The sequence below is a fragment of the Schistocerca piceifrons genome, chromosome 5, assembly GCF_021461385.2.
Source record: "Schistocerca piceifrons isolate TAMUIC-IGC-003096 chromosome 5, iqSchPice1.1, whole genome shotgun sequence".
Taxonomy (NCBI): Eukaryota; Metazoa; Arthropoda; class Insecta; order Orthoptera; family Acrididae; genus Schistocerca; species Schistocerca piceifrons.
Genome location: NC_060142.1, coordinates 131611519 through 131755697, shown reverse-complemented (window position 1 = coordinate 131755697; position 144179 = coordinate 131611519). Strand labels below are relative to the sequence as shown.

General features: G+C 42.3%; 1 protein-coding gene across 1 annotated transcript; it reads left to right on the top strand.

Annotated features, from left to right (window-relative positions):
* The first annotated feature begins 85992 nt into the window (after positions 1-85992).
* On the top strand, positions 85993-136464 carry LOC124798539 (cytochrome P450 6k1-like). Its single transcript, XM_047261989.1, has 7 exons — positions 85993-86217; positions 93839-94077; positions 99273-99535; positions 108243-108433; positions 122496-122717; positions 127242-127493; positions 135857-136464. Exons 1-7 carry the CDS (start codon positions 85998-86000, stop codon positions 136027-136029), a joined length of 1560 nt encoding a protein of 519 aa, XP_047117945.1. The 5' UTR covers positions 85993-85997; the 3' UTR covers positions 136030-136464.
* The last annotated feature ends 7715 nt before the right edge of the window (positions 136465-144179 follow it).

Genomic DNA, 144179 nt, shown 5'->3' with positions numbered 1-144179 from the left:
TCCATTTAAACACAGCTACCATACCCTCAAAACTTTGTAGAAATGAATTTCTATTATTTGTAATACAGTTGTTGTTACATTCATGGATATGTTCATTTGCAGCACTGTTATTCATACTGACAGCATTAATGAAGAAGGTGTTTAAATCATCCGGTGTGATACAAGCATCAGATGAATTATTTTTGTTAATATCTTTATTTCTACCAAGATGAGTCTTGATAACAATCCAGGCTCCTTTGCATTTATTTTGGGACTTATTAATATAATCATTTGCCTTGCACTTGCTTAACCTAATTTCTGCCTTGTATTTGTTCCTCAAACTTATGTAGTTTGACTTTTCAGCTTCACTATTTTTTGATTTGTCATAGGAAATCATTAACAGAGTTCTGAGCCTTTGTAGGTCAGGTGTGAACCACTTATGCACTGATGTGAGACCATGTTTCCTCATAGTTCCCTTTTTTTTCTCATTACTTTAGGGCAGCAAGTTTTAAATGTATTTGACAATGCACTAATGAATAATGTAAATGCTTTTTCAATATGATCACTTTCCAGCAGAATGTAATTCCAGTTTGTCATCTTTGTGTTCTGTAGTTATCAATGTTTGCTTCATTCAGAAGTCTAATGTACTTCATTTTATTGGAGACAGATGCTGGCTCTTTTGTTATCAGTTTTAACCAAATACCTTTATAGTCCGATAAAAAATGAGTATTGAATAGCCCTAGTTCATACCGATTTGTCTCAACATTTGTGATTACATTATCAACGCAGGCAAGACTGTCTTGTTGGGTTTTCATTAATCCAGTGCAGGTCATGTGATCTTAGCATATTCAGAAGATTAAGTTGTTTAGGTGTATTCTGCCTTATATCAATATTTATGTCACCAAAAATTAAAATCCTATATTTAGGCCACTTATCGAGGTGTAGTATCAGTTTCAGTAAGGCCTGTGCAAATACTTCAACATCATTATCAGGTGTGCGGTTTACAGACACAATTATGAGTTTTAACATGGGCAGTAACATTGGTGCTATTTCCAGTACATTTTCTATATAGTAATCGTTAACACTAAGGGCGCTGTAATCAGTCTATACCACTACTAACATATATAGAGGCTCCCCCATAGTTGTGTGTTGGGCTACATATAACTGCAGTTGGTTGTCACTTAACCAGTGTTCATTGATACGAGGGCCGTTCAGAAAGTAACCTCCGGTTGATTTAAAAAAATACACCAAGTTAAATAAAAATATTTTAATATATACATCTTACAACTGCATCTTTGCACTATTTTTCTACATAGTCTCCATAGCGATTGAGGCACTTATCGTATCTCTTCACAAGCTTTGAAATTCCTTCTGCATAAAAATCAGCTGCTTGTGCCTGGAGCCAGCCTGTGACCGCATCTTTGAGCTCTTCGTCGTCATCAAACCGCTGTCACCCGAGCCATTTCTTCAAATGCATGAAGAGGTGATAATCACTTGGCGCCAGGTCTGGGCTGTAAGGTGGATGGTTGATAACGTCCCACTTGAAGGACTCAAGAAGGGCCGTTGTTCTGCGAGCAGAATGAGGACGGGCGTTATCGTGCAAAAAAACGATACCGGAAGTCAGCATACCACGGCGTTTGTTCTGTATAGCCCGTCGTAACTTTTTTATTGTTTCACAGTACAAGTCTTGATTAATGGTCGTACCACGTTCCATGAATTCAACCAACAACACCCCTTTGGCATCCCAAAACACCGTTGCCATCAGTTTTCTGGCAGAAAAATCTTGCTAGGCTTTTCTTGGTTTGGTAGGCGAATTTGAATGTGCCCACATCTTTGATTGTTCTTTTGTCTCAGGGTTCACGTACTTAATCCAGGTTTCGCCACCGGTCACGATTCTGTTTAACAATGGTTCTCCTTCGTCCTCCTAACGTGACAGAAAGTCTAATGCAGAGGCCATTTTTTGAGTTTTGTGGTGGTCGGTAGGAATTTTGGGCACCCATCGTGCACAGAACTTACAGTAACCCAATCTTGCTGTCACTATCTCGTACAAGAGAGTCTTAGAAATCTGTGGAAAACCAGTAGACAACTCTGACATTGAGAAACGTCGATTTTCACGAACTTTTGCATCAACTGTCTGAACGAGTTCGTCAGTCACCAATGATGGTCTACCACTCCTCTCTTCATCATGAACGTTTTCTCGTCCACTTTTAAATAAACGTACCCATTCACGGACAACTCCTTCACTCATAACTCTTGGTCCGTACACGGCACAAAGCTCACGATGAATAGCTGCTGCAGAATATCCTTTGGCTGTAAAAAAACCTTATGACAGCACGCACTTCACATTTGGCGGGGTTTTCTATTGCAGCACACATTTCAAACTGCCACAAAAACTAAACTAGCGCAGGTACGACGTTCACTCGACCACGTCTTGATGCCGACTGACCTGTTGAGTGCGTGAACGCACAGATGGCGTCGCTACTCCCCCCACAACCCGCACTGTGACCAATCGGAGGTTACTTTCTGAACCGCCTTCGTACATAATATAATATTCTTGTTCACTCCTAACAAAAAACTCAGGTCATCAGTTTTGTTTCTTAATGACCTGATATTTATATATACAAATAATAGTCAGTCATCCTCACAAAGGGGTAGGTCTGGATTCCGCTGTAGCAGTATATCAGTTTGTTCACTTTGCTTGTACAGTCTTCTGTCACTTCTTGGTTGTGTACTTACATCTCTGGCTAGCTTCTTGATTGTGTTGGATCTACATGTTGACGAGATGATTTCCCTGGTGCCATCCATAAAAAATCACTGCTCTTCTGTGGAACTTTTCTCACTCTAGAAGATGCACATACAGTAGCTTGTTTGTTTTCACTCATGTCTTGCATACTTGCTTTTCTCACTTTTACAGCTTGATCGCTTACACTCACTGGCTGAACACTTACATTTAAATCATCTGCTCTTTGAATGTTCTTATTCAGTGACTGAAAACTTCCTTTTAACTGACCCACTTGACCTGGAGATGACAACATGACATTATGTGCTGACAGTTCTTGGAGACTTTCTTCTTTGCTGGGAAGTGGACGGGATAATGGTTTCACTTCTGTTTATATGTGTAGTTGGTGAACTGACAGTTTCTGGTGACTTCCTTCTCCGCTGAGAAGTGGGCTGGATAACAGTGTCACTTCTGTTTATCATATGAATACCCTGTGCCAAAACCGGTGTAATCATATGACTGCAGTTTACTAAGGAGGTACCTTTTCAATGTTGCCCTCCATGTGCACCTAGCAGAAGTAGTGATAGTTTTGCATACTTTCTGTTTTCCTTTTGCGTTGAGATGCATCCCATGTTTTGTGTAGTCTTATCTATGTAGATGTTGGTTCAAGTCGATTACAGTGACGTTTGTACATGGAGATGCCAGGTCCATTATAATACAGGTAAGATTGTACACCATACAGTTGTTTTCTGGCTTATCATATCTGTACATTTAGCAGTGTGTGCCACTGGGGTTAAGAATCGAAAAATAAACCTGTGTGGAAGGATAAATCTGTTACAGTGTGTACATTATGTGAATAGCATGATTAGGTAATATTTATTAATACGTTTACTTAAATTTGTGTTGGCAATTTCATTTTCTGGCATACAGAGCACAGTAACAGGTAAATCACAACTTAGCTTTTTCACAAACGTCTGTTTACAACTTTCAGAAGAGTTTTAAAATCTAAGATAAACTACTTCCAGTTTCAAAGACTGTTTGCAACTTTAAAGAGAGTTATAAAATCTGAGCTACAGTAGTTACAATTTCAAAGACAGTAATACACTCCTGGAAATTGAAATAAGAACACCGTGAATTCATTGTCCCAGGAAGGGGAAACTATTGACACATTCCTGGGGTCAGATACATCACATGATCACACTGACAGAACCACAGGCACATAGACACAGGCAACAGAGCATGCACAATGTTGGCACTAGTACAGTGTATATCCACCTTTCGCAGCAATGCAGGCTGCTATTCTCCCATGGAGACGATCGTAGAGATGCTGGATGTAGTCCTGTGGAACGGCTTGCCATGCCATTTCCACCTGGCGCCTCAGTTGGACCAGCGTTCGTGCTGGACGTGCAGACCACGTGAGACGACGCTTCATCCAGTCCCAAATATGCTCAATGGGGGACAGGTCCAGAGATCTTGCTGGCCAGGGTAGTTGACTTACACCTTCTAGAGCACGTTGGGTGGCACGGGATACATGCGGACGTGCATTGTCCTGTTGGAACAGCAAGTTCCCTTGCCGGTCTAGGAATGGTTGAACGATGGGTTCGATGACGGTTTGGATGTAGCGTGCACTATTCAGTGTCCCCTCGACGATCACCAGTGGTGTACGGCCAGTGTAGGAGATCGCTCCCCACACCATGATGCCGGGTGTTGGCCCTGTGTGCCTCGGTCGTATGCAGTCCTGATTGTGGCGCTCACCTGCACGGCGCCAAACACGCATACGACCTTCATTGGCACCAAGGCAGAAGCGACTCTCATCGCTGAAGACGACACGTCTCCATTCGTCCCTCCATTCACGCCTGTCGCGACACCACTGGAGGCGGGCTGCACGATGTTGGGGCGTGAGCGGAAGACGGCCTAACAGTGTGCGGGACCGTAGCCCAGCTTCATGGAGACGGTTGCGAATGGTCCTCGCCGATACCCCAGGAGGAACAGTGTCCCTAATTTGCTGGGAAGTGGCGGTGCGGTCCCCTACGGCACTGCGTAGGATCCTACGGTCTTGGCGTGCATCCGTGCGTCGCTGCGGTCCGGTCCCAGGTCGACGGGCACGTGCACCTTCCGCCGACCACTGGCGACAACATCGATGTACTGTGGAGACCTCACGCCCCACGTGTTGAGCAATTCGGCGGTAAGTCCACCCGGCCTCCCGCGTGCCCACTATACGCCCTCGCTCAAAGTCCGTCAACTGCACATACGGTTCACGTCCACGCTGTCGCGGCATGCTACCAGTGTTAAAGACTGCGATGGAGCACCGTATGCCACGGCAAACTGGCTGACACTGACGGCGGCGGTGCACAAATGCTGCGCAGCTAGCGCCATTCGACGGCCAACACCGCGGTTCCTGGTGTGTCCGCTGTGCCGTGCGTGTGATCATTGCTTGTACAGCCCTCTCGCAGTGTCCGGAGCAAGTATGGTGGGTCTGACACACCGGTGTCAATGTGTTCTTTTTTCCATTTCCAGGAGTGTATATATGTGTAGTGAAGATGAAAACTTTTATGTAGCTGTATTGGCAATATGGAGAATGTTACATGGATACTTAATGAAAACTATTGTCAGTGAAATAAACATTTAATGTTGGAGAAGTTTTTGAAGAAGTTAATATTATTACTTTCAAGCTTATCACTTAATAATACACCTCCATGTGCTGTACCATGAATGAAGATTTCCAGTTCTTCATGTAAGTCCATTGGTGTCCCTTATCTTTTTTATATAATATATGATCATTTGCAATATCATGGAATGGGTGGCCTGTGTCTTTTATGTGGGTGGCTATTGCTGATCCATTGTAATTGTTAGTGTGGTAAGTATTTATGTGTTCATTATGTCTTGTTTGGAAGTCTCTCTCTGTTTGGCCTATATAAAGGGATCTGCAGGCATTATATATATATATATATATATATATATATATATATATATATATATATATATATATATATATATATATATATATATTTCTTTTTCATTTCATGTATGTAAGGTGGTTTATCATTGTTTTTCTGTTTTTGCGTAAGGTTATCAATTAATACTTCATCATGCTGATTTGCTGAAGCTATTTCTTTTATTATGCTCAGCTTATCAAGATGTGCACATTTATCCATTGTATATAGTTGACTCTGTTTACTAGTGTTCTGTATGCAGCAAGTTTGTGTGTTGTGGGGTGACCGGATGAGCTCTGTGTGGTGGTATCTGTTGCTGTTGCCTTCCTGTAAACTTTGAAGCTGTACGAGTTGTTTACTGATTTTTAGTACAAGGAAATTGATGCTACCATTGCTCTCATGTTCCACTGTGAATTTTATATTCCTATCTTTTTATTGAGAGTGTCGAGTATGTTGTTCATGTCATTTGTGTCACCATCTACTAGGAGTAATGTATCATCAACATAACTATTATAGTAAATGATTTTATCCATAGAGCTTGATTTTTTAGCAAGAGTTTTGTGCTCAAGGTGTTTAATATATATATATTGGCAATTGTACCATCTATGCTTGAGCCCATTTCAAGGCCTCAGTTACATGTAGATTTTATTATTAAATGTAAAATAGTTGTATTCTAGTATTAGTTAAAGGAGGTCCATGAATTCAATATTTTTGGGCAATGATATTTTTGATGTTTTATGACGTTTGACCTGATGATTTTAATGTTTCTGGGATGGGAATGTTAGTATATAGGTTTGTAATGACAAATGTTATGGAAAAATATGCAATTTATAGAATACTTTGAAATACTATAAGTGAAAGGGGTTATAGATAGTCCATATTTTTGTGTGAATAATGGTACAAAAATTGTCTCATATGTTTGGATACCAATCTTGGTTTGTTTTAAAAGAATCAGGATCAATTAGTTTTGAAACATTTAGTGAAAGTGATTGTGTCCTTCCTGTGATTTGTATAACTGTCATCTTTAGACTCTTAGAAGATCTTAGAGTAGAAAATGAATAGTGTAACAAGAGGAAATCAGCAATATGCACTGCAAATTAACCATTTTAGCATTAGATGATGCTATATGTACACTTAATTTTGTTATCTATTGAAACCAAGGAAGAGACACAATGCCACACCAGTGCATACATACATATGCACATCGTACAAATAGTGAATATGATTTGTGCCTGCAAGAATAAACACACAACATCCTTGACTGATGGACTAACACATTCCAGTTTCGTCTTGTGCAGTGCTTCAGTTTATCAGGATACATCTTTCACCTGCAAAAAACATCAGAATTAAGATGCAAATGTTCTTTCACAGCTGCAAACTATGGCATTAACAGCATTCACAATATTGAACAAACAGCTTATTATCAGTATTCTCGAAGCATTAAATCTCAAATTGCAGGCACTGTTTTTGCAAGTGTGTTGGACTCACTACTGAGGTCCTTTTGGAATATCCAATCTTCTAGCACTTCATGGTGGTGTGGTGTGGTGTGGTGTGGTGGCTTGCTGAGATACTAGTTTGATCCATTCATAAGCTCTGTGGCATGCGTTTGTCCTTCTTGGATGCAGCCAGTGTAGAATAAATAGAGCACACAAATACAATACAGAGCAAATACAAAACACAGAAATAATACAGGAGCTACATATTTTCAATTTGGTAAGCAAAATTTAAAAAAAAGAAAGAAATGCAAAGCCAACTGGATTAGCCATTTACAAAGAATGCAGCAAGATCGTCTGCCTAAAATCTCCATGAACTACAGACACCAATGGGCGGCCAAGTGTTTGACATCAGAGGGCAAGATGGTTTCTGGAAGAGGCTGTACAGCCTGCTCCATGAAGTGAAGGCATTGATGATGAACTGTGTTTGATACCCAACTTCACTGGAATTTACATCTGTTGTTCACAAAAAAGTCAGCTGTGTGCCATTTGCCTCGGAGAAAAATCTTCAGTATATTGAGTTGACTACATGGTTGCCATCAGTGTCCGACACTTCCTCTGTGAACATTTGTTTGCCATTTCGTGCTAACAATGTGCGTGGAGTATGCACCTGACAGGATTTGTGTGCAAAGTGTGTTGTATACTGTGGTGTTACAGGGACTCTTTGATCTTTACAGTGTTTTTATAATTAGTGTAGGACAGACTATTTGGTTAATTAAAAATTATTTCATGTGCATTTGGACCTGAACTTGCATCAACAGAGTGGGCACAAGACGCTGTTAGTGTCTCCCACTATTGCGCACTCTTATGTAGGAGACTTTGTAATTGTGTTGCCTAGTGTTTGTTGTGGGGGCCAACAGGAAATATCACTTTCCTACCCGTACAGGGGCAAGGTATTTTACTATGTAACCATGAAGATATACAACATGAAATGCAATATTTCTCTCCAATGAACTATGAACTAGATTGACAAAAAAAGTGAAAGCAGTGACTTTTTGACTATATTTTGTATGCCTGTTGTGACCACACTGAATATTTTCTGTATACTTAATATATATTACAATAAATTAAGTAAAAGAATATATTATAAATGCAGCTAACATATGGTGTACACAATATTTTTCTTTCACCTTATATTGTATCTCTAAAAGAAGAGTGATGCCACTAAAATCACAAATATGTTAATAGTTTTGCCAAGTTTGTACACTCAGATAATATATGCTTAGATTTATGGCCAAAAAATAATGAATAAAATTGGTAATGAGATGGCTTCAGTCTGTTTAACATCTTAAATGAAATGAATGTCGTTAAATTTGGAGAGTAAGTGTTAACTAGAATTAATTTTTCAGTGTTAAATAAAATTTGGTATATATTTTTTAGAAGATTTGTTTAAAATTTGCCTTTTTCTAACTTCAAATCTATTGTTCAAGGTTTCTGGAATTTGTAACAACAAATCTGCTTTTTGTGATATTGGTTAAGAGGTATTCCCTGTTAAGAGAAGCAGAAGCAAGGATAAAAGTAGACATAAGCATTTATTTTCTGTTTTGTAACATGACGAAGTTGTATTCATTTATTAAGAGTGAGTTTACAATACAAGCATAATTACTGATCGTTGTTAAAATGTCAAAAGAGTTCTTAAAAAGAACAGACAGCCACTGTAAATCACTGTTAACATGGCATTTAATGTAAAGGCATGCTACTGCTTTAGTTTCTACGTCTCTCTGTTATCTTCTGGAATACTTGACGTGCTTTTCATTTCATCACAGAATAGATCGTTAAAAAAAATTAGGGTGAGCTTCTACTTACTTGGAAATGAGCAGTGGGTGTCACATAAACTCAGTACAAATCACAAATTTGCATTCGCTTTTGTCCGGAAGTGATGGGTTGTCTGCCCTTATGTTTTACTTATTGTATCCCTCCTAGGTTTTCCTTATCATTAAATAAATAATAAGATGTTTACCAGTTTCATTGTTTTATGCTAATGTAAAATCTTTCACAGAATTTGAACAACACAGAGAACAGACAGATAACCAGTAAGTCAAATCATTCTGTTTGCAAACCAAAAGTTGGAAACCATAGTGCTTAGGATTTTTATAGTATTTTGGAGTGTTACATACTCGAATTAGTTATTTTTATTATTGTGTTACTTGTGTTGAATTGATAGGTGCTTTGTAATTTTTGTAAACTGGTCTCTTGTACCACTAATATGCATTATTACGTTGTTGGCCTTATAATTGTAGTTAATTTTACCTTCCAGTATTTGTTTATGTAATATCTTTGTTCAAGACTATGAAAATTGATGACTACTCCTATCCTATTCTACAGTTTTCTTAGTGAGACTTTGTAATGTAATTGTTTTTGTAGTTACTGTTCACATTCTATGTCTGCACCTTATTGATACATGTTAAAAACATACAGTTTGAAGAAAGCTGTGAAATTGCATATGTTGTCCCATAAGCATGACACCAATTAATAACAAAATAAAATATTGTGAAGTATCTACAGCTGTGTGTTTTAATCTCTGACCTGCAGGTATAATGTAATGTTGCAGTGCAGTTCTAGTACCAAGATCTTCTTCTCCTCCTCCTCCTCCTCCTCCTCCTTCTCTCTCTCTCTCTCTCTCTCTCTCTCTCTCTCTCTCTCTCTCTCTCTCTCACACTCACACACACACACACACACACACACACACACACACACAAATATTGTGCTCAGGTAATGTAATTTGAAACATGGGCTCAAATATACAGAAGAAAGAGCATAAACCACTGTCTTAGGGGATGTGTACATTGAGTTGAGGTACATGACAAATCACAAGTTTGTTATAAATACATTAACTGATCAGAACTATCCAGACACCTGTTATTGGACATTAATAAAGGTTGTGTCCATCCTTCACCTTTATGATGGCTTGAATTCTGCTGGGGATACATTCAATGAGATGCCTGAATGTGTGCGGAACTATGGCAGTTCATTATTTCCCAAGAGTCAAAACCAAAGAAGACAGTTATGTTGAACACTTCCGTCTTGAGTGAAGTCGGTGTTCTGGCTCGTCCCAGAGACGTACCATTGGAGTCAGTTTGCGATTCATGGCAGGCAAGTCCATTTCAGGAATGTTATTGTCCATTAACCATTGCCTGGCAGATGCTGCTTCATAACAGGGTACTTTGTCATTCTGATACAAGCAATCACCATCTGCAAAATATTCCTTTAATGTATGCAGTAAACAGTGTTTTAAAATGTGTTCATAGCCTTTTATGTAAGCTGACCAAAGCTTAACCACAAAAATCCCCATACCATAGCACCACCTCATCCGCATTTCACAGTTGCAGCGACACATGATGGCAGGTAACTTTCCTCCTGGCAGTCACCAAACGCAAACCCTTCCATTGAACTGTCGCAGGGTATAGCGTCATTATTCAAAAGTCCGAATCACTAATTCCAAGTCATCCACTGTCCACTTACATTGCTCTTAACACCACCTCAAGTGTAGTTTGGCACTGATTATGGAAAGTATGTGGGATATGAAGAGCTCTTTGATCATTGTATCTCATTCTTCTTAATACTCTGTGCAGTAGTTGCGCTAGCTAGATTGCTGGTAGTACTATGGAACTCATGAGCTCATTCTGCTTATATTACACTATTTTTAGAGCCATACTCCACAATGATTGACAGTCTCTGTCTGTAAGTACATGTGGTCTGCCTGGCCTTGCATTAACTGTGTTTGTTCTTCTGTGTTTCCATTTTATAATCACTGCATGTGAATTACTTTATTTTTGTTGTCCTTAAATTGTAATATCAAGATATTCCCAATATCCTTGTAAAAAAGATGTGTGGATAAATAATATTACTGCTGCTGCTGCTGCTGCTGCTGCTGCTGCTGCTACTACTACTACTGATCCTGCTGCTGCTTCACCAACAGTCTAGTTGCGCAGTTTTAGAAGTGTTGAAATGTTCTTGATGGATTTGTTACTCGGGTGACACCAATGACTAGGCCACATTCGAAATCACTGAGCTTTCCTGATTGACCCATTGTACTGCAATTGATTCTCTAGTGATAACACAGTACTCCTTTTATACTTGCAGCTCCACTTCTTGCAGCTCCACTTCTTGCAACATCTAATGGTCAATTCTACAGTACAGAGTGGAGTCTGGACACTTTTGGCCAGGTAGTGTATATACAGCATGTTGGTCAGTGTTTGTGTATTATAAATTTTTTAATGTTAAAGACCACAACACTTCGTCAATACTGTAATAATATGTTTATTATTTTATTAAAATGTGTTGCTCACCTTCTAGTGCTTATAGTTAGTGATTTTAAGCAGTCTTCACTTTTCTCGTCTCACAGATAGTACCTGTTGGTTTCGTTTCAAGTTTTTAGGATGTTTTTCAACTATTGTTTCTTAGTTTTTGGTAGTAGAGTCCAATGAAAAAGTCGTTGTCTGTAATTGAATACTGAAAGTCGGCATCATAATTTTGCGTGAACCAGTAATGTATTTGAGCACCACCTCCACACTGTACAAAAACAATTACTTGACTTGTAAATTGTGTATTCTATAATGTGGAATAAATTCTTCGAACACAGTGCTGTACGTGAAATACAATAGCTAGTCCAGGCTTTCATTACTTAAGTCAGTAAGTAATTCAGTGCAACAGATTCATATATTGACGATGTTAGTGACTGTAGCTGGTGCCATAATTTCTTTTTAAAAGTTACTTTAGTTAGTAAGTTTTGTACAACTTACAGAGGCTTCTCAGAGGTCTCATATTGGATACACAATTTAAACTGGATGCACTGAAATCGTAATAATGTATTAAAGCTGGTGAATTTTCTGAGAGATCTACAGTATACCAAGGATGGAAACATTCTTATTATTCTTGTGAGAGGTATGGAAGTTACTTGTACTTCTGTACGTATGCATCCTGTGGAACATTTCTTCCCAAATTAAGGTTTGAGATAAATGCACAGGATGAACAACTCTCGTGCAATATTAATGTACACCCTAAGACAAAGAAAAACACCGCAGCACAAAGTAATTACCCAGATGGGGTGGAAATCGGTAGTTGTGATACACTTGGACAGAGAAACAAATTATTAAAATTTCACAAAAATTGAATAATATATTCGGGAAAGAGAGTAAGCATCACAAATTGAGCAAGTCAATAGTGCATTGGGCCATCTCTGCCTTTATGCAAGCAGTTATTCAGTTGGCGTTGATAGATAGTTGCTGGTTGTCTTACTGAGGGGTTCCACACAATTAGCACATAACATAATCAAAATCCCAAGTTGGTTACATACACCTGCCCATAAGGCTCCAAACTTTCTCAATTGGGGAAAGATCCAGCAACCTTGCTGGCCAAGAAGGGTTTGGCAAGCATGAAGACAAGCAGCAGAAACTCTTGCCATGTGTGGGTAGGCACTATCTTGCTGAAACATAAGCACAAGATGGCTTGCCACAAAGGGCAATAAAATGGGTTTTAACATATCATTGACATACCATGGCAGGTGACAGTTAGGTTGGTATCCTGGCACTGTCCTGAGGATCTCCAAGCACGTCTTCGCTGTTCGTTGCAGTTCAGTTCGAAACAGATCTTATCACTGAAGTCAGTTCTACTCCAGTCAATGAGATTGCAGGCCAAATGTGCCCAACATCACTGCATATAGGCTTGCTGAGTACAGAGGTCAAAGCTAATCAGTGCAAGTGGTAGTGTGAGCTCAGCCCTTTTACTGTGAGCCACCTGTTAATGGTTCTTGTGGTTATTTAAGCACCCCTTGCAAGTCAGATCAAAGATAACAATGAATCGAGGGCTCTGAGTGCCTCTCCGATGACTGTTTGGTTCTCACTTTCTGTCGTCTTTCTTGGTTGACTGCTTCCTTCCTGATTCTGTGTTTGGCAATTCCTGCCAACTTTTTGGAGCAAAACTGTGCATCCTCTCTCAAACTCTGACATCTGAGTATATTATTCACATGCCTATCTACAAGACATAGTACTGTCTAGCTGAGTATATGGAAAAAAATTCACAATGATTTTGTGCCTTGGTATTAACGTGTCCTGTTTGCTATCCTTGCCAGCTACATGGTGAAATGGCGTCTTTGCATTACAGATTCATCCATCTGCCACCAGTTTAGAATTTTGCGTTTTCTGTCAGTATCTGTATGATCAGATTGTGACCAATTTGTACAACACCTTCGTGGTTTTTTTTCTCCCTCTCTAAGAGTGTATTAATCATATAAGTTGTTGGATGACTAGAGGGTGTTTCTCATATGCTAGTTTCTGCTATAGTGCTAACTGCTCGCTCTCTCTCTCTCTCTCTCTCTCTCTCTCTCTCTCTCTCTCTCTCTCTCTCTCTCTCTCTCTCTCCTGTTACTATAGACTTCACAAGTTCTGACTGTGCTGGGTCTAGCAACTAGAAATGCCCTTGTCTGATTTCTTGAAAAACATTTTTTTGTAAATAAGAGTTCGCCATATTTGTTGCTGGAGTTCTTGTAATACATCCTTATAGAGATCTATAAATTAGCAGGGTGCTGGTGCAGAATCGTAAGAGGTTGGTGAAACTGTTGTGTAAATGAAATTTGCAACTATGAACAAGATTAGTTTATGGATAGGACAGTATATAGACACAAGTAGTTGTGAAGAGATACTTCCTACAAAAAAAAATGCCTCTAATTTTACTGTTAATTGTTAGGGAATTTGCACAGATTTCTAGAAAGTTTGTGACACTAAAGTGTTATCACGCGAGAGGATACAGGTAATGATTTGTGTGATGTTAATGTTGTTATTTTTATTGCTTCCAAATAGAAACAATACAAAAAGCCATATAATACTACTTCAAACTTTCCACTAGAATTTTAATGCAACACTTCTTGGATAACATATTTGTTTGTTAGCACATCATTAATACTTAAGAAGTATGTGGAGCAAATTGTCCCTCTGATTGTGATGAGTTGTGAGTATCAGGTAACTAAATTTTTGAGCAAAGTGGAAGGCTCAGTGACGACACTGTTGATTTACTCATGTAAGATCATGTAATGATAATTGTGAGTTTAGAGTGTGCAATTGGTTAACTTGCACAAAAAAATTAGGCATAGGAACCAAAAGTGTAATGCTAATTCTCAAGTGCCACTAAGCTGTGAAGAATCATTAGGTAGAAGTTAAAGCTGTAGAAAAATGCATGCTCAACAATCTTGATCAATTCCAAGATTGCTGTTTACCATCCTAAAGCAGTAAAGACAGAGGATCCTCTGGATGTGGGTATTTCTTTCTCTTGAGTAATGGAAATGTGCCACCATCAGAAACATCGATTCAGAGTAAAAGTAGTAAATTGCTGTGTTAAGTAGATAACAAAACACACAGATTTTAACTGTTCCCGTAGATGCCATATGCAAATTCTCCAACATATTCATTTATACCTTTTCACTTAAGAGGTACCTGCAGAACATGATTTCATCGTGTATGAGAAATCGTACAGAAAATTCTGAGCGACACATTCTGGTAGTTCATGTTTGAGGTGTACATTGAAAGAGTGAAACCAAATAAAACAAATATTTATCGTTTACAATACGATTACACTGTACTTGATGATAAGCATTGCATTAGCATTTTTTACTGAATTCTTTGTTGTGTTTGTTCAGTCCAATGTCACCTTTCGCAAAAATGGAATATGCAAACCTGCCTCACATACTGGTCCTAAGTGGAAGTGGATGCATGTTCAAGACAATGAGCTCCTTTGATGAATGAAATGTTTTCATGCACATCAACATGCTTTTGCATCTAATTATGGTACTAGAGTTGCTGCTCGTAAATAGGCTGCTAGGTATCCTGGTCAACATCATCCAGACAAAAATGTGTTTTACTGTCTGTAGCTTTGCCTTTGTTATAAAAGTTCTCTCCTTCCACGATCAATGAATAGAGGTTGTCCACAGTCTAATGGTACTCCTCCTTGTGAAGAAGTATTTCTAGAAGTTTTATACCAAGAACCCCAGCAAAGTACATGTGAGGTAACACAGCATTGCATGTCTCATCTTGCACAAAGAAGGGCTGCACCTGTATCATCATTCGTTAGTGCATCATCATCATCATCATCATAATCATAATAATGAGGACCACTTTCTGATGGTGCTCTTTTGTGACTTGTTCCAAAAACAACAGGAAGCCTATGATACCTTCTTAAAATTGTAACGAGGTCTGATGAAGCAGCAGGGTTATCTTCAATATGCAAAATGCCTATCATTGGTGTGAAGTGAATGGACCCACAGCTGTGTATATCAGGTCAGTGTTAGCATCAATGTATGGCCCAGGATATGTGGAGGTAGTATCTCGGGTCCATTCATGTTGCCAAACCAGTTGACTGAGTGAATGGATTGTGCATTTATGACAAATAGTTTGCCTTAAGATACTCCACTTCAGTCTCAGCAGAATTAAGTTCCCACATGATGCCTCATCTGCACATTATGGAATAAATGGGTGTTGGTCTTTAAACAGAATCTTTCCCACAAAATGAATTGGTCATGGAAGTTGTTTTTATGACCTTTGCTTTAGCCTGACCTAAATCCCAATGTTGAAGAACAAGTAACACATTCCTGTGCTGCAATTACAAATTGGATGCAGCTATGCTGAAGAGTTCATAGAAGCGTTATCCAGCAAGTTGCTAAATGCAGGGAGGTCGATTTGATTATCTGCTCTGAGGACTGTGTATGTTTTGTGAAAGAAATTGTCACCGATAGCGTATTTAACATATTACAACTGGTCACTTTTACTGAATGTATGAGGGGACTTCAAAATTTAACACATTATTGTGGCAGCCTAAGGAGATTTATTGAATGCTGCAATACACTTCAAAGTGACATAGATAAACGACACTATTTGTCAGCATAGTCACCAACTATCTATAAACAACTATTGAAATGTTCTATCAAGCGCTCTGTTCCTTGATGGCAGGGATCCACTCCTTGGTGACAGAGCTATTCATGAACCTCCCTATGAGTGTCCTCATTACAGGAAAATATCTTTCCCCATATGCTCTCTCATCTTGCTGATAAGATGGAAATCAATGACCTTCGTGATCAGATTCGCCTATGTCTGTACAGCCTTAGTCAAGTTATTGGCACTATTTCACTATTGCCTGACAGGACATTGCACTTGTTCCACATACTTTCAAAATTTCAGGGCAAATTGTGTGCAATTTAGACTTTTCCCAATGAGAATCATACTGTTATACATCCGTACCACAGCTGAACTTTTGCTGCAGGACACCTGGAACATGTATTCTCTGTAATAATATGCCACTCTCGTTGTGCAATGATTTTAGCATGGGATGACATCTGCAACTTACTTTCCGAAGTAGTTATATAATATATATGTTTAACATCTCCACACTGATGAGTTTTGTAGTTACTTCTGTCTTATGGTGAGGTATCCATCCGATTATAAGTCAAAACTGAAATTGTGAAGCTAACTAAAAATAGTTGTTTGCAAGTGATCTGATTAGAACAAGCTGATGTACATCACTGATAGTTGATAGCGTAGGACAGCAAATGAAACTATGAAATCGCTTATCAATGGAAATTGACTTATCTTTGGAGTAAGTCAACTGTTAGGTGGTTACATTTTTCACTGTCAGTAACCCAACTGCTAATTCCTTTTAGCTTCTTATTTATTCCAGCAAATAAATGCAAAATAATGATAACAATCTTTTGTTATATATTCCAGTGATCTCAGCGATTTGTACATTTGAAATTGTGTGAAACTTAAATCCTGCTCACATAAGGGCTGTACAAAACATTGCCCCACAAATGATTGTCCAAACGTTTCCTGTGTGGTCTCTGCCATGCAGACATTTATAACATATTGACATTCAGAGTTTTACAAAATGCTAGGACAGTTACATAAACATTTCATAAAAAGTTTGCTATAGTGCGGTATTTTATATGACAAAAGAAAACTTCTGATATAATTACAATGTTGATTAGGTAACATGTTTAAGATGAAAATGAGAGAAATAATATCATTAAACATATAATCTTTTCTAGTTGCATTTTAATTACAGTGTTACTTTCCTTGCTAATGTTTATTTACTGCATATGTGTATTGTGGATTATAATACATTCAATAATTTTGAGAATAATAATAATTACTATTATACAAAATTCCATGAACTGATGATACACTACGTTCTGGAATGTGCTAAAGAAAGACAATCCGCATCAGAATTAATAAGCTGTAGGTCAGAATTATGTTGACATTGTTGTGGATGGGCAGGAGCCAACCCACGGAGTTTGGAGGAAGCCGTGAGGTCTGGAACAGGACAAAGAATTCGGACTTCAGAAAAAAGGTGGTACTTGGTGGAATACTTAACTTTAATCCATCAATGTTGAACGTAGCTCTTGTCTGTACATTCTTCACAATATCAATAGCAACTGATAATGGCGCCTTGCTAGGTGGTAGCAAATGACACAGCTGAAGGCTATGCTAACTATCGTCTCGGCAAATGAGAGCTTATTTTGTCAGTGAACCATCGCTAGCAAAGTCGGCTGTATGACTGGAGCGAGTGCTAGGAAGTCTCTCTAGACCTGCTGTGTGGCGGCGCTCGGTCTGCAATCACTGATAGTGGCGACACGCGGGTCCGACGTATACTAATGGACCACGGCCGATTTAAAGGCTACCACCTAGCAAGTGTGGTGTCTGGCAGTGACACCACAGACATGGCTTAGGATCACTTTGCAAAGATTTCACTAAGGAAGACACTGTGGTTTACTAGTGTTGAGTTTGTATCTGTTCTTGGGTGCCATGACTGACCTCATTTGAACTCTATCAAGAGAGTTAATTTGATGCTGGAATGGCTGCTTATGTTGGGTGCACTGTCATGAGTGGTATAATACCAGTGGTTGTAGGGTTCAGAAAAGATCCTTTTTTAGGGTAGGGAGGATAGAAAGAAAGCAAATTTTAAGAGAGGTTAGAACTGAGACAAACCTTCAGTTTGAGAAATAAATCAAAAAATATAATTCCAGCTTATCACATCAGCATAAACAGCTGTTGGTTAAGAATTTTCAACAGTCGGCAGATATTTTAACTCTACCCAATTTTAACTTGGTCAATGTGAAATGTCAGCTATCTTTATTGCATCAAAATATTCGAGAACTGATAAATAAAATTAATGAATTAACTATCTGCATAGATGAATTAAAGTCTTCCAACCCAGCTGACATACTCTGCCTCTCTGAACATCATGTGACCACTGGTATAGAACTTTTAAGTGTTACAGGGTTTAGGTTAGCATCTCACTTTTGTAGATCAGAAATGGAGAAAGGAGGAGTTGCCACATTCATCAGGAACTGTCATAAATTTAAGAACATAGACATTCATAAATTTTGGCTAGAACAGCATATGGAAGCATGTGCAATGGAATTAGAATTTCACAAAAAATCCTTCTTAATATTGAGTGTGTATCGAGCACCTGCAGGTAACATTAATCTGTTTGTAAACCACCTCGAAGCTGTCCTGGCCCATTTAACAACCAAAAACAAAGAAATAGTGGTTGCTGGTGATTTCAGTGTAGATTTCCTTAAAGACTCTCCCAATACAAACTTATTTGAGTTAGTAACACTATCATTCAACTTAATTCCCACTGTAAAGTTCCCCACTAGGTAGCCACTTGCTCACAAACAGCCATTGATAATATCTTTACAGAAAAGTCCAATGAACAAAATTATATTACAAAACCAATAGTTAATGGCCTCTCAGACCATGACATGCAGTTCCTTCTGTTAAATGTTAATACTGAGCCGGCCGAAGTGGCCGTGCGGTTAAAGGCGCTGCAGTCTGGAACTGCAACACCGCTACGGTCACAGGTTCGAATCCTGCCTCAGGCGTGAATGTTTGCAAGTCCTTAGGTTAGTTAGGTTTAACTAGTTCTAAGTTCTAGGGGACTAATGACCTCAGCAGTTGAGTCCCATAGTGCTCAGAGCCATTTGAACCATTTGTTAATACTGAACAGGATATAAGATCTGTTAAATCTGAGCTCAAGAGGATAATCAATAAGCCAAAAATTGATTCTATTAGGACACTTCTCAGAGACATTCACTGGACTGATGTTTACAGTGCTCATGGCATGAATGAAAAATATAACACTTTTGCTAATAAAGTGCTTACCTTATTCGAACACTGTTTTCCCCCAAAACTTACCAAGGTTAGAGCAAAGTCTACAGAGAAGCCATGGATTATTCAAGGAATAGGGGTATCTTGGAAAACAAAAAGAAAACTGTATCTGTCAATCCGAAACAGTTCCCATGTTGATGCTATAGCACATTACAAGAAATACTGCAAAATATTAAAGACTATAATATGGATGACAAAGCAAAAATATTACAAGGAAAAGATAGTCATATCAGATAACAAAATAAAGACAATATGGGATATAGTGAAGGAGGAGACCTGTGGAACCAGACATGAAGAGGAACAAATAGCATTAAGAGTAAATGATACATTGGTGACAGATGTGTATAGTGTTCCAGAACATTTTAACAAATATTTTATAACAGTTACTGAAAAGATGGGGTTGTCGGGTTTGGTAGATGCTGCAATGGAATACCTCAGACCAGACATTTCAAGTAACTTCCATAGTATGAATTTGACTCTCACTACCCCAACAGAAATAATGTCCATCATAAAATCTCTAAAATCAAACACATCTAGTGTGTATGATGAAATATCAACAAAGTTAATTAAAGAATGTGATTCTGAGCTAAGTAACATATTAAGCTATCTGTGTAACCAGTCATTTATCAGTGGAATATTTCTTGAATGGTTGAAATATGCTGAAGTTAAGCCACTGTTTAAGAAGGGAGATAAAGGAAATAGCATCAAATTTCCGTCCAATTTCACTGTTGCCAGCATTCTCAAAAAATTTAGAAAAAGTAATGTACAGTAGGCTTTATACCATCTTATCTCAAATAACATACTGTCAAAGTCACAGTTTGGATTTCTAAAAGGTTCTGGTATTGAGAAGGCTATCTACACTTACAGTTTCATTAGACAAAAAATTGAAGGCAACTGGTATATTTTGTGATCTGTCAAAGGCATTTGACTGTGTAAATCACAATATCTTTTTAAGTAAATTAGAATATTATAGTGTAACAGGAAATGCTGCAAAATAATGGTTCAAATCTTATATCTGTGGCAGGAAACAAAGCATGTTATTAGGAAAGAGACATGTATCAAGCAATCAGGCATCATCCAACTGGGAACTAATTACATGTGAGGTCCCACAAGGTTCCATTTTAGGGCCCTTACTTTTTCTTGTGTACATCAATGACCTATCATCAGTAACATTAACAGATGCCAAGTTCATTTTATTTGCCGATGATACAAACATTGCAATAAATAGCAAATCAGGTGTAGTCTTAGAAGGATCAGCTAATAAAATATTTGTGAACATTAATCACTGGTTCCTAGCCAATTCTTTGTCACTAAACTTTGGAAAAACACACTACATGCAGTTCAGAACTTGTAAGGGGTGTCCCACGAGTATATGTCTAACATACGATGACAAGAAGATAGAAGAAGTGGACAGTGTTAAATTCTTGGGATTACAGCTTGATAATAAATTCAACTGGGAGGAGCACATCACAGAACTGCTGAAGCGTCTTAACAAATCTCTGTTTGCAATGCGAATTTTGTCAGACATAGGGAATATAAAAATGAAAAAGCTGGCATACTATGCTTACTTTCATTCCATAATGTCATATGGGATTATTTTTAGGGGTAATTCATCAAGCCAAGCTAAAGTTTTCCGAGCACAAAAACGTGCAGTAAGAGTTATATGTGGTATGAACAAAAGAACATCCTGCAGAAGCCTGTTTAGGGAACTAGGGATACTAACTACTCCTATCCTATTGTACAGTTTTGTTAGAGAGATTTTGTAATGTAATTGTTTTTGTAGTTACTGTTCACATTCTATGTCTGCACCTTATTGATACATGTTAAAAACATACAGTTTGAAGAAAGCTGTGAAATTGCATATGTTGTCCCATAAGCATGACACCAATTAATAACAAAATAAAATATTGTGAAGTATCTACAGCTGTGTGTTTTAATCTCTGACCTGCAGGTATAATGTAATGTTGTAGTGCAGTTCTAGTACCAAGATATCTCTCTCTCTCTCTCTCTCTCTCTCTCTCTCTCTCTCTCTCTCTCTCTCTCTCACACACACACACACACACACACACACACACACACACACACACACACACACACACAAGTACAATCTAACTTTTGCACCATTTCAGTTCAGTAATGTGTTCATTGTAAAGAAGTATTATAGTAGTTGTATTACATGCTTATTACCTTATAAATAAATAAAACTTTTTTATTTTAAATTCAGTGCATTAGTATTTGTAAAATGACTCTTTCATATAGTGTTCATTAAAAAATGACGATCATTCCATTTGGGACTTGTGGAATCGTACATTAGCTTATTTGTTTTACTTGTAAATATTTGTCACGTATTGTTGTTTTTTCTGACATGTTCCACGTCCTGGAGGACCACCTCACTACGGATCAATTGGAATGAAAGTAAATCTAATGTAATCTAAAGCAGGTATAAAGTTCATGTCTACATGAAAACAGAAGGGAACAAATTAGTAGTCATTTATATCATATATGTACAATACACAACTACTTGATGATGTTGATCATCAGTCATGGGTCAGTAATTTCATTTAATTAAGTTGTTTCCCATTCTGCCACATCCTCCCCCCCCCCCCCCCCTGCCCGAGTCTCATGCATCAGAATTACACATGCAACTCTTCCAAGACACAACTGGAACTGAGTAGGTCATGTGTCATTGTTGTGCATATGTAAAATGTGTATTTTAGAAGCAACCAATACACGTGATGGAACAAAATACTCACAGACATTACAATGAGAGTGATATAATCATCATCACTTCAAAAAGCATTAATAAAAAGGAAAACATGACATAGAATTGTACCTGATCCAGCTACACCAATGAATAGTCCCTCTACCTGCTCCTACCCAGTGCTGAAAATTTCAAGTTCCTATTGAAATATGACTCTATTGATCTTTTATCTAGTTTACTGAACATTAATACCTTTTTGCTTGTTTTAGTTGACCTTTATACTTAAGTAATCATTGTTGCCACAACCACATTGTGATCACCGAACCCAGATTCAATGTCAACATCCTCAAAGAGGTCAGGTCTATTTGTTGCCATTGGATCTAATATATTTCCATCAAGAGTGGTGTTCCAAACTATCTGTTCTAATAGTTTTCAGAGAAGGCATTTAGTAATGTTTCACAGGATGTCTTATCACACCCACCACCAATAATTTTCCCAATTGATTGCTGGACAACTGAAGTCTCTGCCAATGATTACAGCGTGACTGGGGAACTTAACTGAGAATTTCTGTAAAGTTTTCTCGGTGGGTTTGAGTTCTTTGTCTACCACTGAAATGCGACTCAGTCAAGTGGAAGAGTAAAGGTAGTCCCATACTTTCTGCAGAGGATACAGGGGACTATAGAACTTTAGGTACACGACTCTCCAGAGCTCTTCCAACACACTGATTTGCAGTAGCTGCCAAACGTTTGACAGTAGTCAGTGTCATTTGCAACTGCTTACAAATGTCAACCAATTCGTACCCTGTTTGAGAACAGCATTCACAGAGGGGTTGCATTTTGGCCGGTGCAATGTATTTCAGGACAGTGTGCAAAAAACTTTAAACTAAGCCTGCTGATTATCTTTTATATCTGTTGAGTTAAAAAAATCACTAATGCCCTATACATATTGAAGCAAATACATAAAATGAGATTTCTATTAAGGCAAGAGGAAAACCTGTGGGAAAAATTACTAATTTTCTAAATGTTTTTGAGATTAATTGAAGTTATTAGAAAACTCAAAAATAGAGTTAATTTACGATAAATGTATTTATTTATTTTATTTATTCAGTCCTTCAAATCCTATATGTATAGAATATATACAAGGATATTGGACATGGTTAGGTATTTACAAGATAAAATACAGTTTGTATTGCAATCCTATGGACTAGATATTGAAGTAATTTAGCAAAGATTCATAAATACAACAAACATTACAGGCAACATAGAAAGTAGAATATTAATAAGGCATCTTTATTTTTGTTGTTTGGCTTTTATATATTCTGTCAGTCTGTAAAAGCAATGATCAATTAAATATGCCTTTACTGCAGCCTTAAAACTGCAGAGTTTACGTATTGATTTAATATGTTTAGGTAGATTATTGAAAATCTTTATCCCAGTATGTAGTGTGCCTTTTTGGCACAATGATGTTCTCACCTGTTTCATATGGAGGTCAGATTTTTGCCTTGTATTGTGTGCACGTATATCTTCATTTTTTAATAAGATATCTGGGTGTCTATCGATATATTGTTTGATGAAAACTGTTGTTTCGTGGATAAAAATGCAAGGAAGAGGAAGAACTGACAGTTTTTTGAATATGGGTCTGCACGATTTCGTATTGTTTACCCCTTCAATAATTCTTAGTATTCTCTTTTGCATCCTGAAAAGTTTAATATTTGTTGTTGTATTGCCCCAGAAGATTATGCCATATTTAATTACAGAATGCACATAGGAGTAGTATACATTTAACAAGCTGGCTTTGCTGCAACAAGTTTTTAAGATCCGTATCATGTAACAGGTTTTGCTTAGTTTTCTGTGCAAATATTCAATGTGTACCTCCTATTTTGTGTTGTTCTGGAGCCAGAGTCCCAGAAATTTAGTGTTGTCAACACTTTCAAGAACTCTGTCCCTAAGTTCTATTTCTATGTTTGGGTGGTGTCTTCCTTTTACGTTATAGAAGTTCAGTGCTACTGTCTTTTCTTTGTTTATAATTAGTTTGTTGTAGCTGAACCTCCTTTCTACACTGTTCATTGTTTGTATAGCGGAGTCTTTTAGTTATTCTTCCGTTTTAACACTAATAAGGAAGCTTGTATCGTCTGCAAATTGGAGGGTAGTTTCGCAATACTTGTTGTACATAAGATCATTGACATAGAGGGGAAACAGAATGGGTCCTAATATTGATCCTTGAGGGACGCCATATTTCACATTTTCATATTCTGAATAGTAGTAGCTGATTTTGTTATGGTCAGTATATTGCACTTCAACCACCTGTTTGCGGACACATAGATATGTCTTGAGCCACTCATTGGACATACCTCTAATTCCTAATTGGTCAAGCTTCTGCAGTAGGGCATCATGGTCAATGATGTCAAAAGCTTTAGATAAATCAAGACATATGACTGTTACAAACTCACTTGCATCCAGCTTAGTATAGATTTCATTAAGAAATTCAAATATTGCACTTTCAGTTGAATAGCCTTTCCTGAAGCCATGCTGTGAAGGAGACAGAATTTCATTTTTATTTAGGAAATCAGACAATCTCTTATAAAAAACTTTTCTAAAATTTTTGAAAATACAGGCAGTAGGGCTATTGGTCTATAATTTGAAACACATTCTGGATTTCATTTTTTGAACAGTGGTTTTAATTTTGCTGTTTTTAAACATGAAAATATGGTTCCTGATGCCAGTGAGCAGTTGCACAAATGTGTCAAGGGTTCAGCTAAGGCAAGACAGCATTTTTTAATAATTGCATCTGGTATTCCATCAATTCCACATGAGTACCCTGTTTTCAAGGTTTTTATAACTGATAAAATTTCTTCAGTATTTGTGGGTGAAAGGAACTAAGATGTAGACACATTTCTCACACTATTGCATGATGGAGGTGATATTTTGTTGTGTTCTTCCAGTTCACTCACCAACTGTTCACTTATATTTGCAAAATAGTTGTTGAAGGTCCCTGCAATTTCTGTTGGGCAAGAAATCATTTGTCCTTCATATCATAAGTTCATATTTTTATATTTTTTAGTTTCACTTGTTGTTTGATTTCTTATAACTTTCCATATAGCTTTGGATTTGTTTTTTGAATTTTCAATGTATTTGTCATTTGCCATTGTTTTAGCTTTCCTTACAACATTTTTGAGGATCCTCTTGTAATTCTTCAGGTACAAATGAAATTCATGAGGCATGTTCTGTGTCTTTGCTGTATCGTGTAATCTTCTTTTCTCTGCACAAGATATTCTAATACCTGTTGTAATCGATTTGTTCTTTTTGAAGTTAGGTTGACATTTTTGCTTTTTTAATGGAAATGCAGCTTCAAAGTATGACATGAAGATTTCCATGAATTTTTCAAACTTTTTGTTAGTATTTTCACAAGTATACACTTCATACAAAGTTTCTTCACTTAGTCTCTGTACAAAAAGGTTTATCTGTTTGTTAGTGAATTTCCTTGCTTCTTTTACAAGTTCCTCTTTCTCAGTTGTTTCACTTGGGGTGTGCAAAGCAATAAACTGTGCATAGTGATCACTGAAGCCAGTATTAAGATTTCCGGCACAGAAATTGTGATTTACATTTGTGTTTATTAATATCTGATCAGTTGTTGAGCTAGTTGTTGGTGTAACTCTTGTAGGAGAGCCTATGGTGGCTTTTATGTTATATGTTTCCAGTAGGGTCATCAAGCTTTGCTGGTCTTTTGAGATTTCCTGAAAATCAATATTAAAATCTCCACATATTATCACTGTTTTGTTGAAGTTTTTTTATAGTATTTAAAGCTGCTTCTAGTTGATGACAGAAATCATTTAAGTTCCCATCAGGGCTCCTATATACACAGATGATTATTAATTTTAATGCAGAGAGTTCAAGTGCGGATACTTCAAAAACTTTCTCTTCAGCTAACAGTTCAATGGGTTTTATGTTACAATAATCAATGCCACTTTTAACAAATATACATGACCCTCCATGACTGGATGTAATTCTAGAAAATGATGATGAAAGATTGAAGTCTGCAAGTTTTGTGACTGACAATGCATCCTTAGGCAGCCAGTGTTCAGTTATACACATTGCAGAAGCGTTTTTTAGCTCATCAGTACATAAATTTTCAACTTCACTTAATTCTGTTTAGCAATGATTGGACATTTTGATGAATCAGCATGAAATTAAAGGATTTGTTAGGCTTTGGCATATTGTTAGACTTTGGCATATTTAATTGAACACTTACCTTTACCTTGTCATTAAAAAATCATTCAGGTGTGCTGGAAGTACTGCTTTTCTTTTCCTGACTGCACCTATTCTTCTATTATCATCTGCAGCAGAATTTTCTTCTGTGTCTGGCTCCCCTGGTAGTTGTTCAGCTCCTGCTCCTACTGTTGATAATATTGCTGCTGGTGTTAGAGCTGGGTCTGCAACTGGTAGAGCTGTTACTGCATTCATTGTTTTTGCTGTGCCTGAATATTGGAGGCAACTAGTTCCTTCTTTTGTTGTTGATGTTGGTGAGTGAGGTCTTGCTGGCGTTGTTTCCGTCGAATATTTGGAAGGCCAATCCAGAATGATTTTGCTTTTGAGTGTTGATGCCTCTTGATGACAATTTCTTCAATTTTTCCGACGAGCAGTTTTTTTCCCCATGTTGTTAACGTGCAATCCATGTAATGTGTGGATTCTGCGCCCAATATTGTTAACATTTACGAGATCTACATTTTTTAAATGTTTGCAAAGTAATGAAATTTGTTGGTTGGCATTGATTATTTCTTTATTTGCGCATGACCAAGACGGTAAGTCATGCCGATGTGGGATGTTCAGCACTAAAACATTTGTGTGTGTCAAGTGTCCTAAGCACCTTTGTAGTTCTTGTTTTGCTCTGTGGGTTTCGTTTTTATATACGTCATTTGACCCACCAATTAGCACAACAAAGTCTTCAGAGGATATAAGTCAGCAACGTCTGTGGATCGTACATGATTGCAAACTTCCGACATAGAAGCACCAGGCTATATGTAAGCGATTGTTTGTAAACTGGACTGACCATTCAGAAGGCGAGCAAATGCACGACTATGACTGTTTGCCATCAAAACTACTTTTCTTCGTTTAGGTTTCTCTGCATGTTTAGAAGGCCCACCGTCGTTATGGCCAAACAATTTAGTATCAGCGCTGGACAAATACTTGATATCTGGGTCACGCAAGTGTTCAGGTCTTTCAGTTTCATATCCCTTCATAACAGTAGTTGAGTTGTTAGGCACTCTTTTGGATGTATCACTCCGAGTATTTGTAGTTTCATATTCACCTCGGAAGTTAGTTTTATCACATGCACAATGTTTCTTATCTTGCACAGTTGATTGCACACTGAACCTGCTTGTAAACGCGATATTAGGCTCATATATATATATATATATATATATATATATATATATATATATATATATATATATATATATATTCCTCTTTGAGGGAAAACTAGATGTAACACAATATGTTAGAATATCTGCTACAGACTAAAACACAAATGCTGATTTACTGTGAAATAGATTACACGCAGGACAATGGTAACTTGCGAAAATTCTCAAAATGCACATTTATTTGCACTGATGTACAATGAAATACAAGCCGATCTTCTCTTTGGCAATAACTGTATATCACAATCACTGATTTGCTAGAAAGTAAGCTATCCAAAAACGCTCATACTGGTAACTTAGGAAATTATAGTTTCGTAAACGTCAAAAATTCTCAAAAATAACTCATTTCTCACGTAATTATACAATGAAATTAGAGAACGATTGCTTGAATGAGGATAGGCCTACCTTTTTCAAAAATTTTAAAAGAGCACAAATAAGTTTAAGCCTAGAGTTGATGATAACAATAGGAGTTCGTCACAGCACCTGTGCTGGCTCGAAATTTCACGATATATCCTAGTACAAATGGGTATTGACACAGTCATTGAAAGGTTATGCAGAAACGATGCGAACAGTAAAATGTGCGATTCTAGAAATTCGAATCGGCACACGAATCTTGCATGTGCGGTCTCGAACAAAGGAAAATTCCTAAGTCAGATTTTACATACAACGGAAACGAATGATTTGCACGGATTTTTCACTTAGATGTTTCTTGTCAGCTTCTACACTGGCGTACCGAAGAACTACAATGTGAGTTTATTTTGTTCAAAATCTGCTAAAATAAAAAAGCATGAGTATTAGGAAAAAAATCCCCATAATTAATACACTGAAACATCAAATGCAGAAAAGTTATACACATTGTGTGTTTTCGTGTTGAGTATGTGTAATCACTGATATTCACTTTGAGATATGGTTTTAAGACCACTTGAACATTAATGTTGTTTTTCATCAGAGGTGACAACTTGTGATGGTAATTCAACGAATTGGATGCATTTTGTAACTGCTGTATCCTCATATCAACTCTGCCTCCACAATATGTAAACGTCACTTCAGAAGAAGCAATGATAGTTGCAGTACAGGTTTATTGTCACTGAACCTGTTAATAGTATAGTATATTGTATATCTGATTTGACAAGTTTTTTGTGTCGAAGTATGTATGATTCATAGTTCAGTAATGAATGAGGAATGGACACCATCTCAGATTTTAGGATAGCAAATTGATGAGCTTGAATGAAGTTAGGCCTCTTGAAAATTCTCACCCAGGCACGTTTTGCAAAATCAGAACATGTATTAGCTGCATGCATAGAGATTGGCAAATGATGTTCTGCCAAATGTATAGGCATATTGTTACACGTCTATCATCGAATTGAAGATGAAACAGCATGTGAAAGATTCAGATGCCCCTAGAGGAAACATTGTATCAAGATGTATACTAGACTGCATGATGCACAAACCCATGGTAAGAAATAGACTAGACAGCAAATTGCAGAAACTCAAAATTGTAAACTGCCTTGGGTAGGGTGCAAGCAACTGCAGATTGTGGTGCACGTTGGAACAAATGATGCCTGTCGTCAGGGTTCCATGGTCATATTTGGATCATTCCAGCGACAGAGAAGGTGGAGAAGACCCGCCTTACACATGGAGTTTCAACAAAGCTCACAATTTGTAGTATTGCCCTCAGAGCTGATCTTGGTCCCTTGGTTCTGAGTCGAGTGGAAGAACTGAATCAGAGGCTTCAGAAGTTCTATAATAAGCTAGGCTGCGATTTCCTGGACTTGCACCATGGGGATGAGTACTGTAGGGTATCCCTAATAGGTCAGATGAGCACTACAAATCAGAGGCTGCAATCCAGGTAGCTGACTGTGTGTAGGATACAAGCAAGAGTTTTTTTAGATTAGGAGAACTCCATCAAATCCAGGTAATGACAGCCGTAGAAATTCCAGACGCGCCAGTGTAAGATCAAAAGAAATGTCCCAAGCAGGTGAGAGTATTGAAATCCTAGTGGTTAACTGCCAGAGCATTCACAACAAAGTGCCAGAGTTCAAAGCACTCCTGAAAAGCAGTGAAGCTCATATAATACAAGGTACAGGTACAGGAAACTGGTTGAAACCTGAAACTGATAACAGTAAGATTTTTGGGGTAAATTTAAGTGCATATTGAAAGAGTTGGCTAATGAAGGAGGCATATTTGTCAGCTCTTAACAAGAAACTAAAATCCATTGATGTAGGAATTGAAGCTGCGTGTGAAATTGTCCGGGCAAGACTCAGTATCAGGGGTGTGCATAAAATCCTTCTACTGCTCACCAGACTCATCTCCTGACGTACCCTAACCAAGGAGTTTAGAAAAAAAAACCTCATTTTGCTTGTACTCAAGTCCCCCCGTCAAACTGTAATCATAAGTGGAGACTTTGATCATATAACAAATACTCGGAAAAATTATAGTTTTGCAGTGGAGGGTGTGATTAGACATCCTGTGAAACATTACTAAATGAATTCTCTGAAAACTGCCTAGGATGATGTAAATATACTGGATGTAATTGCAAGAAATAGACGTGACCACCTTGAGGATGTCGACATCGTGTCTGGTACCAATGATCATTGGTACGTGATTTTGGCAACAGTGATTACCGAAGTACAAAGGACAACTGAAACAAGCAGAAAGATACGTATGTGGAGTGAACTAGATACAAAAATCAGCAGGGTCATAACGCAGTGAGGAATCTGAAACTTTTAGCACAGGCCATGTAGAGGACCTGTGGCTCAACGTTAAAAGAATAGTTAACCAAACAACGGATATATGGCGACAGTGTTCTTGGAAAAAAATTGCAATAAAGTGCATTAACGACTAAGAATTTTCCAGGTATACAAAGAGCACGTATACAAAGAAGATATAGTTGCTACAGGCATCAAGAAAACAAACGACGACTTAGAGCTACGCAGTTAGTTGCGAATTTCAGTTGAAAATTGCTAACCCAATATCACCAATATTGCAGTGTCATTTGACACGAAAAGGGGATAAATCCCATTCAGATTATTGACTAAGAAAAATTTCGATGGATATATCTACGAGACAACGAAATCGTTGGTCCTGCAGCACGCTATAGATACATCTCAACACACAACAACCCGTGGCAATCTTAGACCGTCGAAGGCACGTAGCGGCCTGATTGCGGTCTAGTAGCACCGACCAGCTGTCAGAAGCAGCCAGCATTCGATGAGATACTACAAGCGATGAGTATTGAATTTTATCATACTGTGTGAGTGTGTGTGTTATAATGTGTGTTGTTCATCTACAAAAGAGAGAAAAAAATCTACACGTAACGTCATTTACGTTAAATACGTAAAATAATTGCGTTATATATTGCACATTGAACGCCTATTGCGATACGAAGCATGGCTTCAGAAACAGAAACGAGTGAAACTTTAGTTGCGAAACCAACAACTAGCGGATAGTAATAAGCAGTTTGAGTTAATGTAGCACATTAATCAAAAATTAGAAGAAGCTAGTACTCAAACGACAGAAGATTTAAACGTTAAATTGAAAGAAAATAATGACAAGAACAAAAAAATGTTTTTCATAAATTTCGAAACATTATCTTCGACCTTACAGAGCTCGGAGGAATGTATCAAAACCTTAACAGACAAACTGGGTACTACAAATATTACAACAGAAGATATTGTAGATCTTAAATTTAATGCAAAATAGGATAACATACAAGAAACTGTTACTATAAGGTAAGTGAAGGAATAAAAGAGGACTTCACAGCTCAAATAACAGAGCAGGCATCAAAGTTAACAGATGTTGACACAAAGAATAACAGTCTCTCAGAAAACGTACCCAATAAAGTACATCAAGTAGTAAATACGGAGTTTAAAGCAATGCTTTCTTAATCGTAAAGATTAATTCGATAAAATGCAAGTCGTAATTTCCAGTACCAATATACGGGTAGACTCGTTAGAGCTTAAAACATTTAAATAATGAAGACACACGTAAGGGGACCACACCCTGCCTATCTAACCCATCCCTAACGTGCAATGTAGGGGATATAAAGATCTAAAGTATATGCTGAAAAGTGGGCGTGGCAGATAAACACACGTTGTAGGAAAATGCTCTTTAAATGCTCGAAAAAAATTCTTTTCAGCATAATCCTTTTCAGAGTACTTAAATAAAACCTTAATCTATCGAAATATGATGAAAACCGAAAATCGATGTTTTTCGACCTGAACCACGGTGTGGTCCCGAAACTCTTTAGGAACCAAACTTCGAAATTTTGTAAAAGATGCCATCAGTTTACAGAATAGCTCAACCACTTTGGAGGGTAATACTACATATTGCAGGGAAGAATCATAAAAACTTTGGAGTGTAACTGCAGACACTGAAAATAGCTTGCAAAACAAACAAATTGGAAATTGTGTAAGTTCACCTGTGGATCTGGTGGAACATTTGCAATTGAATAGCGCCTTAAATCTGACGAAACAGTTACCCAAGTTTAAGCCAGAGGGCGAAGTTAACCCATTCTATTTCGTAAGAGTATTCAATAGGTCATTACCCAGCAAGTGGAGTGCTTACAAGAAGATAGATTTTGCCTTAGGATATTTACCTAGAGATGCATAGGAATGTGGTAATACACATTCTGAAGATTTTAAAACATTGGAGGGTTTCCAGAAGAAGTATGAGAGGAAACACTGCAGCCTTTAGATGTAATCTACCTCAACAGTCCATGGGGTACTTACAATAAGAATATCGAGTGGCATTTAACTAAAGCTAAGTATTTAGATGACGTATTATATGAAACTCACTTAGTTAAAATGTTGATAAATAGGCTACCACACCATGTCAGAATAGAAATATAATATTGAGGATGATCAAACGTAGGAGATCTACTTCCCTTTATTGAACACAGAGAAGAAAGAAATGCACCAATACCAGGAGAGAAACAGTAATAATAAAAATAGGAAACCATTTCAGAGTTCAAGTACGTTCAATAAAAAAAGGAAAATAATTACTGTAGGTTACATGGTAACAATACAAGCAAAATAAAATTAAATGAAAATAACGAGATTAAGTGTCAAGTGTTTTTACTTAAGTGTAATCCGACGACACAGGCTAGTGCACCAGGTATAGAGGTTGTTAATACTAACCAAGACATGATGTAAAGTAGATATCTGGTGATTATCATGGAAAATGGAGAAAACCTTGGTCCAGGGTCATGATCCAGATGTGACAGATTACTGTGCGACCTGTATGTAGAAAAATACATGACTTAATGCATAAAATACATATCTGGAGTTGTGTGCGGGAATAATGTAGAGATGTATACAGCTTCTGGTGACGAAATTTCTATAATATCCAAAGAGTTGTTTACAGTATTCAAAATGAAGGGAATGTTACCGACATTACCAGTAACTGGTGTATATATAATCGGAATAGCCAGAAATAAAGGCAAGCTAATTAAACCAGAAACAAGAATCCCAATACATATTAGGTCACTTTCTTTCATCCAAACTTTATTAGTAGTACCTAACATAAATATGCAGGTATTGTTAGGTTTAGATTGGTTACTGAAACATAAAGCAATACTTGAAATTTCCAAGAAAACTTTAAGATGTAGTCTGGATGACGACTGGGTAGAAGTACCTTTTAAGCGAAGTTCACCAGAAAATACAGAAATCTTTCATTCAAATAAAATACACATATTAACTGGCGATAACATGTTAGTCGAACACAGTAGTGAAAAAGTTCAGGATCCAGAAAATATAGTCAGATAAAGTGTTCCAATCAATTTTATTGACAGATGTACAGAAGCAAAAACTGTCTTCTTGTACAAACGAGGGGAAATCAACGGTTATGTTTGCAGTTTTAAATTGAAAATGAGAGACCCTGTCGTCTGTGAACTGTATCCAGTACCAACTAGTCTCAAGAATGCCGTCAAAGCAAGAGATTAATAAAATTATAGGCCAACGAGCATAGTATTAGTATATACAATAATACTCTATTAGCAGTTGTTCTCGATTCATCCAAAAGGGAAACATTGTGACATATGATACTGGACGCAAGTGAAACAGTACTGGGCGACACAAAACCAAACTAATCTGAACCAACAAACACGACCAAGCCTAAATGGGTATTATTATTTATTTTTCACCTATATGGCGACTGCGTTCTCGAAGAAAAATTACAAAATAAGAGCATTAAAGACTTAAAATTTGCCAAACAAACAAAGAGCACATATACCAATAAGATAAGAGTTGCTAGGGGTAACAAGAAAACAAACAACGATACAGAGCTAAGCAGTTCGTTGTTAAAATTTAAATTGAAAATTGTTAACCAATGTCACCAATAATACAGTGTGATTTGACACGAATAAGGGATGAATCCCATTCAAATTACTCTTCTTCACAAACGCTTTCGTTGCCATTGCCAGTCTACATTTTATATCCTCTCTACTTCGACCATCATCAGTTATTTTGCTCCCCAAATAGCAAAACTCCTTTACTACTTTAAGTGTCTCATTTCCTAACCTAATTCCCTCAGCATCACCCGACTTAATTCGACTAGATTCCATTATCCTCGTTTTGCTTTTGTTGATGTTCATCTTATATCCTCCTTTCAAGATACTGTCCATTCCGTTCAACTGCTCTTCCAAGTCCTTTGCTGACTAACAGAATTACAATGTCATCGGCGAACCTCAAAGTTTTTATTTCTTCTCCATGGATTTTAATACCTACTCCGAATTTCCTTAACTGCTTGCTCAGTATACAGATTGAATAACATAGGGGAGAGGCTACAACCCTGCTTCACTCCCTTCCCAACCGCTGCTTCCCTTTCATGGCCCTCGACTCTTACAACTGCCATCTGGTTTCTGTACAATTTGTAAATAGCCTTTCGCTCCCAGTATTTTACCCTTGTCACCTTTAGAATTTGAAAGAGAGTATTCCAGTTAACGTTGTCAAAAGCTTTCTCTAAGTCTACAAATTCTAGAAACGTAGGTTTCCCTCTCCTTAATATTTCTTCTAAGATAAGTCGTAAGGTCAGTATTGCCTCACGTGTTCCAATATTTCTACGGAATCCAAACTGATCTTCCCCGAGGTCAGCTTCTACCAGTTTTTCCATTCGTCTGTAAAGAATTCGCGTTAGTATTTTGCAGCTGTGACTTATTAAACTGATAGTTCGGTAATTTTCACATCTGTCAACACCTGCTTTCTTTGGGATTGGAATTATTATATTCTTCTTGAAGTCTGAGGGTATTTCGCCTGTCTCATACATCTTTCTCACCAGATGGTAGAGTTTTGTCAGGACTGGCTCTCCCAAGGCCGTCAGTAGTTCTAATGGAATGTTGTCTTCTCCCTGAGCCTTGTTTCGATTCAGGTCTTTCACTGCTCTGTCAAACTCTTCACGCAGTATCCTGTCTCCCATTTCATCTTCATCTGCATTCTGTTCCATTTCCATAATATTGTCCTCAAGAACATCGCCCTTGTACAGACTCTCTATATACACCTTCCACCTTTCTGCTTTACCGTCTTTGCTTAGAGCTGGGTTTTCATCTGAGCTCTTGATACTCATTCAAGTGGTTCTCCTTTCTCCAAAGGTCTCTTTAATTTTCCTGTAGGCAGTATCTACCTTACCTCCAGATAAGCCTCTACATCCTTGCATTTGTCCTCTAGCCATCCCTGCTTAGCCATTTTGCACTTCCTGTCGATCTCATTTTTGAGACGTTTGTATTCCTTTTTGCCTGTTTCACTTACTGCGTTTTTATATTTTCTCCTTTCATCAATTAAATTCAATATTTCTTCTGTTACCCAAGGATTTCTACTAGCCCTCGTCTTTTTACCTACTTGATCCTCTGCTGCCTTCACTACTTCATCCCTCAGAGCTACCCATTCTTCTTCTACTGTATTTCGTGTCAGTTGTTCCCTTACGCTCTCCCTGAAACTCTCTACAACCTCTGGTTTAGTCAGTTTATCCAGGTCCCATCTCCTTAAATTCACATCTTTTTGGAGTTTCTTCAGTTTTAACCTACAGTTCATAAGCAATAGATTGTGGTCAGAGTCCACATCTGCCCCTGGAAATGTCTTAGAATTTAAAACCTGGTTCCTAAATCTCTGTCTTACCATTATATAATCTGATACCTTCTAGTATCTCCAGGAGTCTTCCATGTATACAACCTTCTTTTATGATTCTTGAACCAAGTGTTAGCTATGATTAAGTTATGCTCTGTGCAAAATTCTACCAGACGGCTTCCTCTTTCATTTCTTATCCCCAATCCATTTTCACCGATTATATTTCCTTCTCTCCCTTTTCCTACTCTCGAATTCCAGTCACCCATGACTATTAAATTTTCGTCTCCCTTCACTGCCTGAATAATTTCTATTATGTCATCATACATTTTATCAATTTCTTTATCATCTGCAGAGCTACCTGGCATATAAACTTGTACTACTATAGTAGGCGTAGGCTTCGTGTCTATCTTGGCCACAATAATGCGTTCACTATGCTGTTTGTAGTAGCTTACCCGCACTCATATTTTTTATTCGTTATTAAATCTACCCCTGCATTACCCATATTTGATTTTGTATTTATAATCCTGTATTCATCTGACCAAAAGTATTGTTCCTCCTGCCACCGAACTTCACTAATTCCCACATATCTAACTTTAACCTATCCATTTCCCTTTTTAAATTTTCTAACCTACCTGCCTGATTAAAGGATCTGACATTCCATACTCCGATCCATAGAATGCCAGTTTTCTTTCTCTTGATAACGACATCCTCTTGAGTAGTCCCCGCCCAGAGATCCAAATGGGGGAATTTTTTACCCCCGAAATATTTTACCCAAGAGGACGCCATCATCATTTAACCATACAGCAAAGCTGCATGCCCTCGGGACAAATTACGGCTGTAGTTTCCCCTTGCTTTCAGCCGTTCGCAGTAGTAGCACAGCAAGGCCGTTTTGGTTAGTGTTACAAGTCCAGATCAGTCAATCATCCAGACTGTTGCCCCTGCAACTACTGAAAAGGCTGCTGCCTCTTTTCAGGAACCACACGTTTGTCTGGCCTCTCAACAGATACCCCTCCGTTGTGGTTGCACCTACGGCCATCTGTATCGCTGAGGCACGCAAGCCTCCCCACCAATGGCAAGGTCCATGGTTCATGGGGTGGTAAAAGGTAGGTTTTTTAAATTAAAATACAGAACGTAGGTACGCTTGAACATTTTATTTCGGTTGTTCCAATGTGATACATGTACCTTTGTGAAATTATCATTTCTGAGAACGTGTACTGTTACAGCGTGATTACCTGTAAATACCACAATAATGCAATAAATGCTCAAAATGATGTCTGTCAACCTCAATGCATTTGGAATACGTGTAAAGACATTCCTCTCAACAGCGAGTAGTTCGGCTTCCGTAATGTTCGCACATGCATTGACATTTCGCTGACACATGTTGTCAGGCGTTGTCGGTGGATCATGATAGCAAAGATCCTTCAACTTTCCCCACAGAAAGAAATCCAGGGACGTCAGATCTGGTGAACGTGCTGGTGCTTCGACGACCAATCCACCTGTCATCAAGTTTGCTATTCAATACCGCTTCAACCGCACGCGAGCTATGTGCCGGACATCCATCATGTTGTAAGTACATCGCCATTCTGTCATGCAGTGAAACATCTTGTAATAACATCGGTAGCATATTATGTAGGAAATCAGCATACATTGCACCATTTAGATTGCCATCGATAAAATGGGGGCCAATTATCCTTCCTCTCATAACGCCGCACCATGCATTAACCCACCAAGGTCGCTGATGTTCCACTTGTCGCAGCCATCGTGGATTTTACGTTGCCCGATAGTTCATATTATGCCGGTTTACGTTACCGCTGTTGGTGAATGACGCTTCGTTGCTAAACAGAACGCGTGCAAAAAATCTGTCATCGTCCCGTAATTTCTCTTGTGCCCAGTGGCAGAACTGTACACGACGTTCAAAGTCGTCGCCATGCAATTCTTGGTGCATAGAAATATGGTACGGGTGCAATCGATGTAGCATTCTCAACACCGACGTATTTGAGATTCCCGATTCTCGCGCAATTTGTCTGTTACTGGTGAGCGGATTAGCCGCGACAACAGCTAAAACACCCACTTGGGTATCATCATTTGTTGCAGGTCGCGGTTGACGTTCCACATGTGGCTGAACACTTCCTGTTTCCTTAAATAACGCAACTATCCGGCGAACGATCCGGACACTTGGATGATGTCGTCCAGGAACCCAGCAGCATACATAGCACACGCCCGTTGGGCATTTTGATCACAATAGCCACACATCAACAAGATATGGACCTTTTCCGCAATTGGCAAACGGTCCATTTTAACACGGATAATGTATCACAAAGCAAATACCGTCCACACTGGCGGAATGTTACGTGATACCACGTACTTATTCGTTTGTGACTATTACAGCGCCATCTATCACAAAGCGAAAAAAGTGGTCCGACTAAAACATTCATATTTCTTTACAACACGAATACGCAATAAAAAATGGGGGTTCCTATTTAAAATAATCGCAGTTGATATCCGTTTGACCTATGGCAGCGCCATCTAGTGGGCCAACCGTAGCGCCATCTGGTTTCCCCCTTCAAGGTAGACGAGTTTCGTTCTTTGTAGTTTCTTCGTTTGATGCTTATTTCGTAAGATATTTGGCCCAGTCACTATCAATGGACCTCCCTATATAGAGGTTATAAATACTGACCGAGATATGGTGCAGAGTAGTTATTCGGCGATTATCACGGAAAAAGAGAGAGTCCTGGGTCCAGGACCCAGATCCAGATGTGACGGATTACTATGCGCCCCATAAGTAGAAAAATACATAGCTTTCAGCAGACAAATATCTACCAAGAAAAGGTTAGTAGCGGTGGAACTCCATAATGATGAGGAAATGTTTAAACTTATAGTATCTGGAGTGTAGTGGGGGGATAATGTAGATATGTATGTAGATTCTGGTAGTGAAATTTCTCTAATATCCAGAGAGCTGTGTACAATATGCAAAACGAAGGAAATATTACCGATATCACCTGTAAGTGAAGCGTGTATAGTCAGAATAGCCAGAAATAAGGGTAAGCTAATTAAACAAGAATCCCAATACAAATTAGATCTCTTTCTTTCACCAAAACTTTATTAGTAGTACCTAACATAAATATGCAGGTATTGCTATTTTTACATTGGTTACTGAAACATAATGCAATACTTAAAATTACCTAAAGATCTGTAAGATGTAGTCTGGATGACTATGGGGTAGAAGTACCTTTTAAGCCAAGTTCGCCAGTAAATACAGAAATCTTTCATTCAAATAAAAAACGCATACTAACAAGCGCTAACACATTGGTGGGAAGAGTACTGAAGAAATTCAGGATAAATCCAGAAAATGTATTTGGATAACACGTTCCAATCAAATTTATTGGTAGATATACGGAAACAATAGCTGTATGACATTTTAAGTGCATGCAACGATGTCTTCTCAGACCGGGGAAATCAGGGGTTATGTTTCTAATTTTAAGTTCTGTAACTGTATCCAGAACCAAGTAGTCTCAAGAAAGCTGTCCAGGAGGAGATTAATAAAATGATAGACTGACATATAATCGATTGTAGTATTAGTGCGTATAACAATCGTCTGTGAGTACTAAAGGGAACTACAGGTGGTGGTCGTGTTGTTCTCGATGCGAGAGCCTTAAATAAACACATTGGAACTGAAAGAGACAGGCCTGTCGCCATAGATGACTCGTGGCACTAAGGACATGGACAAATGACACAAGTTAGTCACATCACATTTTCGAGGGAAATAACGGATACATCAATGGTATAATGTATGACGAGCTAAATGACCCACATAAATTATGGTAAAACAACCTGGTGAGTTAAGATAGGAAGTATTATCGATGCACATCGAAAACACCTGCATGTGAGAAATACAAATGAAAATGGTTATTGATACTGCAGGGCAAGGGCAGTGAGTAGGGCAAAGAATACAGAGAGAGGGAAGAAAGGAGGTGTTGAAATCATAACAGAGTAAGTTTCGATGGAAAGTATTAATGAACCTCTTCGTTCCTGGTCAATAAAGTCGGTAAAGATGTTGACTTGTACTGTTCAACAAAAATAAGGTGTACAAAGAATGTGGACTCATGAGGGATTGGATATTATGCTGGAGTGACTGATCTATACTGTAGGTTGGGTCCATTCACAAGAGAAATGGTTCATATTACTTTTATGAAATAGTTGACAGTGAATCACTTCCATGTACAAATAAAAGTAAGTTTTGCAGTAGTTACCCAAAAATGAGGTGTTTCAGCTATGTTGCAATAAATAAGGATTTAAGCAGGAGTTAGTGGGACAAGTGATGACACTAAAGAAAGGAATATCATACATCAACAGAAAAGGTAATGTAACTTGAAATTTCGAGATGTACTCTGTTGTTGATGAAACACAAAATAGAACTGAGTAGTATTCTTGTTCTTAAATGTTAAGAACACTTGTATGTTATATGCAAATTAAAGGAAACATGAAGCCTTTCCTAAAGGAAAAAAATCTGTAAAGCTATTTTTATCATGAGGATAACAATCACTCAGTAGGCAATGGTAGTATCAATAATTCAAGTGATCTACAAGTTATAGTATTTAAAGGACACTTACTAATGGTGTTACGAAATAATATAACAGTTATGTGTAAAGGGTACTAAGTGAAAACCTGGAAAATGAGATATAAGAAAATTCACTAACACCTGTAATAATGCAATAAGGAATAAAGTGAACGTCAACAGGACATTTAATAAGAAGGCAGTTATGTGCCATGAAATATGCCCAAATTGCATATTATAAAAGAAAAGGATAAAACAACATCCTTAGCTTGAGTGTAGGGATATGTATTGTAACAGGGTGTTGTGGGTCAGCCCGTGTTCTGCTATATTAAGAATTGTCGTGTCAACTAAAGATGTTCGCGATGTTTAAGTAAAGTATGGAGGTCAAATATTTTCATATCTATTGTGCATACCGTATCTGTTCCTACAGAGAAGGCGCTCGAGGAAAGATGTAGTTGCAGTGCGCGGAAGCCAGGAGAATGCTGACAACTTGCTGGGCGCCTGGTATGCTGGCCGTGGACCCAGAAGTCGTGCAGGAGTAAATGAAGTTATGTGACGAGAAAAGCAAATCATGTTTTTTGGATTATAATTTAAGAAAGCTGTTGTACTAATGTTAGATCGGCGACGCTCGTTTGAGTTCTCATAGAGTAAGAATATATTAGCGTCATGTTAATGGACTGAATTATAAATGCAGTTACGCAATAAACATTCAGAAACGGATGGTTGAAAGTGAAAATACGTGTTCGGTTGTCATTTGATAATTTGGTATAATCTGGAAAGCTTTAGCGATTTCCTACAACAGAGAAGAGACTTTGGAAAAGTCCACATGAGCGTGGCACAGTTTAGCTGGTCTACAAAACTCTGCATGGCGACCGGAGTTATATACAAGCCAGGTTCATCAAAAAAGAGGTAATCCGGTAACAGCACATTGTGACGCACAGTACAGAAGGCAAGTGAAATAGTACTGGGCGATACTAAACTAAACTGAAGCAGCTAACACAATAAGACCCAAATAGATATTTATTTTATTTTTCGCAGTATATATACCCAGTAGAACAGTTCGTAATGGTGCCCTCGATGGTACACAGTCACTGTGAAGAAACTTCAAAGGAACAGCCATTACTGCATAGCAGGCGTAAAAACAAAACATAGAGAAATGCTCAATGAAATATGTTTGACTGTCAAGAGAGCAACGCGTTAAGCCTTTAATGACTATCGTAGCAGAATATTGTCAAATGATATTTCACAATACCCAAAGAAATTCTGAATGTATGTAAAAGCTGCTAGTGGCACCAAATTTAATAACGTCCAGTCCCTAGCGAATGAGACAGGAATTGAAATAGGGGGTAGCAAAGCAAAAAAGTCTGAAATGCTGAATTCTGTTTTCAAATGTTCCTTTAACGATGAAACCTGGGAGAACTGCATCAGTTTAATTCATGTACTGCTGTAAAAATGAGTGAAATCAGCATTAATGTCAGTAGTGTTGAGAAACAGCGGAAATCGTTAAAATTAAACAAGTCTCCAGAGCCCGATGGAGTTTCTATCAGATTCTCTATTAAATTTGCGGCTGAGTTAGCCCCTCTTCTAACTATAATCTGTTGTAGAGCTTTCAAACAAAAAATGCCTAGTAGCTAGGAGAAAGCACAGGTCATACTTGTCTACAAGAATGGTAGTAGAAGTAATCCATAAAACTATAATCCGATATCTTTGACGTCGATTCGTTGTAGAATCTTAGAACTATTCTGAGCTAAAACATAATGAGGCATGTTGAATATAACGCCAACTAGTATGTTTTCTGAAAACATCGAGCATGTGAAAATCAGTTCTTGCATGACATGCTGAAAGCTTTGGTTCAAGGTAGTCAGAGGGATGCAGTATTTCTTGATTTCTGAAAAACGTTTGACTGAGTACAACACCTACACATATTCTCAAAAGTACTATCATATGGGGTATCCAGTGAAATTTGTGAATGGTTTGAGGACAATTTGGTAGCGGGGACACAGCATGTTATCTTGGAAGGAGAGTCATCTTCAGATGTAGAAGTAACTTCATGTGGGCCCCAGGGAAGTATGTTGGGACCCTTGCTATTCGTGTTGTACACTACTGGCCTTGCGGACAATGTTAATAGTAACCTCTGACTTTTTGCAGATGATGCAGTTATGTATGACGAAGTGCTGTCTGAAAGAACCTGCATAAATGTTCACTCAGATCTTGATACAACGTCAAAGGCATGCAAAGATTTGCAGCTTGCTTTAAATGTTCATAAATGTAAAATCTTGCACTTCACAAAACGAAAAAACGTAGTATACTATGACTACAATATCGGTTAAGAGGTGACATGAGCCCCCTCTCATATTTCTATCTTACTCTGAGCAATTCGATTTTCCTCTCTAATTGCGTGTGGTGAAAAGTTGCCATTCCTTCACATGTGGACTTCCCACACAGCGTTTCTCGTCACCTAGGTGGTCCGGTGACAGGCGGGTTCTGCTGATCTTGAAAGGGTTAAGCCGACAGTTGTGAGGGAGTCGACTGGATGCTCTCCAGACGCCAACATTGTCATAAGAGCGGGGGCGACACGCCCACAGGGGCCTGACGGAGTGGCTGGGCTGGAGATTCTGTTACTTCGCAGAAACTTAGTGAAAACACTTTCTGGTGGGCTACCAGTGAGGTGTGGGAATGACTTGTGTTCCCAGGCAGTCTTGGCGGGCAAATTCCCGCGTTTTCTGCAAAATCATAACTGTGATTGGCTTGCTCAGGGGATATCTCCATGACGTAGCAAAATTGGCACAGAAATTGGCGCCAAGTATCTCCATTGGTGGAATAGTAGTGTGTCGGCAATAGAGTGGAATTTTCCACCGGTTTTCGAGTTGCTGATTGGGACGTTTAACCTCGGCCACTGTCGTGTGGGCGGGAATGTTCTGTGTTCGGCTTGTACGGGTGCTCTTAAGAAAGGTCGGCTCTCGCCTTTCGGTCAGGGTAGGTTACAAGACGGAGCTCTCGCTGCTCTGGACAGCCTGACTTCCGTTGTCTGTCTAACTGTCTAATATACTTTCATTTAATTGTAACTGTTTGACGAAGTTGCTGAAGTTTCGACTTCAATGTAACTTTCCGAGTACAGTTGGCAATTGATCATTCTGCATACAAGCGGCCTGTGTTGTCTGTCTTGAGCAGTTTTGCCTAAAGTTGACTGTATCGGAGTTACTGTGTGACTTCGCTTGTTAAAATCAATCACTGTACCATCAGTGATTGTGTGGCGAGCCTTCTTCATCCCCCTCAGAGGCGCATTTGTATTGATAGGAAGTCTTTAGTCTGGAACAACCAGACCAGGATAATTTGTTTCAGGCTATGCTCGCGACATTATCATCACCACGACGGGACGTCGAAGCAACCAGCCATCGCCTCTGGAACACCAGATCGTGTCCTTGCAGATAAGAAGACAGCTTGGTAATGTATGTCTGCAGCACCGGCAGATTAGGGAATTTTGCTCTGTGATAATCAGAGCTCAGCAGAGCACGCCTGTTCCCATCTTTTCTTACGTGGTTCTGTCTTGGATGTTCATTGTCTGAGTTCTCACTACTGTAGAAGCAATTAATGTTGGGTTGGCTGGGTTTTTCTCTTAAGAGTTGAGTTGCAAGGCTCCACATACCACTTGGTCATAAACATGACAAGCTAGTTTATGGACAACTTCACCTTCACAGCATTTATTTGAGTATCCAATTTGACGTATTGTAAATGTTTCATGTGTTTTGTTTATTATTTTGAGTTTAGTCATAATAAATCAAATTGTTATTTTGGACAGAACTTTCATTCTGTGGATCGGTAAAGCAACCCTTTCATTTCTCACTATGTTAATGAAACTTTCCTTTATAAAATTAATTTCTATCAAATTAAATTATTGCAGGTGCCAAACTCTTTTCTACTCCACTTGCAGGATCGATTAGAGTCAGTTCGCGTTTCTTCTTAATCCATGTGCAACACCAAAAGTCGGAATTAGAAAAAGGGGGGGGGGGGCTTAGAGCATCATTTCCATATGAATATTCTAGAAGAATTTAGTGTTAAATACATTGCTAGCCCCGGCACCTCGCACGGTGAGTCACAGAATACGCCAACTCATACAAATATCTGCTTGTAACACTTTGTATGGACATGAAATAGAATAATCACATAGGCTTGCTATGGGTAAAGCAGGTAGACTTTGGTTTATTGACCGAATACTGGGGAAGTGCAGTCAGTCTGCAAAGGAGATTGCGTACAAATCATTCTTATGACCCATTCTAGAATATTGTTCAGGTGTGTGAGACCTGTACCGAATAGGACTCACAGGGGATATTGAACGTATACAGTGAAGGGCAGCATAAATGTTCACAGGTTTGTCTGATGGATTGGAGAGCGTTATAGAGATGCTGAAGAAACAAAATTGGCAGACTCTTGAAGCTAGACGTAAACTATCCTGAGAAAGTCTATTAACAAAGTTTCAAGTACCGACTTTAAACGATGACTCTAGGAATATTCTACAAGCCCTTATGTGTCGTTCACATGGGGATCGTGAGGACGAGATTACAAAATTTACAACACACACAGAGAGTTTCAAACAATCATTCTTCCAACGCTCCATGTATGAGTGGAACGGGAAGAGACCCTAAAACTGGTACAATAGGATGGTATTCGCTGCCACGTATTTCGCGATGGTTTGCAGACTATGAATATAAATGTAGAAGAAGTAATAGACAGGAAATGTAACTCAAGGGAACAAAACCCCGAAGAAAGTGTTTTGTAGGAAGAAGTTCTTGTATAAAATTTAAAGTTTCATGGCCGGAATTGCCACAATTCATAAAATATTGCGGGCTCTTATGCCGTGGTCTAAGGGATTTCACTTCAAAACTGCGCGGCTCCCCCCGTCAGAGGTTCGAGTCCTCCCTCGGGCATGGATGTGTGTGTTGTCCTTAGCGTAAGTTAGTTTAAGTAAGGTTAAGTGGTGCGTAAGCTTAGGGACCGATGACCTCAGCAGTTTGATCCCACAAGACTTCACCACAAATTTCCAATTTTTCACTTCAAAACCCGACGTTTCGTCCCCAACTGCGGAGGACATTTTCAAGAGGTATCGTAGCTTTGTTGAATGTCCGATTCACACCCTGGTTTGCTACTGACTAGACCAAAATTCCGCTTCCGCGCAGTAGCTTGACGTCATATGTTTTGAATACGCGAGCGCAACTGGCTGTTGTCGACTGCCGTCGTCCGCTGTTACTATCATCCCATGGTGGAAAACTGGTACACATCTTCAATACCGGAATCCAAATTTCATTCAATTTCACGCCCTACTCCTTCCTGTTAAAATTCCTGGTGTTTTTCATGGCCAGTTGTGCTCGCGTATTCAAAACATGTGACGTCACGCCACTTCGCGGAAGCGGAATGTTGCTGTAGTCAGTAGCGAGCCAGGGAGTGTGAATCGGACGTTCAAGAAAGCTACGATCCCTCCTGAAAATGTCCTCTGCAGACGGGAGACGAAACGTCGGGTTTTGAAGTGAAAAACTGGAAATTTGTGATAAGGTCTTATGGGACCAAACTGCTGATGTCATCGGTCCTTAAGCTTACGCACTACTTAATCGAACTTCAACTATCTTACACTAAGGACGACACTCACACCCATGCCCGAGGGAGGACTCGAACCTCTGACCGGGGGGGGGGGGGGGGGGGGGGGGGGAGCCGCGCGGATTTGAAGTGAAATTGAAATCCCTTAGACCACGGCATAATTTCCCGGAATATTTTATTAATTGAGAGGTTCTTGTGTTCACCACATACATGGCAAAGAACATAAACACTCCTGAGGAAAACAGCATAAAAAGGAAAAGCAATTAATTCAAGGTTACTGTTCTGTCTGCCTAAGTTAGTTGTTCACATTATCAACTTGTCTTTAAAGTTAAAGTTCAATTATATTTCCTAAACCCAAGTCCACCTGCTTAGCTGGGTGGTAACGTGCTTGTCTCCCATGCACTGGGCCCGGTTCGATTCCCGGCCAGGTCGGAGATTTTCTCCGTTCGTGTACTGGGTGTTGTGTTATCATCGTCATTTCATCTCCATCATCGGCCGCAAGTTGCCCAATGTGACGCCGACTGAAATGATGATCGTATGGCATAGTTCTTCCCCCATGAACCATGGACCTTGCCGTTGGTGGGGAGGCTTGCGTGCCTCAGCGATACAGATGGCCGTACCGTAGGTGCAACCACAACAGAGGGGTATCTGTTGAGAGGCCAGACAAACATGTGGTTCCTGAAGAGGGGCAGCAGCCTTTTCAGTAGTTGCAGGGGCAACAGTCTGGATGATTGACTGATCTGGCCTTGTAACATTAACCAAAACGGCCTTGCTGTGCTGGTACTGCGAACGGCTGACAGCAAGGGGAAACTACAGCCGTAATTTTTCCCGAGGACATGCAGCTTTACTGTATGATTAAATGATGATGGCGTCCTCTTGGGTAAAATATTCCGGAGGTAAAATAGTCCCCCATTCGGATCTCGGGGCTGGGACTACTCAAGAGGACGTCGTTATCAGGAGAAAGAAAACTGGCATTCTACGGATCGGAGCGTGGAATGTCAGATCCCTTAATCGGGCAGGTCGGTTAGAAAATTTAAAAAGGGAAATGGATAGGTTAAAGTTAGACATAGTGGGAATTAGTGAAGTTCGGTGGCAGGAGGAACAAGACTTTTGGTCAGGTGATTACAGGGTTATAAATACAAAATCAAATAGGGGTAATGCAGGAGTAGGTTTAATAATGAACAAAAAAATAGGAGTGCGGGTTAGCTACTACAAACAGCATAGTGAACGCATTATTGTGGCCAAGATAGACACGAAGCCCATGCCTACTACAGTAGTACAACTTTATATGCCAACTAGCTCTGCAGATGATAAAGAAATTGATGAAATGTATGACGAGATAAAAGAAATTATTCAGGTAGTGAAGGGAGACGAAAATTTAATAGTCATGGGTGACTGGAATTCGTCAGTAGGAAAAGGGAGAGAAGGAAACATAGTAGGTGAATATGGATTGGGGGGAAGAAATGAAAGAGGAAGCCACCTTGTGGAATTTTGCACAGAGCATAACTTAATCATAGCTAACACTTGGTTCAAGAATCATAAAAGAATATTGTATACCTGGAAGAATCCTGGAGATACTAATAGGTATCAGATAGATTATATAATGGTAAGACAGAGATTTAGGAACCAGGTTTTAAATTGTAAGATGTGGATTCTGACCACGATCTATTGGTTATGAACTGCAGATTGAAACTGAAGAAACTGCAAAAAGGTGGGAATTTAAGGAGATGGGACCTGGATAAACTGAAAGAACCAGAGGTTGTAGAGAGTTTCAGGGAGAGCATAAGGGAACAATTGACAGGAATGGGGGAAAGAAATACAGTAGAAGAAGAATGGGTAGCTCTGAGGGATGAAGTAGTGAAGGCAGCAGAGGATCAAGTAGGTAAAAAGACGAGGGCTAATAGGAATCCTTGGGTAACAGAAGAAATATTGAATTTAATTGATGAAAAGAGAAAATATAAAAATGCAGTAAATGAAGTAGGGTGAAGGGAATACAAACGTCTCAAAAATGAGATCGACAGGAAGTGCAAAATGGCTAAGAAGGGGTGGCTAGAGGACAAATGTAAGGATGTAGAGGCTTGTCTCACTAGGGGTAAGATAGATACTGCCTACAGGAAAATTAAAGAGACCTTTGGAGAGAAGAGAACCACTTGTATGAATATCAAGAGCTCAGATGGCAACCCAGTTCTAAGCAAAGAAGGGAAGGCGGAAAGGTGGAAGGAGTATATAGAGGGTTTATACAAGGGCGATGTACTTGAGGACAATATTATGGAAATGGAAGAGGATGTAGATGAAGATGAAATGGGAGATAAGATACTGCGTGAAGAGTTTGACAGAGCACTGAAAGACCTGAGTCGAAACAAGGCCCCGGGAGTAGACAACATTCCATTAGAACTACTGATGGCCCTGGGAGAGCCAGTCCTGACAAAACTCTACCATCTGGTGAGCAAGATGTATGAGACAGGCGAAATACCCACAGACTTCAAGAAGAATATAATAATTCCAATACCAAAGAAAGCAGGTGTTAACAGATGTGAAAATTACCGAACTATCAGTTTAATAAGTCACAGCTGCAAAATACTAACGCGAATTCTTTATAGACGAATTGAAAAACTGGTAGAAGCGGACCCCGGGGAAGATCAGTTTGGATTCCGTAGAAATGTTGGAACACGTGAGGCAATACTAACCTTACGACTTATCTTAGAAGAAAGATTAAGAAAAGGCAAACCTACGTTTCTAGCATTTGTAGACTTAGAGAAAGCTTTTGACAACGTTAACTGGAATACTCTCTTTCAAATTCTGATGGTGGCAGGGGTAAAATACAGGGAGCGAAAGGCTATTTACAATTTGTACAGAAACCAGATGGCAGTTATAAGAGTCGAGGGCCATGAAAGGGAAGCAGTGGTTGGGAAAGGAGTGAGACAGGGTTGTAGCCTCTCCCCGATGTTATTCAATCTGTATATTGAGCAAGCAGTAAAGGAAACAAAAGAAAAATTCGGAGTAGGTATTAAAATTCATGGAGAAGAAGTAAAAACTTTGAGGTTCGCCGATGACATTGTAATTCTGTCAGAGACAGCAAAGGACTTGGAAGAGCAGTTGAACGGAATGGACAATGTCTTGAAAGGAGGATATAAGATGAACATCAACAAAAGCAAAACGAGGATAATGGAATGTAGTCAAATTAAATCGGGTGATGCTGAGGGGATTAGATTAGGAAATGAGACACTTAAAGTAGTAAAGGAGTTTTGCTATTTAGGGAGTAAAATAACTGATGATGGTCGAAGTAGAGAGGATATAAAATGTAGACTGGCAATGGCAAGGAAATCGTTTCTGAAGAAGAGAAATTTGTTAACATCGAGTATAGATTTAAGTGTCAGGAAGTCGTTTCTGAAAGTATTTGTATGGAGTGTAGCCATGTATGGAAGTGAAACATGGACGATAACCAGTTTGGACAAGAAGAGAATAGAAGCTTTCGAAATGTGGTGCTACAGAAGAATGCTGAAGATAAGGTGGGTAGATCACGTAACTAATGAGGAGGTATTGAATAGGATTGGGGAGAAGAGAAGTTTGTGGCACAACTTGACTAGAAGAAGGGATCGGTTGGTAGGACATGTTTTGAGGCATCAAGGGATCACAAATTTAGCATTGGAGGGCAGCGTGGAGGGTAAAAATCGTAGAGGGAGACCAAGAGATCAATACACTAAGCAGATTCAGAAGGATGTAGGTTGCAGTAGGTACTGGGAGATGAAGAAGCTTGCACAGGATAGAGTAGCATGGAGAGCTGCATCAAAACAGTCTCAGGACTGAAGACCACAACAACATGGCATAGTTGGCTGGCATGTCCCATTCGGGTTCGGCCGCCAAGAGCAGTCATTATGCTATACGATCATTTCATTATTTCCTAAACCAACAGCTATTCTTGATCTTGGTAAATTAGCCTGTAAGCCTTTAGGTGGGAATTTTCAATCTATCTGAAGGGCCTAATGTAAATCATAAAAAACTATTAAGTTCAGCACAGGTAGCTTTCAACTTCTACTTAGATTTGGCTGGAACTAAATGATGTAATTTGAGTTACTTTCAGTTTGTTGTCACGTTTTTGTTTCCTGATTTTTCCTTGCTTCTCCATAGTATGTCTCTCTTTCCCGGATGGTAAATATCTTGCACGCAGGATAATCTTAAATCATTTATAAAGTTCGCAGGTTTTGGGCCATAAGTATTTCGTCAGTTGAAAACCCAGCGGAAGAGTACTGTAAACAATTTAAAACGTCTTCAAAATTATTCACTTATCCAATGCAATAAGAATGATTTTTGTTACAGTAGGTTCCGCATAAAGTCCCAGTTTCCGTGATATATCTTTGTTCCAAATTACTAGAGTGGCGATATGCTGGAATTTATATATGATTTATTTCTCTTCCCTCTATAAAACTTTTCCACTTTCTTGATATGAATTGAGTCCCACTGTCAGAAAGGATTGCTTTGGGGAAACCCACATTTGAAAGTAGCACCTCATGATTTTTAAGATCTTTATTTTACTGATTGCTCTCGTAAGAGGACAAAATTTTATAAATTTTGAGAATAGATCATTCATAAGAAAGACGTAGCATAATCCTCCTCCCCCACTTTGTTTTTGCTAAAGGTCTAACAATTAACGCATTAGGGAGGACGACGGTTCAGACCCAAGTCGATTATCTGGATTTAGGTTTTTCATGATTTACCTAAATTGCTTCAAGCAAGTATCGGAATGGTTCCTTTGAAAAGGACACAGCCAATTTCCTTCTTTGTCCTTACACAATCTGAGTTTGTGCTCCATCTCTAGTGACTGTGCTATCAATGAGACGTTATACACAATATTTTTTCCTTCCTTCCTTCTAACAACTAATGTAGCAAGCACATGAATAGGAGTCGGGAAATACAGTACAATACTCCAAATTTTTGGGTGCATATATTGATGAGAACTTGAACTAGAAGAAGCAAATCACCTAGCTTCTCAAACAATTACGCTGAGAACTTTTGCTAATCTCAGACATGAATACATCAACCTTCTGACATATCTTGCATGTTTCCTGTCAATAATGACTTATGGAATAATTTTATGGGGTAACTCACCACTTAGAAAAACAGTACTGACTGCACAAAAGTGAGCAGCAAGAATAATATGCAGTGTTTACTCATCATCATGTAGGCACCTCTTGAAGGAGTTAGGTATTTTAACTGCACCATCACAGTGTATGTATTTGCTAATGAAATTGGTCATAAATTATGTATCACAATTTGAGAAGAACAGTGATGGCCATACCTACAACACTACAGGAAAAATGAGATTTACTATTCAGTGGCGTTATGTGGGGGATTGAGGGGGGGGGGGGGGGAGGCAGGGCCCCGGACGGCACAAATTGCAGGGCGACAGGTAATGGTCATGGTCATTAGATCAGTTAATGCATTATCATCGGAGTTACATAGATATTTACGCCGAATTTGTAAGTAATTGGACAAATGGAAGTGGTTCAGAATTGAGTTGTCAGAGTACCCCTTAACAATTACACCATAAACAAGGGTGAGTTGATCCCTCAGTGTTATCTTCAGCCCAAAGAAGACAAAAGCTTCGGTCCATTGTGAAAGGCAACACTTACTGTTAGAAGTGTTAGAACAACGATTTTCTAATGGGTAGCATCAGTTTCTTTAGTACAGATGGGTTTGTTACTTCATATACTGGCCACCAGAGGCTTCGTTATGGGTCTTTTGTCACAGTGAAAAATTATTGTATCGTTTACTCCTCAACACTTACAGTTCCAGTTATTGATTACAGCGATGTTTCCTAGAAAGCCTTTCTTAGGAAAGCTCATGGCAACTGTAACAGGTAATGAATTCCTATGTTCATTATATCTGTGATGTTCGACTCTTTAATCTTGTTTCACATCATATGTACAGCTATCCTCGCTGTATGCAGACAAGTGCAGAGATTTCGGTGCCCTCAGTCTTCTCTACAATCTTATCAACGAATGCTGACCCTCATATCTCTCCTCAACCCTAACGCTCTTATCTGAACAACATGGCAGAAACATCTGTTCCCATCACAGCAAAATCCTCTCTTATCCACTCCACCATTCAGCCACTTTCTCGAAGTCCTTCTCGGTAGCAGGAACCCGACTTTGGAATAACCTCCCACATTATGTTATAGAAATGAAGACTGTAACATCTCCAGTTTCAGAAGGCTTAATGACATTTCTACGAAAGAAACAATGAAGATTACCATTGTCACTGTATGCAATCGTTACCCTTGTACAGTTTTCTTTTCGACTAGATAATCATCTTTTCACAGTATTCTTAACTTTGGCCGTCTCCTTAAATTTCATTTCTCCAGAACTTGCTGTATCAGAAAACGTCAGACTTGTACACCTTTCAGTTCTTTTTACATCTGCCATTATTATTATTATTCTTTCTTTTCTCAGACGTTATGTCTGGTCAAAAATGGAACGTGACGCGGACCTTGATCAAGCATGACTTCCTTTTAACTGTACGGTATATGTTACACTGCATTTAGGAACTTTTGGGTAATTGAACATGTATCAATAATTACAGATTTCTGTAGTTGTATATATATATATATATATATATATATATATATATATATATATATATATATATATGTTTGGATGTAGCTGTATTGCGTTGATGTACTGGTGGATACTGTGTGGTATGACTCCTGTAGTTGATAGTATAATTGGTACAATGTCAACTTTATCCTGATGCCACATGTCCTTGACTTCCTCAGCCAGTTGGATGTATTTTTCAATTTTTTCTCCTGTTTTTTTTCTGTATATTTGTTGTATTGGGTATGGATATTTCGATTAGTTGTGTTAATTTCTTCGTTTTATTGGTGAGTATGATGTCAGGTTTGTTATGTGGTGGTGTTTTATCTGTTATAATGGTTCTGTTCCAGTATAATTTGTATTCATCATTCTCCAGTACATTTTGTGGTGCATACTTGTATGTGGGAACGTGTTGTTTTATTAGTTTATGTTGTATGGCAAGTTGTTGATGTATTATTTTTGGTACATTGTCATGTCTTCTGGGGTATTCTGTATTTGCTAGTATTGTACATCCGCTTGTCATGTGATCTACTGTTTCTATTTGTTGTTTGCAAAGTCTGCATTTATCTGTTGTGGTATTGCGATCTTTAACAATATGCTTGCTGTAATATCTGGTGTTTATCGTTTGATCCTGTACTGCAATCATGAATCCTTCCGTCTCACTGTATTTATTGCCTTTTCTTAGCCATGCGTTGGATGTATCTTGATCAGAGTGTGGCTGTGTTAGATGATACGGGTGCTTACCATGTAGTGTTTTCTTTTTCCAATTTACTTTCTTTGTATCTGTTGATGTTATGTGATCAAAAGGGTTGTAGAAGTGGTTATGAAATTGCAATGGTGCAGCTGATGTAGTTATATGAGTGATTGCTTTGTGTATTTTGCTAGTTTCTGCTCGTTCTATAAAGAATTTTCTTAAATTGTCTACCTGTCCATAATGTAGGTTTTTTATGTCGATAAATCTCCTTCCTCCTTCCTTTCTGCTTAATGTGAATCTTTCTGTTGCTGAATTATTATTATTATTATTATTATTATTATTATTATTGGTGGCAGCAGTACTAGTTACTCACATTGACACTTCAGGTACTCCAATCATTCTAATACTATTTGTCATATTAAAATGGTTATATGTTTGAAAACTATGATTGAAACATGTGCTGTCTGTGTGAAACCCTGGTCCAATATAAGAGAGGGCCTGATAGCCCTAATCAGATCAGTTTAAATTTGTACAGAAATAAAATAAAAACTTTTGTCTCTACAGGCACCATCTAAGAATACAGATTGTTGGTAAGTGATTTTTGTTTTCAAATTTCACATCTTTTACAACTTTATCTGTACTCATTTTAACGTTTTTTATAAAGTAAACTGCATAAGCATGGTGATTTAAAACCTTGTCAACATAACATGCGAAAGTGGGCTACTTTAGCCCATGATTTGGGCTAAAGTCTCCCTAAATCCCATTTCTAACCATAAAACGTGATATTAATGTAAGCTCAAGTTGCCCATAAAATACATTTATTTGCAAACTGTGACTGCTGTTCGACAAATGTAGTTTATTCAGGGATTTTCGAGCAATATCCAAATATAAGACGAGCGCGCTCCAGTCGAACGCATGAAACCCACCAAAAAGTCTGTAAATGGTCAACATCGAAGGACTTTTTGCTATATAAATGAGAAGACATTTCTAGAGAAACAGTAACTTTGAAGCACAACATATCAGGCCAGCGGGTCATGTTTTGATTGAGTGGATAACTGTCCAAAAATGTGTGTCCTCTTGTAAATATAATTCAAAATTATTCATAAAATATTTTTACTTTGTTAAATGCTTTCAGCACGAAAAGTCACCTGCATAATACAAAACCTGCGCTGCACTTTGCGTGTCATGAAGTAAATGTAGTTAGCAAATCATCTAAATCTAGTTCATCAGTAATATTGGAGTCAATATATAAGATAACAGTATGACTGAGTTGATCTCACAACATTGATGATCAATAAGAAATGAATGGAGGTAAAAACGGAAAACTTCGTTCATTTGAACAGGATGATAAGAGAAATGTAATAAGCAAGTGAACGAAGTGCACAAACTCTAGAAATTAGTCCTCTTGTCAATGCATGTTTCTTTAAGAACCCCAAAAATTCCCTCAAGTTCTTTTCTTGCTCATTTTGTCTCTTCAAAAGTTGTAAAACATGTTTATTGTTTATCAGTTTCTGTCCAACAAAATAATTTTTGTAAAATTTTAGCATTTAATCTAGCCTGTAGGATGTCCAAGAGTAAATTTTTCCAACTACTTAAAACATTTTTGCAGAATTATTGTAGAATCTACTCTCGAGTGACGTAATCAGCTGGTTGAAAACTTCTATCTTACAAAATACATTACATTTTTCATTAACACCAAGTGTGTTGTGTACATTTTTCCAGCCTGTATTTTGCAAATAGAATTTAACTTCTGAAAGCTTCACACTCCTTTTTGAACGAAATGTACCTTATAACTGGTACGACTTCAGTCAAAATGCCCTGCATATGTTTCTACCTTTAGAACTAATGTTTACCCGAGAATAAACATTACATGATCTGACTTCGATCTACTTATTATATTCAGAAGTACGAAGTATTTTCATAGAGCAACGAAAAAATAAGGGGATCTGAACATATATCTAAGAGAATGCAGCATTGTAATCACACCTTTTCATATTTGTGTTCTGCCTTATAAAAAACTCACGTTACACGAGGATGTAAGTCCTTATTTTGTAAACCCTAGAACGTTTTCACAAATGAACCCGAAATGCAGTAATCACTCCAAACGTATTCAGTATCAGCAGGAAGTCTCGCAGTTCACAGAAGCACTAACTTATCTGATACTGATAGTAAAATGCGTGTGACGAACTGAAAATAAAAAAGAACTGTGATTTTTTGTCCCTATTTCAAATGAGTTCCAGATAAAACGTCTTTCTTAAATTTATCACACTCGAAAATCAGGACTTAAAAAAAATCTAGCACCTGTTCCCTACACACAACAGGATGTCTTCTTGTCCTCTACATTCCACAAAGGTTTTTCATGGCTGCTCTAAGTCTCTAGTCTGGAAGACGTTCATTTTAGAAGTTTCAACCAATAAGAGCTGTGACAGTAGATTGACTGGCTTCCGCGCCATAGTTTGAAGAGGATTCCGGGCACACGATGAAGCTCAAGAGGTGATGCGGTAAACATGTCACGGAATGATTGCAAAGAAATTTTGACAGCGCTAGAGAAGCTAACAGAAATAGACGAAAGCTTGAACACACTATGAACGCCGGAACTTTGGTAGTCGGAATACAATCATTTGTTTCTATGAGTTTTCTAGATCTCTGGCAAGTGGTGCTGCATGAAGTGCATGGTGCCGAAAACTATCTGTAAATGGGGGGACTTCACCTAGGTCAGCGTGTTCAGAAAATAAGTGCCTTACAGATGGTGTTCTAAGAGAAGCGATTGGAATTCGCACAGAAAGCGGTGAGTTATGCTAAAAGCTTGTGTGAAGAGCTAGGCATTTCTATTGAACCTCCAGGAGGAATTAGCAGGAGGTACATTTCTGGCGACGAAAACAGAGGTGCCAGCTTGTCCCGTGAAGACGATTTGAAACGCAAAATGTTTTCTCCATTAGGTGGAGAAACTGTTGAAACTCGAAAAAGATCCCAGCAGCTCCAGAATTTGGCCAAAAAATATGCCTTCCTTAAGGCCTGCTATAATGCTGGGCGTTGATTATGAGGAATGCAACCTCCACCAAACTTCTCAAGATATTGACAGAGAAGACTTTAAGCTTGAGTGCGTTAATTGTGAGCTTTTATAGCTACAACAGAGACCTAATTTGAAGAAGGGTTACGTAATGTGGTTTTAATGCGGTGAATCTTCTTCATAGCTGCCATAACGAATGCTAGTTGTGTGAGAAGCTCCTCTAAATTGAGACTGATTGAAATTGCTTAAGATGTACAATATTCGCACTGAGATTAAAAAATCCGAACAAGAGGTAAAAATTTACACTGGCGAATATGTTAGAGAGTGTGGGTTGCAAAAAAAAGTGCAGAATAAAATTTTAATTTATGAAAGACATTTTACTTGGAACCCATTTGAAGTTGAAGTAGTATTTTTCCAGTTTGTCATATGTGTTTTAGAGTCAGTGTTAGTGCTTCCGTGAAATGCAAGGCTTCCTGCTGATACTGAATATTTTTGGAGGGATTACTGTATTGCAAGTTAGCAGTAGAGCAATGTATGTTCTGGGCCACTTTGATTAATCTTTGTTGATCCATTATGTACAGTGGGACAATGGCTGACATTTATTTCTAAGCATGTAAGAAGTTCAAGAAATAAATTTCTACAGTACATACAGCTGTTGCTAAATTATTGTATCAAGAAAGAAACTTTGACTAATGGTTTTTTTATTCAAATAAAGTACCCCTCCCCTCAGTTCAAGGTCAAGATCACCCTATCTCCCACCTCGACTACTGTCTCTTCTACCCCACAACCATTCCTCGTCCCCAGTGACCTCCACCACTTCTCCACCACAAGCTCTCCTCCCTGCCCCCCGTTTAAACCAAATGGCTGAGCTCAGTTTTATCCCACTCTCCCTGGTAAGAAGTCAGGAGCATTATCATGCTGGTGGTTACCCTGTTACAGGCTAATAATTATCTATGACTGCATAATTATCATGGTTACTTCCCAATAGCTGTGTAATAATTACCAGTAATTCAACATCGGTACTATTCTATAACTATAAAAAGTGAGGGGAGCACTGGATAGTTGACTGCAGTAAAATGTTTCTAAACTGCTCTTCCACAGTGGTTGAATATACATGACATATCATAGCCACCAGTTATTCCCTATTTAAATAAATGTTGTCAAAAGTAGACCATGTGTAATACGCTGACTGAGTAAATGCAGTGGACATGGGTTAACTACCTCAAAATGATTCGTAATTTGAAACCAAGAACATGTCTTATTTCGCATCATAATAATTGACAAACTCACTGAAAGATTAAAAAAGCATGTCCTCAAAAAATCCACATCATACACTCCTGGAAATTGAAATAAGAACACCGTGAATTCATTGTCCCAGGAAGGGGAAACTTTATTGACACATTCCTGGGGTCAGATACATCACATGATCACATTAACAGAACCACAGGCACATAGACACAGGAAACAGAGCATGCACAATGTCGGCACTAGTACAGTGTATATCCACCTTTCGCAGCAATGCAGGCTGCTATTCTCCCATGGAGACGATCGTAGAGATGCTGGATGTAGTCCTGTGGAACGGCTTGCCATGCCATTTCCACCTGGCGCCTCAGTTGGACCAGCGTTCGTGCTGGACGTGAAGACCGCGTGAGACGACGCTTCATCCAGTCCCAAACATGCTCAATGGGGGACAGATCCGGAGATCTTGCTGGCCAGGGTAGTTGACTTACACCTTCTAGAGCACGTTGGGTGGCACGGGATACATGCGGACGCGCATTGTCCTGTTGGAACAGCAAGTTCCCTTGTCGGTCTAGGAATGGTAGAACGATGGGTTCGATGACGGTTTGGATGTACCGTGCACTATTCAGTGTCCCCTCGACGATCACCAGTGGTGTACGGCCAGTGTAGGAGATCGCTCCCCACACCATGATGCAGGGTGTTGGCCCTGTGTGCCTCGGTCGTATGCAGTCCTGATTGTGGCGCTCACCTGCACGGCGCCAAACACGCATACGACCATCATTGGCACCAAGGCAGAAGCGACTCTCATCGCTGAAGACGACACGTCTCCATTCGTCCCTCCATTCACGCCTGTCGCGACACCACTGGAGGCGGGCTGCACGATGTTGGGGCGTGAGCGGAAGACGGCCTAACGGTGTGCGGGACCGTAGCCCAGCTTCATGGAGACGGTTGCGAATGGTCCTAGCCGATACCCCAGGAGCAACAGTGTCCCTAATTTGCTGGGAAGTGGCGGTGCGGTCCCCTACGGCACTGCGTAGGATCCTACGGTCTTGGCGTGCATCCGTGCGTCGCTGCGGTCCGGTCCCAGGTCGACGGGCACGTGCACCTTCCGCCGACCACTGGCGACAACATCGATGTACTGTGGAGACCTCACGCCCCACGTGTTGAGCAATTCGGCGGTACGTCCACCCGGCCTCCCGCATGCCCACTATACGCCCTCGCTCAAAGTCCATCAACTGCACATACTGTTCACGTCCACGGTGTCGCGGCATGCTACCAGTGTCAAAGACTGCGATGGAGCTCCGTATGCCACGGCAAACTGGCTGACACTGACGGCGGCGGTGCACAAATGCTGCGCAGCTAGCGCCATTCGACGACCAACACCGCGGTTCCTGGTGTGTCCGCTGTGCCGTGCGTGTGATTATTGCTTGCAGCCCTCTCGCAGTGTCCGGAGCAAGTATGGTGGGTCTAACACACCGGTGTCAATGTGTTCTTTTGTCCATTTCCAGGAGTGTATTTTGCGTGGATAATAACACAGAAAACAATTCCGTTCAGTATGTTATGAGTAGAACACGCCTGACACACACACACGCACACTGCTGGGAGAAAACACACACCGTAACAACAGTCTATTACAAAAATTTCGTAGTAAAACACGTCTACACGCACACTGCTGTACAGTAGACGATGTAGAGAATGTAAGTAAACAAAAGTCACTAATTGTACTCAAGAGGTTAAGAAATACAGCCCCCTCCCCCCTCTCCGGCCGTTGTGGCCGAGCGGTTCTAGGCTTCAGTCTGGAACCGCGCGACCGCTACGGTCGCAGGTTCGAATCCTGCCTCGGGCATGGATGTGTGTGATGTCCTAAGGTTAGTTAGGTTTAAGTAGTTCTAAGTTCTAGGGGACTGATGACCTCAGATGTTAAGTCCCATAGTGCTCAGAGCCATTTTTGGAACCCCCCCTCCCGCAAAAGGCGTCATATTTCGCGTAGTAACACAAAAAACACTTCAATTCACTGTGTTACGAGTAAAACACATCGACACACACACACACACACACACACACACACACACACACACACACACACATACTCAGGGAAAAACATATTTATCGAGAAACTGACATTCAGTGACCGTTTGCCGTGTTACCATGCAGTCAGCCGCGAGTCAGTGGCCCAGAGCATCTCACATGCTGCTGGTCGCTGGCTATCTGAAGACTTGGGCGACGATTCCATTTGCAGCTGACAATTTTTTAGCTACGGAGCCCCCCGTCTCTCCGCGCCAAAATGATTTCACTGGTTCCGCCACCACAGTCGCCATCTGTCACACAGCTCGAGGCCTGATGAAGCTTCTATCATCGACTGTTGTAATTATCTCCAGTATCCATCACAAGTATTGCCATGCGAACGGGCCGCCACTGCCAATTCCAAGAAGCGAAAACGTATGTGATGTCATATATGGCGCTAGATGGAGACTTTAGTCCTTCTCTAATCGAATTCTGCTCCTTCTGGAGGGTCAGCAGATGCCGCCTGTTAGTTTTAGCCGCCAGTCACTGAACTGCTAAATATTATCGCCGTTGCCCCTCACCGGTCATACTGCTAAATGAAAATTGTTTTTAAAAGTTATCTGCTCTCGCAGATTTCCTGATATGTTGACACTAATGGTATTTATGGTTCAAATGGCTCTGAGCACTATGGGACTTAACTTCTGAGGTCATCAGTCCCCTAGAACTTAGAACTACTTAAACCTAACTAACTTAAGGACATCACACACATCCATGCCCGTGGCAGGATTCGAACCTGCGACCGTAGCGGTCGCACGGTTTAAGACTGTAGCGCCTAGAACCGCTTGGCCACCCTGGCCGGCAATGGTATTTATAAATCCATCCCTTACAGTATTAGAGTATAGAATAGAGTATAGAGTATAGTATTATAGCAGGATGTGGTTCTGCAAGAAATGCTAGCTCTAATTAGAAATGCCCATTATCTGGAAGGGTAGAAAATGCTGCCTATAAGTTATTTTTAGCTTCCTGTCAATGAACTGCAGATCCATTAACTCAGTGGTCCCTCATTTGGCATACTGTTAGATGAGGAAGCTTTAAAAACTTATCTGCTCTGCCATATTCCTGATATTTCTGCTCTAATGGTGTTACAAGGCATCCCAATATAAACTGAAGAGCCAAAGAAACTGGTACACCTGCTTAATATCGTGTCGGTCCCCTGCGAGCACTCAGAAGTGCCGCTACACGACGTGGCATGCTCTCGACTAATGTCTATGTAGTGCTGGAGGGAAATTACACCATAAATCCTGCTGGGATGTCCATAAATCCCTAGGAGTACGAGGGGGTGAAGATCTCTTCTGAACAGCACGCTGTAAGACATCCCAGATACGCTCAATAATGTTCTTTTTTTTTGGAGTATGGTATGCAGCGGAAGTGTTTAATTTCAGAAGAGTGTTCCTGGAGCCACTCTGTAGCAATTCTGGAAGTTTGGGGTGTCGCATTATCCTGCTGGAATTACCCAAGTCCGTCGGAATGCACAATGGACATGAATGAATGCAGGTGACCGGACAGGATGCTTACGTACGTGTCACCTGTCAGAGTCGTGTCTAGACGTATCTGGGGTCCCATATCACTCCACCTGGACACGCCCCACACCATTACAGAGCGTCCACCCGCATGAGCAATCCCCTGCTCCATGGATTCATGAGGTTCTCTCCATACCCCTACACATCCATCCGCTTGATACAATTTGAAAGGATACACGTCCGACCAGGCAACATGTTTCCAGTCATCAACAGTTCAATGTCGGTGTTGACGGACCCAGTTAGGCGTAAAGCTTAGTGTCGTGTAGTCGTCAAGGGTGCACGAGTGGGCCTTCGGCTCCGAAACCCCATATCAATGACGTTACGTTGAATGGTTCGCACGCTGACACTTGTTTATGGTCCAGCTTTGAGATCTGCAGTAATTTGCGGAGGGGTTGCACTTCTATCACGTTGAACGATTCTCTTCAGTTGTCGTTGGTCCCGCTCTTGCAAGATCTTCTTCAGGTCACAGCGATGTCGGAGATTTGATGTTTTGCGAATTCCTGATATTCACGGTACACTCGTGAAATGGTCATACGGGAGAATCACAACTTCATCGGTACCTCGGAGATGCTGTGTCCCATCGCTAGTGCGCCGACTGTAACACCACGTCCAAACTCACTTAAATCTTGATAAGCTGCCGGCCGGTGTGGCCATGCGGTTCTAGGCGCTTCAGTCTGCAACCGCGCTGCTGCTACCGTCGCAGGTTCGAATCCTGCCTCGGGCATGGGTGTGTGTGCTGTCCTTAAGTTAGTTAGGTTTAAATAGTTCTAAGTTCTAGGGGACTGATGACCTCAGATGTTAAGTCCCATAGTGCTCAGAGCCATTTGAATCATCTTGATAAGCTGCTATTTTGTAGCAGGAGTAACCGATCTAACAACTGCGCCAGGCGCTTGTCGTCGTATATAGGCGTTGCCGACCGCAGCGCCGTATTCTGCCAATTTCAACATCTTTGTATTTGAATACACATGCCTATACCAGTTTCTTTGGCGCTTCAGTGTAGTATTCTGATATTCCCAGATGTGGTGGGGAGTGATTCTGCTATCTTTTCTGCGGTGGATTGTTGTCTCTGATTGAACTGTTTGCCTTTTGGATGAATAGCGTTAGGTTAACTTGCTTGTCACTGAATTACTAATAATCGAAGTGGTCCAGAGTTTGTAGACATGGTTGCGTGGAAGTGACTGATCACACACATCGTTCAAGCGAGCAGGGTGCTGTAGCTACGCCTGTGCAACAGTGACTAAGACAACTGATGGTGAGAACTTGCGCCGGTGATTATTTTCGCGCAAATACGTTATATTGTTTACACTGCGAATGTTTGTAGTCTTCTCTAGATTTCATCACACATTTGACTACATCTAAGAGATAGCTTAATTTTTGTCAGTATGATGCTCTTTTTACGATTAATGAAATTTCTACATGCTTTAGTGAGCCCTTACATCTGTTTTCTCATGCCTTCCAGCTCTTTACTTGCGTTCATGGCTGTCGCAAATGAATGCTTGCATGCTTACCACAGTCTCTGGGTCATTTTGTTTTTCGCAGTCTTTTCTGTGTCCTTTCACGTGAGCTAGACACCATGGTCTCTTCCTAAGATGGATTCTGAAGACTCGAGGAGAAGATGTGAGATGCTTTTACCAGACTGGTACATGCACATAGCCCCCATCCAGATTTAGGAATTGTATGAACACTACTAGTGGAAACACATGCTACAATCATTGCGGACATGTTGAGTGGAAATGAGAAATAGTTTTGACCTTCACAAGCTAGGTTGTAGACACATGCAGCCTACATATTATTTTTAAATGCCTGTCACTGAGCTGCTACAGGGTTACTCACCTAAACCATAATTAAATTAAATTCTGTATGTGTGTGATCATGTTCAGCATCTACATGAACTTCATGTTATTGTTATACTATCAGATGATTTCCATATTTCTTATCTATGGTGAAATACGCAGCATCATATACACTTCGCGAAACAGCTTACTTCTTTTAAAATGTAAACTATGTGCAGTCTCACAATCCAGTAGCTGTCACTATTGAGGCCGTTACATAGTGATGTCAGCCTCATGTGACTTGTACATTAATCCATCTTTCCTGAAGTAGGCCTCATAATTTACACTACCATATGGGCAATGGTTGGTACAGATTACACACACGCAGTGAAGTGAAAGCCTGCTCGTGATTGGTTATTAGATCAGGTCGTGATGAAAGCTTGTTTTAGAATACTGCTTGATTCTATCCCAAACACAGTATATACAATCTTTAAAAAATATCTGCCAATCTACAGCGTTTACTGATATGACTGCTCTCATCATCACATGAGGCCGCCATATTTCTACAGTTTTAGCTGGTAGTCTAAGTTCCACAGTGCAGCTGTGTCATATTTTAGGAGCTTAAATTGGTGCTCGTCTGAGTTGAAAGCAATCGGTCGAGACTAAGCAAACTGCATGAGGCTATCACTTCGAATTACAGAAATAAATTGGGGTCAAAGTCTACATTGCCCAGTCTTAGTCTCTCTCAAATATTATCATTCCACAGTTGGAAAATTGAGGTAGATCAGAACTGTGTCCAGCACAAATGGCTGTATTGCTAGTACCATAACTCACGTTTTAATCTAAGAGGATCCATCCCACATGAATGTAATTGGTATCTGAACATACACTTACAATTAAATATTGCAGAACAGCGAATAGTTTGTGGATGTGATTCCCACTGTGTCCCCGCTAGTTTTCGAATTAGGTTGCTTCGAGCGGAGATTTTCATTTTGGTATTCTTGCAGTGAGTTTTGAATGTCAGAGTTCTATCGAGAGTGACTCCCAAGTATTTAGGTGTGTGATGATGCTGGAGTTGGATGCCTGACCATGCAATATGTAGCTCACGATTAGCTTCCCTGTTCCCTAAATGAAAGGCACACACCTGTGTCTTCGAATGGTTTGGTCTGAGTTGGTTCCGATTGTAGTAGCTTGACAGTGTTCTAAGTGCTGTTGTCAGGTTTCTTTCCACTCTTTCAAAGCACGAGCTCTGCATAACAAGGGCTAGGTCATCTGCATATAAGAATCTCCTTGTGCCTGGGGTCAATGGCTGGTCGTTGGTATAAATGTTGAAGAGAAGTGAAGACAAGACGCTTCCCTGAGGTAGACCATTTTTCTGCGCTCTCCAGCGACTGCGTTGTCCTTGAAATTCAACAAAGAACCTGCGGTTTTGGAGGAGAGTGCTGAGAAGTCTAACGAGGTGGGCCTTCTTGATCGTATTGTATAATTTTGCATGGAGTAACCGATGATGGACAGTATCATGCTTCTCCAGTCTGGTACAGGTGATCTCATGCCAGACAAGTAGTCATTGCTCTCAGCGAAACCTGCAGGTTGATCACAGGTTGCTTAAGACCTACCCAAACTGATAGGCTCTACTGCCTGGCTGGAATAGCGCCACCATGGGTACGCAGAACAGTGGCTGCCAACAAGGAGAGACTGAAAGTGGAACAGAACAGTGCCCATCCACTGCACAGACATAATCCACAACGGCTGAGATTGCGAAAGAGTTTCCTGAGAACATCCGAGAAGCTCACCATTCCACCAGAGAAGGCAAGGTTGGAGTTATGGAAGAAGTCGACGTCTCACCTGCAGACGTCAGAAGCCGAAGAACTACCACCTGAACACAACGAGAGCTGGCTGGCTGGTGTGGAAATCTTTAAACAGATTACGATGAGGAGTTCGACGATCCAGAGACAACCTGAAGAGATGGGGCTTCATAACAGTTTGTGGACAAGAACAAACCACAAGCCACATGCTCCAGTGCCTTTTGTGCCCTACATCCTGCACGAAGATTGATTGATTGATCTCCTGCCACCCACTCCAAGCATCTTGGAGGTTGCAAAGTACTGGGAACATGTAATATAAATACAATTTGAATATATATATATATATATATATATATATATATATATATATATATATATATTGATGTGTATGGGTACTGTAAATTTGTATGTTTCTGATTCGAGAATAAAAAAAAAATATTGTAGATATCTTTACAGAATTAATATTGAAAGCATTCACAATGTCACTACAATTCTCGCTTTGAAAATGTTTGCAAAATCTGCAGCCAACGTGCTTACCCCATTTGATATTGCCTATTTTTTCTGTGTCAACTATCTCACTCACTGAAATACAGTTCTCAGGCATTTGCAGATGGGAGATGATTGGAAAATGTCAGCTGTGTGTATGATTCAGTACATAAATTCCCTGCTTTGTGCCTGATAAGCAAACTGAGTGCCATGTAACAGTGCGATTTCGCATTTCAGTCATTTCACTGACAGTTTTTTCTGTCATTCTCTTGTCATTTTTTCCGCCACCGCCTGTCGCCTTCTGCCATCCTACCATCTTGATACGTCATCTTGTTTGCTGTATTATTATTAGATGCAGTCTACTTAGAATGGACAGTGCATGCCATAACTTCAATAGTTGTGAAAGAGGCACGGATATGCTCTGCCAAGTCCAGTGTTGCAGGAGACCTGTCAGACGTATTTTACTACGAAATTTTCATAAGAGACTTTTATCATGATGCGTTTTTTTCCCAGCAGTGTATGTCCGAGGCGGGTTCTGCTGGTAACATAATGAACAGGGGTGTTTTCTGTGTTACTGTTTAGCCGACCGCTGTGGCAGAGCGGTTCCAGGCCTTTCAGTCCGGAACCGCGCTGCTGATACGATCGCAGGGTCGGATCCTGCCTCGGGCATGGATGTGTGTGATGTCCTTAGGTTAGTTAGGTTTAAGTAGTTCTAAGTTCTAGGGGACTGATGACCTCAGATGTTAAGTCCCATAGTGCTTAGAGCCATCTGTTACTGTTTACACGAAATATGACGCGGTTTTGGAGGGACGCGTTTTTTTAACCTGCCAGTGATTTTGCCAGTTATTGTGATGCGAAATACGACGCATTGTTAATTTCAAACCAGACGTAACAAAGTGAACAGTAGTGTTTTCTGTGATCTTATTTACGCCGAAATGACGCGGTTTTGGGGGGGACGCGTATTTTTAACCTGTTAGTGATTTTGTCTGTTATTATGATGCGAAATACGACGTGTTTATGATTTCAAACTACTTGTAACATAGTGAACAGGAGTGTTTTCTGTGTTATTATTTATGTGAAATGTGACTGTTTCTGAGGGTCGCGTTTTCTTAACCTCTTAGTGATTTTGCCAGTTATTATGAGTCGTTTTTATTTCGAAGTAGAAATCATTTTCGGGTAGTAAAACCATGTCTGTTGCATTTACTCAGTAGGTATACCACAAATTGTCTATTTTCGACAATATTTATTTAAATACTGAATGAATGGTGACTGTGATATGTATACTCAACCATCGTGGAAGGGCATTTCAGAATCGTTATAACATGACAGTGCACACCTAATTTTTAATCGTTATAGAATGGTAATGACAATGAATCATTGGTACTTATTACACTGTAACTGGGAATGAATGATAGTAATAAGGTAATCATTGACAATTAGTAGCCTGTAATTGGGTAATGACCAGCATAATAATGCTTCTGACCTCACATCAATGAGAGCAGGACAAAACTGAGCTTAATCAGTTGCTTGAAAAGGGGGCAGGGAGGAGAGGTTATGGGACAAGTGGTGGGTGAAGTTAGTGGGGAGAAGGGGTGGTGGTGGGGAAAGAGCAGTGGAAATGGGGGTGTGAGGGAAGTTGACCTTGACCTTGACCTTGGGTGAGGTATCTCATTGACATTAAAAAACCATTAATCAAAGTGGCCCATGACATACAAGTACATTACTCCACTACTCACGTTCATTCATGAATACTGAGCCGTTCGTGGCTCACATTCATGCCGTTCGTTCTTTGGCATTTTGTCACATTTAGTCTTGTTTCTTCCTTACTGGCGTAACGAAGTTTCTGGCTTGCCTCCTTGAGTGGCAGCAGCAACGCTTATCGATACTGGTACTGTCGTACTATCTTTGGTGTGACCACTAATATTTCCGGGTGGTGGTGGTGTGTGGGGTGGTCAGTCGGTCGTGACAGAGCAGCGAGGAAGTTTCCAGGACTGCTGGCGGCGTGCGCACGCTGTCGGATCATGAGGCGTTAGCTGCGAGAGCGGCAAAGTTGGTTGCCCACCGAACTTGGGCGCTGAAGTTGAATACTGAGAGGGAACCACTGACTAATTATTGTTGAAACAATGAATGACTAATAAATGTACTCAAAATATACCTGTTTGCATTATTATGAAATTTAAAATATGTTTCTACTCTTCGACATTTACTAAGATTCATTTATGTTGCATTTGACTTATCATTCTACTTGACAGTATCTGTTGCTTTTAAAATCCCTGTTCTGTCTGATGTGCTCTAATAGCTTTATCGGCTAGTTTTTCTACACTGTATGATTGCTCACGATTTGAATGTAGCCAAGCAGTAAAAAAATACGAAGCGTTTCATTTCCTTCGTTTGTGGAGGTAAGGTACCTCATACAATAGAGGGAATACTGGCATCGATAACCCTTCTGTGTCTTTCTACGCCCCTTCCACAGCAACATTCTAATATTGCGCCTGATCGGAAACGAACCTTCATTACGAAGTTCAGTTAGTATCCAACTATTTATTATATAATGCGGAAAGCTTATTTCCATTAGTAACACTGCAGGTTACAAGTAACTGACATGTGAGGTGTCTTGTGACCGTTACATGTTCTGTGGAATTCCCACGAGATAAATATTATCTATCATTAAGCAGAGCTCGTTAGACTCATGCGCCTGATAAGGTTTCCCTTAGTCACTGCGATATAAAGAGCGCTCCCTCTTATATACAGACGTAAGCATCAGTCATAAACAGTTAGTGAGCGCCAGAGAACCGGTAAGTCTGCTGCTGCCTGCGAACGCTTCTGTTTTCTGCACCCCTTTCTCGATCCATCTATCTCTCTCTCTCTGTTGTTAAGGTACTGATTTTGTCAACGTGAAGACGACCTGTGAGCGAAGATTAACAGCCCTTTCACGATGGAATTACCTTGGGGATGTATGCGGGATGAGTGCAGTTTCTGCGAAGGTCGTCTTTGCTAAGTAGTGCACACGCGTTATCTCCTGGATAAGAAGGCAGTGGACTGATAACTTAACATTAAGCTACATAAAGCATGTAACATAGAGCACAGATATCCAAAAGGGCAGTGTATCCCTCCCTCCTCTTTGCCCTTTCCACTCGACCATTAAAATGTCTAGGTCTTTTATTCCTTACAGAATTCTAACGCATGTTTACAAATGAAACTTCCTGGCAGATTAAAACTGTGTGCCGGACCTAGACTCGAACTCGGGACCTTTGCCTTTGCCTTTTGCCTACCAACTGAGCTACCCTAGCACGACTCACGTCCCGTCCTCACAGCTGTATTTCTGCCAGTACCTCGTCTCCTACCTTCGAAACTTTACAGAAGCTCTTCTGCGTACCTTGCAGAACTAGCACTCCTGAAAGAAAGGATATAGCGGAGACATAGCTTAGCCACAGTCTGGTGGATGTTTCCAGAATGAGTGAAAATCTCATTCTGGCATGTTTGCAAATGTTTGTCTCTGGTGATAGTGAACCCAAGTTTAAGTCAGTCATTCTTGCATTCGTCCATAACCGAGCCTGACTGGAAAATATGCGGTTTAAGAAACACAACAGATACGCATAAGAAAGACTTTAGTCATCAATAATATTATTCTCCTTATTATTCTCCTTCACCATTTACAACGGTCTGCTAACACTGGGGTAACTTTTCCATTCCGCGACTGTAGAAATCACGTGGTTTTGACGTGAAGAACTCGTCCAGCCGTGTTCGGACCGCATTTTCATCGGGAAAAGAAGTTCCTTGAAGTTTGTTCGATAGATAGTGGAAAAGGTGGAAGTCTGAGGTCGTGCGATCACGTGAATAAGGCAGGTGTGGAATAGCTTCCCAACCCAACTCCTGTATAGCGTTTATTGTCAGTCTAGCAGAATGCTAGACCTGGCGAAGGACCTAGCAGCCCTGGGAACTGAAGACACCTGGAGGAACCGGACACAAAACAGGCAGTTTGTGGAAGCAGCGCGTGGTCTGCAGGGCCTGTGATCGCTGAATATCTATCTATCTAGCAGAATGCGGGCGGGTGTTATCGTTAAGTACCACTGCTTCACGCAGTCTTCTGGTCGTTGATCGTCGACTGCGACTGTTGTGACTCCTCTCGCTAGCATGGGATGTGTGTTGTCCTTAGCGAAAGTTAGTTTAAGTTAGATTAAGTTGTGTGTAAGCCTAGGGACCGATGACCTCAGCAGTTTGGTCCCATAGGAAGTACCACAACTTCCCAACTTTCAGCAGTGATGGTTACACCTCAGGAAAGCGATTCATAGTACTTCACAACGTCGTTCCTCAGATGCATAACATTATCTTTTATGAAAGCGTTCAGTCTTTATACGGCGAGTTGCTGCCTTATCTGGGCTCAGTCATTCCTTTCTTTTCCATGTGTTAGCATAAAGACACCAATTCTGTCTCCAGTAACGATACAGGATAGGAATGGTCGGTGTTATTCACGAACCAGTTAATGATGAGCAAGCAGAGCTGTGCACGTGGCTACCTGCTGATTTTTGTAATTTTGGTTTAGAGGATGCGGTGCTCATACCTCCGATTTTTGAACCTTCCTCATTGCATACAAATGTCGCACCATGGTGGAATTATCACAGTTCACCACCAGGTGCCAGTTCTGGAGTACACTAACATGGATAATTCTGGATTACTGCGTTTAAACGATCTTCATCAAACCCCGAATGTCTTCCTGAACGTGGAGAGTCACTAACGTCAAAACGATCTTCTTTCAAACGAGAAAAGCATTTTCTTGCCGTGCTCTGTCCAATGGCATTATCCCCATACACAACGCAAACGTTTCTGGCTGCCTCCGCTGCATTCACTCGTCTATTGACCTCAAACGGAAGAGTATGTCCGAAACGTCCAGATTTCTCCACTTGGCACTCCATTTCCTAACGTCCACAGCTCACTCACTCCCTCCCAATGACAAAATGACAATACCACAGTGAACTACAAATAAAAAATGACTATCGGTAAATAAGCCCTTAGCAACCGGAATACCAACATGCAAAATTAAAACATAAAGGAATTTATGCACCAAGCGAATACGGTGGCTTTAGAAGTCAGTGCATAACTTCAGGCTTGTCTGGTTGCCAGCCTTTTCAAGGGAACTCTTGTAATTTCTAGTGGCGAAGCGGCAGTTCCAGCGTTGTCCTACAGTAATTTCAGGTCCGAAGAGTGACATGCCCAGTATGTTTCTATCTTCCTGAGTTTCTGTAATAAATAACTGAAATCTGTTATTTCTTTTTTAATCATCCTGTATCTTTTCCGATCATTTTCTAGACTAATTTCTTAACTTACTGGTCATTTTGTTAGACACATCCGGGATTTAAGTATACGAGGATAAAATTTCAGATTGTTAAATTAAAAAAAGAGTTCGCAATCATTTTAATAATATAAAAGGATGTTCTACACAAATCATGTATACATTTTAAGCATCAAGTACTGCACCTATAATAAATATTGAGTGGATAACTCTAATCCCTTTTGGGGTATAGAAAGTCTTGTTTGTTTCCTATGAAGTTTAGTTCTCGTTAAATTTCATGCCTTCATAATTACCGAGAAAACAGAAGCAATTTTAGACTCGCTCTGTCCTTTTGAATGCCTTTCTCCTAACGTCCATGACACGAAATAGACTTCTTTTGCATATTGCTGCGAACATCATCTTATGTACTACATGACGCGCGAAGTACGTAAGTGGAGCGAATACGGAGCTTTTCGGACGACCTGTTCTTAGTGGGAACTGTGTGGCCAATTTATTCCTGTGTGCTCTACATTCAGAACTTTGTGCTTGGAACTCAGAAAGCAGCGTGGTTCGTATACTGCATGTTACGTTGTCTTTTTGTACCAAAACGTCTTTTCTTCAGTGCTTACAGCAATGCAAAGACAGTTATTCCTTCTATGTCTGTACATCATCTCCTCGAAGGAAAGTATTCCATTGCTTATTTTTTCTACCCAACGACACAGTCTGGCAACGGACAGTTTTCAGGTCCATTGAGTGTAAATCCAAAGTTTCAGTAGTTCTCTTGATACTCACATAATGTTCCAATAGGTTACACTGCTTTCGTGAGATTTACGTTCGGAGTCTGTTCGTTCTCACTTTCGTTCCTGCTATTTGTTTCTGTCGCTGAGTCATCTTCAACATTTTTCATTTTAATCAAAACTTATCCATACCTAAACATGTTAACCGGGCAATGCATACACGCGAGTTACTAAAAATCAGCATCAACTGGCTATTGACTGGTGAAGAGAAGCGGAGCGCGTGCTCTACAGAGGCTCTCGTATGCCAGAACGGAAACAACACAGGGTCCAGCAATATCCCCACCAAGCCGTCTGAGCTCTAAACAAGCAAGCAGTGAAAAGTCAGAACTGGAAGGCCAGTCGAAAAGCGCTATGTTTTATCCGTGCGCAGGTTTATCTTCGTCTCCTTACCAAAGTAACTTTTGGCTCAGTGATGATTTATCACAAACATGTAACCCTGCGTAGGATTCCTTACAAGTAAATATCAGGTAACGATGCATCAACAGTAAAAGTAATCGGGAGATCCTCACGTTAACAATAAATATGTTACAAGTCTGCACTTTTCACTGTAGCCGTGTTAAGGGAAACAGTTACGTGACTTGTATTATCTTCTCGTTTGTGACGAGTTCTGAGACCAGCAATGGTTATTTCTCTTCTTACTTTCACAAATATTTGAAATATTTTACTTTTTTCCGAGTGTATCGCACTTTCTTTGGGCGTGTTTAGGCAGGAACCAAAGAGTACAGCTTAAATTGCTGTGAGTGTATGAGCACTAATGACATTCTTCATCTACATCTACATTATACTCTGCAAGCCACCTAATGGTGTGTGGTGGAGGGTATTTTCAGTACCACTATCTGATTACTCCAAGACTGTTCCACTCGCGAACAGTGCATGGGAAGAATGCTTGTCGGTACGTCTCTGTATTGGCTCTAATTTCTCGAATTTTCTCCTCGTGATCAATAAGCGAGATGTATGTGGCGGAAAGTATATGTTGTCCGGCTCCCCCTGAAATGTGCTGTCCCGAAATTTCAGTAGTAAATCATTCCGTGATGCACAACGCCTCTCTTGTAACATTTGCCAGTGGAGTTTGTTTAGCATCTCCGTAACACTCTCTCGCCAGCTAAACGATCCCGTGATGAAACGTGCCGCTCTTCGTTGGATCTTCTCTATCTCCTCTATGAGTCGTACCTGATAGGGATCCTAGATAGATGAGCAATACTCAAGAATCTGGCGAACAAGCGAATTATAAGCCACTTCTTTCGTGGATGAGTTACGTTTTCTTAAGATTCTTCCGATGGATCGGAGTCTGTTGTCTGCTCTTCCCATTATCTGTTTTATGTGGTCATTCTACTTAAGGTCTCTCTGGATAGTTATTCCTAGATATTTTACGGCAGTCGCTGTCTCTAGCTGTTTGTCATCAGCAGTGTAGCTGTACAGTAGTGGATTCCTATGTATGCGCAATATGTTACATTTATTTACGTTCGGGGTCAGCTGCCAGAGTCTACACCATTCATCAATTCTCTGCAAGTCGTTCTGCAAATTCTTACTATCTTCTGGCGTTGTTAGTTTGGTATAGACAACTGCATCATCTTCGAATAGTCTTAAAAGCATCCGACGCTTTCTACTAGATCATTTATTTATATATTGTAAACAGCAACGGTCCTATCACACTTCCCTGTGGTACTCCCGATATTACCTTTACATTTATCGATTTTGTTCCGTTAAGAGCGACGTGTTGAGTTCTATCTGCAAGGAAGTCTTGAATCCAATCACAGGTCTGCTCCGATACCCTGTAAGCTCGTAGTGTTTTCATTAAATGACAGTGCGGGACGGTGTCAAATGCCTTACTGAAATCAAGGAACACGGCATCAACCTGAGCCCCATTGTCCACTGCGCTGTGGAATTTTGGAAATTTGTGGCAAGTTCCTATGGGACCAAACTGCTGAGGTCATCGGTTCCTAGGCTTACACACTACTTAATCTAACTTAAACTAACTTACTCTAAGGACAATACACACACCCTTGCCCGAGGGACGACTCGAACCACCGACGAGTGCGAACCGTGGCAAGGCGCCCTAGACCGCGCGGCTACCCCGTGCGACGTGCTATGAATCTCATGGAGGAACAGAGCGGCTGAGTTTCGCAGGATCTCTGTTTGCGAAATCCATGTTGACTTTTATAGAGGATATGTTCATTTTCTAAAAATGTCTTAATTCTTGAGTATAAAACATGTTCCATAAATCTACAACAAATTTAGAGAGGAAAGTGGCTAAAAGCAGACCTACATAACGTCTTTGGCTTTTAAAGAAACAGTAAACTATAATAAATTACAGTTTAAAAGCATGTAATGTTATGCACCATTTCAGCAACAGAAAACGTAACGAAAAGTTATTATGAAAAAATTTATTTTCAAAAGAAACTTCACATTTAGCAGTTTTCAAAAATAGCTGACAAAATTGGCTGTCTTGTAAAAATAATTAAAATAACACTAAACAAAATTAGTAAAAGGTATCACATCAGAGAAAGCATAACCTAGTTTCAAAGTAGGTGTAACATAACATCTTCCATGAGGTTACAGAATTTCTCTGTATTTCCTTTGCTGAGCCCAAGAACCGTGTTATATAATGTTCCTGGAGACTTTCTCTCCGACAGTTTGGTTTTGTGACGTTTAAGAGAAAGACTAATCCACATTTTCCCAGCAATTTCGCCGTTGAAAAGACGTTCAATGTCATTTCTCTCTGCCAGTTGTATAGCCTTCTTCACAAGTCATCGCGAGTAAGCATTAAGCGAGAAGCTTCCATAGCGTGACAACACTAAACCAGCTCTTCTTCAAGATCCTCATCCGGAATTACAGGTCTGCCTCTTTTTATTTTTGTTGCTTCCTCAGGTGTACTGTAATTCATGCTGCATGTTAGACGCCCTCATAAGAGCAATTTTTGGAACATCAAACTGTTTACTGGCCTTCCCCCAACTTACCTGTTTTTGAACTCCATCAACAGCTTCAGTCATTTTAGACGGACTCCGGATTCTTTGATTAACTCTCTCTATCATCCTCTTGGATTCAGAAAGAGAATTCCAAGAGAATAAGAGTATGTACTAACACAGGTAGACTTAAAACATAAAAAAGTAAGGGGTCCAGTTTAAGTAACTTCTGGGGGCCTTATATACGTGATTGAAGTGTACGTTTTGTAACAGAATAAATTTTGAATCGAACTTCTAAATCAAACGGCTTAATCATAACTATTAAACTTACTGTTCAACAACAATCTCCTGTTGATAGGTTTACCTGCTGATATCTAGAAGAAATTACGAAAAACGCGCACAATATAAAACTTTTTCCATGTATATAACATATAATGGCGACTTGATAAATAAGAAGTGAAGCTGATGACTTGTGCACCTCGCTACAGAGTTGTTGAAGCCTAAACTGTTCTTCACACTTGATTCCACTACATTTGAGGAGAACGTCGAACGAAGAGACCAGGGGGACTGCTTTAGGGTGGAGAGTCCAGTTTAGGGCACTTTCCTCTATTCCCCGCTGTCTTCGCATTAAAATCATCTATGACTAATTTTGTATCGTACGAGGAGAACTCATCCCACAGTTGGTCTAGTTCTTCATAAAAGCCGTCTTTAACAACCTCTTCAGTGCCCTCAGTTGGTGCGTGTACATTAATTACGCCTAGTCTATTCCACCTGCCGGACAACACTATAACTGATAGTCGATCACTAATGAACCTTATATCTCTGATTGCGTGAAGCACTTTTTTCTGTACTGCGAAACCTGTTCCGAAACCGTGAGCTTCCGCACATCTATAGAAAAATGTCTAGTTCCCCCTCTTTATGCTACCCTCCCCCTGCCACCGAGTTTCTTGAATAGCTGTAATGTCTACATCGTATCTATCTAATTCGTCTAATAATGTCTGGAACGTTCCTGGCCTGTTCAAACTTTTAACGTTCCATGTTCCCAACCTGAAAGTTCCTTTCGGCCTGTATCTCTTCGAAGTAGGTTCCGCCCGGAGATCCGAATGGAAACCTAGTTTACCTCCGGAATATTTTACTTCAAAGGGATCCATGCCCATTAATGTTGCTGATTCTTGATGTATAGATTTGATAGTAAGAGAAGAAGAAACAGGGGTGATTCATCACGCCATTGCCTGCTCCCCACCGGCTGTCCGCGACTACTTATTTTTTGTATTCGCAGCTACCCTTCATATCTGAAGGCCGTATCCCTTATCTGCAACCTGGGGACGCGCTGTGCTGTGGTGGTAGGGGCCCACGAGACAACAGAAATAACTGGTTCATACTTAGAGAAATTATATGATGTAACTTCCATTACGGAAGGGGTTTGGCGCGTAAGAGAATGTGGAAGCGGCGGGCAATCTAGACGGCAAGAGAGTGAGCACGTTAGGCAGTCAGTGGCCAACAGTTGCTTAGTTAACACTGCAGATGCCAAGTGAGGCGTTCTGAAACCAAATCTATGATGGAATAGCCTCGGATGTGGTTCCGGCTGTAAAATGGTGCTCCTGTATTTGGAATTGCTCTAAAAATGATTAACTCGCCAACAAGAAGAAATGAAATAGAGTATTAAACCGCCAGAGAAGAGACCAGATGGCCGCCACGTGCTTGCCACCGCTATTGTGCCATTGCTTCAACTACTTTGGAAAACAGATATGTATACCAGTGTGAACCAGCCTGCTTGTGTGTGTTTTTGTAATAATAATTCAAGTATTGCAAAATTTGTGTTTGACCTTTGAAGTTGTCCTTTTCATGGTACCAAGCAGGGTTCTATCCTGAAAGTGCTAAAGACCGAATATCCTGTTTGTGGAGAATAATTTGTCTTAATTTAAATGTGTCTAAGTTTCAGTGCTAAAGAGCATAAATGTTGCTATAGTGCGCGTCATTTACGATGGCGGCCGAGTTTAGGTTCGTTCTGTGCATCTGACGTCACAAAACACAGTCAGCCAATGAACAGAGAACGACGTTGCCAGAGTTCGACTGCGGTGCAGAGCACGGACGAGAGTCTTCAGTTTTAGAAACGTTCAGTCATAAGTAAAGTAATTGAACAAAAAGCAATGTCTTGATAGCAGACTTTCTTTTATAGAAAGTTTGGAAAAAGAATTCTTTATACCAATTGCTTCACATTCTATTCATTAATTAAACCAAACAAGCAATAAGCCTCCTAATTCAGGTGAGAGCATGAAAATGTGTTTGTATCATTCTCACGACCCGCTTCTTCGCAATAAAGAACAGTGGTAATTGTTTATTTCCAATTGTACTTCGACGAAACGTCAGTAATTCATAGTTCTACCAACAGTGTTTGTCGGTACTTTGGATGTCCTCCAGGAGTAATGTTAAATGCCGAGCTGCGTTGGCATAATGGTTAAGGTGTTTGGCTGCTAACTGCAAGGCTCAGAGTTCAAAAATGGTTCAAATGGCTCTGAGCACTATGGGACTTAACATCTGTGGTCATCAGTCCCCTAGAACTTAGAACTACTTAAACCTAACTAACCTACGGACATCACACACATCCATGCCTGAGGCAGGTTCAAATGGTTCAAATGGCTCTGAGCACTATGGGACTCAACTTCTGAGGTCATTAGTCCCCTAGAACTTAGAACTAGTTAAACCTAACTAACCTAAGGACATCACAAACATCCATGCCCGAGGCAGGATTCGAACCTGCGACCGTAGCAGTCTTGCGGTTCCAGACTGCAGCGCCTTTAACCGCACGGCCACTTCGGCCGGTCCCGAGGCAGGATTCAAACCTGCGACTGTAGCAGTCGCGCGGTTCCGGACTGAGCACCTAGAACCGCTAGACCACCGCGGCCGGCAGTTAATTTGAATTTGGATTTTTTGCTCGAGAATCTGAAACATTACCATTGTGGAATGAATATGAAATGTGTTGTTTCAGTGTCATATTATTGGTTCAAATGGTTCAAATGGCTCTGAGCACTATGGGACTTAACATCTATGGTCATCAGTCCCCTAGAACGTAGAACTACTTAAACCTAACTAACCTAAGGACATCACACAACACCCAGCCATCACGAGGCAGAGAAAATCCCTGACCCCGCCGGGAATCGAACCCGGGAACCCGGGCTCATATTATTGCATTTGTAATGTGTATATGTGTGTTAGTCAAAATTGAACTCCTGTCAGGTGCCACTTAGTTTCGTGTTGTCTTTGGGAACAATTCTTGTGCTAAATTAGTTAAAGGTTGAAGTGTTGATTGTAGTTAACAGGAGTAAAGACTATTCTACATTTCTGTGATTGCTAACCTATGCTGTTGGTATCTACTGCTACTCACGGTGTAGTTCGTCTAGTTGTTGTAGGTGTTCATTCCAGTTTACTAAGAAAGAATTTATGGAAGTTACTTTTGCTAGAGTGTACACAAATCCGTTGAGAATAATGTTTGCATTATGCCTAACTAGGCTGGCGACCGTTTCTCTTTTTTTTTTTTTTTTTTTGTTTCATTTACGTAAATTTTCTCTACTTTCATTATTTTCTAAATTATAGTCTTACTGCTTTCTACTAATTACCACAATACGAAGTTAATGTTCGATTCCCTCTATCCGTTAGGTTCAAGCACGGTCAAACTTTTCAAAATTCCTCCCAGACGGTAACGCTTACTGCATTTTAATGTCATATTTGGCATTATACATAGCGGCGGTAGCGATATACTTGGCTTTCCTGTGACAGGACTAGAAGTTGTGTTATTAGGAAACAGGTAGCAGCGCAAAGCCAGTAGCGTTATAAACTCTCTTCTGAGTGTAAACACTTCCGCTGGCCACCAAACTCCCCAGACGTGAACATTATTGAGCATATCTGTAATACCTTGCAACGTGCTTTTCAGAAGAGATCTCCATCCCTTCGTACTCTTACGGATTTATGGACAGCCCTGCAGGATTCATGGTTTCAATTCCCGCCAGCAATACTTCAGACATTAGTCGAGTCCATGCCACGTCATGTTTTGGGACTTCTGCGTGCTCGTGGGGGCCCTACGCGATATTAGGCAGGTGTACCAGTTTCTTTGGCTCTTCAGTGTACGTTGTTCACGAATTCCGAGAATCCTCATCCAGAACTCTTTGGCGAGTGAATACAACTTCATCCAACTCTTTCATATCACTGTTGACGTTTGTATGTAAGTGAACTATCAAAATGATGGCAAATCAACAATCTTCGGCAAGTTCGCCAGCGGAATGTGAAGTTTAAAATGTTGAATATGTTGCAGATATCAGTGAAAACATGAGTGAAGAAAGTGAACAAGAACTATACACGATTTCTCGAATTTATTCCGAGACAAATGCTTTGACCTACCAGCTCTCAGTGCATCGATTTCTTAAAGATCTCATTGAATCGGCAATGAATTTTATCAATAGGTTCGGATTATGCACCGGGAAACGACTTTTGGTAGATGTCGAAAAGGTTCTCCACGAAAATGAAAGCAGTGCTATACCAGACTTTGTCGAAAGTACCAATATCGCCGGCGATTCCAGTGCGTTAACGTCATTAGCTGCGAATTCAGGAAGAGAAGATGATGATTCAGCGTACGAACCAGAATCAAAGAGATGTAAGTCGTGAGAGCAAGTACCATCCTATGTAAAAATATCTGCTGTTAAATTGGTGAAACGACATCCAAATAGGGTAGTAGTTTGAAAACACTGCAGACCAAGGGGGCGACCTCAAGGGTTGAAGAGGTGAGAGGCAGCCATCCAAAACTTAGGATCCGAAACCGATAAATTAACTGCCATCGATAAATGGACGTTTGAAGGATTGAATGAAGTCAGAGAACGTGCAGAGCACGTAATAACAACAACTGTTTAGCAATGGGCGATAGCAGCAAGTATATAGTGTAAATCACAGAAGAATGATTTTCATTTGACGGCATCATCATCATCGGCAAAGAGGTTGTAATGGTACTTGAATTACGTAACTATTACGGCACCTCGCTTAAACCTCTCGATACCAGCAATATTCTACTGTGTTTCTGTAAAATGGTTAACATATTTCTGTGACAACATTCACATTTGATTTCATTAATGTAGAGGTACTTTGATACATCGATATGTTTATATTGCAGTGATATTATTCTTATGTGTATTGTTTCTTTTGTCACTATGATCTTTGACGTACTTGTAACTCTGATTTCTTGGCGCGTAAGCGGTTATTAGAGAGTCAAGTCTTGGTCGTCATGTTGAAAAGACGCAAATTGTAGTCAGTTTATGAAATGTGAACTTTAACAGTGAGGAAGATATTTTCAAGTATGTTTTATATTGTGAAGTGATATTGCAACAAAAGTAATAAAAAAGAAGTGTAACTTAAATTCGGAGTGCTGATTACTTTTTTACGTCACCATTGTCTTAACTTGCAAAAGTTTAATCTTCAAGAATGGTTTATGAAACACATCTATAAAACTTTTGAATATCGCAGAATAACACCTAGGCCTCTTTGCATCCGAGCATGGAATCATCACTACCTAGATTTTCGACGATTGAGCCATGAGTTCACAACGAGACCAGCGTGGGAAACACGAAAAGATGAGTGCCTAGTTTATCCATTATTTCAAGAAATGACATTATTTAACTGCACTCTAATGATACCTGCCACATAATATAACTTTGTTGTTGCCCGAACATGCAATATTTAGCAGCGTGAGCAACACTACAATCATAATTAATTTTTGACCTTCGTTGTGGTAGGGTTGTTAGAAGGTTCAAAGCGAGATAGAGAATACACCAACGCCACGTCACCAAATACCTTTCCAAGGCATAAGTGACATCGACTGAAAAACCACTTGAAGCTGCGGAGCTGTTTCAACGGCAGACCAAAGCCTTGACCGCAACCTATGACCGAGATTTTGTCACAACACAGACCGAGCAGGATGCCAATATCGTGTCGATATGAAACGTATGTTGACGCATCGAGGCGAGAAGAAAACGTTTGTTGCAGTTGGTAGTGTGCATAGCGTTAAACACCGGTACACTGCGCAGTATTCCATCACTGCATCCGGAAGACTGCTGCCCTCAGCGTTCTTGTGTTTGCAAGAACCCAATGGAAAATTCGGACCATGGGTCTGTCACGAAGCTGAAGCTCTTCAGAGGGAATTTGGTAACGTTTTCGTCACGTCCTCATAATCAGGAAAGTTGACCTTCCAACTGCATCAACTACACTCCTGGAAATTGAAATAAGAACACCGTGAATTCATTGTCCCAGGAAGGGGAAACTTTATTGACATATTCCTGGGGTCAGATACATCACATGATCACACTGACAGAACCACAGGCACATAGACACAGGCAACAGAGCATGCACAATGTCGGCACTAGTACAGTGTATATCCACCTTTCGCAGCAATGCAGGCTGCTATTCTCCCATGGAGACGATCGTAGAGATGCTGGATGTAGTCCTGTGGAACGGCTTGCCATGCCATTTCCACCTGGCGCCTCAGTTGGACCAGCGTTCGTGCTGGACGTGCAGACCGCGTGAGACGACGCTTTATCCAGTCCCAAACATGCTCAATGGGGGACAGATCCGGAGATCTTGCTGGCCAGGGTAGTTGACTTACACCTTCTAGAGCACGTTGGGTGGCACAGGATACATGCGGACGTGCATTGTCCTGTTGGAACAGCAAGTTCCCTTGCCGGTCTAGGAATGGTAGAACGATGGGTTCGATGACGGTTTGGATGTACCGTGCACTGTTCAGTGTCCCCTCGACGATCACCAGTGGTGTACGGCCAGTGTAGGAGATCGCTCCCCACACCATGATGCTGGGTGTTGGCCCTGTGTGCCTCGGTCGTATGCAGTCCTGATTGTGGCGCTCACCTGCACGGCGCCAAACACGCATACGACCATCGTTGGCACCAAGGCAGAAGCGACTCTCATCGCTGAAGACGACACGTCTCCATTCGTCCCTCCATTCACGCCTGTCGCGACACCACTGGAGGCGGGCTGCACGATGTTGGGGCGTGAGCGGAAGACGGCCTAACGGGGTGCGGGACCGTAGCCCAGCTTCATGGAGACGGTTGCGAATGGTCCTAGCCGATACCCCAGGAGCAACAGTGTCCCTAATTTGCTGGGAAGTGGCGGTGCGGTCCCCTGCGGCACTGCGTAGGATCCTACGGTCTTGGCGTGCATCCGTGCGTCGCTGCGGTCCGGTCCCAGGTCGACGGGCACGTGCACCTTCCGCCGACCACTGGCGACAACATCGATGTACTGTGGAGACCTCACGCCCCACGTGTTGAGCAATTCGGCGGTACGTCCACCCGGCCTCCCGCATGCCCACTATACGCCCTCGCTCAAAGTCCGTCAACTGCACATACGGTTCACGTCCACGCTGTCGCGGCATGCTACCAGTGTTAAAGACTGCGATGGAGCTCCGTATGCCACGGCAAACTGGCTGACACTGACGGCGGCGGTGCACAAATGCTGCGCAGCTAGCGCCATTCGACGGCCAACACCGCGGTTCCTGATGTGTCCGCTGTGCCGTGCGTGTGATCATTGCTTGTACAGCCCTCTCGCAGTGTCTGGAGCAAGTATGGTGGGTCTGACACACCGGTGTCAATGTGTTCTTTTTTCCATTTCCAGGGGTGTATATTTGGATCATGTCGTGAAAGTTTATGTGCAACAAAGTAAATTTTGCCTGATACTCGATTCAAGGGGTGGCCAAACCGACATGAAGCGCTGTTGTAGGACTTTCATACTGATGACGCATCTTGAAAGTGATACCACCGAAATGTATTTCTCTTTGTCGCCTGTGTGACGTTTACTTCTGCTTACAGGTAAAGAATTTCTTCGAACGTCTTCAAAATCACACGACATCGCAGCAAAACAGAGAATTACAACGTAAGGCAGATGCTTGCAAAATTCACGAGTTGGTCCATAACCAGTTGTCCCGCCTGTCTTTCGTGATATGCTTTTATACGCTTGGTACGCAAGCAGACTGACATGTGATAGATCATAGACCTGCTGTTAGGAACTTGAAGGAGGTACGTATTCCACGAGCAATGTTCCGGAAACAGTCAGTGCTGTGAGATTTCGTTAGAATGTTGCGTATGGTGCGGGGGGAGGGAGTAGGGAAATTATACTTTAACGTAACGTCGGCAACGCGGTCAGTAGAGACGGAGCAGAAGCTCGGATTATGGAAGGATGAGGAAGAAAACGTCCATGCGCTGTTCAAAGGAACCATCCCGCCATTTGGCTGGGGCGATTTAGGGAAATCACCAGGAACCTAAATCTGAATGGCCGGACGGGGATTTGAACCGTCGTCTTCCCTAATGCGGGCCCAGCGTGCTGACCACTGCGCCACCTTGCTCGGTCGCATGATGCGAGAAATACTTGTGTTTTCCTGTTTCTACGATAATTTTCACCGTGAACGCTCAAGAACAGACCATCAGTTAGGATTACGGAACAACATACTTGTGGTGTATTTTTCTACTATGTATCGCGATGAATCTAATCCCAAAGAAAGCAGGTTTTGACAGGTGTGAAAATTAACGAACTATCAGTTTAATAAGTCACGACTGCAAAATACTGACACGAATTAATTACAGAGGAATGGAAAAACTGGTAAAGCCAACCTTGGGGAAGATCAGTTTGGAATCCGTAGAAATGTTGGAACACGTGAGGCGATACTGACCCTACGACTTATCTTAGAAGATAGATTAAGGACAGGCAGACCTACGTTTCTAGCATTTGTAGACTTGGAGAAAGCTATTGACAATGTTGACTGCAATACTTCCTTTCAAATTCTGAAGGTGGCAGGGGTCAAATACGGGGAGCGAAAAGCTATTTACAATTTGTACAGACACCAGATGACAGTTATAAAGAGTCGAGGGGCATGAGAGGGCAGCAGTGGTTGGGAAGGGAGTGAGGCAGGGTTGTAGCCTGTCCCAAATGTTATTCAATCTATATATTGCGTAAGCAATAAAGGAAAAAAAAAGAAAAATTTGGATCAGGAATTAAAATCCGTGGAGAAGAAGTAAAAACTTTGAGGTTTGCCGATGACATTGTAATTCTGTCGAGACAGCAAAGGACCTGGAAGAGCAGTTGAACGGAAAGGACAGTGTCTTGAAAGAAGGAGGTAAGATGAACATCAACAAAAGCAAAACGAGGATAGTCGAATGAAGTGTGATTAAATCAGGTGATACTGAGGGAATTAGATTAGGAAATGAGGCACCTAAGGTAGTAGATGAGTTCTGCTATTTGGGGAGCAAAATAACTGATGATGGTCGAAGTAGAGAGGATATAAAACGTAGACTGGCAATGACAAGAAAATCGTTTCTGAAGAGGAGAAGTTTGTTAACATCGAGTATAGATTTAAATGACAGGAAGTCTCTTCTAAAAGTATTTATTTGGAATGTAGTCATGTATGGGAATGAAACATGGACGATAAATACACTCCTGGAAATTGAAATAAGAACACCGTGAATTCATTGTCTCAGGAAGGGGAAACTTTATTGACACATTCCTGGGGTCAGATACATCACATGATCACACTGACAGAACCACAGGCACATAGACACAGGCAACAGAGCATGCACAATGTCGGCACTAGTACAGTGTATATCCACCTTTCGCAGCAATACAGGCTGCTATTCTCCCAGGGAGACGATCGTAGAGATGCTGGATGTAGTCCTGTGGAACGGCTTGCCATGCCATTTCCACCTGGCGCCTCCGTTGGACCAGCGTTAGTGCTGGACGTGCAGACCGCGTGAGACGACGCTTCATCCAGTCCCAAACATGCTCAATGGCGGACAGATCCGGAGATCTTGCTGGCCAGGGTAGTTGACTTACACCTTCTAGAGCACGTTGGGTGGCACGGGATACATGCGGACGTGCATTGTCCTGTTGGAACAGCAAGTTCCCTTGCCGGTCTAGGAATGGTAGAACGATGGGTTCGATGACGGTTTGGATGTACCGTGCACTATTCAGTGTCCCCTCGACGATCACCAGTGGTGTACGGCCAGTGTAGGAGATTGCTCCCCACACCATGATGCCGGGTGTTGGCCCTGTGTGCCTCGGTCGTATGCAGTCCTGATTGTGGCGCTCACCTGCACGGTGCCAAACACGCATACGACCATCATTGGCACCAAGGCAGAAGCGACTCTCATCGCTGAAGACGACACGTCTCCATTCGTCCCTCCATTCACGCCTGTCGCGACACCACTGGAGGCGGGCTGCACGATGTTGGGGCGTGAGCGGAAGACGGCCTAACGGTGTGCGGGACCGTAGCCCAGCTTCATGGAGACGGTTGCGAATGGTCTTCGCCGATACCCCAGGAGCAACAGTGTCCCTAATTTGCTGGGAAGTGGCGGTGCGGTCCCCTACGGCACTGCGTAGGATCCTACGGTCTTGGCGTGCATCCGTGCGTCGCTGCGGTCCGGTCCCAGGTCGACGGGCACGTGCACCTTCCGCCGACCACTGGCGACAACATCGATGTACTGTGGAGACCTCACGCCCCACGTGTTGAGCAATTCGGCGGTACGTCCACCCGGCCTCCCGCATGCCCACTATACGCCCTCGCTCAAAGTCCGTCAACTGCACATAAGGTTCACGTCCACGCTGTCGCGGCATGCTACCAGTGTTAAAGACTGCGATGGAGCTCCGTATGCCACGGCAAACTGGCTGACACTGACGGCGGCGGTGCACAAATGCTGCGCAGCTAGCGCCATTCGACGGCCAACACCGCGGTTCCTGGTGTGTCCGCTGTGCCGTGCGTGTGATCATTGCTTGTACAGCCCTCTCGCAGTGTCCGTAGCAAGTATGGGGGGTCTGACACACCGGTGTCAATGTGTTCTTTTTTCCATTTCCAGGAGTGTAGTTTAGACAAGAAGAGAATAGAAGCTTTCGAAATGTGGTGCTACAGAAGAATGCTGATGATCATATAACAAATGAGGTGGTACTGAACAGAATTGGAGAGAAGACGAATTTGTGGCACAACTTGACTAGAAGAAGGGATCGGTTGGTAGGACATGTTCTGAGGCTTCAAGGAATCACCACGTTGGTATTGGAGGGCAGCGTGGAGGGTAAAAACGGTAGAGGGAGACCAAGAGATGAATACACTAAGGGAATTCAGAAGAATGTAGGGTGCAGTAGTTACTTGGAGATGAAGAAGCTTGCGCAGGACAGAGTAGCATGGAGAGCTGCATCAAACCAGGCTCTGAACTGAAGACCACAACAACAACAACAACAACAACATCGTGATGAAAATAACTGTCAATCATTATTTATAATTATGTTATTATTAATGACACTTCCAGATGTTTTATTTCAAAAAAGGCAAAGAAAAGTGTTCTAATTATCAGAATATTACAAGATACACAAAAAAAATCGAATGAAAAAACACACGACCAAGACCAGCCATTGGTAGTTTTGTGTTTTGACCGCTCCACCGCCGACCTCGCTCTGCTAGAGATGTCAAATGACGGGTACCCAAGGTACAGCATGAAAAGGTAAAAACATTAATAATTCGAACATTATGAACTTTGGACCAATATTGTATTAATAAAAATCTTTGTTTTTAGAGCATATTTCCGTAATCATCTATAGACTCGTTTTATTAAAAAATTAGGGAGTGTCTAGCGACACGTGTCCGTTTATTTTCAATATAGAATATCCTTGTAAACTTGATCAAAACCATGTTAGACCCTCTCATTGTCAGCTCATGTTCCCCGGATGTTTCTTCAAATCATCAAACATAAGTATGCAAACAGCTTAACGCCGCGCTCTATGTCAGAACGAAAGAAATATTAACGTCCGTAGACCAGTATCTCTTACTAGTATTCAAGTTTGGTGTGTGGAGAACGATGGTTTTCTTTGACAACATTGCCAAATCTTTTGATTTCAGCAACGATTACACTGCATCTCAACGGTATGAATGACTCAGGGATGCTTTCAGATACTGAATCTTCAAAGAAACTGTCTGGGAATCGCAGTATTCCATGTAAGTGTTGCTAAAATGTTTGATCGTCTGCAGAGGATATCTCTCACGGCATGGGAATCAGGGTGCACTGTGGAGAGAAGGTGATGGGCTGCAAGAGAGATAGTGATAAAGAGGTAGGGAGTGGGGAAGGAGTAGAGGCCAGAGAGCGCCCATGCACTGTAGCAAGTGGTAATGAGAATCATGCAGCAGTTCGTGGCATTCACGCCAGGCCGTCTGCTCGTGTTTCAGGTCCACCAGCATGGGCTTGTACGCGGAATCATGGTTCACCGAGCTGTTGGTCGTCGTGTCGCTGGCAGTAGTGGCAGTGTACGTGTGGTTCTCCCACTCGTACAAGTACTGGCAGAAGAAGGGGGTGCCTTACCTGGAACCTCAGTTCCCCTTTGGCAATGTATACGAAAGTTTTGTGGGCAAGCGGTCCATGCCGATGGATGTCACTGACGCATACCGGAAGCTGAAAGGTAAGTCAAAATGTAAACATCTCTTAACAGACAATGGATGCAAAAAAATCACTTTTATTAAAACATTACTGAGCCGGGCGCGGCTCGTGTTCATGCCGTTTATTTATTGTCGCCTTGTCTTTGCGGTACTGTGCCCTCCTCCTTATTCGATTTACTGGCGTCACTAAGTTGCTGGTTTGCTTGCCCGTTGGTGGCAGCAGCAGCGCGTATCGACAGTGCACTGTCGTACTATCTCTGGAGCGACCGCTAGTTTTTCTGGGTCGTGGTCTGTCGGGAGTTCAGTCGGGGACGGAGCGCCAGTGAGGCGCGGACAGCCAGTACTTGCCATCGCTGGCCACACACATGAACTGTCCGATGGAAGAAGACTGGAGCCGGAACGACCCCTCGTTGGTCGCTCTGTTGGTCGTCTCATTGGCAGACGTGTATTTGGTCTTTTGACCGTGTCTGGGCCTCGTCAGTTGGTCATCTGCATTCGGGAGGACGACTGTTCAATCCCGCGTCCGTCCATCCTGATTTAGGTTTCGTGATTTCCCTAAATCGCTACAGGCAAATGCCGGGATGGTTCCTTTCAAAGGGCACGGCCGACTTCCTTCCCCGTCCTTCCCTAATCCGATGAGACCGATGACCTCGCTGTCTGGTCTCCTTCCCCAAAACAAACCAAGCCAAGTTGGTCGTCTTCCCGGACGTGGGTCGGTACCTTCCTTCTGCAGAGATGTCGTCGCCAATTGGCAAGAGTTACCTCTGCATGGTTAGGTCCGAGCCAGTGTGGCCGGGACGTCGTGTCTCCGAGTTCCGAACAGACATCGAGTTGATTCGAGTTGGAGCTACAGTGAGCTCCGGACAGCCAAGACTAGCCCGACCGTTGCCGACACTCATTACTTGAGTGGGGACGACCTTGGTTGGTCGTTCGGTCGGTCGTCTCATCGGACGACGTGTATTTGGTCGCCGACCGCTTATGGAACCTCTGTGTGTGTCGGCTTGTGATTTCTCCTTGTTGTTCCACAGTGATTGGTTTTAGGATTGTTGGAGTCTTGGTGCAAATGTTTACGTGGAACTGCGTGTAGCTTCTGTGATTTCCGCTGAGCAAATGAATGCTGTCTGCGTACTGGAGTACGTGGTCGGTCGGTTGCAACAGAGGGAATTGATTAGCTTGTTGGTTGATTCGTCAGCCGTCCCTAGGTCGTGCTGCCACCCGATTATTTAGTGTTACGCTTGGCTGCCTGCCTCACCTAAACTGTTGTTAGAGTTTCCTCCCCCAGGCTGACCCTTAGAACACTTCTGAGCACCACTGTTCTGTTGTTTGTGATTGTGATTTCTTTTATCGCAAGCACTGTGCCAGGCCTTCAGCCGTGTATTAATTTTGTTTGTTCTATGTTCAGTACATGGCCTTCAGCCGAACCTTATGCGAAGTATTTTAAGATTAGGCCTTCAGCCGAGTTTATTTAAAATTCTTGTTTGCTCTGTAATTAGGCCTTCAGCAGCGTTTGTCTGTGGCTTTCAGCCGTAATGTGTAAATTCCCGTCTGTAAGGTTTGTCTTTAATTTTCCTGAATTCTTAAAATGGCCTTCAGCCGTACTATGTAAGTGCTTAACTTAAGGTTTGTCTTTAATTAATTTGAATAATTGTTTGGGCCTTCAGCCGTCAAGATATTTCAAGTTTTTTTAAGATGGTTTTCTGTTGTACTGTGTAAATGCTTGTCTTTAAAGGTTGCCTTTTATTATGTTGAAAAATTATTTGTCTTTCAGCAGAGGAATTAATTTAAATTTTCCTTAATATGGCTTTTAGCCGAAATTGGTAAATGCTTGCCTTTAAAGAATTTCCTTACTGATCTGAAATATTATTTGGGCCTTTAGCGAGAAGATATTTTAATTTTAATTAAGTAAGGCCTGCAGCTATATGTCTAAATTCTTGTGCCCTAAAAGGAATTATTTAAGGATATTTTAATTATACTTAAGTAAGGCTTGCCCGCCCGATTGGCCATGCGATCCAACGCACAGCTTTCCGGGCGCGAAGGAGCGCCTGATCCCCGGCACGAATCCGCCCGGCGGATTTGTGTCGAGGTCCGGTGAACCGGCCAGTCTGTGGATGATTTTTAGGCGGTTTTCCATCTGCCTCGGCGAATGCGGGCTGGTTCCCCTTATTCCGCCTCAGTTACACTTTGTCGGCGATTGCTGCGCAAACAAGTTCTCCACGTACGCGTACACCACCATTACTCTTCCACGCAAACATAGGGGGTTGGTTGTTGGGGTTGTTTTGGGGAAGGAGACCAGACATCGAGGTCATCGGTCTCATCGGATTAGGGAAGGATGGGGAAGGAAGTCGGCCGTGCCCTTTGAAAGGAACCATCCCGGCATTTGCCTGCAGCGATTTAGGGAAATCACGGAAAACCTAAATCAGGATGGCCGGACGCGGGATTGAACCGTCGTCCTCCCGAATGCGAGTCCAGTGTCTAACCACTGCGCCACCTCGCACGGTGCAAACATAGGGGTTACGTTCGTCTGGTGTGAGACGTTCCCTGGGGGGTCCACCGGGGGCCGAACCGCACAATAACCTGGGTTCGTTGTGGGGCGGCGGAGGGGTGAAGTGGACTGCGGTAGTCGTCGTGGGGTTGTGGACCACTGCGGGTACGGCGGGGACGGAGCCTCTCCATCGTTTTTAGGTCCCCGGTTAACATACAAGACAATGCAATAACTAAGGCTTTCAGCCGTTTGTCTAAATCCTTGTGTTTCAAAAGATATTATTTAAACCTTATTATTGAGAAGTTACTTGGGCCCTCAGCCGTGAAGTGATTCGTGTTGTTTTAGAGAGAAAACTGTGCATTGCGTTTCGAATAATAAAGTTGTGTGTGTTCTTGTGTAAATAACAGTAACTGATCTTGGCCCCTTTCCACAACCTGATCCGCTCTGTCCCGCGAAACCAGATTCCAATTACATTTAGAAGTAGGAGTATGCATTTTGAAAAGATTTCTTCCAATTTGCATTAGTGCAGACTATTAAGGATTTCAAGGAAATAACGATTCAACTGCTTTTAATTTATATACTTGGTTCACTTTTGGAATTCTATTATAGGACTTACATTGAGATGAGTTTCCAAGTGATTCTCTGATGGCACCAGCCGAGTTACGCAGTGGCGTGAGTGGAAGACGGGCTATAGGTGTGCAGGCTCGTTGTCTTAATGCTAATAACTGATTCGCAACAGTTCTTGTTGACACGTATTGGCTCACAAGCCCTCTTATCTGTACTGTGGGAGCTCTACGATCCGCCACTGCTTCCGTTATGATATGGCGATCCTGGTGGGAGTCTTTGCTCCGTGGACGTCCAGAACCTCGTCGACGGGTGTAAGAATGTTCACGTGACCGCTAGTGCCAGCATGGTTGCACAACCGATGTAACACGTCCAACTTGTGTGGCAGGTCTCCAAAAGGACCATCCCACCACTTGCAAGGCCACAGTTTGACCCCTTTCAAACTCGCTCAGTTGGCTGTACGTAGCACGAGTGCATCTCCATGGGACAGTTGGCTGCTTGCTTCACATGTTCGCACCGCACTGAACCTTCCGGCTGTGAGCATTCCCTATTGTGAGGTAGACACAGATGGCGCTCTGTCAGCTATGCCACTACGCTATCTGTTGGCAGACGACCTTGAGACCATCGTCAGTACATCTATTATCCTCCAGGTGACTTATGCCGTTATCGGACGAAATCGATGTCATCTTTCCAGGCGTAGATTTTTTTGCGGAAGTGTATTACTGAAAACCGTATCAAAATAGCTACAGTGGTTCAAATGGATTCAAGCACTATGGGACTTAACATCTGAGGTCATCAGTCCCCTAGACTTATAACTACTTAAACCGAAGTAACCTAAGGACATCACACACAGCCATGCCCGAAGCAGTATTCGAACCTGCGACCGTAGCAGCAGCGCGGTTCCGGACTGAAGCGCCAAAAACAGCTCGGTCACAGCGGCCGGCACCTACAGTGGTTCCTGACTATCCTTCGCATACAGACGAAAACATTCGGCGGTGTACTTTGTAATATGTAAAGATTCTGGTTAATGTACCCTGCTATCTGAAGTTGCGATGGCTTTTAGTTATCGAGTTACTGCTTTATTTCTTCTCCCTGAACTTTAACCCTTTCATTACCAACGGGAAATACATGTCCCACGATAGTCTTTCAAAGAACTGACAGGAATTAGTTGCTTGTTATTGCTATGCATCAGTGTCCTACTGGTGAAGGGAAACCTACAAATTCTTATCGGGATTCTTATAGTTACAGATTGTACCTGTAGGTTGTGATGTCCTCAACTTTCATTGTTTACCCTGGTCACCGTATTGTCACATCGAAATAATTCGCACCTGCAGATATGTAACCCAGTTACCAGATTCGTGCCTTCCCGTACACATCGTGTTAACGACTTGCACCCACGAACTGACGCTTGTCACCCCACAAACGAAGCCCATATTGAGCACCCGTAGTGTGAGTTACAAATTTAGAGAGATGTTCTGTTTACGGATGGGTGTCTGTTCCCGGTATGTCTTGTACTTTTTGCGCAGTTGTCTTCAGAAAATCTGGAGGTACTTATGAAGAATCGTGGATATCCTATCCTCCACTCCCAAAACCCCTGGAAAACGAAACGGCGAGAAATATTCTTTTCATGCTGTTACTTCTGACTAATACATTAACTTAAATAACCATACATTAATGGTTCAAAAATGGTCCAAATCGCTCTGAGCACTATGGGACTCAACATCTGAGGTCATCAGTCCCCTAGAACTTAGAACTACTTAAACCTAAGTAACCTAAGGACATCACACACATCCATGCCCGAGGCAGGATTCGAACCTACGACCGTAGTGGTCACGCGGTTCCAAACTGAAGCGCCTAGAACCGCACGGCCACACCGGCCGGCATACATTAATGTGATGGACATGAAATTACTGGTCTAAATTACTCCTTGGTCTCATTTACTGCCGGCTGCTAGAGCCGAGCGGTTCTAGGCGCTTCAGTTCGGAACTGCGCTGCTGCTGCGGTTGCAGGTTCGAATCCTACCTCGGGCATGGATGTGTGCGATGTCCTTAGGTTAGTTAGGTTTAAGTAGTCTAGGGGACTGATGACCTCAGATGTTAAGTCTCATAGTGCTTAGAGCCATTTGAACCATTTTTTTTTCTCCTTTACTGCTTGCTGAATGTGAGGATTGAATAACATCAGAGATAGGCTACGCCAGCGACTTTTTCTCACTGTCTTCCCAATTACTGCTTCCCTTTCATGTCCTTCGGCTCTTATACACTGAAGCGCAAAAGAAACTGGTGTAGCCACGCGTATTCAAATACAGAGATACGTGTATGTAAACAGGCAGAATGCGGTGCTGCGGTCGACAACGCCTATATAAGACAATGTCTGGCGCAGTTGTTAGGTTTCCCGCCGTTTTTCTTTCCCGCCGTTTTTCTACGTGATGTCTCTTCTCTGTTTATCTCATTGTACTCTCTTCGGCTGAAGAGCGGCGTATTGTGCTGCTGCCAGCCTACCTGATTGTTCAGGTGTCAAAATAACAATAAAGTAAAAAAAAAAAAGCAGTTGTTAGATGGTTACTGCTGCTACAATGGCAGGTTATCAAGATGTGAGTGAGTTTGTGTTGTGTACATAATTCCGCGTAGTCAGCGCGTACACAACTTTCCCACTAGAGTGCGCCCCGCTAAGCACAACAGCGCAGGCGCAGCACTCGTCCGTCTCCGCACTACAAGATGGCGCTGTCTTAGAGTCGGACCAAATTCTGCTTCCGCCGATCCGCGTATTAATATGTCACGCAGCCATTGAGATTGCTGCTAACGTAGAACCTTTTCTCCTCGTGGATCACACGCGCGCGGTGATACCTGAACGCTCGAGGTATTATAGCGAGTATGCAGACATCCGATTAGGCAGTCTGCATTAGTCTGCAGTCAAGTTTCAGTCTGCGCCTAATAAGATTACCATATTCCTGTACATAGCCATGAAGATAAATGTATAGACACTTTGTCAAGTATCAGAGATATGTGAGAATAAGATTAACGTACCAAGACCAAAGGAACTTCAGATTGTCAATTGTAAACAGCATCCATAATCAAGTTAAGTAATTTCTATGCTTTTTATTATTTTAATAAATGTGTGTGAAAATTAATCAAGTTCTGTTTGAAGTTGGTCACCGTCAATCTGCTACTCTAAGCGTGCAAGTGGCATTTCTATCGTCTGACCTAACGGCAGAAGATAAACACGCCACGATAAGACCACGAGACATATTGCTGACACTCGCCTACTTCGTTAGAGCGAAAAGGCAAATAATCTGATGGTGTGTGTACCGAAGGTCTTACAGTATGCACACCACATTTTGACATTGGTTTTATAGTCTGCGCACGAGCAATGGGACAAAGTATCTCCGAGGTAGCGATGAAATGAGGATTTCCCCGTACGACTATTTCGCGAGTGTACCGTGAATATTGGGAATCCGATAAAACATCAAATCTCCGACATCGCTACGGTCGAAAAAAAGTCCTGAATGAACGGGACTAAAGACGACTGAAAAGAATCGTTCAACGTGAAAGAAGTGTAATCCTTCCACAAATTGCTGCAGATTTCAATGCTGGGCCATCAATAAGCTTCAGCGTGCGAACCATTCTACGAAACATCATCGATATGGGCTTTCGCAGCCGAAGGCCCACTCATGTAACTGTGATGACTGCACGGTAGAAAGCTTTACGCCTCGCCTGGGCCCATCAACACCGACATTGGACTGCTGATGACTGGAAACATGTTGCGTAGTCGGACGAGTCTCGTTTCAAATTGTATCGAGTGCGTAGACGTGGACGGGCATGGAGACAATCTGATGAATCCATGCGCCCTGCCTGTCAGCAGGGGACTGTTCAAGCTGGTCGAGGCTCTGTAGTGGTGTGCGGCGTATGCTGTTGGAGTGATATGGGACCCCTGATACATCTAGATACGACTCTGACAGATGACACGCACGTAAGCATCCTGTCTGATCACCTGCATGCATTCATGTCCATTGTGCACTCCGACGGACTTGGGAAATTCCAGCAGGACAATGCAACACCCCATACATCGAGAATTGCTACAGAATGGCCCCAGGAACACTCTTCTGCGTTTAAACACTTCCGCTGTGCACCATACTTCCCGGACATGAAAATTATTCAGCATATCTTGGATGCCTTGCGTGTTCAGAAGGGATCTCCTACCCCCTCCCCCCTCCTCCCCCGTCACCCTCGTACTCTTAGGGATTTATGGCCAGCCATGCAGGATTCATGGTGTCAGTTCCCTCCAGCACTACCTCAGGCATTAGTCGAGTCCATGCCACGTCATTTTGTGGCGCTTCTGCGTGCTCGCGGGGGCCCATACACGATATTAGGCAGGTGTGCCAGTTTCTTTGGCTCTTCAGCGTAGCAGTGGCCTGGTTTCTGTGCAAGCTGTGTACAACCTTTCGCTTCCTGTATTTTATACTCAACACCGTCAATATTTAAAAGAGCGAATTTCAGTTTCAATAATTGGTACTTTATTAAACTCCGCTGGTATTAAATTTTGAATGGATCACGCAATAAATATGAGAGAGGTACTTCTAAAAATGAGTTCATTTGTTCTAGGGAATCGTTTCGGCGGAATGTACTTCTTCAACCGGCCGAATCTGGTGATAGTGGATCCCGATCTGATCCGCACCATCCTGGTTAAGGACTTCTGGAAGTTCCAGGATAGAGGTATACAGGTGGACGAGTCGGAGCCTCTGGCGAGGCACCTTTTCTTCCTCGGTGGCAACAAGTGGCGGAGGCTGCGCGTTAAGCTGACACCGACCTTCACGTCTGGGAAGATGAGGATGATGTTCCAGGTGAGCTGACCGACTTACTCACCGCAAAAGCACATCCAAAGCACTGTCCACTCTGCCTCAGGGATAACAGCTCACTTTTACACAGCAGACACAAGTTAATTGAAATTTGGTCACAGTATGCAATTTTTATTAATGATAGTTCCAATGAATTTCTGCCTGTTGTCCGAAACACGTGTATTAACGCTTATACAAGGGTCACTCCAAAAGAAATGCACACTATTTTTGTAAAAATACTGTTTTCATTCTGCATGTGTGAAAGTTTTACAGGATGACCATACATCCTTCCCGCTTGTTTTCAAACTTAGTTCAACCTGTTCCCGTGAGTGGCGCCGTCACAGCATGTCTTCAAGATGGCTGCTAGATTTGACGTTCGTCAGAAGCAACGTGTTGTCGTAGAATTCCTGTGCTGTGAAAACGAGACAGCGGGAAACATCCACAAGAGGTTTAAAAAGGTATATGGAGATGCTGCTGTCGATCGCAGTACAGTTAGTCGGTGGGCAAGCAGGTTACGTGATGAAAGCGGGCACGGCTATATTGAGGATTGTCCTCGCAGCTGCAGGCCTCGTACTGCACGCACTCCAGACAATGTGTAGAGAGTTAACGAATTGGTGACTGCTGACAGACGCATCACAGTGAACGAATTGTCACGCTACGTTGGGATAGGGGAAGGAAGTGTTTGTAGAATACTGAAAGTGTTGGCGTTAAAAAAAGGTTTGTGCCAGATGGGTTCCCAGGATGTTGACAGTGGCTCACAAAGAAACAAGAAAAACGGTATGCAGAGAACTTTTGGAACAGTACGAGAATGGTGGAGACTGAAGAATTGTGAGAGGTGATGAAACAAGGCTCCATAATTTTTCACCAGAGACGAAGAGGCAATCAATGGAGTGGAATCATGCAAATTCACCCAAGGAAAAAAATTCAAAACCACACCTTCTGCTGGAAAAGTTATGGCTCTCGCTTGTGGACATCATGCTAAGTGGAACCACCATAAATTCTTATGCATATGTGACGACACTGAAGAAACTTCAAGCTCGGCTGAGACGTGTTCGACCACATCGGCAAAAGTAGGATGTTTTGCTGTTGCACGACAATGCACGGCCACATGTCAGTCAAAAAACCATGGAAGCGACCACAGAACTCGGATGGACAACACTGAAACACCCGCCTTACAGTCATGACCTGGCTCCATGTGACTATCACCTCTTTGGGAAACTGAAAGACTCTCTTCGTGGAACAAGGTTTGAAGATGATGACTCCGTTGTGCACACTGCCAAACAGTGGCTCCAACAGGTTGGTCCAGAATTTTACCGTGCGGGTATACAGGCGCTGGTTCCAAGATGGCGTAAGGTAGTTGAGAGGGATGGAAATTGTGTGGAGAAATGAAAATATTGTTCCTAAAGGATGTATCTACACACTGTAAACCTTTCAAACATGTAGAATAAAAGATGGATTTAAAAAAAATAGTGTGCATTTCTTTTGGAGTGACGCTCGTATTAGCTCAAAAACATACCAGAATTCTAAGATAGGTGTAAAGAATTTATGACGAATAAGTCTTGCGAGCGCGACGCTTATGTAAATGACGTTGGACAGAATGTTGGCTAAGCTGTGAGCAACAGTTGATGAAACTTCGCCTTTAGTTCTGCCGCCGTAATGTGAAATTTTAGCTATAGGGCGATTTGTCGTTGTGGTCTTGAGTTCTAAACCTGGTTTGTTGCAGCTCTCCATACTGGTCTACCCCGAGCAAATGTCTTCATCTCTCCACACTTGTCACACTCTACATCAGTTTGCACCTGCTTTTTGTATTCAAGCTTCGGTACCTCTGCACTTTCTTTCAGGGTGTGTCCTATTAAACTATATCTTCTTTTATTCAATTTGTGCCACAAATTAATTTTTCACCAATTTCTTTAATTATTCGATCCCCCAATCTAATTTTCAATCTTCTTCTGCAGCACCACATTTCAAAAACTTTTGCTGTCTGAAGCACTTATAATTCACGTTTCACTTCGGAACACCGCTACAATCCAGACAAGTACCTTCAGAAACGAGTGCCTAACACTTAAATTTTTATTCGGTATTAACAATTTTTTTTTTTTTTTGGGAAACGCTTTTCTTGCTATTGCCACTCTGCGGTTTACATCTTCTCTATTTCGGCCATTATCAGTTTTACTTCCCAAACAGCAAAACTTATCGACTACATTCAGTGCCTCATTTCCCAATCTAATTATGGCAGCAGCATCTGATTTAATTCGAGTACATTCTGTTGTGCACGGCTTCATGCGTATCATTTATCCAACTCGATATCCAACTCGACGGATTTTATTCAACAGTTGAAGTCTTTATGCATTGAAACACCTGACCTTTTAGTTAGTTTTGATGTGGTTTCTCTTTTCACCCAGGTACCTTTGGAAGAGTTCTTGTTGTTAATTGGTCAACTTTTGGATGATAAAACTACTGAGCTGTGTCGCCATGTGATGACATCGGCATATGTTTTATTTAATGACGTATTTTTCGAACAAACTGACGGTGTGGCTATGGGGAGTCCTCTTTCCCCTATTGTCGCCAATCTTTTCATGAAAGATTTTGCAGTTATCGCACTCGGGACTTTTTCTCTTCAGCCTACATGTTTTTGGAGATATGTGCATCATATTTTCATTGTTTGGTCACATGGAATGGAAGCTCTTAATCGGTTTTTAAGTCATTTTAACTGTCTTCATCCACGCATCAACTTTTCGATGGAAATTGAAAAAAGATGGCAAATTACCTTCTTTGGATGTTTTGGTACATAAAAAAGAAAATGGTACCTTGGGACATGACGTATACGATAAATCCTCACATACGGACCACTGTCTTCATTCTACGAGCTGTCATACACCACATCAGCGCATGGGAGTTCTATATACAATGGCCAAGAGAGCTTATGCCATTTCTGATTCCGAATATTTGCCACAGGAACTGGATCATCTTAAGGCTGTCTTCAAGTTCAACGGATATACCGATCATCAAAGTAATCGTGCTTTTCAGTTTGGACCATTAAGTGAACCAGCGCCGGATACAAGTAAATCAGTTGCTTTCCTACCCAACGTTGGAAGTATTTCTTCAAAAAATTTCTAAAAATCTCAGGAAATATGATATTAAAAGTTCTTTTGCCTTTGGCCAAGAGTAGAGTCCTGTTTGGATCTGTTAAAGATGATTTGGGATTGACAAAGCCTGGAGTTTATAAAATTCCCTGTCATTGTGGAAAGGCCTATATTGGACTGACTATTCGCTCTGTTCATGACCAATGTGTGGAACATCAGCGTCACGTAAGTTTGCTCCAGCCTGAAAAATCTGCCGTCGTCAAACATTGTCTCAACGAAGGGCGTAGCATGTTGTTTAAAGAGACGCAAATTATTACTCCGGCTTCTCGTTACTGGGATTGTGTGCTCAAGGAATCCATCAAAATACGATTATCTGATGACGTTATTAATAGAGATAAAGGTTTTCATTTAAGCAAGACTTGGAACTTTATTTTATCTGATATAAAACAACAACGGTCTGGCTATCGGCCCTCTACATCTTAATTTGCGATTTATGACTTTCGCCGGTTTCTACCGCCGGCGGCGCTGCAATTCTTCGCTCCGGAGGGGGCAGCTCTTCCGCTTCTCGCGCAGGCGCAGTTGTCTGGACTCGGGGTATAAAGTAACCGCCGTTTCTGAGAGGAGGGGGGGGGGGTATTAGTGTTTAACGTCCCGTCGACAACGAGGTCATTAGAGACGGAGCGCAAGCTCGGGTGAGGAAAGGATGGGGAAGGAAATCGGCCGTGCCCTTTCAAAGGAACCATCCCAGCATTTGCCTGAAGCGATTTAGGGAAATCACGGAAAACCCAAATCAGGATGGCCGGAGACGGGATTGAACCGTCGTCCTCCCGAATGCGAGTCCAGTGTGCCAACCACTGCGCCACCTCGCTCGGTCGCCGTCTTTTGAACCGTCGTCCTCCCGAATGCGAGTGCAGTGTGCCAACCACCGCGCCACCTCGCTCGGTCGCCGTCTCTGATGTTCATGCAGTTCCAGCGTGGTTGAGTACATAGTGATCGCACGTGAAGATGGCGGCGAGATAGATGGCTGAAATACTTTGCAGTGAAGACGATCATATCCGGCAGCATTTGTGTGAAGAGCATAAAGATATGAGACTCTGGGAATATGTACGGAATCACTGTACTTTGCTCTTCAACCCGTAGGTTGCACCTGACGACGCGGCTTTAGGCCTCGAGACCCATTATGTTTCAATAAAGAAAAATTTTACTAGCTGTCAGTATCATACAAAAGCCATTGACCATATCAGCTAAAGTCGCCTGGGGAGTCGGAACGTGATTAGTTTGACAGGGCACTGAATGATTGGAGCTCAAACAATCATGAGAAATTGCTAATGCATCTTCAGAGTTACTGACATCTGTAATAGATATAGGAACTAGAATATTCTTTGAAATCGTGTCTGATTAGGTCTTTGTATTGTATTGTATTGTATTGTGTTGTATGTAAACCGGGGACCTAGAAACGACGGAGAGGCTCCGTCCCCGCCGCAGCCGCAGTGGTCCACAACCCCACGACGACTACCGCAGTCCACATCAACTCCTCCGCCGCCCCACACCGAACCCAGGGTTATTGTGCGGTTCGGCCCCCGGTGGACCGCCCAGGGAACGTTTCACACCAGACGAGTGTAACCCCTATGTTTGCGTGGTAGAGTAATGGTGGTGGACGCATACGTGGAGAACTTGTTTGCGCAGCAAACGCCGACATAGTGTAACTGAGGCGGAATAAGGGGAACCAACTCGCGTTCGCCGAGGCAGATGGAAAACCGCCTAAAAACCATCCACAGACTGGCCGGTTCAGCGGACCTCGACACAAATCCGCCGGGCGGATTCGTGCCGGGGACCAGGCGCTCCTTCCCGCCAGGAAAGCCGTGCCTTAGACCGTACGACCAACCGGACGGGCTGATTAGGTCCTTACTTACTATTAACACTTGTGAACACACTATCGTATGTCCCAATACAGATAACAGCAGTGGCTTCCTCTTGCTAATCTACCTACTTAGACGGACAGCTTATTTAGAAATCGATCACTATATCCCTGTTAAATGTTATTAAGCTGACATTGCATTCTATGATAAGGCTCCCTAGCAGTCGAGGCACTAGAGCTGTATTGTGTTTCGTTTCCAGACTATGGTGGACTGTGGCCGTGAGATGGCGGACATTCTGGAGGAGCCTGCGTCACGAGGAGAGGTGATGGAGATGCGAGAGATAGGCGCGCGCTACGCCACGGACATCATCGCATCCGTCGCCTTCGGCATCGAGGTAAACTGCCAGCGGAACCCGGAGGCCGCCTTCAGGCAGTGGGGGCGCAAGATCTTCCAGCCGAGTCTCCTGGCCACCATTAACGCAGTCGTCAACGCCATAAATCCCAGGCTAATTTCGTTTTTAAAGTAAGTACGCGACCGGCAGACGTCTCTTATGTCACGTATTCGCGTATTACAGAACTATCAGTTTAACAAATCACAGATTATTTCCGCAAGAATTTAGAAAATCGCAAGGCAATACTGACCTTACGGCTTATTTTACAAGGAAACCCTTGAGCCCGAGGTCATAAAAGGCCAATGATATTTATGGTGTTCGACGCCTCAGATATTGCCTAACATGCAACCATAATATTGGCTGCTAAGGGCAACAGGGGGAGGGACAGGAGTTATCCAACGGTTGAACTGCTTCGACAACGAGTAACTCGCAGCAGTGCTACGTTGCCAGTGGTGTTGATACAAAGCAGAAAAATTGCAACGATAAACACTGTAAACATTGCATTATACACTACTGGCCATTAAAATTGCTACACCAAGAAGAAATGCAAATGACAAACCGGTATTCATTGGACAAATATATTATACTAGAACTGACATGTGATTACATTTTCACGCAATTTGGGTGCATAGATCCTGAGAAATCAGTACCCAGAACAACCACCTCTGGCCGTAATAACGGCCTTGATACGCCTGGGCATTGAGTCAAACAGAGCTTGGATGTCGTGTACAGGTACAGCTTCCCCTGCAGCTTCAACACGATACCACAGTTCATCAAGAGTAGTGACTGGCGTATTGTGACGAGCCAGTTGCTCGGCCATCATTGGCCAACATGTTTAAATTGGTGAGAGATCTGGAGAATGTGCTGGCCAGGGCGGCAGTCGAACATTTTCTGTATCCAGAAAGGCTCGTACAGGACTTGCAACATGCGGTCGTGCATTATCCTGTTGAAATGTAAGGTTCCGCAGGGATCGAATGAAGGGTAGAGCCACGGGTCGTAACACATCTGAAATGTAACGTTCATAGTTCAAAGCGCCGTCAATGCGAACAAGAGGTGACCGAGACGTGTACCATCACGCCAGGTGATACGCCAGTATGGCAATGACAAATACACGCTTCCAGTGTGCGTTCACCGCGATGTCGCAAAACACGGATGTGACCATCACGATGCTGTAAACAGAGCCTGGATTCATCCGAAAAAATGACCATCGCAGGTGCTCCTGTCTGTGATGCAGCGTCATGGGTAACCGCAGCCAAGGTCTCCGAGCCGATAGTCCATGCTTCTGCAAAAGTCGTCGAACTGTTTGTGCAGATGGTCGTTGTCTTGCAAACGTCCCCATCTGTTGACTCAGGGATCGAGACGTGGCTGCACGATCCGTTACAACCATGCGGATAAGATGCCTGTCATCAAGACTGCTAGTGATACGAGGCCGTTAGGATCCAGCACGGCGTTCCGTATTACGCTCCTGAACCCACCGATTCCATATTCTGCTAACAGTCACTGGATCTCGACCAACGTGAGCAGCAATGTTGCGATACGATAAGCCGCAATCGCGATAGGCTACAATCCAACCTTTGTCGAAGTCGGAAACGTGATGGTACGCATTTCTCCTCCTTACACGAGGCATCACAACAACGTTTCACCAGGCAACGCCGGTCAACTGCTGTTTGTGTGTGAGAAATCGGTTGGAATCTTTCCTCATGTCAGCACGTTGTAGGTGTCGCCACCGGCGCCAACCTTGTGTGAATGCTGTGAAAAGCTTATCATTTGCATATCACAGCATCTTCTTCCTGTCGGTAAAATTTCGCCTCTGTAGCACGTCATCTTCGTGGTGTAGCAATTTTAATGGCCAATAGTGTAGGAATGGCTACGGATATTTAGTGGAGGACAAGGCACACTTGTTGCAAAAACTGGTGTTTGCGTGTTTCAAGAATTCTTCATACAATTTACAGAATGTGCATGATAGTTATGCATATCAAATAGCGCCCCACTTAGATTACAATGATTTCAAGGGATGCAGTGTGTGGTTGCTTAAGTGCTACGGATTTGGAAGACGTAAGACAACGAAATTCCAAACAAAATGCCAACTAGACGATGCACAGTAAATTGCGGAATCGGCCCTAAAATTTATAGAGAAAATAAACAAACGTATCCCGCCGCTCAGCAAGGAATTTGTTTTCAACTCCGACCAGACAGCTTTCAAGGGGAAACACATACGAGAGGAACCCTGGAAATCAGAAGTTACAAGAGAGTTATATCAATATCAACTAACACCAGTGCTTTAACGCATTCTTATACATTTATGCCGACTGTTATTTGGATGGTAAATCGTGTGAAGAGTTATTTATTGTGCTGCGAGAAGTTGGAGGTGCTATGTTCCCTACGATTCTTTATCGTGTGATTGATCTTCCGAGGGTAGTAGGGAATATTTACGTCACAGCAAGCAAGAGTGGGAAAGCGGGCGTAAGAAAAGTACGAATATGGTATGAGCATTGCTTTCGCCCAAAAGGTCAAAATAACTTGTTTTTGCTTGATTTCCTGGTCTGCGTATTAAAATCATACTTGTGATGTCACCGCCAGACACCACACTTGCTAGGTGGTAGCCTTTAAATCGGCCGCGGTTCGTTAGTATACGTCGGACCCGCGTGTCGCCACTGTCAGTGATTGCAGACCGAGCGCCGCCACACGGCAGGTCTAGAGAGACTTCCTAGCACTCGCCCCAGTTGTACAGCAGACTTTGCTAGCGATGCTATACTGACAAACTACACTCTCATTTGCCGAGACGATAGTTAGCATAGCCTTCAGCTACGTCATTTGCTACGACCTAGCAAGGCGCCATTACCAGTTTATATTGAGATTGTAATTATGTATCATCAAGAGCGATGTTCTCCAATTATGGATTAAAGTTAAGTATTCAAGCAACTACGTTCTTTATTTATTAGGCTCAACTCCTTTAATTGTTCCAGACCTCACGTCAGTCTGCGTGAGCGTAAACGCGTGCATTTCGGCCTCCTCTAGCAACACGGTGTTGGCTTTTCTGCCAACACATTAATACTCTTTTAGTGAAAACTATCCCTCCCAGAAAAGTGTGTGATATTGCAGTTCATACCACCTGTACCAGCTGGAACCACTGGACAAAATCAGCCTCTCGATATTTGTTTTTTCCGTACCTATAAAAAGTATTATCGCACTATCTGCAGCTACGCCTTACAGGATAGCCAATTTCACTATAAGCTTCAGACAGATTGTTTCGCATTCTGCTGCATGCCATCACATTCCATCAGTTCTCACTACACCAACACGATTGTATATGCATTCTTTAATAGTGGATACCAGCCGAGCGTCCTGCACGATGTGTAACTCCCAAGATGTTCGCCTTCGTTCTTCATGGTGCGAATCTTTGTGACCACTGAGTCGAGCCATTTTTCATTTGGTGTTCAAGTGCAAGTTAACGGTCCGTTATGAATATTTCTTGAACGTCGCCGATGTCCATTTTGTGAAGTGTAATACATATATCCCATGGAAAATTGATCTCTGCATCTCCAGGACGTTCATTTTCTGTCGCCCACCAGGTACACACGAGTCATTAGCAGCTAGTATTTTTCTTGTCATGATTGTTAACATAATGCTTTCAAATTTGTCTTACTAAAGATCGAACTTGCGATCTCGCCCTCAAGTGAAGGGGTTCCTTGTTAGATGATGCACTGAAGGAACACAAACGTACACTTACAACATTTGTAGAACTACAAAACAGTTCGATAAAGTTAAGTTGATTACAATTTTTTTAAATTCTGAAAGTGCAGGTACAAAATGCAGAGAAGCTTATATCCAATTTTTACTCAAATTAGACTACAGTTGTAGGAGTCGTAGGACATGAAACTCTACTAAACGTCCGAAACAGGCCTTGGAAGGCCTAACGGTACTGACCGACGGCCGTGTCAGCCTCAGATCACAGGCATCACTGGATGCGGATATGGAGGGGCATGTTGTCAACACACCGCTCTCCTGGCCGTATGTCAGCTTACGAGGCTCCTCAGATTGCCTCACAAGGGCTGAGTGCACCCCGCTTACCAACAGCGCTCGGCAGACCGGATGGCCACCTATCCAAGTGCTAGCCCAGCCCGACAGCGATTAACTTTGGTGATCTGACGGGAACCGGTGTTAACACTGCGGCAAGGCCGTTAGCTCATAGGGCATGAAAGGAGAGCAATAACTGAGAAATGAGCGTGACAACATTGTTTCCTATCCTTAGTATTATAGTGTTATGCAGTGTGAACACTGATCAAGCAGTGAAAAAACCAAGAAAGGGAATTAAAGTTCAGGAGAACAAATTAGAACTTTGTTGTTCGCCGATGATACTGTAGTTCTTTCAGAGATGGTAAAGGACTTGGAAAATGAGTGGAATGGAATGGCCAGAGTCTTGAAAAGAGGTTGTAACATGAATATCAACCAAAGTAAAATAAGGCAATAGAATGTATGCGAATCAAATCAGGCGAAGCTGAGGGAATAGGTTTCGGAGACGAGACACTAAAAGTAGTAAATGGATAGCAAAATAACTGGTGATAGCCAGAGTAGAGAGAATACAAAATTCAGACTTGCATCAGCAAGGAAAGAACTTCTACAAAACAGAAATTTGTTGACTCTGAATATAAGTGTTAGGGAGTCTCATTCCAAAGTTTTTGTGTGGAGGGAAGCCTTGTACAGAAGTGAAACACGGACAAAAAACCATTCAGATGACAGGAGAACAGAAACTTCTGAAACGTTGTGCTACAGGAGAATGCTGAACATTAGATGGGTGTATATGAAACTACTGAATAGGTATTGTAAGTGTTTGGAGAGAAAAGAAATTTAAGGTACAACTTGACGAAAAGAATCGTAAATTTGGTAATGATGGGAACCGTGGGGTTTAACAATTGTAGAGGGAGACCAAGCTTTCACTATAGCAAGCACATAGTGCGACATAAACGGAAGTTGTTGGGAGTATTTCTACATCTGAAAGATGACATCTATTCAAATTTTGCACCCTTCGCATAAGAGTGGCGCTAGTAGCTCCACTATGAGCATGCAAATCAGGTTCACTCTAAATACACGCTGTAAAAGTCGTGAGCGTTAGTTACCTTCGAGACAGGACGTGGTGTTAGTCAAGAATGCCTTCAAGGCGACAAAGAGGCCATTATGGACACTTCACTGAGTTTTAACGAGGGCTACGAGAAACTGGATGTTGCTTCTGCGCTGTTACAGAAAGACTTGGCGGGATTGTAGCCACTGTACATGATTGGCGGCAGCAGTGGTCAAGAGGCTGTACGATGGAAAGAAGACCGGGCTTCAGACAACCACGTGGCACTACCGAGAGGGAAGGCCATCGTGGTCAGCGTGTGGCTCTGGCGCGTAGTACTGCGTCTGCAGCAGCAATCTGAGCAGCAGTTAGCGCAAAAGTTACACAGCGAACTGTTATAAATCGAACCCGGCGCCCTGGAGCTTGCATTCCACCGACACCAAACCACTGCCACTTGCGACTTCAGTGATGTCAAGCGAGAGCTCATTGGAGGGCAGGGTTTCTGATGGAAGCTGTTTCTGCCTCAGTGCCAGTGATGGCTGGGTGTTAGATAGAGGGAGGCCATTTGAGGGTCTGCAGCCAACCTGTCTGCGTTCTGGGCGCACTGGGTCTACACCTGGAGTTATGGTCTCGGGTGCGATTTCGTATGCGTGGCCATCCCACGCAGTCTGACCCCCAATGTGTGCGACAGTCTGGTGTGTCGACCTGCTGTGCTGTCATTCATGAACAGCATTCCAGGGGGTGCTTTCCAACAGAATAACGCTGCGCTACAACATACCGCTGTTGTAACCCAACATGCTCTGAAGGATGTCGACACTTTGCCTTGGCCTGCTAGAGCACTGGATATGTCTCCAGTGGATCACATATGGGATATCATCGGACGATAACTCCAGCGTCATCCACAAGCAGCAATAATCGTCCCTATACTGGCCGACCAAGTGCAACAGGCATGGAATTCCATTTCACAAACTGACATCCGACACTCGTACAACACAATACAAGCACGTTTGCATAACTGCTTTCGACATTCTGGCGGTTACACCGGCTATTAACGACTTATCTCGCGCTTACATGAATCTGTGATCTTGCGACATTAAACAATTAATGTATTACCTAGACAAATGTATTCCAGGAATTTCATTACATTATTTACACTACTGACTACTAAAATTGCTACACCAAGAAGAAATGCAGATGATAAACGGGTATTCATTGGGCAAATATATTATACTAGAACTGACATGTGCCGGCCGGTGTGGCCGTGCGATCTAGTCGCTTCAGTCTGGAACCGCGTGGCCGCTCCGGTCGCAGGTTCGAATCCTACCTCGGGCATGGATGTGTGTGATGTCCTTAGGTTAGTCAGGTCTAAGTAGCTCTAAGTTCTAGGGGACTGATGACTACAGATGTTAAGTCCCATAGTGCTCAGAGCCATTTGAACCATTTGAACTGACATGTAATTACATTTTCACGCAATTTGGGTGCATAGATCCTGAGAAATCAGTACCCAGAACAACCACCTCTAACCGTAATAACGGCCTTGATACGCCTGGGCATTGAGTCAAACAGAGCTTGGATGGCGTGTACAGGTATAACTGCCCATGCAGCTTCAATACGATACCACAGTTCATCAAGAGTAGTGACTGGCGTATTGTGACGAGCCAGTTGCTCAGCCACCATTGACCAGACGTTTTCAATTGGTGAGAGGTCTGGAGAATGTGCTGGCCAGGGCAGCAGTCGAACATTTTCTTTAACCAGAAAGGCCCGCACAGGACCTGCAACATGCAGTCGTGCATTATCCTGCTGAAATGTAAGGTTTCGCAGGGATCGAATGAAGGGTAGAGCCACGGGTCGTAACACATCTGAAATGTAATGTCCACTGTTCAAAGCGCCGTCAATGCGAACAAGAGGTGACCGAGACGTGTAACCAATGGCACCCCATACCATCACGCCGGGTGATACGCCAGTATAGCGATGACGAATATATGCTTCCAATGTGAGTTCACCGCGATGTCGCCAAACACGAATGCGACCATCATGATGCTGTAAACAGTGTACCGTTTTGCCATTCGTGCACTCAGGTTCGTCGCTGAGTACACCATTGCAGGCGCTCATGTCTGTGATGCAGCGTCAAGGGTAACCGCAGCCAAGGTCTCCGAGCTGATAGTCCATGCTGCTGCAAACGTCGTCGAACTGTTCGTGCAGATGGTTGTTGTCTTGCAAACGTCCCCATCTGTTGACTCAGGGATCGACGTGTGGCTGCACGATCCGCTACAGCCATGCGGATAAGATGCCTGTCATCTCGACTGCTAGCGATACGAGGCCGTTGGGATCCAGTACGGCGTTCCATATTACTCTCCTGAACCCACCGAATCCATATTCTGCTAACAGTCATTGGATCTCGACCAACCCGAGCAGCAATGTCGCGATACGACAAACCGCAATCGCGATAGGCTACAATCCGACCTTTATCATAGTCGGAAACGTGATGGTACGCATTTCTCCTCTTTACAGGAGGCATCACAACAACGTTTCACCAGGCAACGCCGGTTAACTGCTGTTCGTGTATGAGAAATCAGTTGGAATCTTTCCTCATGTCAGCACGTTGTAGGTGTCGCCACCGGCGTCAACCTTGTGTGAAAGCTGTGAAAAGCTAATCATTTGCATATCACAGCATCTTCTTCCTGTCGGTTAAATTTCGCCTCTGTAGCACGTCAACTTCGTGGTTTAGCAATTTTAATTCCCAGTAGTGTATGTTTTGGTGTTGCCATTTTTTCCCTTCAGTGAAAATTGCAGTAATTACTCGGAGGTGAAGAGGCTTGCAGAGGACAGACTAGAGTGGTGGGTTGCATTAAACCAGTTTTTACACTAAATATCTCAGTAACAACGACAACAACAACAACAATAAAAACAACCTTTCGTCATTGATATGAATCATCTCAGAAAATACTATCCTTTTACACTCCTTAACACCGGTGCCCTTATACCAAACCATTAGATTTGCATCGGATTTGCCTGAATGATGTTTAGATTCCCGTTTCTTGTGCTTTCTGTGTTTGCATATGAGAAACTAGGTTATCGTAGGATCGACCAAATAATATTACAATATTTATCTTGCAAGAGCACGCAGTGTAGTTGCTATTTGAACACTGACGAGGACATTCTGCCTGCTGCTGGAAACTATAGACACTACGGCAGCCCACTTTGTACAACGAGTCTCAAATGTGAGTTGGTGTTGCCACTATTCACTTCACAAAAATGGTTCAAATGGCTCTGAGCACTATGGGACTTAACATCTGAGGTCATCAGTCCCCTAGAACTTAGAACTACTTAAACCTGACTAACATCATACACATCCATGCCCGAGGCAAAATTCGAACCTGCGACCGTAGCAGTCGCGCGGTTCCGGACTGAAGCGCCGAGATCCGCTTGGGCACAGCGGCCGGCTTCGATTAACACATCTGCTGCAGGTAAAGATCACATTACGTTCCCTCTCTGTATTATCCAGCTTCTATACCAGGGTACGTAGTCATGATTTGGCAAATTCATTTCAACTTTGTTGCCTGGGATTCTTCCAGTTGCCGTAGTCGTCATTTAACCTGAGTAAGAGAAGTCGTGAGCGCCATATGTCTGTGAATCGTGTACTCTTCGTTCAGTGTGTTATGGTATTTTAACTGTTTGTGTACTGTATTTTATGAGGCGGAGGTTGGGGACCAACCTATCATTTGCTAAATGGAAATAGAAAACTGCAATACATTCAGGCTGGTCGGTCTACCTTTGTGCAGGCTACGCAGCAACGCAACAAAGATATCGCATTATTTCCGTAAGATGGTGAGGGACACGGTGGCGTACAGGGAGGAGAACAACGTAACGAGGAACGACTTCATGCAGTTGCTGATCCAGCTCAAGAACAAGGGGTGTGTGGACAGTGACAAGCCGGGGGTGCAGAAGGAGGACGATGAAGACAGCACATGGAGTGAGTAGCCACGTCTGTTCCTGTTAATGTTTTTGTCAGTGACAAATTGAATTTTACCGAATTCAGTACCACGTTATTGACACATGAAGCGCACTGTATTAAAAAAGATTTTGATAGCGTAATGTCAACACTTACTTGTGCCGTCCGAAACAACTGTAATACTCCTGGGGATCGATGTACACTGTCTGAGCAAAAGTGTCTGAACACCAGTTAGTGGACATTAATATGGGACGTTGTGACCTTCCCACCATATTTGTTTCTGTATGAAATTTAGGCCAACTTTACCTGCCAATCTATAAAATTCTGCGTATTACCAAACTATGTACCCACAAACTGTTATCCGACTTAAACTCGTGTACTAATCTTTGCCTAAACAGGACCTAATTAGAAACGATCTGAAGTTGATCTGAATGCAACTCGTCTTTATGTTAAATGCGCAATTGAATAAAACAATTATCTGGCCCTAATAAAAATTTCCACTTACCTTGCGTCTTGACAACATTATTGCAGATTCATCGAAAGCACAAAGTCCGCAGCTCGTGGACTAGGGGCTAGCGTTACTGTCTCTGGAACACAGGGTCCCAGGTTCGATTCCCGGGCGAATTGGGGATTTTATTTGCCCGGGGACTGGGTGTTTGTGTTGTCCTCATCATTCCATCATCATTCGTGAATGTGGCGAGACTGAACTGTGTACGGAATGGGAATTTATACGAGCGCTGATGCCGCGCAGTTGAGCGCCCCACAAACCAACCATCATCACCGAAAGAACAACAGCAAACAGCAGCCAGGCAGCGGATAAGTTAGATTTCTATTTCTTAATAAAATTTCCAAACTATATTCAAACTATTGTATACACTTAGTGAAATGTGGTAATCCGTAATGATAAAAAGTGTGTAAAAGTGTGTGTGTGTGTGTGGGGGGGGGGAGAGAAACTATTCCTATGAAATTATATTCCAAGACAAGGATTTTAGAATGAAGTATGCATACAAAAAGACAGTAAAACTTCGCGTGAACTTCACACACAACATCGGTCTGAACAATACTACGCTTAACAATGATTTAAAAAGGGTACAATGTTAACAGAGAGTTTCTATAAAAACCAAGCAGCTTAATCAGATAATATGTTAATGCATGACTCAGGGAAATGGGGTGGTGAGCAAGTGAACAAAGCTAATTAGCTGCCAATAATAATTTCTACAAATTAGGTCCGCAGTCCTGCAGTCTTACCTCAAACTTCTTCTCTTCAATAAAAGTTACGTTATTCAAAACTTATATTCTTTTCACATTTGAATGTACGTAGGTTGGAAGTTAAATAGTGGCAACACTGCTGTGGAGATACTAGGCAATGTAATCTACTATTGTCGCTGATAGCACACGTTGTTGACACACCTACCTTACCTCCGAGCAAATAGACTCGCCCGTCCCACGTCACCGGCGTGCGCACAGTCGAGGGAAACAGTCACTCGTGAGTGAGCGGTCTAACGTAACGGTATTACTATGTTTTCGAAACAGGAACAACGGAGTTGGATCAAGATTGAATATGCCAGATGTCGTACAGCACGACAGTGTCATCAAGGTCTTCAAGAGGCATTGCCGTACAGAACAGTGGCACTTTGGGAAAAAACCTTCAACGAAGGTCGGCAAACTGTGGCACACATGTATCGGGCAGGTCGTCCTAGCGTCTCTGAAGAAGAGGTGCATGCTGTCGCCGCGTTAGTGGACAGTGATCGACGCCATACGATTCGTGAGCTCGCCCACGAAAACAGACTGTGCTTCGCATCCTGAAGGAACGCCTGGGCATGCCAAAAATTTCATCACGATGGGTTCCGCATGACTTGACGGAAATGCAGAAATGGATGCGTTACGACGTTGCTCAGACGCACTTGGAGCGCTATGAGCGCGGAGGAGAGGTTTTCTTACACTGTATCGTAACACTGGATGAGACATGGGCGACATCGTTCCAGCGTCCCAACGAATGGCGTCATTACGGGTCGCCACGAAAGTCAAAGTGCCTCAGAGCCTCGGTTTGGTGAAAGTCATGGTGATTCTCGTGTACGACTGTGATGGCGTTATCCTAACGCATTACGTTGCTCCACGGCAGACCGTTAATGCACAGTATTACTGCTCGTTTTTGGAGCATCACCTGCGGCCAGCTTTCCGAAAGAAGCGGCGACACTTTCTGCGCAACCGACCCATCATTTTGCACTACAGTGCGCGGGCGCTTACAGCGCAAGCTGTGGCTGCTCTGTTCAGTCGATGGGACTGGGAAGTACTGTACCGTCCGCCATACTCCACGGACTTAAGTCCTTGTGACTTTGATTTGATTCCGAAGACGAAGGAACGAACATCTTCGTGGCATTCGCTTCAGAACTGTTCCAGAGATTCAACAAGCAGTAGCCTGCTCCATTCGCACCATCAACAGAACAGGCTCTGCTAACAGTATCCTACGCCTTCCACATAGCTGGCAACGGGTTCTATACAACGCTGGTGACTACTCTGAAGGACAGTAACAGGTGCAACATATAACTCTTTTGTATCGGTTGTGAATAAATAATTGCCATTATTTAAGTTCCAGCCCTCATATACTGGGTGATTAAAAAGTCAGTATAAATTTGAAAACTGAATAAATCACGGAATAATGTAGATAGAGAGGTACAAATTGGCACACATGCTTGGAATGACATGGGGTTTTATTAGAATCAAAAAAATACAAAAGTTCAAAAAATTTCCGACAGATGGAGCTTCATCTGATCAGAATAGCAATAATTAGCATAACAAAGTAATACAAAGCAAAGATGATGTTCTTTACAGGTAACCCCAAAGCCAGTAATCGCACGGACTGAGATCTGGGGACCTGGGAGGCGGCTGAGCTCACGATCACCACCAAACGACGCTCGCAAGAGATCTTTCACGGGTCTAGCAATATGGGGTGAAGCGCCATCCTGCATAAATATCGTACGTTCCAGCAGGTGTTTATCAGCCAGGCTGGGGATGATGCGATTCTGTAACATATCGGAGTACCTCTCACCCGTCACGGTAGCAGTTACAAAACCAGAATCACGCATTTCTTCGAAGAAAAAAGGCCCGATAACGGTAAATGTGGTAAATCCAACTCATACCGTGACTTTCTCGTCGTGCAACGGAGTTTCCACGACAGTTCTGAGATTTTCGGTAGCCCAAATTCTGCAGTTGTGGGCGTTGATAGATCCTCGGAGCGTGAAATGAGCTTCGTCGGTCCACAACACGTTACTCAACCAATCGTCATCTTCCGCCATCTTTTGAAACGCCCACACCGCAAGTGCCCTCCGCTTCACTAAATCGCCAGGTAACAGTTTATGATGCCGATGATTTTGTACGGATAACATCGGAGGGTACGCCTCAGTGCCAACCAAATAGTAGTGTATGGAATGCCGGTGCGACGTGCGACTGCACGAGCGCTGACTTCCCCCGTGCATAGACGAACCCGCTACAGTCTCCATTTCTTCCTGAACTGTCTCAGCAGCATTACGCCTTGTGCTCGGTCGGCCACTACGGGGTCTATCGTCTAAACAACCCGTGGCTTCGAACTTCGAAATCATTCTCGACACAGCTGCATTTGTCAACGGACCTTTACCCGTTCGAATCCCCTTCCCATGGCGATAGGATCGTAACGCTGAACTACCACATTTCCCATTCTGATAATACAGCTTCACTAAAAGCGCCTTTTCAAGTAACGTCAACATGCTGCGACTGCTGGCGCATCTGATTCTCTCTCTCATTACATCTCCTTTTATACACGATTGTAATGCGCGGACTCTGAAGTCATTGCTTAAGGCTGGATGAGTGAGTCTGTACTCATGCAAGTACAGTACCATCATGACTCGAACACAGATCCCAGAAATGAGACAGACAAGCCCAGTGGCCCCGAGCGGGACATCGAAGTCCAATAGAGAAAACATGGAGCCCAGCTCAAAAGTCGAACCTGCCTCAATGCCAGATTCGGTGGAGATACAGTAACGCGAATACGAGCCCAAGAACTGCAATGGACAAGCAACTAATGATGTGATGGGTGATGCCCAGAGCTCGACTGGAGATGATTAGCTGATTATCCAATCTGCTGGAGACAAGGTCTAGACAGCATGTGGTGACTGGTGTGCCAGATTCTAGCCTTTGTTGGCTGGGGTGGATGCGAGTTGCATCAGAAGGCAGGATGCTGTTATGATGCAGCATGGGCATTAGAAATGGTCATGGTGACTGGTGTGCATGACATGGCCTGCTGATGGCTTTGCTGAGGGTGGCCTGGGTATCTGTGGTGGATGCTGTCTGGGCAGCTGTGCCGCATGGCTGGGTGAGATGGCGCTTAGTCGCACATTGCTTTACGATGACAGCTGCTGCTTACATCATTCGTGGGTCCAGTTGCAGGCCCTGCCTGGCCGGTGTCAGAGGAAGCATTGTCCATTGACAGGTCTTTCACTGGATCAAAGAAATGAATGGCAGCTGGAGCGGTCAGGATGAAGGCCAGCTTGACTCGATCAATTCAGACAATGGTTGGTTCACCATTGAACTCGACATTGAGTATTCTCCTGCCACAAGGATGACACTGTGAGGATCCAAGTAGAGTGGCTGTTGTTGTACTGGATCAGTGTACAACATGATGTATGCAGACCACTGTAGATTGGTGTGTACAATCACTTTGTCAGCGCTGTACCAAGATGGTGTGTGTGGTTAGAGGCTGGCCGTGTGGGTGTGTAGTCATTCTGTCAGTGGTGCGACCAAGTTGTCAAGAGGCAGTGTTACTTCCTCCCGAAATCACCAGCTATGGCAAGAGGTTGTCTGTAGAAGAGATTGGTAGGGGAAGCACTGATCTCTTCCTTTGGTGTCACTCACAGTCTGAGAAGTACTACTGGAAGTGCTTCAGTCTAGGTGTTATCGTGGTATGTTAGGAAGAATTTCAGCGTCTTGTGGAGGTGCTTGACAATGCTGTTAGGCAGCAGGTGGCATCTAGTAGTTCTGTGCAACTTCAAACTGTGGTGTTACATATCGACACCACCCCACAGGCTTCCAGTTGGCAACGGAATAGCAAGTTTTCTTCTGATGCCAATAGAGGTTGAGCGCGTTCTGGCAGATCCAGTGGTGCAACTGCTCGGCCACACCTGCAGTGTCTCTGGACTATGAGTGCCCTCTGCTGCCACAATGTGGGACGGCTGGTGCCAGTCACTCAGCTACTTGCGCTTAGAGCCTCGCCACTATGACACCATCATTCATGTTTAGAACAGCGAGCCTCATTCTGGTTGCTATTGTATGAACCTGGACTCTAATTCTTGCTGCATTATTTGTCATAAGCCTTCGTTCACTTCGAGAAATACAAGTTAAGTAAATATTCTGTTTACTGTGATTAACTTTTTCACTAATTACACCTCCTCCCGTACAGGTTTCCTATGACAACAGTTGCTGCACCACTCTGTAGCCAGCCTGTCCTTACCATCGTTTACAAAGTCATACGCAACATATCCCACACATATGGGCGACTTGTACAACAGTGTGCAGTGTGCAGTCAAACATTACCAGGTCCAGGCAGCATTCAAAAGGCCAATCATCATGAACGCCGAAGGGCGTGATTATGGGCGTTTTATGTATGTCTTCAGCCACCCCAGGAATCCGCATGAGTGCCTTCATTCAATAGATTTTGCTGAACGTAACTGAGCCTGCCAAGGTGTGGCAAAAATCCTGTATGTGCAGTACTGGACATTGGTTTGGTACCGTTCATGCATTTAAGGCATGATAGTCCTCACATAGGTACCACAAATCGTCTTTCTTGGGGACTTTGTGCAAGGCAGAGGACCAGGAGCTGCTTGGTGGTCGAATGATGACCTGTCGCAGAATGCCCTCAAACTCGGCCTTTGCTGCAGTTGGTCTATAGTGTGCGAGTTGATGTGGAGGCCTTGAGGTGGGTGAACCAGGTGTGGTTATGATGTGGTGGACCATCAAAGGGTTGATGTTCCTTGGTGCACCTGGTGGGCGAGTAAGCTCTTGCAATTTCCTTTTTATTTAGGATACCAGTTTCCACTCATCTTCAGACCCTCCACCATGAATGACAACAATCATCCAGTACATGTATGTAACAGCGAACCAATATTTGTGCCTGGTTTCCATTGAAGACTTCACAAGCAATATCATACATTGCCTAAATAAAAAGCTATAAAACAGCTGTTGCAATATTACTTTTACAATTCATCGACCAGCTGGAATGCCACACTCAATAATTGCAAGATAGACTTGTGTTTATTTGTCCAGAATGTCTGCATATGGTCCAGGGCACTTTACAGTTTTTGCTGTAAAGAAAGTGGCCTGCTGCCACTGTCACACTATTTTCAGACTTATTGAGTCCATCAGCTGGGTGTTTGTATCAGGTAGAAGCTTGTAATGCCTGAGGTAATCTGCACACAGGACTGGCTTTTTGAGGTCAGCAACAATGAATGTCCATGCAAATGTGTGGTATAGTTCAAGGTCCAAAGTCTGGAGATGTGTATCATATGTTTTTGTGGTGAAACTATTTGCAGCTATAAGAGACAGTGTGTCAGCAGTACCCCAGCACAGCTTGTAGGAATAATGACAGATCAGAACCTGTGTCAACAATGTACTTGACACTGCCAGCCCGTTCTGCCATGAAGAGGCACATTCGTATAGCAGTGTAGCCAGGCTGGTCTGGGCTCAGTTGCAGCTGATGTCTGGGTGCACATAGGGCAGATGTCACTTTGTGCCATTGTTGACAAAGTGAATATGGTACCAGCAAAACCAGTTTGGTAGCTGCCCTAATGTTGGCAGAGCACTTCTAGAACGCTTGTGCAGCATTGCCAGTTGCATGAGTTGGGTCGCCGGTGGCTGTATCTGCTGCTGCCATAGTGGCTGGTGCTCTCTGTCCATGAGTGTTCCAACTTATCGACTTGCAAGTTTAATGCTGCCATCGCAGTGGCCAGATTCTGGGCTACGTGGTGCAGGTTGCTGGCCAAGGTGGGAGGTGCAGAAGGCATGTGTCACCGTGGAGTGAATATTGCTGTGGCCAGTTTGTCATTGGGCACGATCGCCAGCACATATGCGCCTGATCGGCTGAGTGTGCAATGGTGTCTGGATGCGTTTGTGTCTGTGCTGCAATGACTACCTGCACATGAGAAGGGTGTCTGCGCACAAAAATAACGTGCAACAGAGAGTCCAGAACCATATTGGACTCTGTGAGGCTCTGCGGATGGTGCAGGAACTGACATGGCCTGCTGTCACTTCACTCCTCTTGGCACAGCAACTGAAGCATGCATTGTTGCTCTGATGATGAGATCCTCCAGATAATTCCTTCTTCAGCCTTTTGCATGTGGACTGGATTAGCGGGCAGTTTGGTCAGTCTGCCTCATAACATGTCCAAATTTTGCTGGATCGCAGGTGATGTTACTGCTCAGGAAAACCGCATCATGGGCCAAAAAGGTGGCAGCGTAAAAAACACTCAACCTGTACTTGTCGCGACTCCAGCAATACTAGGAAGTATCAGTATAGTGGCACCTTGTATGCAGCAGTTTCATTGAACTGGCTCCAGGTGGACAGAGTTCCCACATACAGGATGTGTCAGGAACTCGCTCTCCAGCCCCTGATTCCTCACTAGCAGATCTTCTATTGTCTTTTGGAGTTCCTCCAAGGTCGACACCTTCTTTACAATAAAGTTCTCATGCAAGGGGGAAAATAAATACCAAAAATAATATAAAACACAAAAGATAACACTAGGAAGTTCGCGTTGAAGAACACAAAAAAGATAAATATTCGTACAAAAGAAAAAAACTCGATGGTTTGTCCACTATCCAGGCACTATTCGTCCAAGAGGTCGTAAGTGTTAATCCACTCACGATTTCGGAACACTCACACCAATGAATGTTCGTCACTGCATGTTAAACTTGACCCACAAGGTCCACGGCTACCAGATAAGACTGCGCAACATGTGTCTGTACGGTACCGCTGCCAAGGTTGAACTGCTTTGTTTTCTTCGTTCCCGTGGACGCCACACCTTTGCCACAATTATGCCTAACGGGAAATCTACGCGCCGGCGTATGCTGGGTGGGCTGGCTGTAACTGTACTTCTGCCGCCCATGCATTTCTGCGGTATGGCTGCCACAGAAGTAATAAATACGTATTTTTGGTTTGAAATAGATAATACGACTACTTAAAATGTAGATAGCAACCTTGACTGTTTATCACCGAAACTTTTCGGCAATGTGGGCAGATAATTATAGTTTGGGCTCATTCTACAATTGAAAGTAAAAGAGAAATCTAACGCTTTTACTTTTACAATCAAATGTAGGAAGAAAATATTAATGAAGACAGTTTGCTTGCCGATTATAATCTTGTTTAACCAGAAGAAATAAAAATGAAAAAAGTAAAGTTAGAACAATTTGTCTTATCATATTCAGAAAAGGTTTATTAATGAAATAACCACTAACGATTCACAGAAATATATTATTTGGTACGGAAACCTCAGAATTTTTCTCGTTTTTATAGCAAAATCAAATTCGTTCAAATATGCGTAATAGTTTTACAGAAAGAATAATGAAATGCGTAATTTTCAGGCAAAGTGGATTTAGTTTCTTTTTTTTTTTTAATTTCAATCTGGTTAGGTAGAGATAACTAAGGTCAGAGAGGTTCGCTGCTGTGGAAGTCCAATAACAAGAGCGCAACAGTTTAAAATATTGTTATCAGCAGAAGCAGTATTATTGCTGGTGCAGGTGATTCACATAATGTCACGAGATGACGTACGCGGACGAGTAATGTGAGAACTACCCAGCAATATTTGGTAAATCCTCTCCAGCATTTAGCTCTCTTATTGCATTTCTATAATATACACTATGTGATCAAAAGCATCCGGATATCTGGCTGAAAATGACTTACAAGTTTGTGGCGCCCTCCATCGGTAATGCTGGAATTCAATATGGTGTTGGCCCACCCTTAGCCTAGATGACAGCTTCCACTCTCACAGGCATACGTTCAACCAGGTGCTGCACTGACGAAAGGTATCGATGTCGTCGGCGAGGCATGGCACGAAGTCAGAGTTCCAAACCATCCCAAAGGCGTTCTACAGGATTCAGGTCAGGACTCTGTGGAGGCCAGTCCATTACAGGGATGTTATTGTCGTGTAACCACTCCGTAACAGGCTGTGCATTATGAACAGGTGCTCGATCGTGTTGAAAGATGCAATCGCTATCCCCTAATTGCTCTTCGACAGTGGGAAGGAAGAAGGTGCTTAAAACATCAATATATGCCTGTGCTGTAATAATAGTGCCACGCAAAACAACAAAGGGTGCAAGCCCCCTCCATGAATACCACCATCACAACATAACACCACCGCCTCCTAATTTTACTGTTAGCCCTACACACGCTGGCACATGACGTTCACCGGGCATTCGCCATACCGACACCCTGCCATCGGATCGCCACATTGTGTACTGTGATTCGTCACTCCACACAACGTTTTTCCACTGTTCAATCATCCAATGTTTACGATCCTGACACCAAGCGAGGCGTCGTCTGGCATTTACCGGCGTGATGTGTAGCTTATGAGCAGCCGCTCGACCGTGAAATCCAAGTTTTCTCACCTCGCCCCCCAACTGTCATAGTACTTGCAGTGGATCCTGACGCAGTTTGGAATTCCTGTGTGATAGTCTGGATAGATGTCTGCCTAATACACATTACGACCCTCTTCAACTGGCGGCGGTCTCTGTCAGTCAACAGACGAGGTCGGCCTGTACAGTTTTGTGCTGTACGTGTCCCTTCACGTTTCCACTTCACTATCACATGGGAAACTGTGGACCTAGGAGTGTGGAAATCTCTCCTACGGATACTTTTGATCACACAGTGTATAAGTTAAGTATCACAGTGATAATGTGCATTTGCACATTATCACAACCACATTAGCATTTGCCATATGTCACGAAGGTTAGGTCGTGTGTGATGTTGGGCAAATGCACCAAGTTAAAATAAAATAGTCAGTAGAGAAGCCAGCAACCACCTCCTCCGTACTTCATTGGAAATGAAATGAGCGTTGGCCGTCATTGGCTGGGATACCCCTTACGGGGCAGGTCCGGCCGCCTTGGTGCAGGTCTACATTCGACGCAACATTGGGCGACCTGCGTGCCGGATGGGGATGAAATGATGATGAAGACAACACAGCACCCAGCCGGGAATCGAACCCGGGCCCGTAGGACGGCAATCCGTCACACTGACCTCTCAGCTATCAGGGCGGACTATATTCCATTGCTGGCGCTCCATATAACAGCCTTCCATCGGATTGCCACAGGGCACAGTGTGATTCATCACGCCAGATTGCTCATTCCAGTCATCCATTGTCCAGTGGCGTCGCTCTTTGGACCACCTGTAGCGACTCACTATATATATGTGTGAATTATGAGGAAATGGTCGACCATTGCACTTCACTCTTTTCAGCTCCCTGTGCATAGCCATTGTCCTAGCTGAGCTGTTGGTGGTGCTTTTGCACCCCCTAAATTACTGTTTCAATTGATTCCCTGTAATTTAACAACAACAAATAATTATAACCACCTTTCTCAAAGCTTGACGGTCCCTTTCCGCCAGTACATGAGGTCTGCGTGGTCTTTGTTTGGCTGTGGTGGTTCCTTCGCGTTTCCATATCACTACCACATCACCAACAGTCGACTTTGGGCAGATTTAGAGGGTTGTAATGCCCCTGACAGGTATCTTATTCATGTGTCATCCAATGACTAGCCCCATTCGAAGTCTCTGAGCTCTCCTGATCAATCCATTCTGCTGTTACTGCATCTCTACTCACAGCAAAATACTCCCAGACTCCTTTTATGCTGGTGGATCCGTCTCTCGTGACGTCTAGCGGTCAGTTACGCATTATATAGAGCAGTCTGGATGGTTCCCATCAGATTGTGTAGACAGTGTGTATCAGAAATACGTTTCAAATTTTGTGGACAGGTTCCTCAGAGCAGAAAAAGAAGATAAGTCAATATCAGAACAGTTTAGAACGTTCTGAAGTCAGAAACTCACAGCAAATGTTCAAAATGCACTAAGATGGTATGCTTGCTTTTAGACATGTATGCAGTTCCACAATACTTGTGAGCGGTTTGATACCTTTGTAATACAGTTGATGCAACAACCCGAGCAGCATTGTATGAGCAACACGTAGAATGGAACTGTGGGCGGCTGCCTATCAAGTCCATACGTTCTCCAGCATATCTTACAGGAGATACAACTGATGATAGCTGCCATGGCAGATGAACAGGTAGGCGAGGATCAGTTTCTTGGCTTTCACGTTTCCCTGACCTCAGTCCTTGGGGTCATTATCGCTGAGGGCACTAAAACAATTGACTTATGCAGCAGACATTCCGTTCCTTCCTACAGACTAAGTTGAACCGCTCCCTGTAACCGACCTTTAGAGCTGCAGCAGACACTGTGGTTGTTCACCGCATCACTATATTTTTAAATAACAGCACTTATATTGATGGATATCCATACTATTCTAACAGCTACAGACTAAAAAATGTTTTTTTTTTTAAATTCTGGTATTTGATCATCGACTGTAATAGATAACGATCAGTTTCAATCGTTCATGACTGTCTTTGAACTGTGTGCTCAAATATACCGATACAAAAATGTATTAGATAGTTCTGTTAAAATCTTATCAACAATCAATATAATGTTCCAACAACGGTCAGTGAGATATCATACATGAAGTGTTATGTAAGGAATGTGTAGACATGCTCTCAGAGATATGAGAGATCTTGAATCAAATACCGAAATAATGAACATTTTGAACGGCTCTCAATTCCAGGGAGGACACTATAAAAACATGAAACACTGCAGCTAATATCTGAGGAACATATTAAAGTACATTTCGCTAAATACTTTACAATACATGTAGTTCGTTTAAATATATAATTTTATCTGCTTTGACTCTAATACTGTTCACCTGGTTTAACTGAAACATGGTAAGAATGTCACACTGCAAGGGACAGTACGTACCACTGAACCATGTCCACCACCCTCCTTATCAAATATGTTCAATGCAGTACCACTGACCTCCCACAAACCATTACTCATCAACCTATCCCATATCACTGAAAGAATATGGACGACAACAATATTACCTGAGATTGAGAATTCTGTTTTTCTCACGCACTGAGTTGACAAAAGTCATTAGATACCTCCCAATACTGTGTCGGATCTCGTTTTGGCTGGCACAGTGCAGCAATTCGACGTGGCATGGTCAACAAGTCTTTGAAAGCCCGCTGCAGAAATACTGAGCCATGCAACATCTATAGCTATCATTAATTGAGAAAATATTGTCAGTGTACAGGTCCACCCCATTAGCTGAATGGTCAGCGCGTTGGATTGCCACACACTGGGGCCCGGGTTCGATTCCCGGCTGGGGATGAGATTTTCTCCCCTCAGGGACTGGGCGTTGTGCTGTCCTCATCATCATTTCATCCCCATTGTCGACGCGCAAGTCGTCCATTGTGGCGTCGCACTGAATAAGACCTGCACTTTGTGGCCAAACTTCCCAACTGGGAAGTCCCTGCCACTGACACCATACGCTCATTTCCATTTCCATACCAGTGTACAATTTTGTGAACGAGCTGAGCTCTCGATTATGTTCCATAGTAGTACGGTGAGATTCAGGTGTGGGCGATCTTGGAGACCAAATCATTTGCTCGAATTGTTCAGAACGTTTTTCACAACCAGTCGCGAATAACCTAATTGAACAGGTGAAAATAGTCTCCAAGTACTATTTCCAGTCAATGATAGGTTCACTTGGACCAGAGGCCCCAGTCCATTCCATGTAAACAAAGCCCACAGCATTATGGAGTCACCACCAGCTTACACACTGCCGTGTTATCAACATGAGTCCACGTCTTGGTGGGGTCTGCGCCACACTCTAACCCTACCATCAGCTCTTACCAACTGAAATCGGGATTCATCTGACCAGGTCACGGTTCTCCAGTCGTCTAGGGTCCAACTGATATGGCCACGAGCGCAGGACAGGTGCTGCAGGCGATGTCATGCTCTTAGCAAAGGCACTCGCGTCGGTCGTCAGCCCGCATCGCCAGATTTCAACGCCTATCCTAACGGATACTTTTGGCGCACGTCCCACATTGATTTCAGTGACAATTTCACACAGTGTTGCTTGTCTGTTAGCACTGATAACTCTGTGCAAACGCCGCTGCTCTTGGTCCTTAACCGAAGGCCTACGGCCACAGCGTTGTCCTTGCTGAGAGCTAATGCCCGAAATTTTTTATTCTCGACGCACTCTTGACATCGTGGATCTCGGAATACTGAATTTTCTAACGGTTTCAGAAATGAATTGTCTTATGCATCTAGTTCCATCTACCATTCCGCTGTCAAAGTCTGTTAATTCCCATCGTGCGGCCATTACTATTTCGGAAACTCTCACATGAAGCACCTGAGTACAAATGACAGCCGTCCGAGTGGCCGAGCGGTTCTTGGCGCTACAGTCTGGAACCACGCGACCGCTACGGTCGCAGGTTCGAATCCTGCCTCGGGCATGGATGTGCGTGGTGTCCTTAGGCTAGTTAGGTTTAAGTAGTTCTAAGTTCTAGGGGACTGATGACCACAGAAGTTAAGTCCCATAGTGCTCAAAGCCATTTGAACCATTTTGAACAAATGACAGGTCCGCCAATGCACTGCCCTTTCATACCTTGCGTACACGATATTACTACCATCTGCATATGTGCATAGCGCTATCTCATGACTTTTGTCACCTTAGTGAGTGTATAATCTTGGTCATAGAGAGTTTTTTGAAAGTAGTGCTTTCTGTGGATATGAGTCACTATCGTTTGGTACTTATTTATCTCTAAAAATTCGACACTTGTACAGTACCACGTACCAAAAAAAATACAGTTTTCAGCAGTGATCCGTGTAACGTATTTGTTGATAGTTTCAGAAAATTGTGTATGGAAACAAATTTCTGTCTTAAAATATTATTGCGTACCAGATTTTGGTGGGTACTCCGATCAATCATGGAGAAAATATAAGAGCCAGCTATCTTTTCCAGAGTTGTCAATTGATGACGTCGCTGCCCAGGCGTTTGTCTTCTTCGTAGCGGGCTTCGAGACCTCATCAACCACGATAAGCTTCGCTCTTCACGAGCTAGCTCACCACAGTGACATCCAGAAACGTCTCCAGGAGGAGATCGACTCAGTTCTGAAGCAAAGTGATGGACAAATCACCTACGATGTGATCAACAGCATGCACTACCTCGATAAAGTAGTCTCAGGTATGTACGAACATATAGTTTCGTGCCCTGATATTTTATTCACAATTTAGACTGACATTCAAGTTTGTGAAGAAACCCTACTTTAAATTCGAAGTCAGTGAAAGAATTGTGTTTATTGTTTCCAACTCTAATGGAAAGAAAAAGGTCGTAGTAAATATTATTCATCTCACAGACAAAATTAAAAGAGGAAATAAAGAGGGAAAAATCCAACAAGTACGAATCGAACCTAATCATAAAGGTTTGGTTCCTATTGTCTTTGAAGAATAGTGCAAAACTGTCTTCAAATTACGTGTTATTTACCAAAACTTCTTTCCCTTTCAACTTGAAAGAAATAATTTATTGTGCAGTTTTTTAGCTTTTTAATAATTCCTCAGGAATTTGTTTCAATAATGGCGTTCCTACTTTAATTCGCGTTCATGTATTTAGATATCTTGTTACAACTTCGCCAGACATGGTTCGTGTACCATATTTTGCCACACAGAGCATGATGTTCACATTTCCTATGGCAGTCATCATCTCTATGTCTAAAACAGTTTCTGTCAACAGAAAAGTGCTCATTCTCTCCAGGAAGAGCCTATCAAATCAGTATACCTCTACATTGTCTAGTTATGTAATACTCAAGCCACAAATGAAGTATCCCAAGAAGCTGACAAATTACTTTTCTACGTTTTCAACATTTTCCTCGATCCTATGACGAAATGACCTTGTTCATCTGACCTATATTTGTCTGCATCTTGATTTACGAAGCCCGTTCCTTTAGACATATCATAGAATAAATCAGCAGACTTTTAGCTTCGTCACCGGCCGGAGTGGCCGAGCGGTTCTAGACGCTACAGTTTGGAACCGCACGACCGCTACGGTCGCATGTTCGAATCCTGCCTCGGGCATGGATGTGTGTGATGTACTTAGGTTAGTTAGGTTTGAGTAGTTCTGGGTTCTACGGGACTGATGACCTCAGAAGTTAAGTCCCATAGTGCTCAGAGCCATTTGAACCTTTAGCTTCTTTTTGATGATGGATATGGGTTGTAGGAGCCCGCCAGATGCAGCACCCTACTTGAGAGTAGGACAGACAAACGGAGATAAGGTGGTGGAATCCTGTGGAGTGCTAGGGTGCTATGAGATATCATTCAGTTAACAATTTTTTACTGGCAAGAGTTTTATATTCACACTGTCTACAATCCTGCGGCCGTGTTGCCTGAAGGAACAAAGTAGCACATCAGCACCCGGCGAGCAATATGCAGTTGCAGGCCCCGGCGTTGTCGGAGGTTCAGTGCTGTGGCTCTGTCGTAGGAGCGCCCTGTGGCCGTCGCCCCAATACAGCCTGGCGTGGCTGTCAGAGATTCAGTGCTCTTGTTGAGTGAACTGCACTTATGGACAGCCCCAGAAATTTGCATACCCCTGTTGTCGGCTGTCGAGGTGACATGTAGGTGGAAGAGCCAAAAGTCAGCCTGAGAGGCGGTTCCAGTATACAGTCAATTAGGGGGTGTATGTACTGCACAGAAGTGACGGATGAGGCACAGTGCTCTCAAACTGAACAACTTGCAGACAGGTAGACTGATTCTTCATCCACAGAAGATCGGCCCGGCCATCTTCAGTCAGTCAGCATTGCGACCGGTAGGAGCGCAGCTCAGAGTCGAAGTTCCATACACAGCCGGATGGCTGCGAACTTGCATCAGTGAACCCCAAGGCGGCGCCGGCTGGAGTCAGTTCGTTGATTCATCACGGCACCTTGCAACTAGTAGAAAGGATCTTCCTTCGGTATCCGTGATACAATTGGAACGACCTACTCTGAGAGTGAGAGGAAGGAAGGCGAGGATTTTATAGCAGTCAATCACGTGATTCCCTCTGTATGGGTGATCGAACGTGCTCCCGATTTCTGAGCCAGTCAGCACTCTTGGTTGGCCTAATGTTTAGCTTCATGGCGTCAGACCGATTCTTCATGCGAAGTTTTCAAGATAAATACGTTCTTATGTCATCCCTAGACGGATTCACTACACGTAGCCCCATTACGGAAGAGCACTGCGCCTTGTCTGCTCTGTTGTCTATCAGGGGAAAGTCCCCATCGCCTGTGTCGTGGTGTAACGTCCGTTTTTAACAGTGACGTGTGAGGAAGGGATCTCCAGGCGTACGTATCTCCTATTTCTTCTACGCAAGTACACGTATTATTAATACTCTTCCGTTCAGATTTGGAAGTTTTGTCTCTTGAATTCTTTTGTTGTAACATAGTTCGCATCCTTTTATTTGTTGTTTTCATTACTGTGAGAGGTCCATGAAGCATCTCACCTCACTATTCATCACATTTGCCTGCGATAGTAATATATTCTCACCACATGACTCGTATTCTGTAACCAATGTACAGTGTGACAATTGCCGAGACTACAGGTTTATGCACTGCTTCATAATTAAACTTGCTTAGCTTCAATGCCAACCATTTTAATATATGAGAAGGCTCTTTCAACCCCAGTAGCCACTTAAGGGAAGCAAGATCAGTAACTGCCTTAAATGTTTGTTCACATAAATAACAGCAAAACTAGGAAACGGCATAAATAACAGCTAGCATTTATTTTTCAAAGGCCTAATACTCGCTTTCTATCTTGTTCAGTTGTCTCGATGAATAAGCTACTGGATGTTCCCTGTTACCCAACATTTGGCTCAAGACATTACTATATGCCATATTGCTCACATCACAGGACGGTGTGAACTCTTGCTCGTAGCCAGGAAATACAAACACATGACTAAATGCCAAAGTATGTTTAAATTTCTCAAAGGCATTTGACATTCTGCTGACTTCTCGACTTTCACTTATTTTGTTAATAGACAATTCAAGGGCTTGACAATTTCTGTAAAATCCCCTGTGAACTTCCTATAATAAAAATGACTGTAACCGTTTTGTATCCTGTGGCGGTACAAAATCACGGACCATTGATATTAGCTCTGATTAGAGATTAGATTAGATTCAGTTTTCGTTCCATAGGCCCAAAAATTGAGATGATTCTCGTGGGTGTGGAACATGTCAGAAAATATTGTATTTATCAGGAGATTGTCGAAATAGGTGAATACAATGTGGTAATCTGGAACAGCTAATATTTACAGAGTTAACACGCTGTTAGAATGAAACACTGTTATGCACTATTCATAAATTTATCATACACAATATACCTAATCTTGACTGTTGTGACCAACTGCTGTCAAAGCTGAAATCCAACCGATATTTTTACTTAAGATGGCTTAACAGTCTCCGTTAAGATATTCATCTATGGAGCAGAAGGAGTTGCCTATCAGAAAGTCTTTCAAACTCTGTTTAAACGGTGCTTTATATGAAACCAAGTTTTTAATGGTTGCTGGCAATTTATTGAAAACGTGTGTTCCTGAATTTTATGGAACATAGGCTTATTTTTAGACATCAGCCAAAAGGTGCCATTTTCTTGTTTCACCTGCAAGTGAGTATAAGGCTGGGGGAAAGAGAGAGAGAGTTAATAACATATATTCGTAACAAATGAAATAATTATTGAGGACAGGGGATTCAATTGAAAATGGCTCTTCGTAGTTCATTATCACTCATGAACAGTGGTTTGGAATTCTTAATGTAATGCTCTAATCCTTCCTAAATGAAAGAAAGCAAATAGCATTTAAACACTCAGTCATTAATTTGTCACGCACGTTTTCGTTGCAAGTTGAAATGCATATAACGATTTGTAGCTACAAAATATTTTAGAAACTACATCTAACAACAATAGAATGTGGTCATTTGAAAGTAAATTTTTGAGGTTTGGCGTTCTGCCAGTGCATGAAGCAAGAGTGTAAAAAATAATTTGAAATAGGTAAACAGCCGCAAATAATAATGATGTCACTACTTTGTCAATTGCTAAGTTTATTTTGACGGTGAGTGAGGGGCAAAATAATACTCACAAGTAATTTCATTAAAGTCATACCACATTTCAAGGTTTCATCTCTCAGCCTCAACTCCTGAAATTTCTGCTGAAGTTCGAATAGGATCACAGTGCAATTTTCACTCACACATTGTAATTTTAGGGCGACCTTGTTGTAACACCATAATAACCTCAGCGAGATAACCACTACCTTAGTACTGTAGGCCAAATGTAGACCAAAATTGTCTTAAGATGAAACACACTATTTCTTGTTATATAGACATTTTTGACTGCTTATGTATTTCAATTTTTTTAAGTGGTGTTTTGAATTTCATCATTTTATTCAATTCTTGACATTATGTGGCACCCCACAGTTGTCTGGGTAATACTAATGTATTCATTACTCATGTCAGAACCGTACAAAAATCGATACATATTCTTGACACGAAATTCATTCTATATTATGAACTACATAAGTTAGATTCAAGCAAATTCACAGATGATATTTCATTGGTCATCTCTATAGAACTCTTCCACAAAATCGAACAGCCTACTTAAAAACACAGGAATATGCTTTACAATGATAGTACAATATGAAATGAGGAAAGAACTTAATTGATTATTGAAAAAAATTGTTTCACTGTTCATGTTACAGAGACGCTGAGAAAATATCCGCCAGTTGTTATACTCAACAGGGAATGCAATACTGAGTACAAGATCCCTGGTACTGATATCGTTCTGGAGAAAGGTACTAAGATCTTGATACCTGCGTATGGTCTCCACCATGACTCAGAGTACTTTCCAGACCCAGAACGTTTCGACCCCGAGAGGTTCTCTGAGGAGCAGAAGGCCCAGAGACACCCCTACGTTTACTTGCCGTTTGGAGAGGGACCACGCATCTGCATAGGTGAGTCAGAGAACTGTTGCACATGTCGTCGTATCTCGTTTTCTTTCTTGAAACCACCTCACCACTATTTTTTTATTCCTTTCAACTTTGACCTCTTTCAGTAGTATCACACATACTAACAAAAAATGCTTCTGCAAAGTTAAGCTTGGACGTACTGTATGTACAAGGAGGAAATGTCGAGGATATGGAACATTTCATAAAAACAAAACTGTGTAATGCATTTTAGAATAGATATAATACCGTTATATTTCTCTACACAGACACTTAAAAAAGTGGAATAAGAGACAAAAATACATGTTCAGTTACAATTTCTTCCAAATCATATCACAGTCACTTAAATGTATACATACTAATGTGCTCAAGACAATCCGTAATGTACTGGAATCAAGGATAGTACAAAAAACAGAGTACATAACATACAGAAATAAGGTATTAGATATAATTAACATTATATGATTCACATAAAGAGTTTACCACAAATATTTCCTGACCCATTAATATTATCGTTATTCTGTTTTCGCCCAAATTATTTCTGAGAAATTTCTCACAGACCAATAGCCATAATTACAGAGACGTCGGTATAAACTTCACTTTTTTTAAATGGAGCTATGGTGATGTGTTCTCCCAATATCGTAATCCTCTAGGAGACAATGGGGCTTTACCCTTGTAGGTTCGGAGTAATTGTAATATTTAGAACTTACGATTTGCCCATTTTTAACAAGAAACTGAGCTTCCTATTACTGCTACACAAGCAAGTTTACATAATTTCTCTACCTTCTTTCAGCTTATTGTTAAGCGCCATTGGTAAAAAGCTCTAGCCTTCTCCATACCATGTGAAAATTACAACCAATGTTATTATGTCATTAATAACAGTCTAAAGATGTTAGTTGACCTTATGTTTGGGGTGTAGTTCAACATCAGATGACCTCTCAAAAAATACTTTACAAAACAATCATTAACACATGGTAATCCAGATCAAGACTTGATGCCAGATGATAAATACCAAGTAACATAGTTGATGAAACAATTTTAAATGTAGTCAGTGCGGCACGTTCAAAACCACAACTGTAAGTTACCAGTGGCAACGTCAACAGACATTTGAAGGAAATAATGCATCCAAAAATTAACAACTGAACACGCCAGATGACATGCTGACCATTGGACTACTTAAGCCCACGAGAGAAACTTTTTTGTTTTTATTTAGATTATTCGTCACGTTCGATGCCACAATGCCATGATTAATCATGAAGAAACTAAGAAAAAAACCATGAAAGAATGAGTGGCAAACAACAAATAGATGTAAAATGCAACTAAAATAGTAAAAATGAGAAAAGTAACTAAAATAATAAAAACACTGTGATAGAAGCCGACACCAGATGGTGTTAAAGCCTTATGACCAAGTACAAAATATAAAAATGTATTACAAAATGATACAAAGTTATAAAATCGATAAAACAACAGGAATCTTCTAAAACATAAATGAACGCAGTCATGTGTCACTTCCACAAATGCACAGAGATGCGCTAAAGGTAAACAGATGTGCCACCTACATTCAGAATTCCAGAAACAATAGTGATTGATGCAAATACATTCTAAATACATTCTAAAAGAAATATTAATAATAACAAATGCAATCGGTTTCCAAACAAACGTATTTTATTTTACTTGTAATAGAAACGAAAGATGAATAAAAATGAAATAAAATTATTATCCGCTGTAAAGAAAAAAAAGTAAGTAAGCGCGAAAGGAGACATGTTAATGAACCATCAAATCGTGAAAAATGTTGGGAAAGCCAGTGCATGCCACTTGCGAATTCCTCATTGACAACAATTTCCGGACCGGATCGGCGATGCACATAAATTTCCAATTTTTCAAGAATATAGAGGTTCATCATGCACAATGTCCAAATCATCATTGATGAGAAGCAAAAGATGACCATTCACCCTCAAATGGAAAGCAAGTGCACTATAGCTTTTGTAAGTGCGCTCTCTGAATCGTGTTGCTAAATCTCTCCCCGTCGTGAGAGAGGTTTAGGGAAATTTACGCTCATCGCCGAGCCGATTCGGTAGTTTATCTGCACCTACATCTACATATGTACTCCAAAAGCTGCCGAAGTCTGACATTTACCTTCCCTACCACAATTCTCACATGCTTATTCCATTTCATATTGCTTTGCAGTGTCGTGTCTAGATATTTAAACGACGTGACTGCGTCAAGCAGAACACTACTAATGGTGTTTCCGAACATTAGGCGTCTGTTTTTCCTTCTCATCTGCATTAACTTACATTTTTTTACATTGGGAACTAAGAGTCATTGACTTTTCTCTAAGTCATCTTGTAACCACCTAGTCACTCAAATTCGAGACCTTCCTCTACACCACAGCATCAACAATAAACAACCGCAGATTGTTACCCACCCTGTCTGTCAGATCATTTATGTATACAGAAAATAGACAAATTCGAGACCTTCCTCTACACCACAGCATCAACAATAAACAACCGCAGATTGTTACCCACCCTGTCTGTCAGATCATTTATGTATACAGAAAATAGATTGTTACCCACCCTGTCTGTCAGATCATTTATGTATACAGAAAATAGACTTCCCTAGTGGGCTCCTGCCGATATCCTTATCTCTGATGAATACTCGCCGTCGACGACAACGTACTGGGTTCTATTACTTAAGAAGTTTTCGAGCCACTCACATGTCTGGGAACCTATTCCATTGCTCATACCTTCGTTAACAGTCTGCAATGGGACACAGTGTCAAATACTTTCTGGAAATGTAGAAGTATGAAAACTGCCTGTTGCCCTCCATTCATAATTCGCAAAAGGGCGCAAGCCAAGTTTCGTACGAACGATACTTACTAAAACCATGCTGATTCGTGCATATAAGCTTCTCAGTCCCAAGAAAGTTTATTATATTCTAACTGAGAATATGTTCAAGGATTCTGCAGCAAACAAGAATTTTGCTGGCCCGTACTTTTACCTTTCTTATATACTGGAGCCACCTGCGCTTTTTTCCAGTCTCTTGGGACTTTGCGCTGGGCAAGGGATTCGTGATAAATGTAAGCTAGGTAAGAGGACAATGCCGTACACAACTTCTGTGAAACTGAATTGGGATTCCATCCGGACCTGGTGATTTATTTGTTTCCAACTCTTTCAATTGTTTCTCTACGCCGTGGATGCTTGTTACTGTGTTCTCCACACGGGAATCTATGCAGTGCTCGAATGCCGGTATGTTTGTACGATTCTCCTGTGTCAAACATTTCTTAAATGTGAAACTTAAAACTTCAGTTATACTTTTGCTATGTTCTACTGCCACACCAAGCTGGTCTGTGAGTGACTGAATGGAAGCCTTAGACCAGCTAAGCGATTTTACTCAGGACCAGAATTTTCTCGTGCTCTTGATTGGATTTTTTGCTGATTTATGAGGGCTGTAGTTGTTTTATGCTTCACGCATAGATCTTTTTACAGAGGCGTGGACCTCAATTAACCACTGCCTTTCGACGTTTGCGCGTTCGCTTTGGAACCAGTAGTGCAACAGTTTTTGCTTCCTCAGCATTTTCCGAATTTCGTAGTTAAACTACGGTGGGTCTTTTCCGTCCTTAATCAAATTACTAGGCACATAGTTTCCCAGCTTGTGATAAACAATCTGTTTAATCTTTGCCCATAATTCCTCTTCCTCCATCTTACTGGATCTAAGAGATTCAATTCACTGTCTAAGTGAGAGACTAACAACTGCTTCTCTGCTCTTTCTAGCAGGAACACTCTCCTAGCATTCTTGATGAGTTTATTAACTTTCGACTTACAACGATCTCTCTAATCCCCGTCTCTATACTGATGCTCTCGCTAAGGTCCTGCCTGTTTGTAGCTACAAAGTCAAAGATATTTCTATAGCGTGTGTGCTGCCAAACTAGCTGCTTAAGACAGTTTCCAGAAAACGTATTCGAAAATGCTTCGTAAGATTGTCTGTGTGTACTCCCTGCAATGAATCCATAGACGTCCCAGTCCATACCCAGTAGGTTAAAGTCGCCTCCAACTAGTATTGCATGGTCTGGGTCATGACCTGCCCTAGCCAAAAAACCCTCATGTGCACTCCAAAAATGCTCTCCGACCTGAGTAGCTCCTACCTGTATACTCGCTTCTGACCAAAAACTTCCTTTGAATGGTTCTAGAAATGTCACTGCGAATTCGGGTGGCGGGTAGAAACATCAAAAAATTAACTTGGTTTCTCCTATACCTGTTATACGCATCCAGATAATTTCACTGTCACACTCATTTCCAACTTCAACGCAGACAATATTTTTCCAGCCGCAATGAGCCCTCCCCCTCCTATGGTGTCTAATCTTTCTTTCAGATATACGTTCCACGACTCTCTAAACAGCTCAGAGCCTTTTAGTTCAGGTTTCAGCCAGCTCTTGGTCCCAAGAATAATTTGAGCGCGAATGCTTTCCTGGAGAGCAGTAGATTTGGGAGCTTCGTTATGAATACCTCAACAACTTACTGATAAAAGTTTGAAAGTGGAGGAGTCTTTACTCTAACCGTGATCTGACTTCCCTTTCCGCATATTGATTGGTGAGCGTTCCTCAGAGTTTAAAATGTTCAAATGTGTGTCTTATGAGACTTAACTGCTAAGGTCATCAGTCCCTAAGCTTACACACTACTTAACCTAAATTATGCTAAGGACAGACATATACATCCATGCCCGAGGGAGGACTCGAACCTCCGCCGTGACCAGCCGCACAGTCCATGACTGCAGCGCCCTTGACCACTCGGCTAATCCCGCGCGGCGTTCCTCAGAGTACTTCAAACTACCGCCTAGCCTAAGAAACCCCCATGCGCATTCCAAAAGTGCGCTCCTACCTGAGTAGCTGCTTCCTTCGTGTAGTGCAACCCTGACCTACAAATCCCCACTCAATAACAAAGGTCTACAAATCTGCTGGCAAGACCATCACAGTCGGTTGAGACCCTCCACTCGGCTCCAAATAAAAGGACACCTATCAACTCTGGGAACTGTGCTGCAAATTGCGAACTCTGTCTGCACCCTGCACTTGAGGCCAGATGCCTTCACCACCTCCACCAACCTCCTTAGAAACTGATATGACCTCATAACTAGTGCAATAGGCGTCGTTGGTGCCAACATGAGCCAAAACGTGCAGACGACTGCATCCTGAACGGTCTATCTCTCGTATGATGTCCACCAGCAGACACACCTAGTGCACATTGGCTTTCATTCCAGCCCTATCTGCCTAAAGGGCTCCATAACGCACCTGATGTTGGAGTCCTGATAACTAGTAAACCCCTCTCCTGGTGCGCGTGCTCGTATCCTGCTAAAGGAACGTCCACCTCCTCACTCACAGAGCGAATGGGTAAGGCCAGACGGTCGGCCTTCACGTTGACCTCCGTCTCGAGCGACGCTAACGCATTACCACCTGCCACTCGCTCTGCTGTGAGTGCAGTTCCACTGCGTCTGGTACACTAGGAGTTGTCTTAGAAGCAGAGCCTCTGGGCGAAACAAGCGACACCTGGGGTGTACCATGCGATGCACCAGATTCTCCAACACCGCTACTCCCAAAGGCAGCTGCCTGAAGGTGACTGACAGTAGCCAAAAGTGCATTCACCTGTTCGCAAACTGCAGCCAGCTTCTCCTTCGTCCACACAGAACATGCACACATCCTACCCATGCTAGCAAGAGTAAATGAAGAAGTAAACTGTAAGAGCAGAGCAACTTACTACCCTCTTGATATGTCACCAATGGATGTTGTTGTCTTAATGATACCTGGCTATTCAGAAGAAATGAAAACTGCATTATTTCCTTCAAATCTGTATTGACGTTCTTGTTCACTTAGCACTAGTAGCTTAAAATTGTGATTTTGTTCGTGATGTTATTTCGTCAATTATGTTACTTGGTATGTGTCATTTTACTACCTACATTGTAATGTGTGACATGTATTTCTGAATCATGACTTGACCTGGATTATCATGTTCTTATGATAGTTCTGTAAAATATTTTTTGTCAGATCATCTGCTATGGGGTATACCCTAAATGTACACACATCAAAAAAAGTTTCGCATCACCTCGGTTCCGAATTCCGGAACCTGTACAGAAAACTGGAATAAAGTTGAACATCAGCAACATTCCGCCCTTTTTATTACTCATGAAAACCACACATTGCATGTCGTATCACAATACAGCGAGACCTTCAAGATGGTAATCCATATTGCTGTTCAGACCAATACCCCTAATTCCCAGCTGCACGTCCTCTTGCACTGATGCATGTCTGTATTCGTCGTGGCATAGTATCCACAAGTTCATCAAGGGATTGTTGGTACAGATCGTCCCACTTCTCAATGGCGATTCGGCTTAGATCCCTCAGAGTGACTGGTGGGTCACTTAGTCAATAAACAGCCCTTTTCAATCTATACCAGGCGTGGTCGATAGGGTTCATGCCTGGAAAACATGCTGACCACTCTAGTCGAGCGATGTCGTTATCCTGAAGGAAGTCATTCACAAGATGTACACGATGGGGGCGCGAATTATCGCCCATGAAGACGAATGCCTCGCCAGTATGCTCCCGATATGGTTGCACTATCAGTCGGAGGATGGCATTCACGTATCGTACAGCCGTTACGGCGCCTTCCATGACCACCAGCGGCGTACGTCGGCCCACATAATGCCACCTCAAAACAGCAGGGAACCTCCACCTTGCTTCACTGTCTGTGCAGTGTGTCTAAGGCGTTCAGCCTGAACGGGTTACCACCAAACACTCCGACGATTGTCTGGTTGAAGGTATATGCGACACTCATCGGTGAAGAGAACGTGATGCCAATCCTGAGGGGTCCATTCGGCATGTTTTTGAGCCCATCTGTACGCGCTGCATGGTGTCGTGGTTGCAAAGATTGACCTCGCCGTGGACGTCAGGAGTGGAGTTGCGCATCATGCAGCCTATTGCGCACAGTTTGAGTCGTAACACGGCGTCCTGTGGCCGCTCGAAAAGCATTATTCAACATGGTGGCGTTGCTGTCAGGGTTCCTCCGAGCCATAATCCGTAGGTAGCGGTCATCCATTGCAGTAGTAATGCCTGAGCGAGGCAGTACCTGTCTCTGTATCTCCTCCATGTCCGAACAACATCACTTTGGTTCACTCCGAGACGCTTGGACACTTCCGTTGTTGAGAGCCCTTCCTGGCACAAAGTAACAATGCGGACGCGATCGGACCGCGGTACTGACTGTCTAGGCATCTAGGCATGGTTGAACTACAGACAACATGAGCTTTGTTTGTACCTCCTTCCTGGTGGAACGGCTGGAACTGAACGGCTGTCGGTCCCCCCCCCCCCCTCCCCTCTCCCCGTCTAATTGGCGCTGCTCATGCATGGTTATTTACATCTTTGGGCGGGTTTAGTGACATCTCTGAACAGTCAAATGGATTGCGTCTGTGATACAATATCCACGATCAACGTCTATCTTCAGGAGTTCTGGGGACTGGGGTGATGTAAAACTTTTTTGGTGTGTATATAATGTAATAAAGAAGTTTAACTAACATCTGTTGACTGTTATTAGCGATCTACCAGCATCGGTTATAATTTTGACATATATCAACACGGTTGCAAGGCTTGTGCACGACATTCGCCATACCATTTCTTTCTGGAATTCACAGTTCAGTATTCCCACTTGGTTACTGCAGGTATTGGATATGCTCATCGATCTCTGGACCACATGAGTGAACTCTTAAGCATAGAAAAATCTCAAAACCGCAAATTTACGTTGTCAGAGGAATTTCTCAGTGTCTACATTTCTTTTATGGAAGTACCTCTGTTTTTCTCAGTTTCTTCTTATGTTATTGATTAATGAACACTAGCTCTTGTGGGTTCCATTACCTTTATCTAGAGCTGAACAGAAAACTCTACATTCTCGTAGTCAACAGTTTTTGATGGATGATTGATGAACTGTTATAATCTTATACATTGGACCATAATAAATGGGAAAGAGTGTTGGGTGGTAAAATACTGTAATTAATATCAAAATAAAGAAAGGACAACGAATATAAAAGAAAGACATGTGGTTGAATAGAAAATTTGAAAAAAAATTGAGCTAGTGTAAAAATGAAAATTCAACAAGAACAGTTTCAGATGTCATACCTTGTTCACAAGCAAGAAAATGCTACAAAAATTTTACAGATTTATATGAGATATTTAAACTAAATTAAAAACTTACTAAATATTAGTGTATGCTCTAATACCAACGAAAGTGTGATACGTTTGCATAACAGGTTGTTAAGTCTCATCCTAGGTATCGTCTTTGTGTCTTATCTCAGTATAAGGGAGTATATTAGTGAAGAGTAACAACTTTTTCTTGTTTCAGGGATGAGATTTGGCCTGCTGCAAACGAAAGTCGGGCTTACGCACATTCTCGCGAAGTATAACATAGAACCGTGCGAGAAGACCATTCGAAATCTCTCCTTCGAATCCAGGGCGTTTATCCTTACGCCAAAGGGTGGTATCCAATTGAGACTGAGCAAGAGGAACAAAGTATAGTGTTCATCTACTATGATAGAACTTTTGACTAATCATTGTAATTTAAAAAATTTCAAAACTGTACATATTGAGTAATAGATATTTCGCTGTGTTTGTTGTCATATTCTTTGTAATGTGTAGAATAGAATGAGAGACAACCAACTGTTGTAATGAATAATTGTGCCATAATAACTCATAGTCCAGGCTTGATATTAGAATTACATAGGTGACTGAACAAGCACATGTACGAAATTCTACTAGAGGCTACTTTGAAATGAGTACTAAGGGCAGAATATGGCATCCACGGTTTCTAAATTTAATTACAATAAAATTATGTGTATCATCTTTTCCATGACATTTCGTTTGATATCACTTGTTGCAATCTTCTTAAGATATAGTTACCTTCTCATATAGTATCATTACATCTCTTGATATAAGAATGTGATGAATTAGTAGCAAACTGCCTCTGAAGATAACTATTTTAGCCACTACCTTCATTTTCACTTTTGATCACAGCTTACCAACCTTTAAATCTCAAAACCTACATGACATGTACCATAGTCAATTATGAGTGTCATTACTTTCACCATTACTATCATCATTCTCATGCAATGTATCATCTTACTAAGTAGTATAAATTTTGCTTCAGTTTAGATGTTTAAAAGAGTTTTTATTAATATTCTAAAATAATTTTTGTACTGAGTAATTTTGCTCCATTTTCTGGAAGACAGACTGGACAGAATTAATAAAAGCAATATAGAACCATATAAAGTTGTTTTACATTTCATTTCCTTTAGCATCATAAAGCATATAAAAATGTCATGTTATGTACAAAGAGCTCCAGAGGAACACAATAAGTGAAGAAGCATTCATGGAAAACAGTAGAGCAATCTATCGTTCAGAGTTATTATCATCCAGTACATTAAAACCATAACATACACTTCAAAATATACAAGGAAATAGATTTCAATAGGTCACAATTTTGGTGTAGGTGATTCGCTTATTGCACAATGTCTTCCTCTTCTTTCTTCCCTGGGCTTATCCCATGTTTTCAGCACGGTGAACTGAATTTGGATTATTTAGTGGTAAAGGCTAGACAAATACCTTTCTTGTCGCCACCTCTTCCCTCCAGGGATGGAATTTGTGTATCCCATACGTCTCCACCTACGTAGCTTTATCCACGTGGAAGTGTGAGAATGTTTTCGAAATATTTGTGAAGTGCGTAAACTACGCGCAATGTGGGTATCAGTCTGGTATTCACCTAGTCAGATATGAGAAATTGCCTAAAAATCGAACCCAGACTGACTGGCACACTGGCTCTTGTCTTTCACCTGCTAGGTGAATTCCATGCAGGAGCGGCGTACCTCCCAGGAAGCTGCTTGTAACCTACCTGGCTATTTTTTGTGTAAAACTGTTTATTGGACACAAAAACATTTAAGTGCAACGGTATACAAACGTTGATGCGAAACTGGAGCACTACTAACACTTCCTCCAGAGTATTTCACAATACAAAGAATAACTGGAATAAGATATATAAAACAAATATAATCCCACTAAAGCAGGAATACAGAATGGCAAATTCTTTTTCTCTTTATTGATGTTCCGCATGACAGCAAGTCTTCCCGATTGGTTGTGGTTGGGTAGTGTCGCCACTTCTATGACGTTAAAATTTCGTGGATATCTTTCTTTCTTACTTCTGGAACTACCCTCCAGCCCTCCACCATTTGAAATGTGTTACTGAAGTTCTGTAAAACAGCCATGTTTCGGAGAGAGCAATCGTTCTTGTTGTTATTTTATCGTCATCATTTCTAAGTCCCAGAAGTGACTCAAGTCTAAGAAAAATGGTTCAAATGGGAGTACTATGGGACTTAACTTCTCAGGTCATCAGTCCCCTAGAACTTAGAATTACTTAAACCTAACTAACCTAAGGATATCACACACATCCATACCCGAGCCAGGATTCGAACCTGCGACCATAGTTGTCACCCAGTTCCAGACTGTAGCGAATAGAACCGCTCGGCCACACCGGGCAGTTCATGTCTAAGAAATCTTGATGAGAATCACATTGTTAATTGTGGTGTCACCGCCAGACACCACACTTGCTAGGTGGTAGCTTAAATCGGCCGCGGTCCATTTAGTACATGTCGGACCCGCGTGTCGCCACTGTGTAATCGCAGACCTAGCGCCACCACCAAGGCAGGTCTCGTGATACGAGAGAGCACTCGCCCCAGTTGTACGAGAACCTAGCTACCGCCCAGTTGTACGAGAACCTAGCTACCGCCCAGTTGTACGAGAACCTAGCTACCGACCAGATGTACGAAGCCTTTCTCTCTCATTAGCCGAGAGACAGAATAGCCATCAGCTAAGTTAATGGCTACGAACTAGCAAGGCGCCATTAGCCATACAGTGATTGTACTTAAAGTCTCCTGTGTATCGTCCAAGATCAATGTACCACAATGATTGAGTAAAGTTAAGTATTAAACTTGCTCCGTACTTTTCTTCCTAACATTAATTACGTATCCTGTTCCAGTACTTCACGCCCGTCTGCGTTAGTCTAGCTTGCCTTTTCAGCCATCTCAACTTCACGGTGTCGGCCCAGATACCGACACAACATTGGCGACGAGGATGGGATGAGTTCTTTCTGATTGCTTACATTTAATTGTGTCATGGCTTCGCCACATTCTCCAGATGTACTGTCCGAATTTTATCGCTTGCAGAATCAGCAGACGCAGGCGTTACTGGATGCCCTTGGACAGCTCGTCCAGGGTCAACGTACCATTCAAACCGATGCGGCCGCCGCCGCTTCTTCGCTACCGCTGCCACTAAACGCTGTTGCACCTCCCTTTCGACCATACGTGGCAGCCGATGAGACCTGGCACGAGTGGTCTCGCCAGTTCAACTTTCATCTAGCAGCCTACAGAATTCAAGGTAAAGAGCGGCAGCCGTTTTTGCTTTCTTGTGTCGGTGTGTCCACATACCGTGTGATAGTGAAATTGTTTCCCCGACGCGACGTAGCAACTCTGTCCTACGAGGAAATTTTGTCTGCATTAGAGGCCTATTTCAAAGAAACAGTTAATGTGGTTGCAAAACGGTATACGTTCTTTCGTACAAAACGTACGGCCGGTCAAACTAATAGGGAGTGGGTAGCAACATTGCAAGGACTTACTAGGGACTGTGCCTTTGAATGTGACTGTGGTCTTTCTTATTCAGATACAATGGTGCGTGATGCAATTGCACAGAACGTTTCTGATGTTCGCATACGGGAGCAAATTTTGAAACTAGTTAATCCCTCCCTTCAACAAGTGATAGACATATTGGATAGACAGGACACACTTGACTGTGCTCAGGAATCTTTTGAAACTTCGCCAGCCGTGTGTAACATTAACCGGCCCGCTGGACGCGCTGCGCGGCCCGGTAACCGGGCCTCGCGCACGTCCGCACAGCTGCAGCCGCGCGCTAAGCCACGTGTGCCGCGCCAGCCCACAAATGTAGTGAAATCGTGCCCGCGGTGTGCTACTAGACATTCACGTGAACATTGCCCGTCACGCCGAGCTATTTGCTTTTTCTGCAATACGAAAGGACATGTTCAAAGTGTTTGCCAGAAAAAGCTCAGATCAGACAATCACAATCATTCCAGGCCCTTTGCTTCGCGCCGGAATCGAACCAAGGACACTCAGGCTCGTGGACCTTCGCCCATGGACATTCATGTCGTTAATTCCGCTTCGTCCAGTGACACTTTCTCTAACAGTAACTGTGATCGTCCCACAAAAACTGTGCGTCGACGTCGCCGGAAATCACGTCCATTAGCAAGTGATTCTGTACCAGTGTCTGTTCCAATTGCACAAAACAGTCGCTCTTGTCGTCAGCAGAACAATAAACTTTTTGTGGACTTAGACTTTGACGGCAAAGTGATACCATTCCAGCTCGATACCGGAGCTGCAGTTTCATTGCTCAATCATGACACGTACAAACAACTGGGCAAACCTCCGTTGCGTTCCGCAAATGTTAAGCTAACTACATATTCCGGACAGAAAATTCCTGTGTTAGGACAGTGCAGCCTTCTTGCAACATACAAGGGACAAACAAAACTTGTGTCATTTTACGTTCTTCGTTCTTCTTCTGCGGTGAACTTGTTTGGTCTAGATTTATTTCAGTTGTTTAACATGTCTATTGTAAATCAGGTCCTATCAGTGAATCAGACTGTGCCTACAGACAGTGTTTCTCGGCTGTGTGACGAATTTGCAGATATTTTTGCACCGGGCTTAGGTTGCGCTAAAAACTATGAAGCACATTTAGAACTGAAGGTCAACGCGCAACCGAAATTTTACAGGGCGCGCAATGTTCCCCACGCATTGCGTGATGAGGTCGCCAGAACGTTACACGATCTCGAATCACAGGGTGTAATTGAACGTGTGCAAGCTTCTCTCTGGGCCTCACCCTTAGTAATTTTGCCAAAACCTTCCGGAAAATTGAGACTTTGCGTGGACTTCAAGGCCAAAGTGAATCCACAGCTAGTGACTGCTACTTTTCCTTTGCCCCGCCCGGAAGATCTTTTTGCTAAACTGTGCCCCGGAAAATATTTTTCAAAGTTGGACCTAGCCGATGCGTACTTGCAAATACCGGTGGACGACGAATCCCAGCGCGTATTGGTGGTTAACACGCATCTTGGATTGTACCGCTTCAAAAGACTGCCTTTCGGGTGTGCATCCGCCCCTGCCTTGTTTCAGCAATATTTACAAACTATTTGTGCGTCGGTCCCTACTGCAGCAAACTATCTGGACGATATAGTGATCTCCGGACAGACAGAAGAAGATCATCTTGCGAATTTACGCACATTATTTCAGGTCTTGCGGCAAAATGGTCTTCGCTTGAGGAAGGACAAATGTGTGTTTTTTGCTCGTGACTTACCATACCTGGGACATGTCATTAATGCCCAAGGCATACATCCGAGTCCAGAGCACCTCCGTGCCATACAAGAATTGCCTTCCCCTCAAAATGTGAAACAGCTACAGAGTGTGTTGGGTAAAATTAATTATTACCATAAATATGTGCGCAATGCCTCTTCCATTTCAGCTCCGCTTCATCGCTTACGCCGTAAAGGTGTTCCGTTCGTCTGGACGACGGAATGTGAACGCGCCTTTCGCCAGTTGAAATCGGCGTTGCTTTCTAATACTTGCCTTACGCCATTCGATCCCCAGAAACCCCTTTTGTTGATGGTAGATGCATCGGATTTCGGGATCGGTGCTGTGCTTGCGCACAAAGTTGGCTCCCATGATCGCCCTATTGCCTTTGCGTCCAAATTGCTCTCGTCTGCGCAAAGAAATTATTCACAGATAGAGAAAGAAGCTTTGGCTCTCGTGTTTGGTGTTACTAAGTTCCATGATTTCTTGTATGGTCGTCACTTTACCATCATCACAGACCACAAACCTTTGACATCGCTTTTTCATCCGACCAAGCCTGTACCTCCACGTACAGCGCAGAAATTCATTCGCTGGTCTATTTTCCTCTCGCAGTACCGCTACGATATCTTGTATCGGTCCACTGCTAAGCACGGAAACGCCGATGCGTTGTCCCGTTTGCCTGTTGCTGAGGATAAAGCATTCGATTCTTCCGAACTTGCTTGCATGTTCATTGATTCGGAAACCGATGAAGTGGTCGAATCGTTTCCGATTGATTTTCGTCGTGTCGCTACAGCCACAGCTGCTGACCCTGTCCTTGCTACTGTTTTACGTTTTGTTGCTACGCAATGGCCTTTGTCAAAGTCTCGGATCGAGGATCCGTTGGTTCGCCGATTTTTTGCTCACAAGGACAGACTTTTTGTTCGACGTGGTGTTTTGTTGTTGCGTTCTGATAATGATCAGTCCAGAGTCGTGGTCCCACGTTCGTTACAGTCCTCTGTTTTACGGCTTCTTCACCAAGGACATTGGGGTATAGTGCGAACGAAACAACTTGCTCGTCAGCACTGTACTTGGTTCGGAATCGATGCTGCGATTACGAATATGTGTTCTTCGTGCCCGGCGTGTGCCGAACAACAATCCGCACCGCCGCGGAAAGTCTTTGCATGGCCAAAAGCCACTTCCCCTTGGCAACGCTTGCACATTGATTTTGCTGGTCCATTCTGGAATGCTCGATGGTTGGTTCTGGTCGATGCCTTCAGTAATTTTCCTTTTGTTGTCCGGATGTCTTCCACGACGTCCTCCGCCACCATCCAAGCGTTGTCTGCTATCTTTTGCATTGAAGGTCTGCCGCAGACTATTGTTTCCGACAATGGCCCACAATTCATGTCCGCAGAATTTCAGTCATTCTGCCAGGCCAATGGTATTCAACATCTGACATCCGCGCCGTTTTCGCCTCAGTCCAACGGTGCCGCTGAACGATTGGTCCGGACTTTCAAGTCACAGATGTTGAAATTGAAAGAGTCGCATTCTCGGGAGGACGCATTGTTGCTCTTTTTGTCTTCGTATCGCTCTCAGCCCCGAGGTGGTCGCTCGCCGGCTGAGTTGCTCCACGGTCGTCCTCATCGCACCTTGATGTCTTTGCTGCATCCGCCGCATCAGGTTCCTGTGCAGCGGCAGACTCCTGCTTTTGCTCCAGGCGACGTTGTATTTTATCGCCACTATCGAGGTTCACGGCGTTGGCTCGCAGGGCGCATTCTTCGCTGCCTCGGCCGCGCGATGTATTTGGTTTTGGGGGCCTCTGGTGAGGTGCGTCGGCATCTCAATCAGCTGCGCCTCTGTCGTCGCTCGGGTTCTGCCGCTCCCCGTCTGCTTTCAGCGACGGTGCCGTCCGGTCAGCGCCCTGGGGACCCATCTACTGGCTCGCCTCATCCCCAGGTGTTACCGACGATGCCTTCCATTTTGCCCCGTGGCGACGCGCCGCCGCCGCCGCAGCAGCAGCAGCAGCCGCCGCCGCCGCCGCCGCCGCCGCCGCCGCCGCTTGTTCTCCCGCCGGCGCCGCCCGCATTCGACGCTTCGTTGCAGCCGCCAAGCGCCTCCCAGGGTCACGCGCCGCCGATCGCTTCCCGTGACCAGCTGTCCTCCGCCATGGAACTCCCGCCCGCTCCGGACCACATGACGTCATCGCGCGTCGGCTACCCCGACGCAATGGAGGTTGATCCTTCGGTCCCTCCTGTCTCTTTACGGGCGCATACACCGCATGTTGACGTGCACCCTGGACTAGTTTTTCAGGCGTTTCCTAGCTCCCCTCGGACCGAATGGCCGGGTGCGGGTGGCACAGCCTCGCCTGTTGTTAGGCTCCCCACCTCATCGCATACGTCAACATGTGGTCCTCCCCACGGCGGGCGGAAGCCTTATCACACAACCGTTCGCCGATTTGCGGGGGAGGAATGTGGTGTCACCGCCAGACACCACACTTGCTAGGTGGTAGCTTAAATCGGCCGCGGTCCATTTAGTACATGTCGGACCCGCGTGTCGCCACTGTGTAATCGCAGACCTAGCGCCACCACCAAGGCAGGTCTCGTGATACGAGAGAGCACTCGCCCCAGTTGTACGAGAACCTAGCTACCGCCCAGTTGTACGAGAACCTAGCTACCGCCCAGTTGTACGAGAACCTAGCTACCGACCAGATGTACGAAGCCTTTCTCTCTCATTAGCCGAGAGACAGAATAGCCATCAGCTAAGTTAATGGCTACGAACTAGCAAGGCGCCATTAGCCATACAGTGATTGTACTTAAAGTCTCCTGTGTATCGTCCAAGATCAATGTACCACAATGATTGAGTAAAGTTAAGTATTAAACTTGCTCCGTACTTTTCTTCCTAACATTAATTACGTATCCTGTTCCAGTACTTCACGCCCGTCTGCGTTAGTCTAGCTTGCCTTTTCAGCCATCTCAACTTCACGGTGTCGGCCCAGATACCGACACAACATTAATAACGTATAAGAATAGTACCCAACCTGCACTCACTAAGAATACAACCAAATCTTAAACAAAGAAATGCTGAATCAGTTAGGCATATTGGTGTGTAGTCCTTTATTATTTTCTCGTACTGGTCTGCAACTATAAGAATTTCTGTAGGTCACTAGTGCTTTGCATCATTGGGATCAGCCAACTGGAGCTTATGGATGGTAACATCTTGTGGAACAGCTGAAAGTAATGAGAACATGTTCCTACTTTCAGAGGTGGAGAAAGTCGAGGTATTTTATTCAAACTC

Excerpts from the sequence above, each read along its gene's own strand:
- LOC124798539 (XM_047261989.1), top strand. The coding sequence starts at position 85,998 with ATGGGCTTGTACGCGGAATCATGGTTCACCGAGCTGTTGGTCGTCGTG. Across the intron at positions 99,536-108,242 it reads AGGCTAATTTCGTTTTTAAA|GCTACGCAGCAACGCAACAA; the intron begins GTAAGTACGCGA and ends ACCTTTGTGCAG. Across the intron at positions 108,434-122,495 it reads CGATGAAGACAGCACATGGA|AGTTGTCAATTGATGACGTC; the intron begins GTGAGTAGCCAC and ends TATCTTTTCCAG.